General features: G+C 44.3%; 2 protein-coding genes across 3 annotated transcripts; one reads left to right on the top strand and one right to left on the bottom strand.

Moving 5' to 3' along the window:
- Positions 1-29,959: 29,959 nt before the first annotated feature.
- Positions 29,960-30,354, bottom strand: LOC311598415 (small nuclear ribonucleoprotein F-like; the record flags this gene model as incomplete). Its single annotated transcript, XM_084783466.1, has 1 exon — positions 29,960-30,354. The coding sequence occupies exon 1, from the start codon at positions 30,263-30,265 to the stop codon at positions 29,960-29,962; it is 306 nt and encodes a 101-aa protein (XP_084639592.1). The 5' UTR covers positions 30,266-30,354.
- Positions 30,355-73,207: 42,853 nt separating this feature from the next.
- Positions 73,208-141,195, top strand: BARX2 (BARX homeobox 2). 2 transcript variants are annotated; one of them, XM_084783255.1, is made up of 4 exons: positions 73,208-73,843; positions 125,882-126,206; positions 130,806-130,890; positions 140,145-141,195. In XM_084783255.1, the coding sequence occupies exons 1-4, from the start codon at positions 73,657-73,659 to the stop codon at positions 140,409-140,411; spliced, it is 864 nt and encodes a 287-aa protein (XP_084639381.1). In that variant the 5' UTR covers positions 73,208-73,656; the 3' UTR covers positions 140,412-141,195. The 2 variants fall into 2 exon arrangements, with proteins under 2 accessions (XP_084639381.1, XP_084639382.1); XM_084783256.1 differs by lacking the exon at positions 73,208-73,843 and adding an exon at positions 102,608-102,656.
- The last annotated feature ends 2,984 nt before the right edge of the window (positions 141,196-144,179 follow it).

Raw genomic sequence — 144,179 nt, 5'->3', positions numbered from 1 at the left:
CGACAAAACAAAGAAATGTTCCTCACTAATACTTTTTACTGAGCACACAAACTATTTTACTTTAAACATGGCAGTATACCACACTTGGATATTGTATTGACATTTGCAACACCAAAGGAGATTGGCCTGGGGCGTGCAGGGCAAGAGTCTCAGTACAAAGTCTGAACTCTCCTGCTCACAGCTTCAGGCCCGTCTGGGCATGCTGGAATGACTGACTGGCCAAGCAGGCTGCCCAGAGTTCTCCTTGGGGAAGGAACTAAGGAGAGAGAGAGAGAGAGAGAGAGAGAGAGAGAGAGAGAGAGAGAGACTTAGACTTAGGAATGCAGCCTTCTTCTGGCACCCTCGTGCCAGCAACAGAATTTCACCCCTAGTGGTATAAACAAGCTAGACGAAAGGATTTTAAGAAGTATCTTCATGTTTTAAAAAATGTAAATATTTAGGAAATAATTAACTTTAAAAGGAGTATAATAAACAATACTGCATGTTCAAAGGCTGTTAGCATCCACGCTGGTGATGTGATGCGGAAGTATGCCAAGGCTAACAACTGCCCATCTCAGCTCTGATGCTTTTCTCCACATCAGGGACCGATGATGACTACTCGCTTGTTTCCATGGGTCCCTCTTTCCTTGTTTTTCTGTTTGTTGCCCTTCAGGTTCCATATTTAGTCTCTTGTGGCACAGGAGATGAGGAAAGTAAGTGTGTGGCAATTTTCTGGCTTTATCAGGAGAGAAACATCTAAACAGGCAAGGAGATGTCTCTTTGCTACAAATCTCCGAACCATAAATTCACTAGGTGGAAGCGGGCAGGCGGCCCAGACTCCGCCAGGGACCAGAGTTCTGACCCTGTGAACTGTTTGGCTCTCACCAAGTGTAACATTGCTGTTAGGGCTTCCTAGGGAGGCGCAGTGAAACAATCAAGTAAACATTAAGTTTGCATATGCGCAATAGACAACGTGCAAAAAGAGCTCTGGAATTGATTGGGAGCATTCCCCCCCCCCCCCCCCCCCCCCCGTTTGTCACAAAGCATCTAGAAGAAGGTAGTCTAGGTTGGCAAAGCTCGTCAGACTCTCTTTTATGTTCCTCCTCAGCCATCCTTCAAGCGTGCTGCCCCTGCATGTTTCTGATAACCAAATAGGATCTGCTCCATCCCCACTCTTGGGTATAATGCTTGCATCCCAGGGAGGGAGCAGTAGAAAGGACAAAGGCATTATTCATCTGTCCTTAAAGAGCATTCCTGAAAGACTTACGCAGAAACCACGTCTTTCACTTTAATGGCAGTACCTGTCATATCAATCACCAAGAACCAAACACATTAAGAAATGCAGTTTTATAGCTAGACTCTGCCATCCTAAAGTATGCCAATGCTCTGATTATAACAACAATGAGGCCAGGTGTGGTGCTACATAGACGTTGCTTTAAAAAAATTCAAGTGGTGGTAGCGCTCACCTTTAATCTCAGAACTGAGGAGGCAGAGGCAGGCAGATCTCTGAGTTCGAGGCCACCTACAAAGCGAGTTCCAGGACAGCCAAGGGCTAAAACGGAGACACTCTTGTCTCAAAAAACATTTTAAAAATAATCTTGGCAGTGGTTCAGCAGTTAAGAGGACTGGTTGTTTTTCTAGAGGACCTGGGCTCAATTTCCAGCACCCACATGAAGGCTCACAATCATCTATAACTGCAGGTCCAGGGAACTCAGTGCTTTTTTCTGGTCTCCAAATGCATCATGAGGTGCACAGGGGAAACACCCAGATAGATAAAAGAAGTCATTTAAAAAAATGTTGATAACCAACTAATTCTGATTTCTGATACAACTAGGGCTTTGTGTAATGGGGTGGGATGGGATATTTTTCTGAATTAATTTAATTTTCCTGGGTGGAAAAGAGATAGAGGGAGGCACACTGAAGGATCAGTAATGACAACCTCTACAGGGAACAGGCCAGGCTCCGCAAAGAGTTCCAAAGAAGCTCATGGGATTCAGCTCATAATGGTTTCCTCCTCAAACTCAGAGTCAACAAAAGTGCACGAACTACTGAGAGAGGGAGTCTGCATCACCGAGAGATCCATACTTGGCAATTGCATTTCTTCAAGCCACATCTTCCTATAATTCTATGGAGACTGGCTTGAAGTAGTAAGTGAGCCTGCCTACTCCGTGGATTTATTCGCCCACTGTAGTGAGAACTTTGGAATTTTGGTTTCTTTTTTAAAAAGAGAGAGAGAGAAGTATTATAAAAATATGTTTTCATTTTTAATCCCAAGTGTGAGGATATGGGGCTGCTTCGAAGCAGCTGACTATGATTTGCCTTGTGCTCTCACAGGGACATGATTTTGCCAGCTGCAGATAATTTCTGCGATTGTGTGAAATTTGGAATTCTGGGAACTTTTCAGAGGATATATAAATGCTAGGGCCTCTGAGAGGCAAGGTTGGTGGATTGTTGTTTGCTGTTGGTTGTGGTTGGTTAAGGTTGGTTGCTGTCTATTATGTAGTTGTACACATAGAGGAAAGAAGAAGAAGAAGAAGAAGAAGAAGAAGAAGAAGAAGAAGAAGAAGAAGAAGAAGGAGAAAAGGGTAGAGACTTCTGGCTCAACAACAAAGTGCTTTATTTGTCTTGCATGCATAAGGCCTTAGATCAAGTGCAGACAGATAGACAAAGGCAGACAGAGACAAACAAAACAAAACAAAACAAAACAAAACCAATTTATATGAATTAAGAATACATAGAACCTTTAATCCCAGCACTCAGGAGGCAGAGACAGGCAGATCCCTGTGAGTTTCGGGCCAGCCTGGTCTATATAGTGAGTTTCAGGACAGCCAGAGCTACATTTTAAGACCCTGTATCAAAAAAAAAGAAAAAAAGAAAAGAAAAAAAAAAAGAAAAAAGAAAAAAAAGTAGAAAGAAAAAACACACAGACACAAAATAAATCTTTAAAAACTCAGTGACGAGGCCTAAGACTGGCTCCATTGGGAGAGCCTACCATGAATGAAGTTCTAGATTCTGTCCTCAGCACAGCATAAGGCAGGCATGGTTGTACACACCTATGACAGAAACAAAAGGATCAGAAATCGAAGGTCGTGGCTGGAAAGATGGTTCAGAGGTTAAGAGCACTGGCTGCTCTTCCAGAGGTCCTGAGTTCAATTCCCAGCAACCACACGGTGGCTCACAATCATCTATAATGTGATCTAATGCCCTCTTCTGGCCTGTAGGTGTACACCCAGATAGAGTGTATACATAATAACAAATAAATAAATCTTAAAAAAAAAAAAAGAAGAAGAAACTGAAGGTCAACCTCAGATACATTTTAGTATGAGCCACCTGGAATACATAAAGCCATACTTCATAAATAAAATAAAAATAATTCTGTGAAGAAATGGGATTTGGATAAATGAAGAAATTGACCCACCAGACCAAAGAGGAGCTTTTCTTTCTTTCTTTCTTTCTTTCTTTCTTTCTTTCTTTCTTTCTTTTTTTTTGCTTTCAAAGCCAGGTTTGGGGGCACACATCCTTAACCTCAGCACTCGGGAGGTAGGGTCACTGTGACTTGGAGGTCATCCCGGTCTATAAAGAGTCCAGGCCAAGCAATGATACACATAGAAACCCTGTTTCTAAAAACAAGTTTGGGGGCTGGAGAGATGGCTCAGAGATTAAGAGCACTGTCTGCTCTCCCAAAGGTACTGAGTTTAATTCCCAGCAACCCAGCGGTGCAAAGTGGTCCTCCTGATAATACACCAAGGATGGGAAAATGACAACAATTTTGGGCACCTGAAGAGGAGCTTTTCTATTCTAATGATTATAACACTGTGTGAATTCCATCTCTGTCCCCACTGACATACTTCCTCCAGCAAGGCTAAAAAACCTAAGCCTCCCCATAGAGCAGCACCAAGTGGAGACAGAGGGTTCAAATGCCTACATCTCTGGGGGGCATTTCTCATTCAAATCATAGTAGATCTTATACTAATTGGCATACATGGTGGGTGTGGTGGCGCACGCCTTTAATCCCAGCACTCCGGAGGTAGAGGCAGGGAGATCATTGTGAGTTTGAGGCCAGCCTGGTCTATGAAGCAAGTCCAGGACAGCCAAGGCTACACAGAGGAACCCTGTCTCGAAAAACCAAAACCAAAACCAACCAACCAAACAAAAACCAACCGACCGGCATACACTCATGTTAAATGGTTAACAAAGCTTGGTAGCCAATATGGTGACCACCCACAACCCACCCCCACCCCCGACAAAATTCATTCTCTCACAGTCTTGGTGTTCAGTTGCTGCCTTGGCAAAAAGAAAGAAAACATCAAAATCATTCCATCGTGGCCTTTCAGAGTTAAAAAGAAAAAAAAACATTAAAATTTCCATAGGACATCTAATCCTCAAATGCAGGAGTACACTCCTGTATTTGGCCTTCTCCCTCCTGACTTCAGCTCTCACAGAAAATAATCCATCTGCTGATTACAGTTTAGGAAGCTGTGGTCAGTGCTAGCCAAACTCAGTGCACGCCCTTCTCTGACCCCCCCCCCCCCCACTTGCCAGAGAAACCAGTCCTGCCAATTCACAGATTACCAGGCAGCATGTGCTGGGGAAAGAACTGCCGTGGAGCCAACTGACACGGTAGGGAAGAGAAGAGCAGCCAAAGTATAATGACCTGAGCTGGCATTCAGTCAGATCATGGGGACTTTGCTGGCCTTTGATCAAAGGTCTGGTGCTTTGTACTGTCAGGTCTTGGGAAACAGTGTCATGTCATAGTATAATCCAAAAGAGTAATTTAGGGCAAGCTATCAGGAGTAATGTATGGTTTGCAGCCAGATCTACGAAGAATGGAGGTCTGGAAGATATTATACCATCTTTGTGTTGTAATGTGATCTGAGGCCTCTTGAAACGAAAGGAAGAGTGACGCGAACATTCTTTGCTACAACACCATTTCCATCCGAGAGGGAAGCCCTGTCCCTTCTCACCCTCCCGATAGCCGATCATCCCTGCTACGGCCGATGATGGTTCTTAGTCTCCGAGCCAGCTACTCCCAGGGGTCGCAAAGGTGAGATGGCACTAAGGATTTCATGCAATTCTCATTCATCTGCTGCAGAAAGGAGTCCACATGAAGTCTAGGGTTCTGCCAGATGACTCCTCAAGACCTTCTCCAGACCCCAGCTAGAAGGTTACTGTTGAACAAAGGGATAGTTTGGAATCCGTGGTACAGAGTTTTAAAGGCTTTTAGAAATCTGTCAGGCCAACCTCTTTTTTGTCTTTGTAGAGTGTGACCCTGTATAGGAGCTAGCTCAATTGACCCTGCCTAGTAGCTAGCTCACTGCCTCTACACATACATCTGTAGAATACCAACTACATTCCAGGAATCCTATTAAATACTGGGAGCACAGAGTGGCGAAGATAGTTCTACAATGTGCATACTAGTTAGAGTCAGTCTTCCTGGATTCCTCTTTGTTGTCAGTACTTTACCAGCTGTGCGACTTTGGTCAAGTGACTCCTTACTTTTCCAGTTTCATCCTCTATAACATAGGGTGATGGTATATATGCATTTAGAGGGTTGTAATAAAACTTAGAAGAGTCAACAGACTCAATGTATACAGAACAAAACAGTTCCTGGTACACAGCAGGAACTCTATACACATTCGTTAATTGTAACATCAGCCATGTGCCCTCTGGATGATCTCTGTCCTTTGTTTAGTCAGACAGCCCATCACACTGGAAGAATGTTCCACCAGCCAATCTAACCAGTTCTGTGTGAGTGCAAAGTCAGGTCTAGTTTACCCACATCTACCCCATTTCTTTCTCTTCAGTGCCCACTATGGTGTCTGGTACATGATAGACTCTACCAATATTTGATGAGTGAACAAATGGATCACGGAACAGCTAAAGGAACAGAAACAGCTATCCTGAGAAGCAAAGATGTAACCAGCACATAAAGGGATAAGAGAGAAGCAGTATTTGCTCACAAAAGAGTAGGGACCATGGATTCTAGGCAGGTGAAGCAACCGGAGCAAAGTCGTAGGCACTGGAAGGAGACGGGCTTCTCCTATACATTCATCCACTCTCCTCACTTAGGGACTGTACCTAGATACACTGGGACTCTGCCAAGCTCAGCTTCCCACAGATCGGGTACCAGCCTTCTGATGAAGCCAGGTGCTCAGTAAGATACTTCGGGAGTTACTAGTTCCTCTTTCTTTTAGCACATGTCCGTTCCATAGGAGTTGGCTGGTTTCAGAAACCCAACAGGGATTAAGACACTGAATGTGTTTTTACTTAGCTTGTCTACTCATTGCCAGAGTTTAATTAGGCTTCACTGCTGGTATGTCTTCTGCTTAATCTCTTCCACCAGGAGCAGGATTGCTGTATTCACTTCTGAAAACGGTAGAACAATTTTTAAAAATTGAAAATCCCTGGTGGTTCTTCGGGCAGGTACCTAGTTGCCCATCAATATCCATTCTCGCTTTCTTCCATGGCAGTTGCATCCCAGGCTTTTTTCTGGGTGCAGGGACACTTGGAAGATGCTTTCTCCCTTACATCAATACAAGGCCAGGTGACAAGTAGATACGGGACGTTCAACTCATCCCAAAACTGAGTTGAAAAGGGGCGAGTTTTTAAAGAAATTCACAGCCTCACCTCTTGGTAGGATATGGTTATAGTGACCAAAATTGAGGTAACATTTTAAATCTTGTAGGTTAAGCCCGAAATGGAAAATTTCTCAGGGAGCGACAGAGAACAAGAGTGGGTCTTAGTTACTCACGTGTTTCTGCTGCCATGAGAACCAGCTGAAAGACCCAGAGGGCCAGATGATTCAGACCATTACTGTAGGGAAGGGTTGGTGGGGCTCAGGCCTTACACCATGGCAGGCCAAGAGGAAGAGACAAGGCTAGACCAGGGGTCAGGTTCTATCTTTCAGAGGCCCACCCCTAGATACCTACTTCCACCAGCTAGGTCCTAGGTAGACAGCAAGCATTCAAAATCCAGGACAGCAGGGGACATTTCAGATTCAAACTATAATGCCATGGGTACCAGAGGCGCCTACGTCAGACTTTTATGTGAAAGTACAATACATTTCTATCTTACTTAAAAAACATTGTTTGCCAGGTGGTGTGTGGTTGGCGCACGCCTTCAATCCAAGAACTCTGGGAGGCACAGGCAGGTGGATCACTGTGAGTTTGAGGCCAGACTGGTCTACAAAGCGAGTTCAAGACAGTCAAGGCTGCACACAGAGAAACCCCGTCTCAAAAACGAAGCAAAAAAATATTGTTCATTTGTGCTTGTTGTTGCTTTGTTTCTTGGCAGCACACCTGTCCTCACCAGAATAGCTTCTTTCTTCTCTCCATTCTGCCATCTCATCTTATTCCTACCACTGGGTCCACAACCCTGAGAATAAAAACTAAATTGTAGCACCAAGTAAGGGTAACAAGGACAATAATAATTATAACAGTGACTACGTTGCATAAACTTCCCCCTTCCTTTCTCACCCCAAAATATCACACATTGTTAATTTCATGGCTGCTTCTATTATTTTTGGATTGTCTCATTTGCATGCTGAGAAATGTACACTGCTAAAGAGTCATTCTGTGAGTGGGAGAGGAAGTAAGCGATAAAATATGTAGAAAAGGAGCCGGAATTTTACGGAAGGAGTTTAGGTGGGAAGGAGATAGGAGATTGTCCAGCAGCAGATAAATTATGGGACAATTACAATGTGATGTTATGCAACCATGGTGAACTGTGTTCAAGAACAATTTCTACTGCTTTTGGGAAAATAAACACTATATCTTATCAAGTAGCTTCCGTGTGTGTGTGTGTGTGTGTGTGTGTGTGTGTGTGTGTGTGTGTGTGTGTATTTGGTGTTTAAAATTACTTCCAGGGGAGAAGTAAGCAGCATCTACCCCTTCTGCTAAGGTCCCAAGGACAAACCAAGTCACAATATTGCCGAAGTGTACTCTGGGAAACCAAAGAGTTTATTGAGCTTCCCTACAGAACACAGATGAAGGGTTCCTCGCACGGGTGTGGGTACTCTTACCCACCCCACCCCCAACAGGCCACACCCAGAAAGTATGAGGAATTTCCTTCAGCCTCATAAATGGAGGTCCTCTCCCCTAATCTTGCTATTCCACTATGTTGTCTAGCACCTCCCTGAGTTCACATGCAAAATAACGCAGAGTTGCATGCAACAGGTATTGAGACAAAGACGCTAAGTGGCCTGGAGTTCACGGGCCAGGCTAAGTGACCAGTAAATCCAGGAATCCATCTGTCTCTACCTATCCAGCCTTGGCAATTCAAATCCACAACATCATGTCCCACTTTTTCATGTGGACTCTGTGGTGTTGAACTCAGGTCTTTGTGCTTGCACAGCAAGTACTTTGCTGACTGGGCTATTGCCCTAGCCCACATTTGTGTTTTCAGAAAGTGTCTTTTGGGCAGTAGTCGAAGTAGGAATAAGCCAGGTGTGGTGGTGCACACCTTTAATCCCAGCACTCGTGAGGCAGAGGCAGGTGGATTGATGTGAGTTCGAGGCCAGCCTGGTCTAGGTCAGCCAAGGCTACACAGAGAAACCCTGTCTTGAAACCCCCTCCAACAAAGTGGAAATAAACGCCATATTCGATTGATGTTTCTATGTGGTATTGCCTAGAAGTAATGTCAAATTATGCAGTTATAACAAGTCATAACACCCCAGAGAAAAATAGTGTGCTGGCTACAGTTATAACAACATGACACAAGCTATAGTCATTTTGGAAGAAGAGCAAGCTTGGCTGCAGGCAGAGTCGATGGCCATATTCTGTCAAGACAGGGTAAGCAAGTCCTCAATAGTTCCTGCCTCACAAATATGTCTGTCAGATATATTGGGCCAAGAGGCTGAAGATGCTCCAATGTTTAGGGAGTTTTGGGTGACTATTCAGGTAGAAAACTGTCTCTGTCATTTTTTCATTTGGAAAGCTACTAACCTGCTCTCCCGGCATACTCAGGTAATCAAGTTTATTCCTTCTCAAGTCTCTGATGGAGTTGAAGACCAGGTAGCTTAGTTGTACAATGAAGCTTAGTTGTTTAGGGGGTTAAGATGTTTTTAGGTCTAGATAGGTGTTTTAAGTTGATAATGACAAAATGTGATGGAGATTGATTTACATTCAGAAAATTAGAGACACCAAGATTGGAAAGATGTCTTCTTCAAGGCTGTCAAATACAAATAGCTAAAACACTAAGAATGTAACATTTATCTAATTCTCAATCGTGCCATGGTTCTTCTTTCTATAGGCAATCTATTGTGTATATGTGTAATAATATAAGTGTGTATGTAAAAAATAAAATAATAAAAATAAATAAAAAATGAGGAACGTTGGATTGTTTTTAATATAAGGGAAGTTAAAGTATGTATATGTGGGTAAGGGAGAAAAGAGAGAGAAAAAAGCAATAGCAACAAAATGTCCAAGTTATATACTGAAGGGGAAGGAAAAGTTCTGCTCTGAAAGTTTAGGGTAGGGGGCAGGCTATGTCAGCCATGTGCTGCAGGAGACAGGGACTGAGGAGTGCTGGGAGAACCTGGAGCTGTTTGTCCCCAGTCCGGAGCACACCATTTCAGCCTTTTGCAAATGGCTAAGGGGCGAAGTAGCTGTCTAAACTACTTCCTGCTGACAGTAGGGTGTTGACAGGGGGCTAAAAGGCTGAAATGTTGGCCAGGGGTGTGACGGTTTACACAGTACAGAAGTACAGTGTGTATATAACCAAGGCTTCAGTGAGGTTGCTCTATGCCACATGGACAAACACTGCCAGAAACAACTCAGATTCGTCACATGCTCGATTTTAAATAAATCTTTATTATTGAATGCTCAGCAACCCTTTTCTATTAGCAGTGATTTCACAACCCCCATATTTGGTTGCATGGTTTTCTGTGGGGATACAACACATACTTTAAAAAGCTGAGCCCTTCAGTGTCTAATCCAGGCAGTGGGTCAAGAGAGGCTGTTGCAGGGCTAGAGAGATGGCTCAGAGGTTAAGAACACTAGTTGTTCTTCCAAAGATCTTGTGTTAGAATTCTGCTTCAGTCTGCCTACCTGTGATGCCATTGCCTACCTGCCATGGGGGCGTGGCCCTGCCCAGTATATAAAAGGACAAACCTACCTCACCCCTCCCTCTCTACTCTCTACTCCCTTCCTGTCTGTCTCTCCCCCTCCTCTCTCTTACCCTCTTAGCCCCCTGTCTCTTCCTCTGTCTCTGTCTCTGTCTCTGTCTCTGTCCCTCTCTCTCTGTGGGGCACCCCTCCACCCTTTCCTTCTCCCACACGCTCATTTAATAAACTTCATATTCTTAGATCTGCTGCCTGGAATCTTCTTACCTCTTATTCTCATATTTCTTATTATTAAACATAAAATCTTGAATTCAATTCCCAGCACCCTCATGGTGGTTCACAACCATCTATAATGAGATCTGGTGTCCTCTGGTGTACAGCCATACATGGAAGCAGAACACTCTATACATAATAAATTAAAAAAATTTTTTTTTCCAAGAAAAGAGCCTTTAATCCCAGCACTAGGGAGGCAAAAGCAGTTGGATATCTGTGAGTTCGAGGCCAGCCTGGTTTACGAAGTGAGTCCAGGACAGCCAAGACTACACAGAGAAACCCTGTCTCAAGACAAAAACAAAAAACAAACAAAACAAAACAAAGAAAAATAAAAGAGATGCTGCCACTAGCAAAAACCCAAAGGGGCAGGGCTATGAGGCAGGTCTTGCCTACCACTTCTGCTGAAGAAATTTTACTGTGTATGAGCCCTAAGGCAAACAGTTTGATCCCTCTCTCTCTCTTTCTCTCTCTCTCTCTCTCTCTCTCTCTCTCTCTCTCTCTCTCCCTGTCTCTCTCTCTCTCTCTCTCTCTCTCTCTCTGTCTCTCTCTCTCTCTCCCTCTCTCCCTGTCTCTCTCCCCTCTCTTTGCCTTTTTTTTTCTTTCACTAATTTTTAGTGTTGTGTGTTATGCAGGCAAAGCACATGCTTTACCAGTGAATTTACACCATAGCTCTCCCACTCCTTTCTATTCTTCTAAAAGCGTCTCGGGGCCTGCTGAGACTTTTCCACTTTTGGGAGGCTGTTCTGCAGTAAAACAAGTCAGGCCAAGCCTTGTGTTATCATCAGTTCATGCCTTATGACGTTCCTTAATTGTTAGCAGTTCTGTAAGAAGTAAGTGGTGGAATTTCACCTGAAACTAGGAACATGCCCTGAAGTAAGTGAAGGAAGGTCCTTTGTTATGCAAGCGAGAGAATCTCAACGTGTCCCTTGAAAGCTTTCGCGGCTTAAACCTGAATGTGCCACAGTTTACACTCCAGCTTTCAACTCCTTTCCTACTCCGAGGCCCTCAGAAAGGCAGCGCTGGATTGTTAGATGGTTTTATTGCACGACGTCTTGGCTAGTTTTATGTCAACTTAACACAAGCTTGAGTCATGCGAAAGGAGGGAATTGAGAAATGCCTCCATAAGATCCCACTGTAGACAAGCCTGGAGGGCCCTTTCTTAATTAGTGACTGATGGAGGAGGGCCCAAGCCCATTGGAGGTTGGGCTATCCCTTGGCTGGTGATCCTGGGTGCTATAAGAAAGCAAGGGAAGCCATACCTGTAATCCCAGCATTCAGAGAGGCAGAGGCAGGTGGGTATCTGTGAATTCAAGGCCAGCCTGGGCTACAAAATCGAGTTCAGGACAGCCAAGGCTACACAGAGAAACCCTGTCTTGAAAAACCAAAAAAAGAAATGAAAAGAAAAGAAAGAAAGAAAGAAAGAAAGAAAGAAAGAGAGCAGGCTGAGCAAGCCATGGGGAGCAAGGCAGTAAGCAGCACTCCAAGGCCTCTGCTTCCATCCCTGCCTCCAGGATCTTGTCCTCTTGAGCTCCGATGATGAAGAGTGGAATGGAAGTATAAGCCAAATAAACCCTTTCCTTCTCCAAGTTGCTTTGGTCACAGTATTTCATCACAACAGGAACCCTAACTAGGACACGCTGTATTTTATGCCCCAGTTGCCTATTTGGAGCCAGGTATGACAGTGAGTGACTGTAGTCTCAGTTACTCTGGAGACTAAACAAGAATATCACTTGATGCCGGGCGTGGTGGCGCACGCCTTTAATCCCAGCACTCGGGAGGCAGAGGCGGGCGGATCGCTGTGAGTTCGAGGCCAGCCTGGTCTACAAAGTGAGTCCAGGACAGCCAAGGCTAACACAGAGAGACCCTGTCTCGAAAAACCAAAAAAAAAAAAAAAGAATATCACTTGAGCCTGGGATTTAGGGCCAGCCTGGGCAATGCTGTGAGAGCTTATCTGAATGAATCAAACACACAGACCTCACCTATTCACTAAGACTTTCTGATCATGAAAAGGTGTATGTTCCCATCTTCCTAGGAACTTGGTGTGAGAAAATTGGGGAGAGAGGCTTATACACACACACACACACACACACACACACACACATAATTTTAAATATTTACAGTCTAGAATTTAGGTTTAATCAATCTTTACCAAACTCTTCTGTGTCATTAACCCTACGAGATCGCTACACCATAAATATATTAAGCAACATTGACTCCCAGGGTGGTTGACTTCAGGCTTTGTGATGTTTCTAGTGTGACCCATGAGGGTGAGGGGACCGCATACACCTGGTCCCTAAAAACTCAAAAATGCACAAAGCTATCCACACACAGCTTGAGAATCCATAGTTGGGGAGACAGTGGCAAAGACAGCCGCTGAGAGAAAGGAATGGGCTTCAGGGAGGAAGAGTTTTGAAGCTGAGGTTTCCTGGATGCACAGGAGGGTGGGGCGGATTACCGAGAAGGGAAGGCTGCAGCGCAGAGAGGTGGTGGGGGCAGGAACAGCCTGCTGTCTGAAATAACACAGGGAGAGTGAGTCAGCCCGTGACACCCTTTGCATCAGTGGTTAATGACGGGTGTGGCTGACCTCCTGGACACAGGTAACCAAAGGACACAGGAGTGGAGACAGCCAATTGGCAGAGGCCACAGCCTCTAGCATCAGGGATGCTGCGCAGTGCTGACACCGTGTGCTAATTCCAGCGTAGACTGGCAGCCGGCAGGGCCTCCCTCTGTCTGGGGGACTACAGGCTGGAAAGGAGGGAAGTAAGCTTGGGGCTATTTTTAGTGCAGCATCGCAGTGCATAGCGGACTTAGAATTTGCCTGCAAACTGTACTCATTGGATGGAAACGCAGGAGTGCAGCCTGATTCACTCAACTACCCCCACCCCACCCCTAAGATCCCTTTCTACAGCTTGACCAGAAGAAGTTGCCTGGCTTCCTATCTCTGTTGGGGAACTGATTCAAGTGACATCCTAAGGCTTCTGTGAGAGAAATGCTCAGACAATAAAACTGTAGACTTGGAATCAGCCTCCTCAGAACCAAAGAAAAGAAAGTTTCCTAATTCTTCACTGTTTAACCGATGCCCCAAACAGGTCCAGCTTGGTTGGAAACACTGGCACAGTGGAATTCAGTAGACCTTTAAAGGAAGCCACAGACAATTTTCCTCGTGCTACAGTGGAAACTCCACACTCTCACAGCACCTAAGGGCTTTCCTGCCAATAAAACTAGTTTGTGGAGTATGATGTCATCAGAAAGACTCTGGTTGTCTGAGTGTTTTGCTGGCAGTCCAAATTTTTCCAAGAACATTTTTGGGTATCAGACATTGTATTGAGGTTTGGCTTTTCTTCCAATACTTTCACCATAATAATAATAATAATGAGTACGGACCTTCTCCCAGAGACTGTTTCTTTCAGGAAAGCTCAGAGTCCTGGAGCAACTCTGTGGATACCCTCTTGGTCCGGCAGACCCTGACTTGGTAAGTGAGGGAACAAGAAAATGAAGCCACATTCTCCTTCTGCCACTGGCTTTCAGGTTACACAGAGACATGGTGATTTTGAAGCACAGCCAAGAAATGTCATAACAGAGGATGCTAAATTCAAATTAAAGGAGCCCAGGGAACCATGGGAAGTCTTCAAGTTTTGAGATGTTTATTAATTTCTTGTGTGCAATGTGTTATGCTGGGCAGGTGGGACCCTGCGCACAAGGAAATCACAAACACATCAGGCTGTCCTGACTGGGTGCCGTGGATACTGTGTACAGAGAACATAGCCGGTTCTACACACATCTTAGTACGCACACAAGCACAAAGAAGTCTGTTTTCACTGGGAAGTCAGGACAAGGCCACAGAATCCAATGAGGCAGCAGGCAGGATTCTGCCTCTCTTTCTTTGGCTTACTTAATTCCAGTGTCTGACTAATATGCAACTAGACTTAGATGAGAGCTGCAGCAAGAAGAGGCAGGGATGTGGCACTTACCTGCCATCCCCACGGCCTAGGTTAATTCTCAGTTTAAAAAAGAAAAATTGAGCCGGGCGTGGTGGTGCACACCTTTAATCCCAGCACTTGGGAGGCAGAGGCAGGTGGATTGTTACAAGTTCAAAGACAGCCTGGTCTACAAAGCGAGTCCAGGACAGCCAAGGCTACACAGAGAAACCCTGTCTCGAAAAACTTAAAAAAAAAAATTGGGGCCAGGGGGAGATGGTTCTGCAGCTAAGAGGGTTTGCTGCTCTTTCATGGTTTCAGTTCCTGAAGCCATGCTGGGGAGCTCACAACAGCCAGGAACTCCAGCTCCAGGGCATCTGATGGCCTCCTCTTCTGACCTCCATGGGCACTACATGCACAGACATGTTTTTTTAAGAAAGAAAAATCAAAATTGGAAAGAAAAAAAAAATCAGTCCTATTTGTGAGGCAAGGTGCTGTTTCCCTGTAGTGTCAGCAGGTGGAGGCAGGAAGAGCAGGGGAGGTAACATAGTGAGTTCAAGGTCAGCCTGGGATAGGTGACACACCATTTCAAAAAAACAAAACAAAACAAAACAAAACAAAAAAACCAAGGGCAAAAAAGCTAAAGTAAGCAGGGTAGTGAGGAGGCACTATCAGTGACTTGTTAGTCCTCTTTATTTCCATTTCTTCTTCCTTCTTCCATTTCCACTTCCTTTTCTGCCCTTCCTCCCCTTTTGGTAATGACCCAAAAGCCCCAGGTAGACAGAGACGCTCCAGATGGGGAAGTTGCCTTGACTGATGACACCTGTGGGGGGTTCAGGTCAGCAGATCCACACACCGAATCCGCCGGCATCCACCACTTGGAGGCTGCAGACGGAATCTTCTACGGACAGAGTGTCCCCCTTTCCCTCCTACAAGACCCCAAGATCTGCATACCACATGCACACAGCCTCAGTTCCTCAGAGATAATACAGCCTTCCTGCTTCTGGAGATGCTGTCTGCTTTCGCCTATTTCCAAGTCACCTCTATCCCTTCTGACCTAACACCTTCCTCCTTTTTGGTAAGAAATAAAAATAAATCCTTACACTGGGGCATAGGGCACTTGGTAGAACTCTTGCCTACCATGTTTCCTGGGTTTGATCCCCAGCTCCGAGGTACGGGGGAGGTATGACCTTGATTGGCCCTGAGGAATTGTTAGAGTGGAGCTTTGGTAGCACCATTGGTAGAGCATTTACTGACTATGCAGGGACCATGGGTCCAGCCCCCATCACAGCTATAATTATGCACATACTTTTGCAATAACTGCACTGTGGAGTAGAGGCTGGGGCCATCTGAGGTTTGAAGTCACCCTTGGCTACATAGAGAGTTCGAGGCTGCCTGCTGTTTCTAAGATGTCTCAGACAAACAAACGAACGTCTCACAGAAGTCCAGAGGCAGGAGTCAGGTAGGGGCGGTTTCCAGGAGACTGATGTGTTTGCCCTGTTCGGCTCTCGGTGGGATCTCTCTAAGGCATCATACTAGTCCTTCATCCTGTGTCTAAGGGGACAGGAGAGAAAGAGATTCTAAATCTTCCCCCAGGGAGCAGGAGGTAGATGACGTCACTGGATGAAATGAGGGCATCATGGCAGCTAATACAGTCACACCTGTCTTCACGGCTTGGACTTCAGAGCGGTGGAGATAATAGCAGCTGGATCTGCGTTTCCTATGATACAGAAGGCCAGCATTTGAGAGATGATAAACATTGGTGGGATCAGAGGGACAAGCTAGGCAGCATTGTCTGCTCCCTCCGGGTCACACGTGTGAGTGGAGAAGGCAACAGGTACATGTCACGGTTGGCCTCAGATATCTGCAAGGATGGCCTAATGTCTCTGGTCAGGTCAGCTTCTTTTTTTTTTTTTTTAGAACCCCTGGAGATGATGCTGGTAGCTAGGCTGTTAGCCAATGGTAGTAACAAACTGTCACCTAGTGTTGGCCCTGTGTTTAGCCTGGGTCTTTCTTGTCCCACCTGCCTCTGCTTTCTGTCTTTATATCTCATAATAAACCTCAGGTTCCTTGCTGTGATCAGCTACTGATACCAGCTTGCCTCTAAGTCCACAATTGGCCCTTTAAACACGCTTGGCTCGGCAGGCTCGGCAGGCTCGGACTGGCACAAAAAAGCCTGTGATAGACAATTGTATTTATTCCAGGCAATTGTCCCAGACTTGTTACTCCCTGCTTCCTCTGCACCTGCCTCTCCATACTGTCTGTTCTCCCAGAATCCCAGTTCATCCTTACCAAACATGGCAGAGAGGCTGGAGCTTCCAGGCTGATGCTCTCTGTGTCCAGAACAACCCAAGGGTGTGAGTTAACCCTGCCCCTGGGGTGGGGAAAACAAACAGGGGGTCTCACATGATCTATAGGCATTCTCCCATTGGTCCTGGCTTTTCCAACTTACTAAGACACTGGTAAGGCTAGCTGGGTTCCTCCCCAGCACCAACCGGCTAGACCAGGTTTCCCAGGTCCCTTTTGAAAGGGTGGTGTGTGGAATGCAGGTCCTGCCCTAGGAAGGCTGATCCATTAAAAAAGTAGAGGACAAAGAGCAGGATGACTTCAAAGACCCAGGAGGCCCAAGCCTAGCACTGCATGGAGGTGATGCAATCCCCACTGATTTTTATTTACCCTTTTGTACCCTGCACCCTGGCCTTTCTCTGACTTGGCCAGCCTTCCGAGGGAATGACTTTTAGCTTTTTCCTTGGCGTCCTCTGGCTCTCCATTCTGCAGGCTTCCTTCTTCTTGGTCTTTCTTGGTCCACTGAGATCCCTTCACTCTCTCTGAAAGACTGGGAGGTAGAGAGTAAAGCAGACCAGATATGGTGGGGAGGGTGGAGGGAGCAGAGACTAAAACAGTAGAATGAAATGTCTATCCTTAAGCCAGGCGTGGTGGCGCACGCCTTTAATCCCAGCACTCGGGAGGCAGAGGCAGGCGGATCACTGTGAGTTCGAGGCCAGTCTAGGACAGCCAAGGCTACACAGAGGAACCTTGTCTCAAAAAACCAAAAAAAAAAAAAAAAAAAAATGTCTATCCTTAAACCTGTAGGACCCAGAGCATGGCTGAGGCAAGAAGCAGAGATGACTGCAGTTCCCTGTAAATCCGATTCTTTCTGTTTTACCCTGACCTGATACATGGCAGAGTGAGGTTCCTATTGGGATTCTCAGCCTCTTTGATAAAATAACAAGAGTAGACTCAAACAGACGTTCAAGGACAGTTTTTTGAGAGTGTAAAAGAAGGGGCTGGAAAGATGACTCAGTGGTTAAGAACATATGTTGTTCTCTTGACCAGGATGTTTTTTCCTCTACTCCAGCCCTGCCAAGATGGGCACTCAATCCTGTAAGGTGGCAGAGCAGGGAAAGGGCAGGAACAGGGCCAAGAAAATTCCTGCGCTTCTGGGTGACAACCTGTACTCTCAACAAGCCAGGTCCCACCCCTCCTCAGTGAACCAATCAAAGCAGTCAAACTGATAGTGAAAGGCAGGAAAAACAGATTTATTCAATATGGCCATAGCTGGAAGAGGGACAAAGAGACCCAACAACTCCTCCCCGTCTGCCTTCAAGGGTAGTGTTTAACTAGAAAGCAAAAGACGGGCATAAGGGAACAGTGGGACAAGGTGCGGTCCTTGCCCACCACTGTCTCTGGTACAGGTCTGTCTTGCATGATTGTCTAGCAAACTGTAAATCTTTTTCCCTGAGATAAGTTCCGAGTCTGCATGCCCGCAGGGCAGATTTCTGAGGAAATTATAATTCAACAGTCTGATGGCTAAAGAGGGGTACACTGAGTGTCTTTTTAGAATGTATCCATTCTTGATGGACCATTTACACTATCATGTGTGTCATCAAAACTCCCCTAGGGCAGAGAACCTGGGAAACCCTGGAGATGGCTTGGTATAGCGGAATTCAACCACACAGTGTACCTGTAACTGTAAGCAGGCCAGTCAAGTTCTCTGAACTCAGCTTCTTCCTCTATAAAGTACAAATAATACGCACAAGAATCCCATTTAACAAGGTCCTAAGGATTCCATTTGAAGGGGCAGAGTGAGCCTGATTGGAGCTCTACTGTTCAACTCATGGTGTTTAAATCCCAATATTAACCCTTAAACCCTACTCAAGGATTTGAGGTGGAACCATACTGAAGAGGGGAATATGAGGACCAGACACTGCTAAAAGGACATGGCTAGAGTCATATAGCCTTCATGAGCACCAGCGAAATCTGGTTAAAGTCACATAGCCACAGATAGACCCTGTGAGCTTCCCCTCAGGGTCACCGCCATTTTGTATGGATGGTTGACCCCTGCACGCAGGCTGTTTCTGCAGAATAAACACTCTTTGTTTTCACATGCTATTTGAGTCTGGGTTCTTCCTTCAGGGATTTTTGGACACTTACACATTTAAGACCTATCAAAACCCTGCCCACAGATGCCCCACAAAGTATAGTTCTTGCCATCATGCCTCAGTTTCCTCATGGTTAAAAAAAAATATGGGGATAATAAACTATCCATGTCCTTGAGTTGTTTTGAAGTCTAACCAAGTTAATCTTTATAAGGGCCTTGGGAAGGTGCCTAGGCCGCAGTAAGCTCTGCATGAATATCATTAAATGAAATGATTCATCCCACTAATTTCCAGTGCTTTGCGCTGGTAGATTCCTCAGAAATATTGTTGAAATTAGTTGCATGCATTCACCAGAACTATGAAAGACTCAAGAGTGGCTTCTCCCGGGATGACAATTGTTTCTATTGTTTTCCTCTCCTGTTAATTTCTCAGGTTGTACGCTGCTATAGCTTCAAAGCCTCCAGCACCCTCCCAAACGTCATGTTGACACCCCATCCCCAGTTCTACAGTATTAAGAGGTTAGACGCTAAGTGCCATGACCTTCTAGACCGGACTCAAACTTAATGAAAAGGCTGGGGGGGGGGGACTAGCTTAAGCTCCTGCATCCTTCCCTCCCTCTCGTCATATGGAGATGGTTTGTGTCCCCTCTTGAGGGTGGAGCAACAAGGCTCCATCTTTAAAGCAGACATCTGGTACTGCTTGCTCTTTGGCCTTAAACGTTCCCAGCCCCCACATGTGAGAATGTATTTCTACTGTTTATAAACTTAGCCAGATGTTAATATTTTGTTAGCTTCATAACAGACCAAGGCAAGTCCAGCTCCATCAACCCTTTCTGTTTTCTTTTTGCACTCCGATCAGTGTTTTCTCTTCCAGGAAAGGAGCTGATGGTTAAACCCCACATTTACCAGGTAAACTCGTGAGCAGACACCACTGTGCAGCCTGCATCTTCATGTCCCCCACCTACTGCCCTGTTTCCAGGGTTTCCTTTTGTGACTTTCCATTGAGGTGCCCAGAATCTCCCTGAACATTGTGTCTAATCCTAATTAAGTACATGGTCATTAAATTTGTATGAGGGATTCAAGTGCATATCCTGGCTATAAAGCTTTAAAAAGATAGAAATCTACCAGAAACAGCGTGAGAACAGTTCAAGTGCTCTGGTAGTCACTCTGTTGGCTTCATTTCTTCTATTAATTAAGTGTCCTGCTCATCTGTAAGACTATGTGTGTGTGTGTGTGTGTGTGTGTGTGTGTGTGTGTGTGTGTGTGTGCGTTTTTACCACGTATTAGGTCCTTGGTAAGCTCTTTCAGCTATATCCCCCCATTTCGTCTTCATATCACCTCTACCAGCTAGTTGACAGTACATTTTGTAGTTGAGGATGAAGTTCAGGACTTGTCCTAGGTCACACAACTAGTGACAGTCCCTGGACCTGACTCCAACTCTCACGCTTACTCTGTGTTCACAGGCTCCACACAGGTTGCCTGAGATCACGGGAAAGCACGGATAATGCAGATGCCTACATCAGGATTCTTAACAGTAGCAAAAGTACAAAGTAGCAACGGAAGCAATGTGATAGCTGGGAGTCACCATGCCCTGAAGAACTGTAGGAAAAGGTCGAAGCATCAGCAAGGTCCCGTAGCACCTTTCCTGTCGCAGCCTCTACACAGTACTACACAGTACCAACCCCTTGCTACTCCCTGCTCTACGACTTGTCACCGACTCTGAGTTTCAGCCCTAGAACTAGAACAGGAAGTGTTTTTAAACAGCCTGTCCCTTCCTCTAAATAATTAAAGAAGATGCTATCAGGCAGATCAGGTTTTTATTAGCTCATCTCAAGTTCCGCTGCCGCTCACTCCTCTCATTCAGGGATGGATTGACGGTTGAGGCAGACAGTGAACAGAGGAAAGCGCTCCCATGTGGGAGCACATTGCAGGCCGGCCCATTCACCTCCTCGCCAGACTCTTTGCCAGCGGGATAGAGAATGCGCTCAACTGGCGGGTTACACTGCTTTGGAAACAAACTTAAAGGCAATGAATGAACGAAGTAATCAATGAAATCATTGTTGAGTCCTGCTAATAGTGGGTGTAGCGTGGGCAGCACAAGGCTTTGGGAACACTAGCTCCAGGCCCTTGCAGGCTGCAAAGCTGCTCCACAAACGGAAAATAAGCAGCAGGGGGAAAGAAATGTCTAAACCGGGAAAGTGGAACGCAACTCCCATTAACACATATCTTCCAAACCTCAGGCTCAGCAACACTGGGTCCCTTAATGGAGTACACAGGCCGGGAGCCCACCCCACACAGGCAGGGTGTCTCCTAGCAGCCCATAGGACAATAGGGAGGAAACTGGTTTCCTAGGAAGCAACTTCTCTATCAGCAAGGGAGATTGTGCATTTGCACAGAGGAGAGGTTGGGCTGCCCATGGGAGGGTTTCCATCTGCTGCCCCAGCTCCCAATTTAGAGAGCAGCCCTGTTCAAGGGATGCCGTGAGGTGCACGTTTTAATACGGATGAGTGTTGATTTAGAGATTTATAGTCTCCCGGCCAAGGCAGCGAGCTGAAATTGAACCCACCAGGAGCCCTTGAGCTGACTCTTCCTAGTGTCCTCTCTTACTAAAAATAAACTGAGGTCAACCGCTCCGTGCAGTCGGGGTTAAGGGCAGATTGAGGAGCCACTGATAAATATTTATGCTCCCTAGCTCATTGCAGGGCTTATGTAGATTTTGTTAAATTCCTGTCAGTTTGACTTCTTGACTTGACTTACACTGGAATTTAGTGTGCCAGGGAGGTTATTAGCCTTGTGTCTTGTCACTTTAATATCCTGTTTCTGGAGGAAAAGAGAAAACCTTAGGAAATATCAGGTACTTTGCATGGGATGATGCCCTCTGAGGAAAAATTCTGTGTAGTTATCCAAAGGCATTTTTGTCTAACTGCCTGGGTCTGCAAGACCGTAAGACCTTCACTTTCATCTGGCTTCCGATGTGGTCTCTCGTACACAGGGGATAGCCACACCCTTTCTGGATTACAGCAGGCACTGTGGGTCAGTCCAGTCCATCTGAGGGAGTGCGCCTGGAACAATGGCCCCTTTTTGTCCTCTGCCCACCTACGCCTGTTGACTCAACCTTGAGACTTGAGAAAACAGAAAACATTTCTGCCCACCTCCTCCTCCTCCTCTGCTAAGTCACTGAGCCTCTCCCAGCGTCAGGGGCTTCAACTCTGAATGAGTAGATCAGACCGGGGAATTTCTTACAGTCAGGACCACATATCCTTTTTTTCTGGGGCAGTGCCAATTCACATCACCATTTCCCTGTCTCTGGGAATGCGCTAGGGGTTGTCAGGCTAAATGTCCTAGTTTTGGATTCTGAAAATGTCACTGTATTTAGGATTCTTTTTTCCACACTGTCACTCTAAGCCACCAGGAGTCTAGTAAGCAATAACCTTGAGTGACTGTTCTAATTATTCCCTGGGTGTCTTTGGCCAGGATGGTCATTCAGTCAGAGGTTTAAGGCCCTTATCTGTGAAGTTATGGGTAATATACATTGGACTGGATAGACAGCCCTTTGGCTAAAGATGTTTGATTCAGTGACTTGGAAACCATCTGTTCTGGCAAAGGCAGTGCAGACCCCTGAGTGTGTAGATGAAACCCATCTTTTTTTCCCTTTGGTTTTTCGAGACAGGGTTTCTCTGTAGCCTTGGCTGTCCAGGCTGGGCTCGAACTCACATCTATCTGCCTGCCTCTGTCTCCCTGAGTTCTGGGATTAAAGGCCTGTGCCACCATGCCTGGCTCCTATTGTTAGGGCTCTGCTTCAGTCTGCCTACCTGTGATGTCATTGCTTACCGGCCATGGGGGCGTGGCCCTGCCCAGGGCCATATAAAAGAACAGACCCTCCATGTGGTCTCTCTCTCTCTCTCTCTCTCTCTCTCTCTTTCTTCTTCTTCTTCTTCTTCTTCTTCTTCTTCTTCTTCTTCTTCTTCTTCCTCTTCCTGTCTCTATCTCTCTGTCTCTGTCTCTCTAGAGTACCCCTCTCCCTTTCCTTCTCTCCCCATGCTCACTTAATAAATTCCTCTACAACATAATATCTGGCATCTATTATCTTATTATTTTATTACCTTATCTTTCTGCCTTAATTATTAAACATAAAATCTATCTTCTTTTTTTTTTTTTAAACAGTGCTGGGGATAGTGTTCATTGTAGAGAGCTTGCCTCCATTTATGTGTCCACTGCTTAGCTGTGTGCCTGGCATATAACAGATATCTGTTGGTAATTTAAGGTTTCTGTTTCTATTTCCAGTTGAGTTCTTGAGTTTTTGATTATTTTATGCCAGTCATTTCTCCTTAACTTGTTTCCTTTCCAGTTTTTGGTTCATTGGAAAGACAAAGCAAAAAACAACGAAAGAATAGAAATTAAGCTGAAGAACTGGGCGCCATGCAGCCCAGGGGAGATGTCAGAGAAGGCAACAGAAGCTGCGGGGAGAGACCCAAGTCTCCAGCCTGAACGCCAGGATTGACTTTGGCTCCTCTGTCACCTTTGCCTCTCACGTCTCACTCCACACCAGCCTCTGGAATCCCCTTGCTGGGCTGTTCTCAAGCTGTCTTACTGCCAGCATCTCTTTGCTTCTGAATTTTTAAGTCCTGGTGACACATTCCTGTTGTCCCAAACTTGGGAAGTAGAAGCTGAAGGATCAGGATTCCAAGACTATCCAGGGTATATTACAAATCTGAGATCCTCCTGGCTATATGTGAAGAATCCTTGAATAATGGGGGGGGGGCTCCCTCCTGGACCCTGGATTAGGCACAAACCACATTCAAACACAGGCTTTCACCTGAGAGATCCTCTTATTAAGTTAAAAGTAGCTGCTTTCTGACTCAGGCAGAAAATAGCAGCAAATGGCTTTGCAGTTGTGATTTTTAAGGAGAGGAAAAAGGGGAGGTTTGTGTTAGAATGGGTTAGGATGTGATGGTGTATTCTGATTGGGCACGTCAGTTAGGTGAACCAGAAGGGGCTTTTGATTGCTGGACTTTGGTAGTCACTCTCAGGCAGGAATGAGCCTGGCATAAGAAAGTGTCCAAATAAGAGAATAGTGTAGGCCGGGCGTGGTGGTGCACGCCTTCAATCCCAGCTCTCAGGAGGTGGAGGCAGGAGGATCACTGTGAGTTCGAGGCCAGCCTGGTCTACAAAGTAAGTCCAGGACAACCAAGGCTACACCAAAACCCAAAACAACAACAACAACAACAGAATAGTGTAACTAGTGTTAGCTACTTTGTGGGTTCCTTTTTTCTCTCTTCCATCCTTTCCACCTTTATTAACCCTCTAACACTAGATAGGAGAAAGAAAAGGATAGAGAGGAAAGGGGGTGTTGTTATCATTAGACTACTTTCTGCTGGTTAGGAGCATTGAGTTTCTTGGGGAAAGCTTGATCTTAGCCGACAGGATACCTAATTTCTTCTTGTTTTTTGCACATGACTACTTGACAAACCATAACCAATCAACAGAATCTAACCACCAGTCAACCAACAACAGCAACCCTGCCTCTCAGGGCCCTAGCATTTATACATCCTCTGAAAAGTTCCAGGAATTCCACACACTTGCAGAAACTATTTGCCGATGGCAAAACCACACCCCTGCTAGAGCACAAGGCAAACCATAGTCACGTGCTGTGAAGCAACCTTCTACCTCCCCACCTGGGATTAAAAGGAAAACGTATTCCCATAATATTTCTGTGTGTTTTTTTTTTTAAGAAACCAAAATTCCAAAATTCTCACTACAGAATGACCTTGATGGTTACTTTAGAGATGTAATCTATGGCTTACAAGGGAACGGGAAGAGAGACGAGCAGGGCCTGCCTGCGCCATGTTTGCCAGGCATGCTAGGGCCCTTCAGTGTGTAGCTGAGGTGGTAGAATGCCTGCCTAACACGCATGAGGTCCTTCACATCAGGCAGTTGTGGTAAAACATGACTATAATCTTAACACTCGGCAGATGGAGGCAGGGGGATCTGAAGTGCAGTACCATCCTTGGCTACATAGAGAGTTCGAGGTTCTCCTGGCCGATCAATTTTGTCTTAAATAAATAAATGAATAAATAAATAATTAAGTAAAATACTGCATTTGTATGGAGTATGTTTTTCCTTGTTGTTATTCCCTAAATAATACCACAGAACAACTCTTTTTATGGCACCCACACTGTACGTAATCTAGAGAGAATCTAAACTATACGGGAGGCTATGCGTGGGTTATGTGTCAATCCTAAGGCATCTTAAGTGCAGAATACAAACATCTGGGCATGTCAGTATCCCAGGGCTCTGGAACCAATTCTCCATGGATGCTGAGGACACCTGAATAAGTGCTCAGGACGGTTCCTGCCTTTGGCTGGCACTCAAGCACTGCTTGCCTTTATTCCAAGGAAGAGCAAAGGTATGTAGGACTAGCTATTGTGGCATCTCAGAGGCAGCAGAAGAGATAAACTTGGTAAAGATAACAGAGTAGTATAAGGAACGTGGTTGAGGTGTCTGGCCCTTGGACTAGTGTAGGATGTTTCACCTAAGAGGAAACATCAACTCAAGTGAGATTGCCAGAAGATAATACATTAGACACAGGGCTGAAAGAGAGTGCCCAGACAGCGTTGCTAGAATGCTGTTCAGGGCACAGTCTCAAAAAAATGTCTTTTCATCTAAATTCGGGAGCTACCACATACTGCTCCCTTTTTGGAATGTTGCCTAGGTACCCTGTCCTATAGCAGCATTGAAATTTCTGATACACCAGGTATCTCTGTAATAGTTTGATCAAATAACATCTGTGCCCCGCATCTGTAAGACAGATGACTCCTTGGAGAATCAGTAGACTCCCTTTGGAATCTCCTGCCCTCAGGTAAACACATGGGAATTGTCTGCATGACTGCAGAGAGAATTCTCTCTCACTGGCACATATTATTTTTAAAGAATATTGTTATTTTCCTTTCCTCTGTAGTCTGGTGGCTCGAGCAATAGGGAGCCCAAGAGCACTGTTTAAAATTAACTGCACATTTCCCTTCGCTTGTCTGGTGTGAAAGCTGCCTCCTACCCACTTCCTTCCGTAGTAGGTTAGCCCATGCTAGAAAGAGTCATCTGGATACAATGTTGCAACATGCACTCTTTCAAGGCATCTCCTTTTGGGTTGTGTCTGTTTCACAGCCCTTTACTTTCAGGGCTTCTTAAAAAAAAAAAAAAAAAGTAAAAACAACTGAGTCCTCTAAGTAGTTACTTTAGGGTAAGATCATTATTACAGTTTTTCCTTTTCTCTGGAATCAAGGCTGTTTCAGCTCCTCAAGGACTTCTTGGCATTTCCGGGAGGTTCATTATTCTGTTGTGCTTGAAGGATATGGCATCCTGTTTGCGCTGCAAACAGCAAAATGAAATTTCCCCCTTAGGACGCTGACAGAGCCTGGGGGTCACTTCCGCCAAAGGAATCCCATCTGTACTGGATCAGCATCCTGGCCCCAAGAGACAGGGTTGGGATGAGAAGGGAAGCAGAAGCGATGTTGACCTTCTAGGCTCGTGTTTGAGTTGTCACTGAAAGCAAATGCCAACGAGAGCAGCCACAGAGAGCCCAGAGCAATGAGCCGGCATTAACCATTGAGTGACATGAACACAGTGTACACGTCACAAGCTGTCCCAGTTCTTTGAGTATTGTCAGGGCTTTCCTGTGTAAGCAAAACAACTAAAGACCCTTCTGAAACTCTAGGTCTCTTACCTCACGCCACTGAGGAGCCCTGAGTGACTGAGCACACAGCAACAACCTGCCAGGGCTTGGCTTCGGTCCTGCTCCAACCAGAGCTCTGTCCTCCTCGGTCTTGGGCCTTCAAGCATGGCCCGTACACCTCATGTCCTTCGACAATCTGCCTTAGCAGAATGAGGTCATTAGTACCTGTCTGCTCAGCTAGGGATTCCGGAAGGAGAGGAGCTGGGGCGTCACACAGAGAGAAAAGGGACCCCACTTGTTTTGGATGTGGTGTAATGCTAGCTTAGTACACTTAGGTCCCTTTCTCTACCCAGGTGGCTCCCACAGCAGCACCAAGGGTTTTTAGTATAGTCTCTCAGGCCATACAAATCTGACTCTACTAAGGGGCGGCCATAATTTTCTTTCCTTAAGGCTCTCATTTCAAGACAGGTGTGATGGTGCATGCCTCTGATGCCAACACTGAGGCCAGGGTATCATGAGTTTGAGGTCAGCTAGTTGGACTACATTGCAAAACAATGCCTCAAAACAAACAAAACCAACCTCCAGCTCTGGGCGAGATAAGAAGGCAGACAGGGACCTAAACACTGGGATTTAGACAGATGAGATTGCTACTGACATTTTTTCATACATAGAAAAGCAAACTTAGGGCCAGTGAAGTGGCTCAGCTGGTAAAAAGCACTTGTTGCGTAAGTCTGATCCCTGGATCCCCACACTGGAAAGGGAAAACTCACTCTTGAAAGTCCTCTGACACATGTGGCACACACATGCCCACAACTCATGCTCCTCCAAGACATACAGATACCATTCTCATACACACATACACCACACATGTACACACACCACACACATACACACACCACACATATACACAGACACACACACACATACCACAGTACACATACACATACACCACACATATACACACACATATAACACTATACACACACATACACTACACACACCACATACACCACAATGTACACATTATACAAACCACAAACATACACCCTCCACACCACACACACACACACATACACTAAATACATACACATATACATACCACACACACACACACATACACCACATACCACATACACACAGCACACACATTACACAAATCACAACCACACACCCCATAACACACATACAAGCACACCCACACCCCCACCACACACACATGGGGCTGGGAACATGGCTTAGTGATTAGGAGCATTTGCTGCATAAGTGTGAAGACCTGAGTGCAAATCCTCAAAACTCTGGTTGTGCTTGTGCCTGTAACCTTAGTGCTGTCGTGGGCAGAGACAGGAGGATCACTGGGACTTGCTGGTCACTATCCTAGCTCCAGGTTCAGGAGAGGCCCTACCTGGCGGGAATACAGTGGAAAGTAATAAAGCCCGCCACATCCTCTTATGGCCTCCGTGCATTCACACACTCACAAGTGCAATCACCACACACACACACATACACACAAGCAAACACACTTCTTTTTAAAGGAAAATATTCCATTCACATGTTGGCAAAACACTCATATACGTGAAATAGAAATAAATATATCGTTTTTCAAAAGGAAAGAATGAGGAAAAAGAATGTTCAATGAATGATAGCTGTACAAATCTCCCTCTTGAAAAATGCCAGGCGGTGGTGGCGCACACCTTTAATTCCAGCACTTGGGAGGCAGAGGCAGGTGGGTCGCTGTGAGTTCGAAGCCATCCTGGTCTACAAAGTGAGTCCAGGACAGCCAAGATAACACAGAGAAACCCTGTTCTGAAAAATCATACACACACACACACACACACACACACACACACACACACACACACGAAAAAAGAAAAGAAGAAAAAAAGAAAAATGGTTTCTCCAGATGACCAGTGGGTGCCTATTTGGTCATTGTTAGTCACGAGCAAGTTCTTTACTCAGGGGCTAGCCCATCCCATGAGCAGGCACATCTTATATGCTCTGCTAGGTAGTTTTTATTGTCAGGACAAATAGCAGACACAAATAATTTTTAAAGGAGAAAATATTGTTTGGCTCATGACTCTAAAGACTTCGTTCGGTTGACTCACTCTGTTGTTTCAGAGCTGAGGTGCAGACAATGGTGAGGCAGAGAGCTACTTCACTTCAGCGCAGCAGCCAGGAAGCAGGAAGAGCTGGGGACACACTTTGGATGAGGCCTCCTCCAGGTAGGCTCCGCCTCCTTAAGTTTCTATGCCTCCAATAACACCATCAAGCTAGGAACTGTCAGGAGACTGATCCATGGGTTAGGCAAGAGTCTCATGACTTAATCACTTCTCAATAGCAGCAGGAGCCAAAGATCAAACCTTCAACATGTAAAGCTTTTTCAGGGGACATGTCATCCAACCGCAACACGTAGAGTTGAAATCTGCTTCTCTGTAACTTGTAGTGATGTTTTTCCTCCTTTACCTCCTGAGGTAAAACAATAAGGCAGCCATGTATTCCCATGTGATACTTAGATTGCTCTCTCTTCTGTGTTGAACATCTCCAATGGCTTAAACTTTTTCTGAGATAGTAAATTTTCCTTTTTTTAAAAAAAAAAATAAAAAATTAAAACTAACAGTATATGTTTATGAGGTACAAATGAGATGGTTTGATAATACGTATATAGTGTGGAATGCTTATATTTTTAAAAACTGGGATTTCTGTACCTTATTTTTTAAAAATTTTTTAAAGACTAAAATAGTCAACTTTTTTTATTAATTAATTTATTCAGATTACAACTCAATTGTTCTCCTATCACTTGTATCCTTCCATTCCTCCTTCCCTCCCACCCCTACCCGACTCCCCTCCCCTAGGTCCATGATTGAGGGGGTTCTCCTTCCCCACTTTATGGTCACAGCCTATCAAGTCTCATCTTCGTAGCCTGCTTATTCTTTGAGTGCCACCAGGGCTCCCCACCAAGGGGAGGTGGTCAAATATGGGGCACCCGAGTTCATGTCAGAGGTAGTCCCCGCTCTCCACATAACTGTGGAGAATGTCCTGTCCGTTGGCTAGATCAGAGTAGGGGTTCGATATTTGCTACTTGTATTGTCCTTGGTTAGTGCAATAGTTTGAGCAGACACCCCTGGGCCCTGATCCACCCGTTATGTAGTTCTTCTTGTAGGTTTCTAAGATCCTCTGGGTCCTTCTATTTCTGTACTTTATATACCTTTGAAATCTACTCCTGGAGTGAGGTTTGAGACACAGATGTATCTGGATGGACTGTGGCCTCCTTGCTGCACAACAGAGTCCCCATCTCTCAGAACTTGGTTTACTTATTAACCTTCTATGACTTGAACCGAGGGCCTCACACTTGCCAGGCAAGTGCTCTATTGCTGAACCTATTGCTGAACTAAACCCCATAATGTCTGCCCAAATCTTCACAGTGCTGACTACCCAACTGACCTCTCTTTAGTCATCTCCTCCTCCTTCTCTTCTTCTTCCTCAGTACTATTATTGTCACTAATCTTGAAATTGGATATCACCATATTGCCCAGACCTGGGCTTGAGTGTTGTGGGCTATAGACATACCTCACTTCATTCAGCAACAAATTTCGTAATACTTATTAATAATTATGAGGGTATTCTTCCTGGAAGCCACTCCTATTTATGAGCCATCTTTTATTTTATTTTCAAGTTGAAAAAAATCTTTATTGTATAGAAATATATATATATATAATCCCCCCCCAAAGATGCTGTTCTCTCATTTCCCCATCTTCCTCCTCCTCTTCAATGCTTCTGATATAAAGGACATTATTACACCTTATCAGAACTTCACCCAGATGTCCAGATAATGCCCCATCTACGTATTCTTCTGTATCCCCAAGCTGCATGTTCGTGTAGCCGTCCACAGAGACCGGGTAGCCCTTGTATTCCATTCCCCACTTAAGTTTTACCATCACTGGCTTTCCTGTCAACCCATTGAGAAAAGGCTTGGGACTGAGGGGTAAACTCATCGCGAACACCCGCGAGCACTGCACCCCGCTAGCTGCCGACCCCGCCGCTGCCAGCCCCTCGTGACTGGAGCAGCTGCCGCTAACCCGAAAGGACCCAACACTAGGAGAAATGCATGAGCCATTTTTTAAAGGCCTGGAGACTACCCTGCAAGCTTCAGTGCAGTCATCCCAGGACTGACAGCCCCTTTCTGCAAGCAAAGTTCTGTTCCAACGAATGGACTGAAACCGCACTTGGAGGACTGAGGAAGACACCGTCATAGAAGGCTGCTTTTTCAGGACTGGACGCCACAACAGCCTAGCTTTCATGGAAGCAGCGTGGAGAAATGTTAGGTAGGAAATTAGATGTTTTGGGGAAAGTGAAGCTAATTTGGGAACTATGACAGGTGGAGGAATGGGGAAAGCAAATGGGAACTTGGGAAGTCAAGGGATAAAATCAGGGAGATGTCACTAAAGAAAGGTTATGAAGAAGAAAGGCTCGGGTGAAGTTTAGAAGCAGAAAACACCGAAGACCTTCCCAGCGCACAGCCTTCCCTCAGTTAACCAAAGCCCAATGGTTAAATGCTCTTTGAAATCTGACAGCGTCTAAACCAGTCTAAGACTAATGTTATTTGGCATATGTGACTGTCCCAGACGTAAGACTCGGGTTGCTAAGTTTAGCTAGCAAAGAAAAATTATTTCATTTAAATTTCATGTCAATGTGCTTCCATTCTATGAGTTTTGCATTAAAATGCTCTACACGTGTTCTTCTACAAAAAGTATGATTAAAGTGGAACAAAAATGATAGTTACCAGTTATATAATTTATCCTGGCAGCCTATGAAGCTCTTTTTAATTGAAGTAGATGATAAAAATCTCTCCAGAAAAAAAAAGGGGGGGGGCATAGAAATAACTACATGTTTTCACATCTGCATTTTCCCAGTCAGGTGGTAGGATGATGAGACGAGAATTTGCTTTCTTTCAGGCAATTGGGGGGAAAAATGTAATTGTTTTGTTTTGTTTTGAGATAGGGTTTCTTTGTGTAGCTCTGGTTGTCCTGGACTTGCTTTGTAGACCAAGCTGGCTCACAGAGATCACCTGCCTCTGGGATTAAAGGCCTGTGACACACACACGGGCTGGAGAGATGGCTCAGAGGTTAAGGACACTGACTGCTCCTCCAGAGGTCCTGAGTTCAATTCCCAGCATCCACATGGTGGCTCACAACCATCTATAATGTGATTTGATGCTTTCTTCTGGCCTGCAGGTGTACATGCAGCCAGAGCACTGTATACATAATAAATAAATCTTCTAAAAAAAAAAAAAGGTCTGTGCCACTATGACCGGTGTTCTTTGAATATTCTAAAATAACAGCAGGCTAGCACTCTCTCCAACAGAAAGGAAGCATTCAGTCCTGCAGGAAAATAGATAGCTTATCCTTATCAAAGCCAGGTCTGGATTGGGTACATTGAGTTGGCTTCAACTTTGAGATAGTGGCTATCAGAGTCCTGCTAAGGAATAAACACAGGACATTTCAGAGGAACAACTGCATAGGCCAAGGCAGTTAAAGTCACTGACTGGGACTAAAGGTTGAACACTTTAGTCTGAAATCTCAATAAATAAAAAAAAATAAAAGAAATAAAAATGGTCCAAATCTGAATGTTTTGGACTATTACACTGATACCACAAGTGGAAAAACTCCATTCAACCTCATTTGACAGGTTATAGTAAAAATAGAGGTGAACTAAATATATTGCACAAAATTACTTTCAAATTGTGTGGATAAAGCATGTAAGAGTGTTAGCCAGCTTTCTAGGACTGTGACAAAAACATAAAACAAAACAAAACAAAACAAAAAGCCTCAAGAGAAACAACCTTAAGTAGGAAAGGTCTGTTTTGGCTCATAGTTTTAGGAGTTTCAGTATGCTTTGTTTTCAAGCTCGCGGTGAGGCTGAACACCATGGCGGACGGAGGTCCCAAGTGGTAGAGCCAAGCAGCTTATCCCACAGACAGAGAGAGAGGAGGAAGCCAGGACATCTGATCCCCAAACTCTCACTTTATATGCTAGGTTCTATAAGAAAGCAGGTCGAGCAAACTATGATGAACAAGCTAGTAAGCAGCGCCCGTCCATGGTCTTTGCATTAACTTCAGCCTCCAGGTTCCTGCCTTGTTTGAGTTCCTGTCCTGGCTTCTTTCAATGGTGGACTACAACATAGAAATGTAAGGCAAATAAACTCTTTCCTCCTCAACTCGCTTTCTGCAAGTTGGTGGTGTTTCATTCCAGCAATAGAAACTCCAACTAAGACATAGGGCATTTCTATTACTCCTTTCGAGGCTCAGGAAATGAGGAAATGGGGAGGCGGGGATGGAAGGAATATAAGAGCTGGAGGTTGGGAAGAGTCACTGTGAAATGTCTTCTTGACATGACATAGTTATTGCACCTGTGAACCCAGAGCCGTACTGGCTACCTATACAGGACTGGCCTCATTGACACTCTATCATGAATGGGAAAGGAAGTCATAGGTCCCATCCTGTGCTGAGAAGCTATAGGCACACAAAGGTTGCTATGGTGGTTTGAATGAGCATGGTCCACATAGGCTCATATGTTTGGATGCTTGGTCCCCAGTTGGTGGAACTGTGTGGCAGAGGTTAGAAGGCGTGGCCTTGTTGGTGGAGGTGCCTTACTGGGAGTGGACTTTGAAGTTTCGAAAGCCCATGCCCTTTATAGTTAGCCCCATGCTATCTTTCTCTGCCTGTCTGTCTGTCTGTCTGTCTCTGTCTCTCTCGCCCTCTCTCCCTCCTTCCTTCTCTTCTTCCCTTCACCCTCCCTTCATCCCTCACAACCTCCTTCCCTTGCTTGTGAATCAGACATAAGCTCTTAGTTACTGCTCCAGTGCCACGCCTGCTGCCAGTTTCCTGCCATGCGGGTCATGGGCTAACCCTCTGGAACTGTGAGCTACAAATTAAATGCTCTTTTTTTTTTATAAGTTGCCTTGATGATGGTATCTCTTCACAGAATTAGAAAAGTAACTAAGACAGTTGCTAAAAGAGAGAAGGTCACAGTCCTCAGTGGTGTAGACACTGGTAAGTTGTCCTTGCTCAAGTAAGCAACCCCTGACTCATGTTGACGCAGGAAATCTTAAGTAAATGTAGTGGGCTACATACATATGCAAAAAGACATGAAAGCAGAAAGGGGGTTATTAGGAGGAGGAAGGGGAAATTGATGAGAGAATAATTGGAGATTTATGATAAAATACATATATATGAAATTATGAAGAAATAAGTACAATTTTAAAAACCATCAGAACCCTCAGGACCCATCACTTCTCCAAAGCCCCACCTCTGCACATGGATGCATTGGAGAGCAAACATTCAGTGTATATGACTCTTTCAAACACTCCTTCAAACACACCCATAACCGTGTGAAGGAGGCAGAGATGGGCTTGGGGTTTAGACGTGTGTCTCGTGCCTGAGCTATCTCATTATATCTATGTCCCTCTTCGAAAAGGTACATAAAAACTCTGAAACAGTTCTAGTCACAAGCATTTCAGACAAGGGGCACACTCAGTGTTTGTTAGCTCGGTGTACATCAGGTTTAGGGACAGAATGGAAGGCAGACAGATTTCTCCGGGGAAGGGAAGATGGTTTTACGGAGGAGGTAACCTTTGAGTCGATCACTGATGACGCCGACTGCCCTGAAGAACTACAGCAAGGGTGGACATGGGGAGCGGTTCATCCATGAACACAGAATGCCACGCTGACAGGCAGGGACGAGTGGAAGAAGATGGGATGGGGACTGGAGAGAATGCGCAGTGGTTAAGGGCACTACTTGCTCTTGCACAGGATCCCGGTTTAATCTCCAGCACCGACGTGGTGGCTAACAACCATCTGTAACATCAGTTCTAGGTGGTAAAATGCTCTCTTCTCACCCAGTCAGGCACCAGGCACACATGTAGTATACATACATATATGAAGGCAAAACACACATAAAGTAAATAAATCTAAGAAAATGAAGAGGATGAGGCAACTGGGAAGCTTCCAGAAGATGGACTACTTGTGGGGTCCTTCAGTGTATTTTTCTTCAAGTGCTGAAAAATTACGAAACGTACATTCTTACCGTGTTTTATTCTGAGCGTGGCCTTCCTGAATTAATAAAGGCATTTTTACAGATGTGACTCCCTGAAGACATGGGTGAGCAGACACGTACTGATTTCCATGCAAGTAGACAATTGTCCTTTGAGGCTGGTTGGGAAATCACCCTGCTCTTTGTTTTGCAAAAGTCAGACTGGAGCGATCCACAGAGTGAAACCATAGAGATTATGTAAGCAGCCACTTTAGTTTTATAGCCAGGCATCCTGAGGTCTAGAAAGTGGTTTGTTTAGTTAGCAGCAGCACACGGCCCACTCAGTCAGTGGGAGCATCTTTATAAGAGTCTGAGTGTTACTGTCACAGGCTTAGCTGAGACCCTCCAGGGTTTATGTGCTGGACCCTAAGCCCTGGCAGCATGGGATCTGACCAGATTTGGAGGCATGAGGTCATTAGCGTAGGTTCTAACCCAGCCTGATGGGTTTCCAAGAAGAGGAAATCACCACTGATAAGCACAGAGGGAGTTCTGTGGGAAAAGCAAGGGAAACGCGGTGGCCTCCATATGCCGAAGAGAGATCTCAGAAGCCAATCCCACCAGCCTAGACTTGCAGCCTTCTCGCTGTGAGGAATCAGTCTGTGCTGTGTAAGCCACTCAGTGTGCAGCAGGTTGCTATGGCAGCCTTAGCAGAGTGAGACCAGGGCCCTAACAGCCAGGCTCCCGCTCCTGTGGCTGTTTGGCAGCCTGCACAGGCAAGTACGATGGGCTGTGCAGCAGTTCTCTGCAAGTCCTTGGCTGCTGGGGGAAGGATGGAAACTGCTTGGCTGGTGAGTATTGACCTTTGACATAGCAAGGCTCTTATCCTCACAGAGAATATTCTTGGAATGGTTACTAGCCTGGGCTGTCTGTACAATTTACAGCATCACTTAGAACATTTGGAAGGTCCATTCAGTGCTGTTTGTCATCGACAATAACAATGCTGATGATTGAATTGGAACACGACACCTATTGCAGGTTTGTTTATGTCATAACTCCTCACCCCAGTCATAGCTTTTACTGTGGACAAAGAATATAGTAATGGGTTCACTATTTTATTCTTTGTGGTTAAGGAAAAAGCAAGCCTCTTTAGATAATGAGGAGAGACGTTGTCACCAGCAATCTGAACAGTTTCTCTGCTCCTGCCCCTGCACAGGAGCTCGCAGAGTCTCTCAGTCAGGCTCACGTTGACACACCGCCATCTGGTGGTGCTGGCCTGCGGATCAGCTTTTGTCTGAGTCTTGACATATGTTTATTCCTTCTTTCCTGCTGACTCTCTGACAGCTGTCCAGATCCAAGGGGCGAGCACTGCACAGGCTTGAGTTTTGTAAAATCCTGAGGAAGACACCGTTTTTCTCTGCTTCCCAAATCAATGCTGTCCTCAGCTGTGGTGCCCGTTCTCTGCAAGAAATGCTAGGTGAAGGTCCCCAGTGGACAGACATCTCCTTCCTCGCCCCAGTTTCTTTTATTTGTCTAGACTCTCAGGTATTTTTGTTTTGTTTTTGTTTGTTTGAGAAAAGGCCTCTCTGCCACACTGGCTCTTCTAGAACTCCCTGTGGACTTGGCTGGCCTTGAACTCACAAAGATCCCCTGTATTAGTCCCTACAGTAAGTTAGAACTCACAGTTTATAAATTCCTTCTGAATCTCCTCTTTCATTTGATTCTTAACTAGTTTTTTTTTCCTTTTGAGTAGTGGGGTCTGGAGTTTTAATTTCCTTAAGAATAAGTATCTTGAGTATAGGTTGTGAACAGATTTGGGACTAAGGAAACAAAGACACCAAGACCAGGGCCAGTTTTAGTAAGTTGGACTCCAAAGGCCTGGTCCAGCACCTGGATCCCACGATATTCTCAGGGGCTCTCAGAATGCTTTCACTTATATTAAAGTAATGCCCCCTGCCTCCCCCCCCCCCACCCTTCGTCCCCGCATTTCAAGTGAAAGAAAATAAGCAAATATTTAACTCTGTTTTAATATTTTAAAAAAACTTAGTGTCTGTGAGTTCAAGGCCAGCCTGATCTACAAAGTGAGTCCAGCACAACCAGGGCTACACACAGAAACCCTGTCTCGAAAAACCTAAACAAACACCTTTTAGCTGAGCATAATGGCACATGCCTACAGTCCCAGCACCCCAGAGACTGAGGCAGAAGCAGCGTGAGTTTGAGGCCAAGATGTGCTATAAAGAAACTTGCAGGCAAGCCTAATGAGATTCTATCTCAAGAACCCAGAAATAGAGCAGGGCGTGGTGGCACAGGCCTTTACTCCCAGTACTTGGGAGGCGAAGGCAGGTGGATCGCTGTGAGTCGAGGACAGCCTGGTGTACAAAACAAGTCCAGGACAGCCAAGGCTACACAGAGAAACCCTGTCTTGAAAAACAAAACAAAGAAACAAAAAGAAGAAACCAGAAATAAATAAGTTGAAGGATATGAGGATATTACAATTCTTCTTCTCTCTCTTTCTTTCTTTCTTTCTTTCTTTCTTTCTTTCTTTCTTTCTTTCTTGTTTTTTAAGATAGAGTTTCTCTGTGTAGCCTTGGCTGTCCTGGACTCACTTTGTAGACCGGGCTGGCTTCAAACTCACAAAGAGAATTTTAGAAGAAGCTTGTAAATTTGTACAGAGTGGGCAGTGGGTACTCAAATGGGAATTACAGTGAACTTTAGGTCAATTTGAATAGTATTAGAAGTTCAATATTAGAATCTCTGTCTCCTCATTGGATTGTGTAATTTATTCATTTTTAAGGTTATGATTGACATGAATTTACACTTGTCATTTTAAGATTCTCTGTTTCTGTCACAGGACATTCTCGAGTTTTTGTTAATCTTGTCTTTAATAAAGCTGATCTCAGCCAGGCGTGGTAGTGCAGACCTGTAATCCCAGCACCCAGGGAGGAAGAGGCAGGCAGATCTCTGTGAATTCAAAGCCAGCCTGGTCTATAGAGCAAGTCTAGGACAGCCATTGAGAAATTCTGTTTCAAGAAAACCAAAAAATTAAAAGGCAAAGCTGCTCTCTTAATGACCACCATGACTTCCTTCTTGATCTGCAAGATCAGAGCTGTGGTGAAAGGGGGAACGCCTGACTGCCGAGCAACAACCATCACTGACCGACATTCTGCTTTCAGAGTCCTTACCATTTATTTATTTATTGGTTGTTTTGAGACAGGGTTTCTTTGTGTAGCCTTGACTGTCCTGGACTAGCTTTGTAGACCAGGCTGGCCTTGAACTCACAGCGATCTGCCTACCTCTGCCTCCCAAGTGCTGGGATTAAAAGTGTGGGCCCACTGTGCCCAACTTCAATGTGACTAAGTGGATTTTGAACACTTAAGGAACAAGACAATTAAACATAAGAGAAAATGATACACTTAGCTGTTGCCTTAGGGTCTTAATGTTGTGAAGAGACACCGTGACCATAGCAACTCTTACAAAGGAAAACATTTAATTGGGGGCTGGCTTACGGTTTCAGAGGGTTAGACCATTGTCAATCATCATGGCAAGAAGTACGACAGCATGCAGGCAGAGCTGGAGCTGGGAAAGGAGCTGAGAGGGCTACATCTTGATCTGCAGGCAGCAGAAGGAGAGTGTGTGCCACACTGGATGTAGCTGAGCATATATGAGACCTCAAAGCCTGCCTATACAGTAACACACTTCCTCCAACAAGGCCTCACGTCCTCCAACAAGGCCACACGTCCTCCAAAAAGGGCCACAGTTTTTAATAATGCCACTCCTTATGGGCCAAACAGTCAAGCACAGGAGTGTATGGGGGGCATTCAGAATCAAACCACTACAGCTATTTTTTCCCTGTCGTCATCGTTGTCGCCGTCATCATCATCATCATCATCATCATCATCATCATCATCATCATCATCATGAGACAAGGTCTCACCATGTAGCTCATTGTGCAGAATTACTTTGGCTTTCTTCCTGTGCTTCTTTTTTGCATCACTGCTCTTGCTGAGGACCCAAGTTCAATACTAAGCATCCACATCAGGTGGTTTGTCACCACCTGCAACTCCAGCTCCAAGGGGGTACCTGCACTTATGAGCATGCACCACTTCAATCTACATACTTAAATAAATAAGAATAAATATTAAAAACCGTAATGTCTCAAAGCTTCCGCCTTCTCTTCTTCATCTCCTCCTCCTCCCACTCCCCTGCCTCAGTGGCTCCTAGCAGTAGGAGGCATCTGGTGCTTCTCCTCAGGGAGCCACAGCTAGTTGCCCAGCAGTCATTCTGGGAAGTCAGTTGTTCGGCAGGGCTTTCTGCCTTTCTTCTGGCCACGAATACCAGGTAATTACTTATCTGTTTTCAAGAATTTCCTGGTACATAAATAGCTCTACCAACAAGTATTAGTAAAATCATGGCTCCTTTATAGAAATGGTTTCTGAGGTCAGCACTTGGTATTTCTCAAGAGGGCTCCTCATTGCCGAGGTCCCCTGAGCTCCTCCTGTCTTACACAGTGGCCAGTTTGTAAGTTAGCTTGGATCTTGATCTTTTCCACCAACTGTCACCCACAGCTTCTTCTTATTTTTTTTTCCAAAGATTTTTTTTTTCCTGAGACGGGGTTTCTCTGTGTAGCCCTGACTGTCTTGGACTAGCTTTGTAGACCAGGCTGGCCTCGAACTCATAGAGATCTACTTGCCTCTGTCTCTGTAGTGCTGGGATTAAAGGCATGCGCTACCACTGCCCGGCTCTTCTTTTTAGGACCTATTTCCCCAAGTTCTGTTGCAAATGGGTGACTTCTTTTAGGGAGGAAGTTAAGAATTGCCTTTTTGTAGTCCAGTTTTTTTTTTTTCTCTAGGCCAGTCCTCTGAGCCTGCAGTCTGGTGCTTCTGGGTGAGAATGGACTACAAGAGCTTTGCTGGAAGGACACCACTGCCCTCTAGTGCTCCGTGGAGGGAGGGGTAAGGGCGGCTCCCAGGGCGCCTTCCATTTTGTCTCTTTTGGCACAGATCCACCAATGACTGGCCATTGACAGGGCTCCAGTCTTTTCCACATGCCAGGCCCAAGGTTGGACTGAAACACGGAAGGGAGCCGCCATTTCTTTAGTGCGTTCCCACCTAACAGGAAGTCATGGAGATAGGATGGGAAACATTCGATGTCCAGATTCTGCAGAGAAGAAAACCTTCCTCCTGCTGATGGGGTGGGGGTGGGGTGAGGGTGTCTTGTGCTCTCAGCTGTGTCGGCTGGAGCGGAGTTGGTATGGGGTGACGAGAGAGGGCATGTTGCCAAGGCTGTTAGGGTCAGAGCATGGGTCCTGGCAGCTAACAAGCTAGGCTTGTCCTCCTATTCTCAATAAGCCAATTAAAGAAATAAATAATGGTGAGGAGCAGAGAAAGGCGATTTACTCACTGTAGCTACATTGAGGAGAGGAGGAGAGGAAGAGATAAAGGGGCCCAGTGTGCCCCCCCCCCCAATCTTTGGATTCCTAACATGAGTCTTAGGTTTAAGTAGAGGACAGTAGACATGCTATGCACAAGTGAACAGACCTGGTCAAGGTTCAGCCCTGACCATCGCTGACTCATCGTTGTCTTGGGTCCAGTCTCTCCTGCAGGCAGTCTGACATGTTGACAGAACTGTCAAGCCTGGCTTCCTCCACCTTTTTTTCTCTTGGGAAGGGCTTTAGAATAAGCCCCACTCCTGTTGGGATGATTACAATGAGCTGGGTGTGTTTAAATCGCAGACTCTTCCTTTGGCAGGAGATTTTCCTTGATTTGTCATTTCTTCATTTGCCATCTGCCCTTAGGACTTTTTCTAAGAAACTTAAAAGGCTCTTTCTCTAATAATAGTTTGTGTGAGATCACAGGAGAGCTGAGCAGGGCTGGTCATCATCATCTGTAATGGCAATGCAACCTGGGACCCAAAACTCAGAGCTAATACTCTCTTTGCTTTGCATTTTCTCCTCCTGCTCTTCCTCCTCCTGCTCCTCCTCCTCCTCCTCCTTCTTTTGGTTTTTTGAGACAAGATTTCTCTGTGTAACTGCTCTGGCTGTCCTGGAACTCTCTCTGTAGTCCAGGCTGGCCTTGAACTCATGGAGATCCGCTTGCCTCTGCCTCTCAAGTGCTGGCGTTAAAGGCCTCTCATGTGCTACCACCGCCTGGCTGCACTTTCTTCTAAGTGATGTTCACTTGCGGCCTCCTTTGAGTACTGCTGCCTGCCCAATAATCTTTACTGAGAGTCATTTTTTTTCATACAATACAGTCTAATCACAACCCCCCAACCCCACCACCTTCCTCCCTTCCTATCTGGATTCACATCTTTCCTAGAAACAACAGGAATCTAAGGGATAATAATAAAACAAAATAAGATAAATCAATAGCAAAAAAACAAAAATCAGACTATGACAAAACAACCAAATAAGAGAAAGAGCCGAAGGAAAAGAAAAAGCACCCCCACCCCCACACCATATAAATGCAGAGAGAACATGTACACACACTCAGGAATCCCATAAAAACCCCCAATCAGAAACTTTAATATATACACCTGTAAGGTGGAAAAAAACCACAAACAAACGCCCTGACTCAGCACTATGAGAGGAAGAATCTCTAAGGACGTCAACAACACAAATGAGTTCATTTTGTGTTGGCCACTACTGCTGGGCATGGGGCCTATCCTTAAGAGTGGTGTGTGCCCCACCTCCTACCCCCATGAAATTCCCTTGGCAAAAACTAAATTTTCATTTGCAATTGGCTCTCAATTGGAGATAGCTTCTGGGGTAGGGATGGGTGTGTATGTGTCCAACTTCTCTTTTCAGCTCTAGCACTCCATCTGGTGCAGACCCACGCAGGCCCTGTGCACGTTGCCTCAGTCTCTGTGAGTTCATATGTGTGCCAGACCTGTTGAATCTAGAAGGCTTCGATTCCTTTATGTCCTCCATCCCTTCTGACTTGTACATCCTTTTTTTTTAAATTTATTTAATTTATTCATTCACTTTACATCCTAATCGTAGCGCCCTCCCTCCTCTCTTCCCGGTCCTGCCCTGTGGCTCTTACATTTTTCTGCATCCTCTCCCACAGAGTCCCCTGAGTTCTGAAGGGAGAGATTTGATGGAGACGTCCCTTGTAGAGCTGAGTTTTCCAAGGTCTCTCACTCTCTGCGTATTGTCTGGCTGTGGGTCTCTGTTTTCGTTCTCATTGGCTGCAGTAGAAAGTGTCTCTGATAATGGTCGAGGGAGGCACTGATCTATGAGTATTAGAGCAGGATGTCATTTGGAGTCATTTTATTGCTACATTCCTTTAGCAGAGCAGTAGAGTTTGGTTTCCCCCTACATCCTCGGGCTGTCTAGTCTCAAGTCCTTGGCCACCCAAGCAGCATTTGGTGTGGGTTCCGCCTCATGGAGTGGGCCTTAAATCAAATCGGATATGAGTTGGTTACTCCCACAAGCTTTATGCCACTGTTGTACTAACTGGTCTTGCTGGCAGGTCACTCCTGTAGATCTAAGGGTTTCTTATTGAGTTGATGCTTACCTCTCTCTTTGGTCATATGCAGAGTACCTCCCAGTACCATAAATACTAGTCTGTAGGGCTGAAGGCATCAGCTCAACTTTTCTGTGTTCAGTGAGTTGTGTGGGTGTTGTCTTCAGCAATAGCACCTAACCATCAATTAGTGGAGAGTTATCAATAGCCTGGCAAAAGCCTGGGTTGTTTGGGGGATTCCCAAGGGACCCCTTTGGCAATTTCATTTAGATTGCCTTAATATATGTAAATAATATAGGGCGCTTCTGCTATATTAGGTTTTCTTTCTTTCTTTTGCATTAGGTTTCCATGTGCCCTTCCGAATGGTCCTCAGTTTTTGCTCTGTCTTCCCGCATTACTTCCTTCACCTCCCTCTTCCCTCCCTGTTTGATCACCCCAGTCCAGCCCAGACCTCAGTCCATTCCTAACTATACCATTTCCCCTTCTGAGGAAGATCCCTTCCTCTACCCCAACTCCTTACTTTCTACTTAACTTCTGTGGCTGTATAGAATGTAGCTTGCCTGTCAATGACGTAACAGCTAACATCCACATCTAAGTGAATATATGCCATTCTTGTCTTTCTGATTCGGAGTTACCTTATCTAGGATTTTTTGCCCCTAGTTCTGTCCATTTATCTGAAATGTTAATGATTTCATTTATTCCAGTGGCTGAGAAATATTCCATTGTATAAATGTACTATGTTTTTGTTGTCCATTCATCTGTTGATGGACATCTAAGTTGTTTCCAGTTTCTGGATATTATGAGCAGAGCAGCAGTGAACTTGGTTGAACAAGTGTCTCTGTAGTAGGATGAAGCATCCTTTGGGTACATGCCCAAGAAGAGTGGAGCTGCGTCTTGAGGTAGATCAAGTCCCATCTGTCTGATGAACTGTCGCACTTATTTTCTTGGTGGCAGTTGCAGTTTGCCCTCCCACCTGCCATGGATGAGTGTTCCCCCTTACCCTCATCCTCACTAGCAGGAGCTGTCTTTTGTTTTATTCCTCTTGGCCATTCTGATTGATTTAAAATTTGATTTTTAAATTTCAGAAGAGTTTTTCTTTGCATTTCCCTGAGGACTAAAGATATTATTGATCATTTCTTTAAATGCTTCTTGGCCATTTGAGTTTCCTCTTTTGAGATTTTTTTTTCTGTTTACATCTGTACCCTAGTTTTAAATTTCCTTTTCTGAATCCTGCTGCTTTGTTCTAATGATTGTGTCCTGTGTCCTGCTGTGTTTTTGGATTTTATTTTCAAGTATTTTATTGAAAAAAAAATCCATGTTTATAGGAATAGCTCTATAATTTTCTTTTTTCGGCGGAGGTTTTTATATGATTTTGTTGTCAGGGTAGTAGTGGCCTCATAAAAAGAATTAATAAATGAGCCAGGCACAGAGGCATATGCCTGTAGTTCCCAGCACACTGTGAGGCAGAGGCAAGTGAATCTCTCTGAGTTCAAGGCCAGCCTGGTCTACAAAGTGAGTCCAGGAAAGAAAAAAAAAAAAAAAAAAAAAAGAAAAGAAAAAAAGAAAAAAGAATTAAGGAATGTTCTTTCAGTTTTTATTTTGTGGAATAACTTGAAGAATATTGATATTAGTTCTTTGAAGGTCTGGTAGAATTCTACATTGAATCCATCTGGCCCTGGGCTTTTCTTTGTGGGGTCGGGTGGGGTGGGAGATTTTTAATTACTGCTTCTATTTCACTAGTGGCTATGGGTTTGTTTAAATTGCTTATTTCATCTTAATTTAACTTGAGTAGATTTTATACATCAAGGAATTCATCCATTTCTTTTAAGTTTTTCAATGTGGCAAAATACAGATTTTTAAAGCACGTCTTCATGATTCTCTGCGTTTCTCAGTATTGGTTGTTATGCCCCCCTCCACATTCCTAATTTATTAATTTGGATCAGCTCTCTTTGTCTTCTGGTTTGCTGCTTACAGAAAGTGGGACTTAATTTTCAGTTCGCTTATGTAGAATCATCCAGGGCATTGGAGCTACCTCCATCAATCACCTTTCCATAACTCAAAGAACTGTAGTCAAAGCTGGGTACCAAGGCGCACGCCTGTAATCCCAGCACTCGGGAGGCAGAGGCAGGCGGATCTCTGTGGGTTCGAGGCCAGCCTGGTCTACAAAGCAAGTTTAGGACAGCCAGGGCTACACAGAAAAACCCTGTCTTGAAAAACCAAAACCAACCAAACAAAAGAATGATAGCTATGGTGGTTTCAATAGGAAATGCCCCTCCCTCCCTCCCTCCCTCCCTCCCATCACAACCTCAAATGCTTGATACCTTGCTTAGAGCCCTGTGTGGGGAGATTATGGAAACTTTAGGAGGTACAACCAGCCTGGTGTGAGTTTTAAGACCCCATCTTCGGTTCATTCTCCCTGCTTCCTTTGTGTGGGTGGAATGTGACTTCTCAGCTCCTGCTCTCGGAGTCATACCCGATGCCTGCTGTTTGCTTCTATGCCTGCCTTCATAAGGGGCTCCTACTTCTCTCGACGACAAGCGAAACTATACCCTTTCTTTCATAACTTGCTTTTGATTGTGGTATTTTATCACAGTAACAAAAGTAACTAATACCATAGCCGAGCTAAAGTGATTCATGAAACTAACCATCACAGGTTGCCTAAAGTCTCCTTGGTATCCTTGTACATCTATTTAAAATATAACAAACATTTAAAAAAAGACATATTTCCACTTAATATGATACTTTTCTCCTTCACACAACCAAAAATGCACTAAATTTGCTTCTTTTTTTTTTTTTTTTTTTTTCGAGACAGGGTTTCTCTGTGTTGCCTTGGCTATCCTGGACTCACTTTAGAAGATCAAAATGCTCACAAAAATATGTTTACTCTTGTTAACATCCTATAACACAAATACTGTTATTTCAAATTATCTGTTATTTCTACATCTTACATTATATTGTTGGAGAAGATACATGGGAACAAAGTGAAAGTGACCAGGCAAGGGAGTTTTTGTGTTGCAGCAGGGGGCAGAGCAACCCAAATTGGACAAGTGAGGACCCTGGGTGGGACAGGACAGTCACTTAGTTTTCAGTCCTAATGCAGGAATGGTTACTTGCAGAATGGCTATTATGTCTTAAGGGGTGTGGTGGGGTGGGGATGGAAGCTCCCCTCGACTTAAAGCTTTTTGGGTAGTTGATTTTTTTTAAAAGGGTGTTATGAACTGAGGTTCCCTGAAAAAAAAAAAAGTCCCACCTACATTGGAGAGTGAGAGAACTGAATGACCGTGTAGAGTTAGTTGTGTAGAGAAAGTGCTGGAACCCAGAAGCCAAATTGCCTTGGACATCTGAAATTTCCTGAACAACCATCTGCCGCCCACTGCTGTGTCTGCTCTTATCTTGGCCTTCCTGACTACTCTCCCAGAGTGTTGTACAAAAGCATTGATTTGTGACTGATCTTTTGTTCTGTGACTATAAAACATCACGAAACTGTTTCCAGGGGCAGCATGTCATTTGGAGTATTGGGAATCAGTGTTCCCAGGCCCTGTGCACTCTGATTTGGCTCAGAACAAGCTGTCTCTCATTTTCTTTGGAATGAAGTCTTATTTATTTATATTTTAAAAATCTTAATATAGTGACAAGACAGTGTGGTTGAGAAAATAAACTTTTTATCACATAAAGTGCTTCTAGGATAACAGGTATCCATAGGAAAGAAGATAAATGGACTATTTCCTCATGCCACATGGAAAAAAAATTTTTTAAAATCTCACTCTCCTTCTTGAACTTGCAAAACTCTTTTTTCCCCGTTTATTTTATTTATTGCGTATGAGTGCTTTATCTGCAGAAGGGGGCATCAGATCTCATTATAGATGATTGTGAGCCACCATGTGGTTGCTCGGAATTGAACTAAGGACCTCTGGAAGAGCAGGCGGTGCTCTTTTTTTTTTTTTTTTTTAAATTTTCATCAATTTTTATTATTTATTTTTATACCATAAATTATTTTAGACACAGTAATAAATTTGAATATAGAAATATTTTAGCATATTGGCAAGGGACTGCCCAGAAGCTGAAATTCTAAAAACAATAGGTTCTTAATTAATTTAGAATTAGTATTATATAAATGAAAAAATGTATATGTTACAGTATTTTGGTGAACATCAAGTACTCGCTATGTTGGGAAAGCATATATATATATATATATATATATATATATATATATAAGACTTGCAAGATAATATGAAACTAACATTACCACTGTACTTTTCATTAACACTATCACTATCTCACATATTTAAAATTAACAACGGAATCTTTTTTTTTTTGGTTTGGCTGTTTATTTTATTTTATTTTTAATAATAACACATTTTTATTGAAAATTAAAAATAATTCCTATTACATCTCATTTTCTATCCCATCCCATGCATCCTCCCATTCCTCCCTCCCTCCCACTTTCACCCCAATCCCCCTTCCCTATGACTGTGGCTGTGGGGGACCTCCTCCCCCTGAATATGGTGCTAGGGTATCAAGTCTTTTCTTGGTAGTCCGCTATCCTTCCTCCGAGTGCCATTGGGCCTCCCCAACAAAGGGACATGGCCAAATATGAGGCAGCAGGCGGTGCTCTTAATCACTGAGCCATCTCTCCAGTCCCCACATGGAAAAATTTAAGAGCTAAAAAGATAAGACTCTTGTTAGTACACTTTAGGAGTTAGTCCTTTTGAATTGGGGTTTGGCAAAGCCTTGTTGAATTCCACACTAAAGGTGTAATTCACAAAAGAGAACTAAAATAAATAAATACATACATACATACATACATAAATAAAAAGACCCCAACAAAATGTAAATATTTGTGCTTCAAAGAACTTCAAAAAGTGAAAAAAAAATCAACCCATAGAATGGGAGAAAAATGTTTGTAAAAAGGTGTCTGTTAAGAAACTGTGGTTAGGTCTGGAACAATGGGTTAAGAGCAGTGGCTGCTGTTCCAGAGAACTTGGTTCCGTTTCTAGCACCGATATGGCAGTTCACAACCATCTGTAACTCCAGTCCCAGTGGATACAACACCCTCTTCTGATCTCTGAGGGCACTGCCTGTGGTGCACAGACATACTTGCACCCATATGCACCAAATAATCAAAAGTAATTTTTAAAAAGGGGAGAAAGAGAACCTGTAGTTGGATACCACCAGTAAAGTGACATGGGGTGGCAGGTGAACTGACCTTCACGGTCCACTGCCTGGGCAAGGCCAGGATAGGCGGAACAGGAAGTGTGCTGAGGAACTCAGCACTGTGCTGACGGAGCCGGGAACTCATCACACGTGAAATGGCTTGAGCTGAAATTTGGGAGAACTCCAGAAGTGCACGCCAAGAAATGCAGCGGAGGCCTGGTAAAGTGAACATTTCCATCTCGAAATGTGACCAACAGAAGGCTGTGGTCACATCAGAACCTGATTTGGAAACACAATAACTGTGCAGCAGTGACTGACAGAGAAACAACAGGTCACATAACGAGGGCTCAGAACAAAACAAAGGGCAGGCTGACACCTACTGGTCACCTAGTAAAAGCTCAACTCAAAAGATACTTGAATTCCATTGGGACTCAGCAGTACTGTACAGAAGCAAATGTATTTCACAGGTTTGAACTGGAGCTATAAACTACATCTCTTGCTTGTGCATAATTTGGGACCTGAGACATCACAGGGAAGAAAAGAGTTCAAAATCCATTGCACAGAAGAAGTAATGCTATAGGCCAGGCATGGCATGCCTTTAATCCCAGTACTTGGGGGACAGAGGCAGATGGATCGCAGTGTTCGAGGCCAGCCTGGTCTACAAAGTGAGTCCAGGACAGCCAGGGTGACACAGAGAAACCCTGTCTTGAAAAAACCAAAAAAAAAAAAAAAAAAAAAAAAACCAAAAAAAAAAAAAAAAAAAAAAAAAGAAAGAAAAAAAGAAAAAAGAAAACAAAACAAAAAGCAAAAAGCAAAAAACAAAAAACAAAAAAATGGAATCTTTCTGGGAGGTGGTGGTGCATGCCTTTAATCCCAGCACTCCGATCTCTGAGTTCGAGGCCAGCCTGCTCTACAAATTGAGTCCAGGACAGCCAAGGCTACACAGAGAAACCCTGTCTCAAAATGAGGAGACTCTCCCTTAGGGATCTAGGCCTCCCAAAGACCCAAATTTGCTTGACTAGACCAACTCCATGACAGGCTTCAGGTTGTCACTCTGCCTAACTAGGCCAAGTTTCTAACAACTCCTGGAAAAGCCACAAGTTACAGAAAGCTCATGGGCAGCTCATGGGCAGCTCATGGGCAGCTCATGGGCAGCTTGTGGCTAGCTCATGGCCAGCTCGTGGCCAGCTTGTGGCCAGCTCATGGGCACCTCATGGGCAGCTCGTGGCCAGCTCATGGGCAGCTCGTGGCCAGCTTGTGGCCAGCTCATGGGCACCTCATGGGCAGCTCGTGGCCAGCTCATGGGCAGCTCGTGGCTAGCTCATGGCCAGCTTGTGGCCAGCTCATGGCCAGCTCATGGGCAGCTCGTGGCCAGCTCATGGGCAGCTCATGGGCAGCTCATGGCTAGCTCATGGGCAGCTCATGGGCAGCTCATGGGCAGCTCATGGGCAGCTCGTGGGCAGCTCATGGCCAGCTTGTGGCCAGCTTGTGGCCAGCTCACCAACTCCTGAGGAAGAACTAGAACCTCAATGACTCAAAAAGTCCCCAGTAATCAAACTAGCAGGCAACCCTAAATCCCCTCATATCCTCTGACTCTCTTCTGACCAATCAATTAAATCTTGTCACAAATCCCTCTAATGGTTTATAAATTGAGACTGTGTGCCTATTTTAGGGTCACCCTCTAGAGGAGAGAGATGATCCCAGTATGCTGGAATTAAAAAAAAATGCTCTTTGCTTTTGCATACTGCCTTGGGAGTCTTTCTTCAGCAGATCACCTGGACTCTAAAACGAAACAAAACAAAACAAAAAACAACAACAGCAACACCCAAAAAGATCAAAACAAAAACAAAAACAGAATCTTAAAAATGTATTTATTTATTATTACTGGTGTGTGTGTGTGTGTGTGTGTGTGTGTGTGTGTGTGTGTGTGTGTACAGTTTTGTTGAATCTGTTTTCTCTTCCCACCTTTACTTGGGTTCCAGGCTTGCTCAGCAAGCTCTTTTACCTACTTAGCCATCTTACTTTTCAAAATCTATTTTATTTTTATTTACACATGCCTGTAACTCCTAGTATTTAAGAGGCAGGAAGATGCTGTCTTAATCACTTTTACATTGCTGTGATAAAAACACCATGACCAAGGCACCTTATAAAGGGTAGTGTTTGACTAGGCTTATAGTTTCAGAGGGTTAGAGTCCATGAGCACTGTGGCAGGAACAGCTGAAAGCTCACATCTTGATCCATAAGCAAGAAGCAGAGAGCACACTGGGGATGGCAGGGGTTTTTTGAAACCTGGAAGTCCCTCAAGCACGTCTCCTCCAGCAAGTCCACTTCTCCTAATCCATCCCAAACAGCTCTACCAACTGGGCTCCAACCACTCACAGAAATGAGCACATGGGGTCATTCTCAGGGAAACCATCCCAGAAGCCTGGGTTTCAGACCAGCCTATGTTACACAGTGAAACTGTATCTCAAAATGAAACAAAGTAAAACCGAAACAACAACAACAACATGACTTATTTGTTGTCTACAAGAAACATACCTCATTGTTAAAGACAAACAAGCTTGGAGTGGGAAGATGGGGGGGAAAAGGCATTCCAAACAAGTAGAACTAAAAGGCAATTAGGTGCCATTGTTATAATATCTGACAAAACATGACAAAATGACTTCAAATCAAAAGTAGTCAGAAGAGATAAAAAGATCACTTCCTACTGATTAAAGAAAAAATGCATCAAGATGATGTAACATCAAGTTGGTGTAACAATTCAAAGCATACACACTGAATATAGGCACACTTAATTTCATAAAACAAACACTACTGAATGTAAAGACACAAGTTAACCCCAACACAATAATAGTGGGTAACCTCAGTAACCCACTCTCATTAAGAGACAGATCATCACAACAAATAATGAAATAGAGAAACACAGAAAACAACAAGATAGAAAAAAAACAAAACAGAAAAAAAAGACATTATAGGTTAAATGGGCCTAACATACATTTATAAAAAATTCCATTCAAATACTACAGAATATACATAATTCTAAGCAGACATGTAGAATATTGAAAAATAGACCATATAATAGGACATAAAGAAAACCTTAGCAAATACAGAAAAATGGAAATAATTTCTTGTATTCTTTTATCACAACGGACTAAAACTAGAAGAGAAATGACAGAAAATACATAAATGTGAAGACTGAGAAAACTGCATAAATGTCAACACTATTGAGTGATAAACGAGTCATCAAAGAAGTAAAGAAGAAAACTGAAAAAGTTCATAGAATTGAATGAAAATGAAACATAATATACTCAAGACACAACGATAGCAGCTCTAAGAAGGGCATTCATAACTACAACTGCCTACACTAAAAAGTAGAAGAGAGCTACACTGGTGATGCATACCTTAATCCCAGAACTCTGGGAAGCAGAGGCAGACTGAATGCTGTGAGTTCGAGGCCTACAGAGTGAGTTCTAGGACAGCCAGGGCTACACAAAGAAAATCTGTCTTAAAAAGAGAGAGAGAGAGAGAGAGAGAGAGAGAGAGAGAGAGAGAGAGAGAGAGAGAGAGAGAGAGAGAGAGAGAGAGAAGAAAGGAAAGGAAGAAAGAAGGAAGGAAAAAAAGTGTGCTAATAGGATGGCTCAGAGGATAAGTGGGCTGCTTTTCCAGGGGTCCTGAGTTCAATTCCTAGCAACTACTTGGTGGCTCATGGCTATCTCTAAAGGGATCTGGTGCCCTCTTCTGGCAAGCAGGTGTACATGTAGAAGGAATACTAACACATTAAAAACAAAAAACAAAAAAATTAAAGATTTAATTATTTATTATATGTACAATGTTGTATTTGCATGTACACCTGCAGGCCAGAAGAGGGCACCAAATCTCTTATAGATGGTTGTGAGCCATCAAGTGGTTGTTGGGAATTAACTCAGATAGTGCTCTTAACCTCTGAACCATCTCTCCAGCCCAGACCCCGCCCACCTCAAAAAATTAAAAATAGAAGAAGTCTCAAATAAATCACACTTTTTATGGCCTTGGAAAGCCATAAACAAGCCACTCCCCAAATCAGAACATTGAAAGAAATAAAAAGACCAGGAAGAAGTTAGTACAATGAAAACAAACTAAAATTACAAAGAACCAGCGAAACAAAGAGTTGATTCTCTGGAAATATGAACAAGATTGACAAACCTTTAGCTAAACCAAACAAAGTAAGAGAGCAGACTTAAGGTAATAAAAACAGAAATGAAAAAAGGAGGAATTGAAAATACCAGTCACCGTCTCAGAAAAAAATAAGTAAATAAACCAAAAACCAAAACAAAACAAAAAACCCAAAACAAAAACAAACCCAGATACCAGTGAAGTTCAGAAAATCATTATGGCATACTTAAAAACTTACATTCTAATTAATCAGAAAATCTAAAACAAGTAGTCAAATTTCTAGACAATACAAGCCACTGAAATTAAACAAAAATAAGATAAGTAACTTAAATAAATAAATAGAAAGCACCGAGTCTGAAGCAGCCTAACATTTTTTTTCCAGCCAACAGTGTCCAGGCCCAGATCTACTCACTGTTGAATTCTATCTGATTTTTAAAGAATTAACAGCAAGAACCTTCAAAGTACATCAAAGAAGAGAAAGGAAAGGAACATTATCTACCAAGCACTGCCACAAAGCCAGCATTACTTTGATTCTAAAGCCAGATAGAGACACACGAGTGAAGCAAGACAGACCAATATCCCTGATGAGCACGGATGTAATAATTCTCAGCAAAGTGCTTGCAAGCGGAATTGAAGAATATATCAGATAGATCATTCACCATGATCAAGTTGACATCATTCCAGGAAGTCAAAGATGGTTTGACATACTTAAATCATTAAATATAAACATCACACAAATGGACCAAAGGCCAAGAATGATTTTCTGGATAGATTTAGAGAATTCTTTTGACTAAAATTCAAAACTGCTCCTGATAAGAGTGATAATGAAACTAAGAAAAAAAAAAGAGAACATATTACAACATAAGAAAGGCTATACATTACAAATATACAACGTTATACTCAATGGGGAAAAAACATAAAATATTTCAACCAAAACAAAACAAAACAAACAAGATAAGGGTGTCCACTTTCTCCACTACAGTACTTAGCTACTTAGCTTAGCTACTGCTTAGCAGTAAGACAGGAGAAATAAATAATGGGATATAAATAGGAAAGAAAGAAGTCCAAATATTCTTACTAACACATGGTACAATTTATATGTAAGGGGAGTCCTCAGAAGAAAACCTAGGGTGTTGGGACAAGCATGCTTAGAATTTTGGGCAGTAGCCAAAGAACAGATAGATAGAAAGAAGAGAAAAGGTCATATTCTTGGGTAGGAGCTCAGGAAATTGGCAAGTGCTTGGGGTGAAGATCTGTAAGCATTGCCATGGAAATGACTCCTTGGATACATAAGTAAGTACACTATCTCATTAAGGGGATAATTATTCCTCCCATTTCCTAACCGTGTGTGTGTGTGTGTGTGTGTGTGTGTGTGTGTGTGTGTGTGTATGTGTACGTGTGTATATGTGTGTGTGTGTGTGTGTGTAGTCTTCTAGTCTGTTGATTGATTGGCCCAGTTGGTTTAACTCTTAAAAGAGGGGACAATAGTTATTCCCTATGGATCAGATCAAAATGTTGTGTCACTCAGGGCCATAGACAGAAACCAGATTTTGGCCAGAAAGAAATAGCTCTCCATCGTCTCCTAACACATCCCTGACACTTCCATATTTCACTTAGTAAATGGAATGTGGTGTCCAAAGCTGATTATGAAAAGTAAGTCTGTCCTCTATGAACTCCAAGCTCCCTAACACCTGTCCACCTTCCTAATAGCAGTTTTGGTTTTCATTTCTCTGGTGACTAGTAACAAAGTTCATTATTTTCTTACGAAAATACATCTTTGGGGATGTAACTTCTACAGCTCAGCTGTTCTAGGGAAGTGGAGTAGATTGCTGAGAGATGGAGGAAAACATTGATGGTAACATGTAAGCTGTAAGGATGGTTGAAATTCATTAACCAGGGGCCTAAGGGGAGATAAACTCACTAAGAGGATCAACTGTCCAGTTGTGGCTGGGACAAGAAGATAGGTGAGATTGTTACCAAGGTTACCCGGTATCGCCAAGGATGTATCAGACACCCTTGAGCATCTGAATGGACAAGAAGAATCACCCAGAGTTTGAGTAGTGCCTATGTGTGCCTACATCTCTGCTAAGGTCCAGCAGGGACCAGCAGGACCACAGTGCTTGTCCTCAGCACGGTGGTCCTTTAGCTCAGTTGACAAGGGCTTAAAGGGTTATACTGTACAGACAGCGATTTTTGCTTAGCTTGCTTTGTTCTGGCCTTCCAGGAGAGACTGCCTCAGTGGGTAGGGAAGCAGATTTTCTTCTGGATAACATTGGTTTGCCCCAGGATTCAGCACACTGGGGGTGGGGGGAGGGGAGGAGTGATGTGAATTTTCATGACGCGAGTCGTTTAGTTTTTCTAGGCTGCTTTGGATTTCTCTACAGGGAACCTGATACTGACACAGGAAAGGAATGGGGTTGTCACTGAGTTCAATAGAAGCTTTTCCAATTCTTGGTGAGTTTATTTGAGGGTGGGGATGACTAGGGCCCTAGAAAACTTGATGACCCCGAAGCTGCCCCAAGACACAAAGATTCTTGTCTTGTGAATCTGAAGAGTGAAAAATCGTGGGCCACAGAAGGTGAGTTTTAGAGAGAAATATATTATAGATTTACAATAGAGAAATATATTATAGATGTACTAAAGATTTTCAAGAGAGAGAGACAAAGAGAGAGAGAGAGACAGAGACAGAGACAGAGAGAGAGAGAGAGAGACAGAGAGAGAGAGAGAGAGAGAGAGAGAATATGGGGTACCATCGAAGTACTAGTCTAGGAGGCTTTTAGAGTAACCACAGCTCATCCAGGGCAAGGTCTCAGGTACAGATTCTAGTCAAGGGTGAGAGGTCACAAAGAACAGAGGCCAGAACTCCCCTGTCATCCCTGGTCTCCAGCAGAGACAGCCTCACACCCGCTATCTGCAGTGGTCCCTGTCTTGCCTGACCAGTTTCGTCTCTTGTTCTCAGCAATAAGGTTTCTAACTGCAGGGGAAAGAGAAGCACATTCTTTTTTCTAGAGCTTCGCTCACTCTCTAGTTAAACAAGCTTGCATTTGTCGTTGTTTTCTTTGTGGTTAATATAATCTAGGACCTCACGATGAAGTTCTAAGGGCAAGGTATTTAGAAAGAAACTTGAAACATCCCAAAGTATAAATATCTACACTTCAGGAAACCCTAGCTCAGTTCCTCAGCCCCTTTCTCTTTTTGTGGTATTGGGCCCTGAGCATGCTTGGTCAATGATCGAGCCCAAAGTCAGTACCATGGGCTCTTTATTTAAAAAAAAAAAAAAAGAAATTGATTATTAATCTCTTCAGTTCAGCTCCAATATTCAAAATTTTTGTCTTGTTGTTGCTAATTATTTGTTTAAAAAAGATGTATTTATTTGTTTTTGGTGTGTGTGTGCATGCGTGTATGTGTGTGTGTGTGTGTGTGTGTGTGTGTGTGTGTGTGTGTGTGTGTACAGGTGCCCCAGGAGGCCAGAAGACTGTGTCATCCCTTGGAGCTGGAGTTATAGGCAGTTGTGAGCTACCTGATGTGGGTGTTGGGAATTGAACTTAGGTCCTCTGAAAGAACAGTATATATTCTTTTTTTCCCCCAGTATATACTCTTAACCACTAATGCATTTCTCTAGCCCTTGCAATTATTTCTAACTGCTGTATAGTATTCCATTTTATGTATGTAGCACAATTTATACACTTTCTTGTTGGAAAACTGTTGTTTATATCTTGGCCATCAGGATAATAGTCCCACGGAAATTCTTACAAATTGAAAGGATTTTAAGGAAAATATTTGTTTGACACAACAGAGCTGTTATACACACACGAACTCAAAGAGGTTGTGAATAGATGCACACAACAGCACAAGATCAAGCCAGCCAAATTCCCAGCACAGATGAGGGAGGGCCCACAAAGTCTCTTGCTTAGCTGAGAAGCTATTAGCACCTGATGGCTTCTGGGGAAGACAGAGTAAGCTTTCTTTAGGAATGGGGCCTCTGAAAAGCGACTCGTGTTTTAGTAGATATTCCTCTATCTATGTACATATAGGCAGCACTGAGTGAAATCAGTGAGTTTAAAAGAAGAAAAAAATAAGAGCTGGAGAATATGGCTCAGCTGTTAAGAGCACTGATTGCTCTTCCAGAGGATCTGGGTTCAATTCCCAGCACCCACATGTCAGCTCACAACTGTCTGTAACTCCAAGATCTGACTCCCACAGACATACATGCAGGCAATGCACATAAAATTAAAATAAATAGACAGTGCATAAAACTGGAAGAGGGACAATGGTGGTGGGGAAACAGTGGATGAATTAGGGGGGAGGGAACAGGGTGTGGATTTGATCAAAGCATTATGTGAAATGATGTTCTCAATTTAAGAAGGCTAAGGAACAGGATGACACCCCCACAGACAATAAAGCACAAAAATCCTCATCCACAGGACAGATTAAAGTATAGCTTCTATTTCAGAGTAACTTAAAACACATTTTAAAAATAGTATAACATTCCCTTCTTCTTGAGTCTAAGAACCATTGACTAAACCAGTGCTGGTCAGTTTTTGTCAAGTTGACACAAACTACAGTTATCGGGAAGAGGGAATTTCAGCTGAAGAGTTACCTCCCCAAAGCAGCCTGTGAGACTGTCTGTGAGGCATTTTCTTGATTAATGATTGACGTGAGAGGGCCCATCCCACCGTGGGTGGAGCCATCTCTTGGCAGAGGAAGCAAGCCAGTAAGAGGCATTTCTTCTAGGGATGGAGATTCCTCTGGAACTTCTCTTATTGTACAGCGAATTCTCTATTGCCTTAGCTAATCTGGGGTTTTATTTTTCCATATGAAGTTGAGAAGTATTCTTTCTTTTGATGGGGATTGCATTGAATCTGTAGATTGCTTTCGATAAGATGGCCATTTTTACTATGTTAATCCTACTGATCCATGAACATGGAGGATCTTTCCGTCTTCTGATAGCTTCTTCAGATATCTGATATCTTCTTGAATATGCAGGTCTTTCACTTGCTTGGTTAGAGCTACACCAAGATACTTCATATTATTTGTGGCTATTGTGAAGGGTGTAGTTTCCCCAATTTTTTTCTCAGACTGTTTGTTGTTTGTATACAGGAGGGATACTGATTTTTTTTTTTAATTAACCTTGTCCAGACACTTTGCTGAAGGTGTTTATTAGCTGTAGGAGTTCTCTGGTAGAATTTTTGGGGTCACTTATATATACTATCATATCATCTGCAAATAGGGATGCTTTGACTTCTTCATTTCCAATACCCTTGACACCATTAATGATACTCTGCCATGTTTATAGACTGGAGCCTAACTTAACCATCCTCTGAGAGGCCTCACCCAGTACCTGATCGAAGAAGATGCTGAGTCTCACAGCTAAGCATTAGGTGGAGTGGAGCTTGAGGAGTCCTTGGGAAGAGTCCGGAGGGAACAAGAACGCTGAAGTAAACTAACAGACCCATGGGGGCTTACAGAGACATAAGTACCAACCAAAGAGCATTCATGGTCTGGGCCTAGGCCCCCTACACATATGTGATGGATGGGCAGTTTGATCTTCTTGTAGGTCCCCTAGTAAGTTGAACCAGTGCTGTCTATGACATGGACTCTGTTGCCTGTGGATGAGGATGAGCTCAGTCCTGATGTGACTTGATATATTTGGGTGGGTCTGTGGAGGGGGCTCCCCTTTTCTGAGGACAAACAGAGGGAGGATAGGGGGAAGAGTAGGAAGGAGGGACTTGGAGGAGAGGAAGGAAGGCGCTATGATCAGGATGTAAAGTGATTATATAAATTTTAAAAAAGAGGCATCCTTCATGGTTTTTCCCTGGATGAGGAAATAAACTCTTTCCCCAAGTTGCTTTTGATCATGGCATTTATCACAGCTACAGAAAACAAACTAGAACCGACCCAAGTAAAGAGCTTGAGTCGAGAGTTGGTTGTGGTGGTAAAATACCCAACAAAAGCAACTAAGGGAGAGAGAATTATTCTGGACCATGGTTCAAAGGCACAATCTATTATAGTGGGCAAAGTCCTGGCAGCAGGAGCACGGGATCGTTGGTCACACTGCATCTGCAGGTACGATACAGACAATAAGGAATCCTATGTTCAGCTAGATTTCTCCTTTTTATACAGTCCAAATCATGGAATGGGGCTCCCACTTTTTCAGGGGAGGGGCTTCTTCCCACCAGAATTAACCTAATCAAGACAATCCCTCACAGGCATGCACAGAGGCTAATGCAGTCTAATCCCTCACAGGCTTGCTTGGAAACATGTCTCCTAGGTGATTCCAGATCTTGTCAAGTTGACAATATTATCATCAGATGCACACACATGAACGTGTTATCCATGCCCCCCTAAAACACACACACACACACACACACACACACACACACACACACACACACACACAATATCTGGGAGCTCATAAAACTTTCAAGACTCAGAGGAGACTCTTGTACTGAGACGCTGCCTGTAAGTTTGTCAGGGAGCTTCAGCTATGAGCTTTCCTGAGTCTTCACTCAGGCTGAGAGGACGTTTTAGTTACTTGGAATCCTTTGAATTGCCCATGTTCCTTGTGTCCCTGTAAGTAATTCCAGTAAACTCACTGGCTCACCGAGATGCACTTGCATAGAATCATTCCCTTCATCTGTTGTTGGCACCTTACTTGGAGTTAATAGATGCTTGTTCACATATCCTAGGAAAGTCTTTTTAACTGGGATTCTACTTTTTGTTTCTGTGAATTTATCTATTCTGGTATTTTGTACAAAATTCTTTCTTTCTTTCCTTCTCTTTCTCTCTTCTTCTCCTTCTCCTCTTCCTCCTCTGCCTCCTCCTCCTTCTTCCTTTTCTTTCTTTGAAACTAGGTCAGGCTGGCCTAAAATTCACATCCTTTTAGTCTCCAAAATACTAGGATTATAGGCATGTACCTCTATGACCAACTGGGCTATACATTTGGTTAAACAATATTTATATACTTGTGTCTGGCTTATTTCAGTTAGTGTAATACTTAAAAGACTCATCTGAAGGAGAGATAAATCTGTTTTTGTTATGATGCCAAGTGTAGGATCGGAATGGTCTCGTGAGAGAACAGGTGATGTTAATCCCCTAGAAGACAAACCACCTCGTGAGGGAGCTTGATTGTTGCCAGCTGAAAAGATCCCGCGAACAGGCTCTGAGAGGAGATATATAAATGAGCCCAAAACTGGAGGCGGGACCTTTAGAGACTTGGGATAGTTTTGGCTGTTCATCACTCCACTTTGAGAGGCTCCCAGAGAGAACTGCTCAAGGGAAGGCTTTGGGGCTCCGGGCTCCTGCTGAGGTTCTGGGTTCTGGTTACTCCAGGTTCAGCAGAAGAAATCCTGCTGATTACGTCGGGAGAATCGTTCCTCGGAACTGATATCCTTACGGTTTTGTTATTCTTTAATCATGTTTTCCTATCGTTTAGGTTAGTTGGGTTATAAGGGATGTACGCTAGGTTAATAAGTTCATAATAAAATATATTGGTTAAGAAAATTGAGCCTACACTCATCTATGTTGTAGACTGTATCAGAAGTTTATGCCTTTGTGTAGCCAAATAACATTTCATTGTATGTATATAACATTTAGTGCTTATATAACTTTCTGTTGATAGACTCATATTGTTTCAATTTATTAGCCATAAAAGATAATACTGTAGTGAACATCTGATTGATTACACTTTTGTAATTCCTTTTTAGGAATATTCTGAATATGTTTCTAGAGCTGTGTAGCTGGATAGTATATGTGAATAAGAAATCATCCCCCCACGCCTTATAGGTCTGTATGTTTGAATTTTTGTCCCTATGTGTGAAACTGTTTGGGAAGGATTGGGAAGTGAGGCCTTCTTGGGGGAGGTGTGTTACTAGGGTTGGGATGGGAGGTTTCAAAAGCTCACAGCTCTTTCTGCCTTATGCTTGTGGATCAGGAGGTAAGACCTTAGCTGTTTTTCTGGCACCATGTCAGCCTGCCTGTGCCATGTTCCCTGCCATGATGGTCATAGACTTGCTGCCTGAAACTGCCAATAAGCTTTCCATTCTATATGATGCCTTGGTCATGGTGTCTTAACACAGTAAAAGAAAAGTAACTAAGAGAGTTTGGTGGCTTTATGTCTACATTTCCTAGGAACTACTAAGCTACTTTCTACAGCTAACTTACAATCTTCCTTCAGACCTTAGCTTAGAGACAAATGTGTGGGTTTTTTTTTTCATCCCTGTTTTTGAAAGTTTTCCATGATCTTTTCTAAGACTGGGCTAGTTTCAAACACACCATCTTGAGCACAGGTAGCTGCTTGTTGATTCATTTGTCTGCTTTTCTGAAGAAGGAGTGAAGACAGAATGGGCAGTGGTCGCACACTCTGTAATCCAGCACTTCGGAGGCAGAGGCAGGTAGATCTCTTTGAGGTTGAGGCCAGCCTGGTCAATAGTCAGGACAGCTAACAGCCAAGACTACACAGAGAAACCCTGTCTTGGGGAGAGAGAGAAGGAGAGGGATGGAGGGAGAGAGAGAGAGAGAGAGAGAGAGAGAGAGAGAGAGAGAGAGAGAGAGAGAGAGAATCTTCCAAATGAAAGTCACATTTTAAGGAAGCCATGTAGAAAGACAGCAACGCAGATGATGCAGAAAGCAGGTCCCCTTCATGGAGACAGCTTAACAAACTGAGTTTGTTGAAGAGGGACAGACAGTTCACTAGACTGGCAGACTGAAAACCTTAGTACTGAAATGTACCGTTGCTGAAGGACAGATGATCAGGACTGCAGTTATGGAGGCTCATCGCATCAGTGGCTGAAGGACATTTGGACAGCTAAGATTGTGGGATTGATAATTGTTTCGATTGTAAAATTTAAACTGTGTACAAGTTTTTAGCTTGAACAGAAAGGGGGAAGTTGTAGAGGAGTGTTAATTCAGAACATGGCTACTCTGCCAAGAGATCACATTCAAAGACCTTCTAGGTCTGTGTGATCCAGCTGGAATACAAACACACCTTTAATCTAAAAGACAGAGGCAAACAGATCTGAGTTCAAGGCCAGCCTGGTATAAAGCCAGTATCAGGTAAAGAAAAGCTTAGATCCAGACATGGTGGTACATGCCTTTAATCCCAAAGAAAAGTAAAGTTAGTTTGTAGAAGGAAGTACCCATGTTTGCAAATTATGCCTAATTGAGTGGCAGAAAAGGTGGCGAATCATAGGTTTGACAAAATAGGATACACCTAACTCTTGTGAGAAGAGAGAGGAAAGGGAAGCAACTTAAAAGGCAGTTTTTCAGAGAGAGGAGGTTTTTGTTTGTTTGTTTGTTTGTTTGTTTTTAACCAAGGCAGTAATAGAGAGATGGATTGCAGAAAGAGAACTCAGATGAAGACGGAATGAGCCAGAAAGTGAGAAGAAGCCAGAAGATTAGAGCAGATTGTCAAGTTGGTTTGAGGCCAGGCAGAGCAATTCCAGGCTGAGAGGGAATCCAGATTGAATAAGTCAGCTGGGAGAAGAGTTTGAGCCAGAACAGCTGAGTTGAACCAGCCAGCCCAGAGCTCAGAAAGAACAAGAAAGGGCGAGCTGATTACACTGTAAGTGTCAGGGGCTAAAAACATTCTAGGCCTGGGTTAGGTTTTACGGAGGCTAGAAGCTTGCAGGACCAGGCCTAGGTTAGCAGAAGGGGGCAGTAAGACAACAATTGAGCCTGGAGAATAAAAGTTACTTTTACAAAGGAGTGTTCACTTTTTACTCATGTTTCCCAGAACCTCCACCCCCAGGGCTTCTGGGACAGTACTGATACTCAACAAATAATTAGGGAATTTATTTGTGCATTTTCTGTACCACACAGCAGTGATTGTGAGAAGGCAGTGCAGTGCAAAAGAAAAAAACCCCGCTGCTGTTGAAACAACAATGTCCTCCTGTTCCCAAACTCAGTTATCTGATTGGCTAAATGGCCACCAGGAATGCGGTACCCTCGCCAGCTTCTTAATGGTTATCCACAGTGCTTTGTAGTTTGCCCTGGTTTCAGCCAGCCGCAAGAAATGGAGCTCCGCTCTGAAATGTTCGGCAGGGCCGGGTGGTTGTAGTGACATACAAACTTGCTTTTCATGCCTGGCCAGACTGGTTAGCTCGGTATGTCCTACTGCAGAGCAGGGGAGAATAAGGAAACAGGCATTTCCTGTGAAAATGCCATTGTCACTGCTGGCAAGTCAACGGCGACTTAGTTATTTGGAAGGCCAGGGATTTTTCTCTATGGTAGAAAAGATGAGATATTTTCAGTTTGCCTTCTTTTATGTGTATCCTGCTGTTCACACTTTGCACCTTTCATTTTCCCAATATTAGCCACATTCTCTACTTTTCCCAGAAGGTTTACAGCCTTAATTAACGGAGACTAAATGGTAAGCTCAGGGTAACATTAAAGGTATCCAATCCCCAGAGGTTAGATGTGTGAAAATAAGGCCTGGAGTAGGGACATGCACACGACAGTACACTGTACGTACACAGTGTATTAGAGATCTGCTGAGTTCACAAATGAGGTCTCTGAGGCTAACTACCCAGGGCCAGCGCACTTTTAGTATTGGTTAAGGTCCACAAATGAAGCCTGGACTTGAGCCTCACACCGTAGCATTAGGGCACAGCCAGGGTCGGGGAGTGGGCTATTGCAGATAAATCTTTTTGTATCGTGACCTGCCCCCATATCTTTTGTTCAATACCCTTGCTACAAAGTAGAGTTAAGTCACTTAAGTTATTTTAGATGCATATTTAAGTCCTTGATGAATGTAAGTAAGCTTAGCAAACAGCCTTCCCTGTCACACCCAAAGCTGCTCCAGATCTGGGAAATATAGTGATTAACGATGCTTCCAACATAGTCCCGTGGTCCGGTTCCCCCTCTCTCTTCCTTGTCCCCGGTCTCCCGTCTTCCGCCCACCCCGCCCCACCCGAGGGCCCTCTGAAACAGAAGTTAACGCTGACTTAGTGTCTTCAGGGACATTCCCGTGTCCTGACAATAGAGGGAGCCGTGATCCCACCGCACAGACATGACCGTCCTTGTCCTCTGACAGAGGGCAGTAACCACCAAACTCCAGCTCCGAGGTGTTGCCCGCCGCTTCAGGCTCCTGTTGGTTCCAGGAAGAGTCAACAGCTAAATTTGCTCGCTGATAAATCACCGCCAGGCTTCGCAGGGGGAGTGGGGTGGGGTGGGGCTGCTGGCCTGAGAGCGCTTTAGAGTAGGAGCTCACAGCTCTCCAGTTGGCAGCTCTTACTCCACATACTTAGTCAACTAATTTTCCTTGCTCATGAAATTTCTGTTAATTTTAAAAGGCAATCGGGAGTATTTATATTTAGATTACTTCATAACTGAAGCTTTGCGGCCCGTGAGATTATTAACGTTTCTATAAATATATTTTCCTGCCAGTCTTCTTAATATTCAAATAATTGTAATGTTATCAATGGCTTAACATATAAAAAGCAAGGAAACAATGGGGCAGACAAGTGCAGTAGAAATTATATTAAAAACACATACCTGGGTTCAATCAGAAAACATTGTCCAATAGAAGGTATTCTGAAGTTGGACAGACAAACAAAACAAAACAAATACAACTGGATTTGGGACTCAGCTCTAACAATTGAGCTGACTGTGGCCAGCCTAAAGGAAATAGCAGACGATTTCATTTTCCTCAATGTAAACAGGATTAGTATACATATTGGTTTTTCATACATAGGATTGCTTGAGGCTCCCAGGAATCAATGTATCCAAAATACTTCTGTAAATGTGCTATGCAAGTGTATAATTAAAGTATACTTTACATTCTTAGGCTTAAATGTACAACTTTTGCTCCTTCCTTCCTTCTTTCCTTCCTTTCTTTCTTAGACAAAATCTTACTGTGTAATTCTGACTAGTCTAGAGCTCACTACGTGGACCAGGCTGGCCTCAAATTCACATTGATCTGCCCACCTCTGTCTCCAAAGTGCTGGGATTAAAGGTGTGTGCCATTATGCCCAGCTGTTAATTATACAATTTTAAAACTTAAATATTATAGTTTTTTTGGGAAATTATACATTTAATATATTTGATAAAGTTTACCACCAAGAAATTATCAATTAATATTTGAATATGTTTTGGAGCCTGTCTGGGTATATACATGTCAATGAACAATATTTCAACAATTAAATCATGTTTTATATGATATTATTTAAATGAACTTTTTCATTCAGTATTAATAATTAACAGTTGTTTATCTTTATGTCAGGCACTGTTTAAATGTGTATCTTTTAAATCCCACAAGAACTTTAAGAGATCTGTGTATATGAATCTATATCTATATCTAGTACAAGAAAACTGAGGCTCAGAAATGCGAATTGTCAGTCTCAAATTTATATATCTTTCAGCTCATGACTTTTCCATTTCTATTGTAAAACCAAGAAGCAGACTGCTTGTTGAAAAAATGTCAATTCTTACCTGGTATGGTAGCACATGCCTTGAATCCTAGCACTCTGGAGGCAGAAGCAGGCAGATCTTTGTGAGTTCAAGACCAGTCTGATCTACAAAGTGAGTTCTAGGACATCCAAGGCTACACAGAGTGACCCTGCCTCAAGAAACAACCCAAACCCAAACCCAAACAACAACCAAAAAGACCCCTCAAAAAACAAAGAAAGGTCAATTCTCACACCCCAGGTGTTGGCAGTTTTTTTTTTGGCAAGTTCTCTAGGGCAGTGGTTTTCAACTTCCTAATGCTGTGACCCTTTAATACAGTTCCTCATGTTGTGGTGAGCCCCCCCCAACCATAAAAATTATTTTTATGTTACTTTATAACTGTAATTAAAAATATTTTAAATATGATACACCTAACATCGCATGTGACCCCCAGAGGGGTCTCGACCCACAGGTTGAGAACTACTGTCCTACAGTGTCATGTCCGTGTGTCCAGATAAGGACAGCTTTGGTTCCAGTTGCTAGACTGGGATTGCTGTACTGCCTCTGAGTTTGGCATGATGCCAAGCTGCCCTCCAGAAGTGTCATACCAGGCTACATGCCCACAAACAGGGTGTGATTCACTTAGGCTCTTTTATGTGTGTCTCACTGTGCACCGGAATATGACCTTGTAAATGACGTCTCCGTTTGTCATTAGGACAGTAGCTCACTTGTAGGCTGCGAGCCTCCGTGCCTCTGCCAGGCAGGGATGCTGCTCTAAAGTTTGCACTGGAGGCCTGGCGTCTTCAGTGCTGTTTGTCAGTGGTTTTGAGGATTTTTAGGGGTTGGTTGTTACAGCCTATTCAAGAATATACTCTCTCACCTCTTCAGTATTCTCTCATGCACTGCTGCCTTTCTGTTCTCCAAGCCACTCTCCTCAGGGCTGGTTGTATAACTCAGTGGTAGAGCACACACTTGGGCCCTGGGCTCAATCCTAGCATTCACTCTGTTCAATTTCCAGTTTCACTCCAGTTTCACTATTAGTCTGATTGAGTGCTTAGTAAATGTCCCGTTTTGATCTTTTTATTTAAATTTATCTCATGCATACGAGTGCTGTGCTTGCATGTATGCACACCACGTGCTTGCCTAGTGCCCTTGGAGGCAGGGAGAGTGGTGGAGCTTCTTGAATGGGAGTTAGAGATGGTTGTGAACCACGCTGTGGTTGCTGGGAATTGAACACAGATTCTCTGGAAGAGCAGCCAACCAGGGCTATTAAACACAGAACCCTCTCTCCAGCCCTTATTTATTTATTTTTAAAGAAAGCAAGATTCTCATTCTGAGAATCCCCCAACACACACACACACACACACACACACACACACACACACACAAATAAACAAACCTTCCTGCTACTGAGGAAATTAGTTTCTTTAAATTTAATTGTCCTTGAAGCAAAGAACTTCCTTCTTCCCTTTAAGAGACTGGAAATACTTTAAGCAAAACAAAACGCCTAGCTCAGCAATTACCTCTGAACAATTAGCTGTAGACATCCAGCAAGGTCTACACAATCATCAGCATAAAGTGACTGCAGGCTCTGGGATGCTCAGGAGGAGAGGGCGTCTCCTTTGACCTTCACACAAAGTTTATATTGTATGGTATAACAATCATTGTTTATACTCATCTCTGGCTTTCCATTTTAGTTGAAAACTATACGCAGATAAGAAAGCTATAAAAGATAGGCATAGCTTGGCAATCTGTCCTTACTGTTACAGAGCAACATGAAAATGTTTTTCTTCACTATGAAAACGTGTTTCTTCAAGGGAGAGTCTGTATTCTGGTGCAAATTTCTGAACCGAACCATTCAGTAGAATGTTACAAACCACAGGATATTTCTTCCTCAAGTAACATACGGGGGCAATGCTTTCAAATGCCAGGCTCTCAGGGGTCTCCCCTTCCCTCTCATTCTCTTGGAACTACGGCCATATGATTCATAAAGACAATGATTTCAAATTCCAGCTATCAGTTGAGGATGTCGTATGAGAGGGCTGAGGAAATCAGAGTTCTCCACTGATCCCAGAGTATATTAGATCTCACAGAGAAGTACTCTACGCACGGAGGTTCCAGTGAAAAGCCACGGACAGATCTGCTTCAGGCAATGAAAATCACGTGTGGGGTTTTGGTACAGCGAGGACACCATTCTGTGATTGCTAGCTCGGCTACGTTTATTTTTTCACGATTCAGGGACTCCCAAGCAGCCCTTGGGCTTGCTTCCAACTTCCAGAACACAGAATTCAAATGAGCACAGAATTGTCTCATAGACATGAATAAGTCAGCTTCACACCCATTACATTTTGGACTGAAGATCTGTCAGAATACTTTGCAAGCATTAACTGATAAAAATCACAACCTCTTTCAGGAATTACGGACTGTACTCTGGCTTCCGAAGAGAAAACTAAAACCTATGGAACAATATCCACTTACTGTCTACTTGAAGAAAACAACCCCTTGTTCTCCTATACAAATGAATAATCAGACTAATTTTTTCCCCTTGACTTGGCACAACCTCCTATTGACCTGATTGAAACCACCAGATGTTTTGGCAACTCCTGGAGACATAATCTGAGTAACTTAATAATTGATTTAAGTAAACGTAGCAGAATGTGGACTGGCAATGGAATCAGGGGGTCTCTGTTCCGTGATGATTTTGAATTCCATAAAAAAAAAAAAAGGCCGTCTGCTTGCATAATTGAAATGAGTAGAGATCGACACCATCTTGTTTATTTACCCCGGTCTTTACATTCCTCTAACTGTTGAAAGAAATGATGTAAAATCCATAACATCAGAGAAATGGAACAGTTGCCCTTATGCTGTCTGTTGGAAGGGAAATAAAATGTTTCTCTGCAGAAACACCCCCTGATTAGAAAAAGAAAGAAAGAAAGAAAGAAAGAAAGAAAGAAAGAAGAAAAAAAGAAAGGAAAAAGACAACGACAACAGCAGGGATCCCTTTGACTGATTTTTCTAGGAAAGGATGTTTTAGCATTTTTAATTTTGGATTATTTCACACAATGTTGTTTTATGCCAGAACTTTTCATACTTTTTGTTTCTCTGTTTTCCCCTGAGCAATTTACTATGTCCTCATATCCACAGGTGATGAAAATATTACCTATGAATAGATTTAGAAATGGAAACAGTTTACTTTTCTTTGTGTGCAGCAAAGACTGGCTGAAATAGAAGAAGAACTGTGCTTTGAGTGTTGACACTGTGGGCTGTTGAACATGCTAGTAATTTTTGGTGCCTTTTGTAGTATGGGCTAGTTCTCTTGAATTTTCTTGAAAATCTTGAATTTGCCTTTCCTCCTTCCCCTGCCACAATAATCAGAAAGAGAGAACAGACAGACAAGAGTTTATGGAACAAGACCATATGTGGGCAGAGAGAAACAGAGAAAAACACACACAGCCTCATACATTTACACACACACACACACACACACACACACACACACACACACACACACACACACACCCTTTGCACTTAGACCTAAGTAGGTGATTAGCACCTGTGTCCAGGACTCTGTCCAAACTTGCTCTTTCTTAAGGGCCTGGAGTGCAGAGACCATTATACCCTTTGATTGGCGGATTGCACCCATTGATCTGGGTAAACATTGTTTCGTATTAGCACAGCAACAATCCTGCCAGCAGATTGCCTTAATCACCCAGCGCTCTCCTCTGTGAGCGTGGTTATTCTTTGTGTGCTCAGAAGGCAGACTGGCTCCACAAGTCTTCCCCGGTGCTGGCTGACACAGGAGCCTTCTGTATTTGATAACAACCAATGCTGATGGCCCATGGACTACTAGCTTTCTTTGAAACCCATCTCTCATGGTTGGCTACTTGCCCTGAATTGGGGAAGCCCACAGAGATCTGATTCAAAACTACTTGTGAGCAAGGAGAGAAAAACATATTTTATAAAGCGATTTGGATGAGACGTCTCCTAGTAGGCGATTGATCATAATCCTGCTGTGTTTCCAGGACACAGCCTCCTGCAAACTGCTGGGTGAACTGGTTAATACCTATGGATGTGCTGAGTCTGCTGCTGTGGGGCCAGATGATTTTAGGGGCCCTGGGTGGCAAAGGCTACATCTTTATTTTAGCCCTGCCCTCTAGTCCTGCCATCACATTCATTAAAAAAATAAATTAAAAAAAAAATAGAGCTAGGGTTTCATGTATTCCAGGCTGACCTTGAACTTGCTTTGTAACTGAGGATGAGCTTGAACCCCTGGTCCTCCTGCCTCTGTCGCCTCAGTGCTGGCTTTGCGGGCACATGCCCTATCACACCTGGTTTAATCAGCACTGAGAACTGACCCCAGGCAGTGTTCCACAAGCTGAACCACATTCCCTCCTGTTCCTTCACTCCTAATGTCTTGGTTGATGCTGGCATTATAACACCTAGAAAAACCTGATGCTAGGCATATGAAATGGAACAGGTCAGCCCTCGTGCCTTTTAAGGAACTGTTTTGGTTTGTGAAAATTATTTATTTTTATTGAAATAACAAAGATGGGAGGGACACTAGCAGTTAAAAAAAAACCTTCTTAATGTGCATTGGTGTTTTGCCTGCATGTATTTCTGTGTGAGGATGTCTGATCCTGGAAATGGAGTTACAGACAGTTGTGAGCTGCCATGTGGGTGCTGGGAATTGAACTTGGGTCCTTTGGAAGAGCAGCCAGGGCTCCTAACAGCTGAGCCATCTCTCAAGCCCCAACACTAGCACTTCTTTAATTAGTGATGGGTACATGGAGTTCCAGGTTGTCAAAGACAGACAGGTCAGAGAATTACTCAGTGTCTGAGCTAGGAATGGATCTCAGCTTGACCTGATTTAAAAGCTAATTTCCTTACTCCAGAAGCAGTTCCACTGTGTGTCTCAGACTGCTGCTGCTCTCTTGCTGCAGTTTTCTGCTTAGCTGAAGGGATAACAGGGGTGTGTGTATGTGTGTATGTGTGTGGTGTGATGTGTGTGTGTGTGTGTGTGTGTGTGTGTGTGTGTGTGTGTTGGTGGAGGCATGGTTAGTGATGCTCCAGGTTTCTCATGTGTTTCGCACAATATTATGATAAACTTCATAATGCCAAATTTTAGTTTCCTGGTACACCAGTTGGAATACAAAAGTACATAAGCCATTTGCAGAAACGTGTCTAAGTGATCAGCATAGTCCCATTAAAAGGAGAAACACAGCCAAGTATTTTCTATAATCTTAGCACTTGGGAGACGGATGTGAGAGGATCGGGAGTTCAAGACCAGTCTTGGCAACATAGCAAATGCATAGGAAGCCTGGCTATGTGAAACATTATCTCAAAAACCAAACAGAACATACATGCGCGCGCGCGCACACACACACACACACACACACACACACAGAGGAAAATCTTTGAATCTTAATCTGTACACTTAGCTCCTCAAATTTAGAACTATCTGGATGATTTACTGAACTTTCTTTCTCTCTCTCTATTTCAACATTATTATTATTATTATTACTACTACTACTACTACTACTACTACTACTACTACTACTACTACTACTATTAATTTTTACACTCCACCAGTTTCCCCTCCTTTGTCTCCTCAGTGTCCCTCTCCCCATCTCTACTTTGCCTCCCACATCCTATCTAACTGAAAACTTTCATCTTTGTGTTACTGCTAAGTCTTTATAGAGCTATTGCCTTTTTTTTTTTCCAGTTTGAAGCTGCCTTTTGGGAAAGGCTCAGAGGCTCTAGTCTGTCCTTTCTAAGCTCATTGGTCAAGTGGATTGCATTTGTGGCTTGTCTTAAAAACATGCCTTGTAGTGTACGAGAGCAGTTTTGTAAATTAATATCATCATTAAAAATGATCTGGCCTCCTTGTACACCTCCTTTAACTTGTTATTCGAGGCTGCTGAGTTGGGCTGCACAGACAGCAAGCAGTTTTGGCATGGACCTGGGGCCCAGGGGAATATTAACTTACAAGGCTTTCCCTATTTTGCTTTTACATGTCTGAAAGCATTTCCAAACCTAGTGGCAGAAGTACAAGCTACTAAAGACATGTGACCAGACCATAAGAAATACTGTCTAGCCCCCACAGTCCCCTTTAAAGAGAAGACAGCTGGGAAATGAACTGGTGTATTTGTCATAATTATACCCCATTGCATTATAATCAGGATTATAAAAGGGTGGTTAACTAAGAGTCAAGATGGTAACACCTAAGGTAGGTCCTACATGTAATTTAAGCATCGGATTTGGGATTAGAGGAATTCTTCCATTAAACATCAAGAGTTCTCGAGCAGTGGAGATGATGATGTGTGTAGGATAAAAAGGGGAAGGGAATCTTTGCTTTTTGGATCATCCAGCATAGCTTTCATCCTGGTACCCTGTCTCCTGCTGGGCTGTCTCAGGCATCAGAGGCCAAACTGGGGAGTGTGTGTGTGTGTGTGTGTGTGTGTGTGTGTGTGTGTGTGTGTGTGTGATCCTCTATAACCTGTTCTTCAGGGTGTGAACTTTTCTCATCTTGTCTACTCACTGTTCTGTGTAAACTGTCTCTCTCTGTGTGTCTTCCTCTGCGGCTGCAAGGGCAGACGCACGATGCCTGGTATGGTGAGGGGACACTGAAGAGTGTCTGCCAGTCTCCAGCAGCTGGAACAGGTTTGAGCCCCTCTGCCAGATGTTTGTTGTTCCAGCCACTTCATTAACTTTGGAAACAAAACCCCTGACTATTCTGACCAAAGTTCCACTTTGTGATTGACAGCTGGGGTGTGTTTCCTCCCATGGAAATGCTTTACAGTCTAAGAGTGGCAGAGAGGGAATGAAAAAAAAAAAAAGGAGTTTGAAGGGGGGAGGGGGAGAAATTGGGCTACATGCCATTGCTCAAAGCTCAAAACTAACAAGGAAAGGGGAGAGACTCATTTAAAGAGAGAGACAAATTTAGTTACAACTAATTAAGACTTGCTGTCCCATCAACACATTATATAATTCTGTTTCCAGAACTTTTATACAATCATTTGTTCATGACACATTTACCAAGAAGGGACCATGTGCAGGGTGTTATGCGGTATTGGTAGCAGAGGATGAAGAATGTGAAATAAAGCATTGGTCACCAGGAGTTCACTGTCCAGTGGGCGAAATAAACATGCGAAGGACAACAGTTGAGGAAATGCCGGGGCAGGGAAAGCAAGGGGCAAGCTTGGGGTTGAGAAAAGGCTGCTTGGGAGGAGGTTGTATTTGAGACTAGCTTTCCTGGGCAGAGAAGAAGGGAAGGGAAGAAGTGGCAGGGCGGTCCAGTGAAAGGCAAGGCTTGGAAAAAGGCATGGGACCCGGTGAAGTAGAAATTAGGAATGGCCTTCGGAAATAAAAAGCCAAGGTCAGTTAAAGAAACCGAATACCTGGACTCCAAGATCCAGAGGCGCCCACTTTCCCCGCCTCCCCCCGGGGTGGGGGAGAGAGGGATTTTTCTCCTACAGATCTCTTCCTAGTAAAAAGTAAGAAACAAGAAAAAGCTCTACTTCGTTAGCTGTCAAAATTCACTAGATTTCAAACTAAATCTGCAGGAGGGTCTAAGTGACTTTTGTGCCTGCGGCTCTGTAGAAGGGAGAAGTAAGAGGAGAGACAGATGCCCGCCTTGGGGAGACTTAGCAAGGAAGAGGGGCCAGTCCAAGGGATGAATCTGCCGGCTGAGTTTTGGGGTTCAAGCACTATATCTGCCGATGAATTCCACGGGTTCGGGGTATACAAATGACACTCCTGACCCGAGTTCAGAGAAAGAAAAGATGGAGAGGAAGAAGAGAAAGGAAGAAAGAAAGAAAAAGAAACAGGCGCGCTATGGGGGGGAGAACAGAGCGAAGGACAGAGCAGGGATAAAAAAAAAAAAATAAGGAGAATGAACAGAGAGGCCCCAAAGGCGAGGACCAGTGAGGGAAAGGGAGAAATGAAAGGGGGAAAGAAGAGTTAGTGGGAGAAGAAGAGGGAAGAGCCAAGAGGAAGAAAAAAAGGGGGGAAAAAGGATCAAAGAAAAGCAGCGCAGTAGAGGTAGGGTTCAGGGGCGGAGAGACCCAGAACGCACGGCTGAGCCACCTAGCCTGAGCGTGTCAGCACGCTCACTCACGCTCCTGCCCTGCGGCCACTTTGGTGCGGTTCTCCAAGCGCAGCAAGCTCGCCTCGGTCAGACGCCACTCCCGCCAAGCACTTGGTTTCTTTGTAGCTGCCTACAGCATAGCACTGTCCTGGAGACTCACGGAGCCCCCCAGGATTGCCCTGTGGGCGAGTGTTGCACCCCAATCCCAGACCCCAGTTCCTCGCGCAGCGGGTCGGGGAGACGGGTGGTAGCCAGGGACAGGTCCTAGGCCCTCGATCCCCAACAGCAGATAGGCGACAGGATCCAGAGATGAAAGCAAGGAACGCGCCGCCGCTGGGATACATAGCTGCAGTGCTGGAGGGCCGCCTCGGTCTGGAAGAGAAGAAATAAAAGCAATCCTAAGAGGCCAGGAGGGAAGCGGAATCAGGCAGACGCAGACACGTGGGAAATAAAGATAGTCAATACGGCTGCTATCCATAGCAAACACTCGGCTATGATTTGGTCTATTAATGCTTATTTTAAGTGTTTAATCATTGGTTCAGCAAGTTTGTCCCTTCGCGAGTTTAGCCACCGGCCCAGGTGCTAACTTGCTCCAACTTGCTTCCGCGGCTAGCCACGCTGAGAGCGCGAAGCCAAACAGAACACTCCGAGACTCCGGGTCAGCCCTAGGGTGTGAGCATCCAGCATCGAGCATCGAGGAAACATCATCGGCTGTTTATGTACCCACCATCCGTTTCTTTTCCAGCTCGTACACACTGCTTCAGGGGCACAGGTCTTGCCCGCCCCCCCCCACGCTCCCCCCGGGAGTGCACCAGGAGGTCGCTTCCCAAGGCGGTGCGCCGAGCTGTCCCAGGCGGGTGTAGGCGCGGACCCGGTCTCTCTCAAGAGTAGTGGTTGAAAACAAAAAGTTCGTATAGACATTGATTGGGACAGATTCTGAGATTAGAACACTAAGAAGAAAGAAGCAAATTATCTTCAAATACCTGAACGTCTGTTATACTCCATAATGAAAACCGGGCTTGGGCTCTAGGAAAAGCCAGGATTTTGGCTGACTGGAAGGGCCACGGATTTGTCACTATCCCGCTGTTTTGGCCCTTCTCAGCAAAGAAAACCGTTTTATGAACATATTTTAAACACACACACACACACACACACACACACACACACACACACACACACACACACACACTATTCCCTCAGTTTATTATTGGGATAACAGACTGTATTAAGGTCACTTGTATTTTGGGGTCGTGGTGAGGCAGTTAAGTTTACGACCTCGAAGAAAACTCCCCATGCCAGGAATGCACGGGTGCAGCGCGGGCTTGGGAGCGGCAGGTTGCGAAAGGGACGCTCTGGTCCTGGGAAATGGCCCGCGCGGGAGCAAGTGAGGCACAGTGGTCACCTGGAAGCGCGTGCTCTGGGGCCAGGAGCCTCAGAAGTCTAGCGGTGGACTCCGCTGCTTTGCCGCAAGAGATGTAGACATAGCTGCCCATAGAGTTGCAAGGTTAAGAGCGAAGTCCCCCTTTAGCAGGGCTGGCTCTAAGGGAGGATAAGGGGGTGCGGCTCAGAAAAGCAGCGGCTGGACGCCTGGGCTCGCTGGAAGAGGCGACGCGCGCCGGCCGCACTGCGCGTGCACACACACGGGCGCGCACACTCCTGTACACACACCTGGAGCTGGGGGAGGGGGAAAAGGAGAACCGACGCGAGTGTCTTAAAATAGAGAGCCAAACTGGGGAGCGCTCGACTCAGACCGGCGGGAGGTTGTGAGAAAGAGCGGTCCGACCCTGAGTGCGCAGATCAGCGCCCCAGCCGCACGGGCGCGCAGGGGTGGGGTAGCGGCCAACGCCCCTCGGCTCGCGCTCAGCACCTGGCCCTGCAGGAAGTGCGCGCTGATTGACAGCTGCGGTGTTCCAAAAAGGCTGTAGTCGAAGATGCTGCTTGGCGGGTGGGTGTAGACGCAGCAGGCGCGCCCGTGCCCGCTCTGGTTCGCGCGCCTCCCCGCCGCCCCTCTGGCTGCCGAGGAGCGGGGCTCAGGCCCCAGCCTGCGCGCCAGCTCCCACGGTTCCGGACCGCCCGGCGCTCGCAGCGGTCAGGTCGCCAGGCTCTGGTACGAGCTCACCATGCACTGCCACGCGGAACTGAGGCTCAGCTCACCCGGCCAGCTCAAAGCAGCCAGGCGGCGCTACAAGACTTTCATGATCGATGAGATCCTCTCTAAGGAGACCTGCGACTACTTTGAGAAACTTTCCCTGTACTCTGTGTGTCCATCGCTGGTGGTGCGACCTAAGCCCCTGCACTCTTGTACCGGTAAGACAATCGCTGGGAGGTAGTGGGGCTGTGGTACTTTTCTTCCGTGTGCGGTTGCCTCTGCTTTCCAACCGGAGAGCCAGAGGGACCAAGGGATTCTTTTCCTGCGTCCTGGCAAGGGGAACGGACTCGCCAGAAGTGCACTTTCAAAAGCGTTTGCAACCCTGCTGGGAAGGTAATGCTTTCTGAACGGGAGATAAATAAAGACCAAGTGGTTCTCAGGAGTGTCCAGCTGCCCTGCTTCTTGGAGAAAATTCCCTCCTTCCCGGCACTAATGGGTTTTAGTGAGAAACTTAAACACTTGACCGGACTCAGTGCTTATAGGTGGTTTCACGCGGTTGAGCTTGTTGGTTTCAACTTGAGCTTGGTGGTCTCAACTTTCACCTAGAGTTAGATTGCTCAACCTCTTACGTCTCCTTTGTAATTTTACAAGTAAACCGATTTCCTGGGCTTCAAAACAAACTGCTGAACTCATCGAACTTTACTTAAAAAGATCTCTCTTTGGGGAAGTAGTTTTGGACTATGTTGCATTTTGACACAAGCAGAGAGACCCCAACCCCTTGTTTGTCTTAAGTGACGAAAACCAACACTAGTAACAGTAAAAACACCCCTCAAACCTGGTGTCCTCTCTCCACAAAAGCTACACCGATAGGAAAGAGACAGAATTTAGTAATTATATTGAAAAAGTAGGTGTGTAGGGAACTAATCCAAAGACGGTCAAAACACTGAGCGCAGTGAGAGAAGCTGCGGGTTTCAAAGTTTCTTGGCATGGTGGGGGTTAAGGCTGAAAAAAAAAATGGAGGTAGCTAGAAACAGTTCAAGAAAAAGAATATTTTCAAAGACGTTCTTGACCATACTTTCCACTAAGAGCTCTTACTGCTTTTTAGTTTTAAAAAAAATTTAGTGCTTCCAAAAAACGAGAGAGGCCGTTGCTTGTTGTATGGCTGCCATGAAGTAAGTTCATGAAATTATTATTTGGAAAACCAAAGTGTGTGCTAGTAGTGGTTCTCAATGATTTCTTTTGGGATTAAAAAGCTGCTAAACATAACGTGGTGCTTGGACTTCCCCTATGTCCCTTGGTTCTATTGACAGTCCTGCTAAGTCTAGTCACTAAATCTATAATAAGAAATACAGCTAGGTCTTTCCATAATCAAGTTATTCCTACATTTGTTTGGCTATAAGATGAACATTACCTATTTTGTAAGCAAGGTAGAATTAGATCTGCTATCCTATAACAAGCCTTGTAATACTAAATTTTTACAAACAAGGAACTAGACAAGATAGCATAAAGGAGATTTTAGAAATAAGATAGATGCCCCATAAATGTTGGCAGTTTTGTTTTTGTGCGTCTGCTGTGTTTGATGCCTCGGACATGCGGTCTGTGAATGTGTTGGGCTAAATCTTCGTGAGAACATCTATTTGCCACAATAAAGCAAACCCCATTGAGGATCCCACATACACACACACCCCAGGGCAAATCTCAAGGCACCCTGTTCAGTTGCTGCTCAGGAGAGAGGCTCCTGGTTTCATACCTGCTGAATTTCAGGGGCTTTGCCGTAATTCTAAGGCAGCTTTTCATGGCTTGTAGGAGCCATAGAATTGGGTCATGCAAGAAAACATGCTGGAAAAAGAGAGGAGAGGGGGAAAGGCCCAGACAATTGTCGCGCAGTCAGTCTAGGCTGAGTAAGTCCTGTGATTTATGGAACCTCCTGTGGGAAATAAAACAGAGAAAATGCAATGATTCAAAGGCAGTTTTGTGAGCATTAAAAGCAAGTGGACACTCATCGCAGGCTAGGCCTATGTTCCTAGAAGTTCCTTGATGGTTTTGCAGCAGAATTGGCTATTGGATGTGGTTTCCTTCCGTTCTTTTTCCATTCTCCCTCTGGAATGTTTCTTTCAAAATGTGCTTGTTTTTTTCTCTAGTTGAGACTTAAAATATAGAAAGTAGGATTTGCTAGTGGAATTAAGCTCATAAAAACTGGCTACAATAGTTCATACTTCCAGATCGTAAGCCTTTAGTGGGTTTACGATTACAGAGAAAGCCTTACATATATGAGATCATGGGAAGCCCATTAGTGACTTCTCTGGGTTTCATGCTTTCAAAGCCTTCTTGTATTTTTTAACTGTCAAATGCAGGATAAAAAAAAATCTTAGCTAGGATAAGTGCAATCTTTTAAAAATTAATTAAAAAATAAAAATTGTAAGTTACTGGTATCTATAATGAAACAGCAATGTATTTGTAATGTATTTTTTTTTTCTGGATAGAGACAGATGTTCACCATGTTCGGCAACAGCAATGTATGCAAAATTCAAAGCAAGTGAGAACTTATACTGGAATTAAAACATTTCATCTTTTAGATTGCGCACCTCCACCAGCTTAATAACCGCAGCGGAACTGAACTTTGTCAGGCAACGTACTGAAAACTAGGACTGAAATTTTCTTCACAATTGACTTCACCATTGACCAAGCATGTACAATCAACACACAGGATAAGGGTGGAACAAAAGCCACATTTAGAAGACTTCTACCTAATTAGGCAGTCCGTGTTGCTAGATTTAGTAATCCAAGTGGCAATGCATGATATAAAAACTCCTCAGGCAGAAGAGTAGGTATTTAAGTCAACAGAGGAGTGGAAATCTTTTTCATTAGGCAGATAATCACCTGGCAGTGATTTATTACTAAATACTTCCCCCTTGATGGAATACTCATTATCAAAGAAGTATTATTTATTTCAACAGGGACTTTATTGAAAATATAATAATTTTGCTCTTCAAGAGTGGTCTCTAAATATTTTCTTTCCCATTAGTTTCTCCTAAATCACCTAAATAGATACTGAGAAGGAGGATCCTTCTTTTTAAGCCAAACTAAAGGAAAGCTTATCATTAAATTAAAAAACAAACAAACAAACAAAAAACCTGACAAGCTAAAGAAAGCCTCCATGTAAACAGTTTGTCCTTCACACCGTCAGTGAAGTATTGGATAATTTTTTACTTAATTGAATATGTGACCTGTGGGTCTTATCTTTAAATCTGATAACAGTAATCCTCCTACAAAATCAAAATATATTGCCAGTTGGAAGTCAGTAATCATTTCTCAAATATTAAAATGGTGGCAGTGATTGAACGTTTACACTGCATGATTTCAGAAATACAGCATAGTTTTTGGGGGTGTGTTGATGGTGTCTATTTTGCGTCATCATTAACTCTTTCTGATGGAAAGTCCTTTGAGCAAAACTGGCTCCTCACAGTGGACTAGATTGCAAAGGGGTTGGCAGGGTAATTTTTGGAGGCTTCGCCTCTGTGTTTAAATCTTTAAGAAATCGTTAGAGTTTCTAAATCCGAGGAGTGCTCAGGGGAAACCTGTTCCACAAACACAGGCATGCAACAGTTTACCCTGAGGCTTTTTTTTTCTGTGAGGTTATTGATAAACAAACCTATGAGTATGAATTACTTACAGCTTAGTGTTGCTGTTAGGGTGATCTTCTGTTTTCACATGCTTATCTTGGAGAGAAGAATACAGAACTTGTCACTAGTTTAGCTTAGTTCCTTTTTTTTTTTTTTTTTTTTTTTTTTTTTTTTTTTTTTTTTGGTTTTTCGAGACAGGGTTTTTCCTGTGTAGCCTTGGCTGTCCTGAACTCACTTTGGAGACCAGGCTGGCCTCAAAGTCACAGCAATCCGCCTGCCTCTGCCTCCCGAGTGCTGGGATTAAACGCATGTGCCACATGCTTTTCCTCCCCCACCCCCTTCTTTCCCCTTCTTTGGCAGGATGGTTCCGCTGAACTTATCAATGACCTTCAGGTCAAACCTTTAAGTCTGGCCGTGGCTTTGGAACTGGCAGGGGTTGAGAGGTCAGTCGTCCCAAGTGGAAGATGGGAGATGGATCTATCTATCTGTCTGTCTATCTATCAATCATCTATCTATCTATCTATCTATCTATCTATCTATCTACCTATCTATATTTATTGCAAAGTTACTGCACCACACTGGTTTTTGACATGGTTCAACGCATCTTTTACACCGCTGTCCTTGTCAGAATTCTCAGAAATCAGGAAGCCTCTTGTATCATGGTTACACACCCTGGATAAACTTGTGCAGTCACACCCAAGGGACAGTCAACCAATTAAAAGGGAACATTTGGGACGGGTGATTATCTTAGGAGGTGGCATTGAGAACATTTTATCCTCTGGTGGGTCCATGAGAAACGAGTTCTTTGGGGGTGGTGTCCCTTGGGCACATTTATCAAAAAGACTGGTGTCACACCAGCCGAAAGTTAAATGAGGCCCGACGTGCATGACTCTGCTGTTGTAGGGGGTGAGCAAGTGCTTCATGAAGTTGGTTCTACTGATTCCCCAAATCTCGGCTCTTTTAGTTGGAGACCAAATCCTGTAGCATTTTGGGAACTCGGGAATAGGGCCCTGGAATGTTAATGGAGAAACGTAAACCAGGGTCTGGGAAAATGATCATTATCAGTGCTGCCAGAGGCAAGCAGGCTTTTATTAGCAGTTACTCACACTGGTCTCTCCCATTCCCATTTGAAGGGTGAACACATTGAGGGACACACATCTTCACGAGGAACTTGCTCAGGGTCAGGATATATTGGGAGAGGAGCTGGTGACTTACCGCCTCTTAAGTCTTACAATTCCTTCTTAAAACTGAGATGCCAGGGGTTCCTTAGGAATCAGCTTTAAGAGCTTATGAATCATTTACAAACAGTCTCTATTGGTGCTGATTTTTCTAACTGCAGATAGAAAAAATTTAGAAGTTTTGTCCAGAGTTCTAAAATGCCTCTTCCAATGCTTACAATTCTTGACATTATATATATAAACACACACACATACATACATACATACACACACATAATATATGTCCATATATGTGCAGGCTATTTACTATTTGAGATGAAAGACTGAATTTGTAATACAAGTATAAACAGCATAAAGTTAAATTTAGCACACTTTATCAGGTTTTCTAGCTGTCTATACGAGAAGCAGTAAGAACTGAAAATGGTTGTTTAAATTGTAAAGAGAGATGAGAAAGAAACAAGAGGAGAGGACAGAGAAAAAGAGAAAGAGTGGATTTCTGTGAACTCTTGAGGGCACGGAAGCTCAGCCTTGTGCCACAGGAGAGCTTGGAGTGTTTTGTTATACAGAAAACACATAACTAACCTCGATTCTACTTAGATTCATGTGAGGCACCTTACGTGGAGTCCCCCGAAGCTGTCCTTTAACACCCATGCCAGGGAGTAAGCGGCTGATGAAATGTCACATCCAGAGCATGTTGAGGGCCTGTTTCTCCTTCAATACTTGGGAGGATGCAGGAGCAGGAACAGATTAGAAATGAGGCAGCTCAGATGGCCCAAGCGGCACCTCATCTATACTTGGCTTGTGTCCTTCTGTGCGCGTGGTGGGAGTCAGCCCTCCCATTTTTGTCATTTGCCCAGCCATGGAGTAAATTTTGTAGTTTCGTGGCTGAGCCAGTTTACCAACTCTTACTGGAATATGGTTGAAAGGCTGCGAGGACTTGGGTGATGTGAGGTGTGCACATCTTCTTTTAGGAAATACTTGTTTACCACTTCATTTGGGTGGAACAGCTATTTCTAGTGTGTCTCTTGAGACCCCTCACAGATGAATTAGCCAGCGTCCTCCTTCCTACTCACGAACTCCCTAAAACCGCAGGTGCTTGTGGAATGGTCACAAAGCATTCTGCTACAAGGACACATGTATGCTTCAAGCAACAGGACAGGAGAGAAAGAAAAAGGACTAAGGACTGAGGGAATTGCCAGGTACTGACATATCAGTGTCTGTTGCTTTATTTGCTGGAGGGCAGCAAATGGCGTCCCCCACCCCCACTGGAGGTGTAGCAGAGATATAGACTTGGCATTAGGTCTCATTAATATTGAGGTTCTGATCAGGACCTTGCACAAACATTATGGCATTAACAAAATAAATACTCTCCAGGGGAGTGTTCATTTACTGTTATTTTTTTTTTCAAAACAGAATGTCTTTGTAAACTCTCAGGATTTAATTTATTTTTATTGCTATTTAATAATAGTTAGAAAAAAAAGTCTTGTTAAAATAAGTGTTCTAAATAAAAACACAGTTAATTTTCCATTACAGTGTCTAATTACTCATCCTTGCGAGAGCATTTTATACGGCAGTTTAAGTTCTTGAAAGTGGAAACTTGGCACTCGTGTGAGGAAGAAAGCCTTGCACCTAGATGATTTCAGAAGGCAGCCTAATTATATTTGGGCTGTTGTTGCGTCTCGAGTCAACTCGAGAGGAGAGAAGACCTGAGTACAGTTACTGAGGGGGTCCTGGTGTCCCAGTGCCAGTTGACATTGATTACAGGGGGGTGGTAACCGCAAACTTTAGCTGACATGAAAGCACATATGAGAAGCCCGTGCCAGCCACCGAAGGGTGCTGATGTCAGGACCACTCGATAGGTCTGGCATGCAGCTGTGTATGTTTCCGACTCCGCCGGCTAAGGTCGCAAAGGCAAGCACAGACATCCACAAAGGAAAGGTCAGATGCAAGTGAAGAGAGGCTAGAGGCAATGGATCATCGGACATTAAATATGTCACGAGCCTAGGCAGAGCACACACCTTTTATTGATCTATTTTTTTTTTAAAAGACTAGATCTCACTATGTTCTCTGTATTAGATTGGAATTCACGGTGTAGTCCAAGCCCCCATCAAATTAGAAATGCTACTAACTCAATCTTCTGTGTAAGGGAAGGTAGGCGCATGTCGTTATGTCTGCTCGATGTACTTTGTTTGAGGCAGGCTCTCACTGGTCAACCCTGGCTAGACTGGAACTCCATTTGTAGACCAGGCTGACCTTAAACTCACAGAGCTCTGCATGCCTCTGCCTCCAGAGTGCTGGGATTAAAGGTGTGTGCCACCACATCCAGGTTTAAAATGCTTTTGATTACCACTTCTATAACACACTACTTAGTTCTTTGATAAATGCTATTATTGCCCGTTCCCTTTGCATGTTCGAGATCACTGTGGCCCTGGTGGGGGCCAGGCAATGGTTTTGGGACTAGTGAAATTGATGAAGACTGGGCTGTATTTCCACGCCAGGAAATACTTGGGCATGGCGAGTCCCCGTCAGCCTCCACCACCCTGTTCTTGAGAGCTCACTTCACTCTGTGACATAACAATTGCTGAGATTCAAGATAATGTTTCTGTCACAAACAAGGTGGCAGTCACACGTATATCGAGGTGTAGTTTACATAATACCTTGGTTGCTGACTGCCCTTTTCCTGAATGGACACTATGGCTTCTTATCGTGGGGAACTACCTGGATAAGCAAGACGGATTGCAAAGAATCCTCTCTCTGAGACCTGCAGTAATCATGCAGAGGCGGCTACAGGCTTGGGACAAATGGCAGCAACACTACGCTTCACCTCAGTTAACTTAGTTAACCTTCACTGTGCTACTCACATGCATAACCAGAATAATTCTAGGCGGTGTCAGTTTTCCCCTTCCACCACATGGGGCCAAGTGATCATACTCAACGTTGTCAGCTCTGGTGGCAAGCGCTAAGCCATCTAGCTGGCCCACTGTTTTTTTTTTTTTCCGTTTCTCTGACTGACATGGTATAAATGATTGTAAAGTTGGATTTAAAACATCCCTGAGAGGGGGTGCTATAGTATTATCTCTGTTTGCTAGTTAAGTCACATTACTAGCGGTGCAGCCACATCATTCATGGAAGTGGAGAACTAGGTGGTCGATTAAATGCAGGGATGAGGGAAATGCAATGAGACGGCAAAGGCAAAGCAGAGGAGCTGGCAGCCATGGCTGAGGACCACGCTGTAGAGAGACTGACCGTCTCAAACCCCAGGTGCCAATTCTAGAGTGCTGCCGAGTCTGATTAGTTTGAGAGGATTTATAGATTTCATGTTTTGTTGGCGGGATCAAACCTGGGGCTTTGTGCAGGCTGAGTTGGGGCTCCAGTTTGGGTTCGATCACTGAGCAGAAGAGCTGGCAACCCCTGGCGATGCTGCAGGTGTGTGTGTGTGTGTGTGTGTTTGTGTGTGTGTGTGTGTGTGTGTGTGTGTGTGTGTGTGTGTGCCCCGCAGTGCAATGCCTTGGGAAGCTGTGCCTTGCAGAGTCATGGGAGATGTGTAGCGGGACACAGATAAGAGTGGTCATTTCTGTGTTTTTTAGATTAGGGGAAATTAAAAACAAACCACCAACCCAACTAGCCTTTCAGGGAATAAAATAACATGTGCTGTAACTATGCAATAAACTTTATGTAGTAATTAAAAATAAATGAAGTAAATGTGCTTATGTCAACATGGACCATTTTTAGAAATAAAGATGCTGGGGATGAACAAACTGTAGATTGATGTGTGTAGTCCGATACTATTTATAGAGTGACAACATTCATGGTGGTACAGGATATTAGCAGGCAGTGGGATGGAAGTGGGGAGCGTTGTCTATACATTTTTATTTTCCTATGTAATTATTTACCATTAAAAAGAGCCTAGTGGGACTTAGTCTAAGCAGTACAAATCTGTCACTTGGGGGTGGGCACACAGATGTTTCTAGTATGATTCTTTGCACTTCTCTGTATAGTTGAAACTTTTCATAACATAAACATTGAAAAGTGATAGGGTAAGGGACCACACATATCCGTGAAACTCTTAATCTCGGGGAACTTTTGATGGCTTTCTCAATAGCTTCTTCATCCCGAGACAAAAGCTTTTAAACACAGAGCTTGTCGACACTTTCGCAGCGGGGACACAAGGTTACTTTATAATTAGGTACAGGAACAGCCACTGTGGCTTCTGAACCTGAGTTTGGGGTCTGGCCCACCTTCCCTGCCTGGGTGACAGCATTACATCTCTCCAGGGTAACTTCTGTGCCCCCTATCAATGCTTTGGCATGCAGCCAAAGAAACCCTGAGCGCCTGGAGGAATTATTATGACTCCTAGCTCTTAATTGTTCCTCCCTGCTAAAGTGTATCTGTAATTATGTAAACCTGAGTTATTGGGGGGTTCTTCCTCCTTACAGTGCTTACAGTCCTAACAAACTGCCTTTGCTTTGCATCCTACTTTTATAAATACTTGCCGACAGGGCGAGATGCTGCCGCCCTTGGCTTTTGGCCAATGTCATTGGTACTGGTATTTCAACTTTCAAAAATTGGTTAGGATGATTGAGAGTAAATGTCAAAGAATGTGATGTTAAATTGAAGTTTCTTCAGTAAGGGAGGATAAGACTCTTAGTATACCATGTAAGGGTTTTCTTTATATTTTGTAAGCATGATTTCATTTAAAAACTGTTCAGTGTGTGGTGTCAGGGATTGTTGGAAGGGATGAATGTTACCATGGTGATCTCCAGAGAGATGTCTGCTACCAGTAATAAGTGGTCATCTTGTTGTTTGGAGGTGCTAATCTCAACGACATTATTCAGTAATGACAAGTATAGTGGCAGATGCTTTATTTAGCTATCTTAGCAGCCCAGACATTTTAATTATCATTGCGTGGTAGGTCTAACTTAGAAATACTGCTTTTAGACATTTTGGCGAAAATATAGCCCTTTGTGAGCTCTGCCCTCCTTCACATGGAGTAGTTGGTACTACTGAGTTTGCCAAAGCATCCCCTGTTCCCCAGATACTCCTTTATGTCCAAATAAATATATGAGTAAAGATACATCTAACATCACACAACATTGCAAGATGGGTGAGAGCAGTTCAATAAGATTCTGGCAGGGGCAGGGCACCACTCTTACACTATTACAGTACATCGTTACAATTGTTGTATTTTATTATTGTTAGTCACCTGTTGTGGTTAATAAATCAAGCTTTGTGTTAGATATACATGTATGGAAAGATGCCAGAAGAACACCAGAGAGATTGGTACAGGACACTTTCATCTATCCGTGGAGGGTACAGACACACGTCACTGGATAAGGATAAGGAGGATGACTGAATTCCAAAAACCTTCCATGCAGCCATGCGTATGTCTGTGAGAAAAATGCAGGGGCATCCTTCTGCAAGCTCTAAAGGTCTGTACATTGGTGTCACATCTGGTAGATTTGCTTTTGAGCCTTTGTGCTGAAATGACGTAGGACGGGGCTGGAGAGGCGGCTCAGTGGTTAAGAGTACCCATCGGCCTTTCCTAGTGCCTAGAGCCAGTTCAGTGCTCATGTCCAGCAGCTGACTCACCGTAGCCTGTAACCCCAGCTCTGGGGATCCAAAGCCCCTCCCCCACCCCCCCAGCCTCCTTAGCTAAGCACCCTCGACCCCAAATATATACACGTAAATGAAAAATAAAAATAAATCTTTTAAAAAAGTACTACTTGAGCTAGGCGTGGTGGTGCATTCCCTTACTCCCTGCACTCAGGAGATCTTTGTGGGGTTCAGGCCAGCCTGGTCTACACGAGAAGATCCAGCCCAGTCAAGGCCACCTTGTCTCAAAAAACAAATCATCAAACAAGAAAGGTTAAGATGTAGGATATTTCCTGAGGCTTTCCCTGAGGGGAAGAAAGGGGAGATAAATCTAAGTTACTTCTTTTTCATGATTAAATTTGTTTTATTGAAAAAATTGGTATGTCACACCTGAGAAAATTTTATTTGGAAAGTGTTGTTACTTTTGTATTTTCCTGGATATCACGCTAACTCATGAATGCTTTTAGCACATTAGACAGCTGGGTCTACTGGAAACTTATTTTTCGAGTTGTCTGTTCAGATCATGGCATAACAGATTGCCCTGTCAGAGGGCTAGTTATGTTTTTTATTTATTTGCTTGTTTGTACTGGAGTATTCTGCCTTTGATGCTTGGAACAGTTAGCCTAAACAGAATGTGTTCTGCTGTTTAGGATGTTGGGGGCAAAAACACAGCTGTGTTCCAGACTCTGTATTAAGAACTTGTAGACATGCAGGCAGTTAAACTAAACGGAGACCCTATATAAAGTAGTTCCCATTACCACTGTTTATGGAAAATGATAGGTAAGTGGCAGACTTGAGATTGGACCATGTGTCTCTTTCAACGTAAAGTTACATGCTTCATGTGATTATTAGGCATGTAAATTAGAATTCAACTCTGCTTCCCTTCATGCTGGCTTCATAATATATATTTGTGTGTGTGCTTACAACGTATATAGTAAAGTCCAGTTTTTCTTGTGACTGAGATGTTCCATGATTCTAGAGAAATTCTGCGAGGCAATGGGATTTTGGGTGGGAAATGAAAGAACTGGTCATCAGGAAGTTTCAGACCTGCTGTCATCTGCTTCCGTGACTCACTTGTTCCTGGGTGACGTTTGCTGAGTCTTTCTTGGGCATCTTTGATCTTTGACTCACTGAGTAAAGCTGTTCACAGAAGAATCAAGGGTGGACACTGCATTCCTTCATTGTTATGAACTGGCCAGAAAATGCTTAACAACTCTGGTCCAGTCTCCACCTATTTCCATTTTAATTGGCACGTGCATTGGGGTATAATGTGATAATTCAAAACACCAGGCAGTATCGAATGGTCAAAACCTGTAACTATCATTTCTGTGTCCTTGAACAGGCCTCACGTCTCTGTGTTTTGAGCTCCGTCTAGTTGCCCACAGCATATATCATAGACTGTTGTAAACTGCAGATCCACACTGTGCTATAGAATAAAAATGCTTAAGCTTCTATCTAACCTCTTTTTTGACACCCATGGTCCACTTCCCCCATCCTTGCCTGGCTTGTTTCACTTGATATACTGTTCTTTGGTTCCACTCATTTTGCTATAAATGACAAGTTTTGATTTAAAAAAAATGGTCACAATCTTTGTTTTAGAAAGATTTCTTGGACACTCAAGCTTAGGAATGACTGGATTGTGGATAACTGCTTGAGGTGTAATTTGTGTCCCATGGATGGCAGCAACACAAGGCTATTTGGTGGAGGCATATTGTATACAGGTGTGGGTTAGTTAGACAGTCCTGCGTTTGTCTGTATTTTATTGTCTGTGTGACCTTAGGCAAGCCACTTTAACCTCTCTGACACTCGATTTCCTCATCTATAAAATGGGAGATAATAATGACTACACAGTAAGGTTAGTTGTTTAGGTTAAATAAGATGGTGTTTATAAAGCTATTAAGCCTTGTTCCTGGAAACAAAGCACTCAGTAATTGAAAGCTCCTATTAAAAATAATTATCTTATAAGAAGAATGTCTTTTCAGTTGATTGAGGCACAGCTCTTTAGGGAAAGATTACTATTATTTGTGACTTAAACTCAAGTAAAATTAACTCTCTCTCTCAAAAAAAAAAACCCCACTTTCCTCTAGGCATCCGTCTGGATTATGTGATTGTGCCTGATGCCTTTTGAGGCAGCGTGGGGGGTCTGTGAGTGACTTGAGCCCAGGTCTTCCTGGATAGGTTCGCTTCATTCCTCCCACTATTCTGTTTTACAATGGGAACTCAAGTTTTATAAATTTAACTGAGTGACACAAACAGGTCAACACTACAGCCGCACAAAATGAGCTTTGTTGCTGTCTTTTCCATAGGACTTTCTTAGGATTAATTACCCACAGGAAATGTTTCCTCATGTGGGTGGTAGGAACTCCAGAACTGTATTAGAAAAGCAGAAAAAAACATCTCAAGGAGTTTGATTTCATAAGAGTAGAGTTCAGTCTTTTAGAGGAGTATAGAGCTCATGTTCTTTTATTTCAGAGTACAAAGGAGGAAATAACTTGACTGAAACATATTTTTAGTAATTAGATAGGATGGAAGAAAGTGGCAGTTTGAGGGTGAATTGCTTTCCTAGTTTATTTCTGAGTCTGTGATTTGGGGTACATTCTACACGAAGCCCCATTTTATACTTTTGAATCGTTGTGGGATGGTTTGGTCATCTTCTAAGTGGTAATGATAGATGATCACTGTGTGGAAGGACTGGGTAAATAGGAGTTCTGCATGGACCTTTCTGGAATTGTATCTCAAAAGGTCAAGCGGTCCTAACTCCCCTGGCACAGAGGAAACCCTATGTACAGGGCAGTGCATCTGGCCAGCTGCTCAGATGTTGCGTCCTATAAACAAGATCTAGTGTCCTCTTCCACATTCAAGATGGGGGTGCTGTGAGAGAGGAAACTAGAGGATAGGATAACATGGTGTGCTATGAAGGCAAGGTAGAGTGGTCAAGTCCCTGAAGGTCCTTAAGCCATAGTCTGAGTCTTGACTAGCTGGGACAGGATTCAGTTGAACTTGGGGATCTTTAGTAGCTTGTTGAAAATATCCTATGAGACTTGTGAATCCAGATAAGCAAGATTGTGTGTGTGTGTGTGTGTGTGTGTGTGTGTGTGTGTGTGTGTGTGTGTGTTGTGGGCAGTAGGCAGAAATGGGGTGACAGGTGGAAGAGGAATGCTGGGCAAATGAAGAATGAGAAGTCAGGCGTGAGGAAGCAAGCCCCTGGACTACAGCAGGGTCCTGAGATGCTTGCTTGGCATCTGCTGTCCTCAGGAGAAAAACAAATGTTAAACAGAAGAGTGGGATACTTATTTGGAGGTGGCCCTGTGGATACGTGCTCCTTGCAGAGGCGTTCCTGCTCACCCACGGCAGCCACCGATTTGTGATGGGGCAATAACCCGCTCCGCCACACATGTAGCCTAATTATCACACACATTGATGATGCGTTAAAAAGTGTCATCATGCCGGATCACAAAAGATCCTCATGCCTGTATATTAACACAGCCAATGGTATCATGCAGTGCCACACAGGAAACTGTGTACCCGATGAACAGAGACAGTGTGTGAGCAAAGATCAAGTGAAAAAACTGCCAAAACCACTTTTCTTCCTGGGCTGGGGTTATAGCTCAGTGGCAGAGCTTAGTATTTGGAAAATCCTGGGCCCATCTGTACCACTGCACATAAAACCAAATCAAATGAAACCAATACCCCTAGGCCTGGTTTCTGTGGACCTTCCCTGACTCTAATTTTTGAATGCTTTATATTCTACTATTTATGAGACAAGCCCCATCTCCTTGTTGCATTAGGAAGGATGACTGATGAAGGAATATTAATTTAGCTCTGAAAGGATAAAAAACAAATAAGCATATGGAAAGCTAAATAGCCTTTGGAATTATATACATTGTTGTGTTCTGTAGGCAAGTGGGTGTAGGGGCTGGCAAAATCTGGACCATCTTTTTTTTTTTTTGATACTGTGAGCTATTGATAGTTTTTACATTTATAAATAGTCACAGAGACATTGATAGAATATTTTATCATCTGTGAAAATTATATGAAATTCAACTAGTGTTTATATACAAAAATATCCTTGGAACTTAACCGTGCACTCTGGTTTACTTATTATGTATGGCATCTTTTGTGGCGATCAGCAGAGGTAGGTAGATTTGATAGAGACAGTCTGGCTCACAAAAGCTGTAAGTATTTATTTTCCAGAACGTTTTGCCAACCCTTGACAGAGGCTATTAGAAGAGGAGTTCCTAGTTATGAAATAAGGTGGTTACGGATCCAAACATCTGATGTCATCCCGAGCCACACAAATACCTCTTTTGATCCATCACTGGCCCTGGTGATGCTGACATATTTTGACATGTGAAGGGCTGAAGGTGAGAGTTTAGAGGGATCTTCCCAAGGAATCTTAAAATTGAGGTCAGACTAGGGATCCTAGGATGACTTCCCAAATTTTTCTAGAAATAATTCCTTACCAAGAGAGCAGTCAAAAATACTTACAAGCCTGGCAGTGGTGGCATACATCTTAAATCCTGGCACTCAAGGCAGAGGCGGGGCGATCTGTGTAAGTTCAAGGCCTGCCTGGTCTATAGAGCTAATTCCAGGACAGCCAGGTGCACACAGAGAAACCCTGTCTTGAATCTACCCCTCCAAATACTTACAATAAAGGGGTTGAGTTTCAGCCACAATAAAGTGGTTTGGAATTCAATAAAAATACTTGTATTCATCTCCCTTTGCTGTTTCAACCCACACTGTTTTTCCTGGAGGGAATCTGAGGGTGACAAGTGCAGACAGACTGGAGTTTCAACATGACTGATGCTTTCAGCTTGAGATTTGGTGACGGTTCATATGCTTCTTAATTGGCTTTAGCTTGTCACCCATCCCTAGAAATAATACTAAATACAAATAAAAGTTATGTAGCCGTTCACCACATCCCTGGCTGGAAAGAGAGCACAGAACAGACTGAGGCAGTTGACTGTGGCCGGCCAGCCCTCAGAATAGAGAGATGTCTCTGTCTCTCTGTGTCTATGGGTTTCCCAGTGCCCAGGACAGGAGCTCCTAAAGCCTTTGAGGAAGGACAGAGTGTGGCCCTCCAGCTCTTCTGTGCTTCCATTTAGAAAATTTACTCGTGGTGAGGCAGCCTTTGAGCAAAGCCCTTGAGGGGAACAGGGCGTGTGAAAGTAAGCTGGTTTTCTATAGCTGCCTCTGCCTTATAGGGTTAACCCAGACTCTAGGCTGAGAAGCTTCTAGATTTAGTCCTTACCAGAAACAGAGCTGGGGAGTCACAAGGCCAGTTAATTTCAGAGGAATAAATTATAGATTTTGGTTGATAAAATTCTACTAAGTACAAATTTCCGTACTCAGTTTAAGGTGAAGTTCATAAAGAGTACCAGCAAGCATACGTCACAGCAGACATTTGCATGTGCTTATCTCATGGCACCCTGAGTGTTTCACATGAGCTCACTTATGGTGGACACAGGGCAATTTACATGAGAAGGGATCGCATGAGACCTCCCTCCCCTGGAAGGAATAGGATGGAAGAGAAATGGAGTGACTCTCCTGGCTGGACGGGGTTACCTGCAGGGGAAGCAGTCTCAGGGCTTGGTTTTTTGTTTTGTTTTGTTTTGTTTGTTTGCTTTTTGTTTTTTGTTTGCCAAGCAAACCCCACAAACAATGTGGGAAAAGGCACAGAAGAAAAATCCAAACCTTAACACACAGAGTGGTCACTGCTGCCCAATTTAGATCTTAGTCATCTGAAAATTTTGTTTTTAAAAGCATAAGGTTGCATAGAGAATAGTGAGTTGTCAGCAATACATGTATTTTTGAATGGAACATTTTATTTATTTGTGTGTGTGTGTGTGTGTGTGTGTGTGTGTGTGTGTGTGTGTGTATGTGTGTGTGTGTTGGAGGGCCTCCTGCTCTTAGTTTAATTATTATTGGTTTGATTTGTATTAGCTGATTTTAAAACTCTTAAGATGTACACCCACAAAAGATTAGGTAATCTTTCTTCTTCAATTTCTTCTTTTAGAGTCTCCCAAATCTCATATAGCTGAAGTCCTAGAAATGTATTTTATGCCAAGTTTGCAAAGTGAGTTAGTGGCGGGTGGTGTGCCGCTCTTATCCACTCTGTTTCCCTAGCCCAGGTCTGTTCTACAATGCACATCATTAAATACACTTCAAATCATTGTTACTTTGCTTTAAGATTGAGTTGGGGTGTGGTTCAGTGATGGAGTGTACTTAGCACTCACAGGCCTTAGGTTCAATCCCAGTGTAAGCACGCGCGCACACACATACACACACACACACCCCTCAAGCAGGTGAAACTATCAATAAAATACAGCTAGGACATCAAGAATAACAATAAAACGAGCAACAATGCACCTGTCAACCTCTTTGGAAAGGAGCATTTCTGCTTGATGCCTGTCCTCACTAGAGGTTACCGTGTCTCAGTGCTCCGCTATGGTTGCTTTTCTCTGTAGTTTTGTGTCCCTGTCATGTGTAGTTTTTGCCTTGCTCACTTTGGGTGCCACCTCAGTGTAATTGAGCATATTTTATGTGACTCACCTTTTCACACGGTATTGTAATTCTAAGCTTCCTCCTTGCTCTTGTGTGTGACGGTAGTTCACACATTTTTCATTACAGTGCACAGAGCATAAAAATACCACACTTTCTTTCCTCATCTTACTGATAGACTTCTGGAATGTTTCCTGTTCTTATTATTGTAGATATTGTTGCTTGAAACTTTTTGTTAAATTTCCCTCCAGCTTATGAGCTAATTCTACTAACTACAAATTTTGTTACTCAATTTAAGGTGAAATTCATAAAATAATAGTATCAACAAGCATAGGTCACAGCAGACACTTGTGTAGGCTTGTCTCATTGTACCCTGAATGAAGAGTCACTTAAATAAAATATTTTTCCTAGAGTTCATAATTGCCAATGGTATTTCTATTTGTTCTTTAGACATAAGGATTTGGTTTTGATTTGGGTTACAGATTATCTGTTAAACAAGTTTATTTTTAGTTGGCTTATGGGTTAATTTTCATCCAGAATTGAACAATGATTTGTTGCGTTTTAAAAAGTAAATCAAAACATTTATGATAAAAAAAACCACCAGTAGCTATGTATTTAATAGTTAGGATGTTTGTATTTCATAAAATGAACACACTAAAAATATTAAATCCTGGTGGAATTTGAAGCACCTTTTCTCTGAAGAGTGAACATTAATTAAGCATTTCTGGGGCTAGGCAGTGGTGGCACACTACTTTAATCCCAGCACTCAGGAGGCAGAGGCAGGAGGATCGGTGTGGTCTACAAAAGTGAGTCCAGGACAGCTAAGGCTACACAGAGAAACCCTGTCTCGAAAAAAACAAAAAACAAAAAACAAAAAACAACAGCAAGAAAGTAAGCATTTCTGTGGAGGTGATGGACAACAATACTGCTATATATTGGGAAGGTGTTCTCTGCACCATTTGTGTATTAATAGCCTGGAAAAGAAATTGTCATTTTTTTACATTTTGTTTCAGTTTTAAAAAGCAGTCTCTAAAATCGTTCTGGAACAATCTACAGAGTTATGCAGAAGCGCTGAGTTTGGGCAGACCACCTTACCCACTGTCTGCTTTGACTGGGGAAGAAAAGCAGTGCCCAGAGTGGTGACGTCATTTAATCAAGATCCCCGGGAGTCCTGCTGTGTATGTCCTTTAAGTGTGGCACCTCTAAAAGAGTTCTGTGAATCTGTCATTTCTTAATTTTCAAAGCCACCAGCTTCTTCATATATATGCATCTGCCTCTATGCAACTTCATTTGAATATTCAACATTATTTTAAACCACCAAGAGTCTAGTGCAGTCTCTGACAGTTGGAGGTGTGAGTCCACACTGCACGGCTGTCTGTGCTGAGCCTGCAGGGGTCTCGCCTCGGCTCTGCTTCCTGGGGATGACAATATTCCCATTGTCTTCCGACTTGCCTGCCGCCAATGGTATTCCAGGCGAGAGCACCAAGCATGAAGGAGCCTGTTGTGTCAACACAGGCACGGGCCTCCCTAGGCAGTTTGTCCACCCGCTGTGCAGGTGCTTTCCCACTGAAGGAAGCGGCAGCTTTGCGAGGGAGATCTTCAGGAGGCCACTTGGATTAGCCTGGGTTAGTGGGAAGTGAGGGCCTCCATTTAGGGCCGGGTGTGAAGCTTTTCATGTTCTTGACATCCCCTAGCCTTCCCTGTCACACCCCAACGGGGAGGGGGCACCTCCCACCCTCTGCCTGTGCCCCCATCCTGAAATAGCCATGGTTCAGCGTGGAAGAAATGTGCTCCCTTAATCCCTCACGAGCTGGTGCACTCTACATTTGCCAGGGGTGGGCTTTGCCTTTCTTCTCCTTGAGGAGAGAAATCTCCACTTGCTTAAAATCTATTGAATGAGAACACCAGAGGAATGCAAGAGCCCCCCTACTCCCCCCACTTCCAGTCCTCCCCAAGCCCCCCCCCCCCACTTGGAACTGGCTACTGGGACTCAGCTTCTAGCCCTGCCTCTCGCTGACCACACTTGCCAAGCGGCAGCACTTTCTTCAAGGTTTCTCCTGGACTCCACAGGCACCAAGCATGCACAGACACCAATGTAGATGAAACGCCCTCACACACACACACACACACACACACACACACACACACACAGCACTACCTTTGTTCTGGGCTCACCGCAGGCGTTGAGTGAGCTAAACATCTCAAATCTGCCGTGAACAAGGTATTTCACCTCTGAAATAACTTTTTAAAACCAACATGTACTCGTTTGGATTTTCACACGAGAGAGAACAGAGAACAGAGAGGGCAAGAGGCTAGGGTCTGCTGACTGCAGCTTGCGCTCAGGGGCACCAGCTTCTGCAGTCTACTATGTTGATGGCTTTCATTGTCTCTTCTCTGCTAGAAAAGCAATACTTTGTTTGGGCAAAGGCCTATTTTCTTCACCTTTTGTCTCTAGCATAGTGGTTTTTCTATCTTCCTAATGCTGCCACCCTTTAATCCAGTTCCTCATGTTGTAGTGACCACCCCCTCCACCATCAAATTATTTCCTTCCTACTGCATAACTATAGTTTAGTCACTTGTATGAATGGTAAAGTAAATACCAGAGATACAAACTTTCTGATCAGTGACTCCCACAGGGGTCGCGACCCACAGGTTGAGAACCAGTGCTGTAGCACCTAGGCTGTATTTTGGCACCTAGACATGGAAAATTATCTGTTTTTCTTGCTGCTGTTTGTTTAGTAGTACTGGAGCCCTTAGTAGTACTGGAGCCCAAGGGAGGGGCTGGCCTTGGCTAGACAAGCACTCTCTCTCAGGGCTCTGTCCCCAGACCTAACAGTGTGTGGATCTGAGCCTTGGTAAACTGCTGGGTCTTGGCTTTCCCTTTCTTACTATGAACAATCTATAACTTTTCTCTCATGCCTTCCCTGCTTCTTTTGTCTAAGCGAAGCTTTCCCGGGCTCGGGGTCCTCTGACCCTACATGTGCAGTTTTTCCTAAGTTGCTGCTCCCAACTTTTTTTCTTTTTTCCCTTTTGGACTAAGTGCTTGTAATATGCAGCTGGAGTTGTTGTCTGGAATATTCTGTTTCAACTTTAGAATCCTTAATATTTAAGGCCTTATTTATAGACATTAAAGTGTCTGCTGGCTGCATGTGTGTATTTAAATTCTCTAAGTTCATTTTGATTGTATTTCATCCTGGGGGATAAAAGTTCATTTCAAGTTAATCTACAAGACTAACGTGTAACTACTTGGTGGTGTGTGGAGTGGGGATAGAAGCGAAATGGCAGCTGTTAAGTAGCGCCCAGCAGCTCTTCACAGCAGCTTAAACATGAAAAAGACATTGGAGTAATAGAATATGCAGGAATTTGATGAGGACACTGAGAGCTGTGGGGTGTGGGATTTGAACTTACAGTCACAGACATTTAGCAGACCGGAACTCTTGAGCCTTTACCCCAGGATGCCCTAGAAGAAAGGCGGGTAGAGTTGTCATCAGGGGCAATTACTAATGGAATATTATATGTTGTCTCTGCAGCTGATATACACTTTTCTTCTGAAGTTAAACTTCCATGCAAAGGCCAGCATAGTCCGTATCACCTTAATGTCCTATAAAGAGTGACAGAACCCTTTAAACCCTTTGGAGATAAGATATACCGAGAAACAGAAAAATAAGCTCTTGTCACGTAATGTGCATAACCGCAATTAAACAGATTTTTATGAAAGGGTCAGGCCTTCACTGGCAGATAGTGGAAAACTCCCGGGGAAAGTTATAGCATTATTTAAGAGTGCTAACCTACTTGGAAATAAAACGACTAGTGAGCTCATTTGCCTCCACTTGGAAATAAAATGACTAGTGAGCTCATTTGCCTCTTTTAACTCACAGGAACTTGTCTGAGCGCTGCAGGCTTTTAAAAAACATTTATTCACAATCAAATTTCAAACAAGTAAATAAAGAGCTGACAGTACAGCCTGGACATCTCTTTTCAGAAGCCTTCAAAGTTTTAAGAAGCGACATGGCACCCAGGAGCTTGACAGTTGTAGAGTAGTTTATGGGGCTGGAGGAATAGCTGAGGTGAAGAACTCTTGTTCCTTGGGAGACCTGAGTTTAGTTCCCAGCACCTACATCAGGTGGCTTCAGCTCAAGGCCATGCCAGCTGCACCAGCTGCACCAGCTGCACCACCTGCACCAGCTGCACCACCTGTATGCCCTCTTCTGGCCTCCAAGCCATCCACATTCTTAAAACATGCTGGCAGATAGACCACAGATATACACATAAGTAATAAATAAAAATGGACGTTAGGGTAATTTAGATTTTGGATTTTTGGGTTATGTATGCTCACCCGGTAAGGTCTATGAAAACATTAAATCTGACGTACTTCTGGTCCCAAGCATTCTGGATATAAGGGACACTAATCCCCTAGCTACATGAAAAAAAAACTTTAGTGAATTGAATCTAACTCCAAAATGATACAGCAATTGTACTCCTTGATTAAAACAGTAAAAAGCTAATGACCTTTACTATTTCAACTAAAACTTAAAAAAAAAGTGCTTTCCCCCAGCCTGCACAACATCAGCATCCAATGCTATCTGACAGATCCTGGCTGGGAGGTGGGTGTGCTGAGGGGCATCAGAATCCCACTGAGACTTGGAGCAGTTAGGGAAAGCAACCTTGAAGCTAAGTCTTGAAGCAGGAGGAATAGGATGGTTAAAAGGAGTGCTCCAGGAGAGGCAGACGATTTCTAAATGCAGGTGCTTTTTTTTTTTCTTTTCTGAGTGGGATAACTAATATAAATGAATACTTGTGGTGGTTGAAGATCTCAGGGCAGTAACTTTTTATTTTTTATCTATAGTCTTTACATAGTGTCATAAATGTCCCATATTAAAAAAATATAAGTGGACTCTTAGTGATAACACAGTTGCAATGTGCATTTCCAAGGTATGTTTGTGAACTTGTACTAATACTTGTGGGCACAACGCGACACGGTGAGTCATGTGTGTGTTTGAATCCTTACTTACTGTTTCTTCATGAATTTCAAACATTTTTTTCTTTTTGAGATAGATGCCTTAGAGGGCCAGGATATTATCTGTATCTTTTGATGAAGCTATAGCTTTGCTTTCCTGGGAACAGAGAGGCTCACTCATTATGCACATTTAGCTATAATGAGTCCCAAGAGCAGAGGTTCTCAGCCTATGGCTCACGGCCCCCAACAGAGGTCCCATATCAAATATCCACATTATGATTCATATCAGTAGCAAAATGGCAGTTATGGAGTAGCAATGAAAGTAATTCTATGGATGGGGACCACTACAACACGAGGAACTGCATTAAAGGGTTGCAGCATCCGGAATGTTGAGAACCACTGCCCTAGAGTGTCACGGACAGATTAGTTTTCTTTTGAACTTTTTTCCTGTCTTGTACAGCGGTATCAGCCCCATTTCCAAAGTCCTTGAGATTCTTGCATATCAACCAAGAAACAGAAAAATCCAAAATCTGAGTCTACGGAACCATTGGTAAAAGCTGAGTTCCCTTGCATACAATCATGGGCTGCTTAGCGAGATTAAAATTCTGCTAACGACTGACTCGATATACAATTGTGATACCATGAGACTGTATCTCCTAGTGGCATTGTAGCTGTCTTTGTTTGTGTAAGTACACTATACTGTTTGTACAGGAAACTAGACAGGGGTCTGTTTAACCATGAGCTTGTTCTTTTATATAACACAGTGGCTCCGAGAAAACCTTGTGTGCTATGTCATCTCCATATGCTATCATGTGGGATTGTAATTCACCTCCATAGATATTGTCAGAGAGAAATGCATGACGTTAGTTTTACTTCTAAGTTTTGAAGAGCATCATGATAGGAGGCTAGCTGATGCCCCTGTTCATCAGCCCGTGCCTGTCCACGTTAGCTCACTGGAGCTGCATCTGTGTCTTCCCCCAGTTCTGTAGACTCTCCAGAGGTGTATTCAGGATTTGCTATTTGGAGACCATTCCTCATAGGAAGACATCCAGCTTGATCAGAGGTCAATGGGATGGCACACAGCTGGTAGAGCCAACAAAGCAACTTTGACTCAGCCAGCTAGCTATGTTTCTTTTGAACCTCAAAAGTTCTTTGCTTAGATCTGCAGGCCTTACAGCAGAAAGATACATAGGATTACTCTCATACACATTTTGATTTGGTAGAGGGGAAACAGGAGTGTAGGTTGGTTCCAAAAACATTCATCAAGAGCCTACGCTTCGCAGGGCTGGAGAAGCAGCAGCTATAATGACGGATTGCTGCACCCCGCCCCCTTCACAGCGTTTCCTGATAGCAAAGGCATACAAACAAGCAAGGAAGAAGTCAGTTGAAATGACTGGGAAGGCTCTGTCTGAGAGGCCGTAAGCATGGAGGCTCCCTGGACGTACAGAAGAAGGGCATTGGCCACGCTACGCAGAAGGGAGCAGGAGAAGGCTTTAGAATGTTTTCTGGATGAGAAAACCAGAGCGTAATAACAAAGGATGAGTAAGAATTAGCCAAGGGAATGAGATTATGACGCGCAGCAGGAAACACTCCAGGAAAAGAAAATGCCACTGAAGGCTTGAAGCTGCGTTGGCATCTGGGATGCTGGGCAAGTGCATGGAAGTCAAAGCACAGAGAGAACACGCTGAGGGGTGTTGACTGGAGAGGAGGGGGCCAGGCCACGGAGGCCTTCCTTCAATGGAGAATCATGAAGTGGGCTTAAGAAAGGGAAAAACATGACTGGAGCTGGATTTGAGGAAAATGTTTTTGGAAGATGACCTTACCAAGGACAAGTGTGATGATGGAAGAACCCATTTCGGAGGCATCGAGAGGCTCTTACCGGCAAGAGATGAGGGGGAACCAGGGTGGTGGTGGTAGAACTCTAGCTTTGAACAGGAAGGGAGAGATCAGGTGCGTGAACAAAGCTGGTTAGAGAGATAAGAAGAAAATCAGTGTCGGGGCTTGGCTGGCAAGAGACTCATGGTGCTGCTCCGCCTGTGACACAAGCAGCTTCTAAAGATTACAGACTCATGCTCCATACTTGGAGGTGTCACTTGACTCTAGAAATGGCTGTTGATGACCTTGGCATGCTGCTTCATTGGAATGGATGGGGACAAAGGCAGCATTACTGTAAATTTAGGACTTACTGGGAATGAGAAAGTAGAGATAATATGGTCTTCAGAAACCCAGTTACCATAGAAAAAAGAGATGTTGTTTAGAGATGGATATACTGAGCGTGGTGTCGCACGCCTGCATTTAGGGAGGCAGAGGCAGGCAGGTCTCTGTGAGTTCGAGGCCAGCCTGGTCTATAAAGTGAGTCCAGGACAGCCAAGGCTACACAGAGGAACCCTATCTTGAAAAACCAACCAACCAAACAACCAACCAAACAAAAAACCCCAAAGACATAAACAAAACCGAAGCCTCATACTCTTTTTAGTATGAGGCTAATAAAGAATTTGGATGATGGATGTCCAAGGGGTCAAGATCAAGATGATAATAAAAGTGACTCCACTTATAGTAAAGCTTTTCAGACTTCAATCCCGGCCTTTCTGTAGTTTAGAAGTGGTTGCGCTGATTATAGATTGTCATACAGCAGGTAGAGACAAGACACAGCAACTAACTCTAGCCAGAAGTTTATAAATAGTAGTTCACGTAAGCTTGATGTATTTGACCCAAATGACCCAGGACACCCTGTAGGTAAAGGTTTGTGAGGAATATAATCAGAATCTGAGGAAATGGTGACCAATCTCTAGCACACAGGGTTGACAGAGTTTTAGTGATGATTAAAGCATACCAACCGTGCAGATGCCCTGTGTCTTCACATAGAAGTGTGTGAACAAGTCTGAGTCATTGCAGTGTGGGATGACATGAAGCAACTGCTGCTGTGCAGTGCTGAGCCTTGGCTTTGAGGCCTGGCTCTGTCTTGTGTTGCATTGAGAGACATCAGCGTACATTAATAACAGCTTGTAGTTCTAGAGGGACAGACCTCTGTCTGGCCCTCAATGTGATAAAGTGGGCACATGACTTAGACACTCGGAGCATTTGTTCCTTCATTTCTAAAACAGGCGTACTAATACCCACTACACGGGATTGCCATGGTGATTAGATGAGCAAATGTGTACGCAGACTGTCAGGTGTGCCACATTAGTGCCCACAAACACACACGATGCCCGACAGCTGTTTGAACGATGTGTGAGTGAATGCAAAAAAATCACTGGATGACCGAGCGGCCACTTATATTGGAATGTCACAACTCCCCCCCACCCCAGCTTCAAAAAGGGGTTCACAATAGCATCCTTTTATTTATAGGATTTTATAACGGAAAAAAAAACCCAAGCTATTTATGAAAAGCACTTCATGGCATGGGATGTTTTGGAAGCTGAAGGAATAACTTCACTAAGTCTGTAGGCCCTGAGGTGTAGGTGGTGGGAGGATCAAGTGGACGCTTGACTCCTTTTTCTGTAGGGTCCTAGCAGGTTCTCTACAGGAGAAACAGGCCTGTCAGTCAAGGGCTTGCTAACTTGATGCCTATGCTATATTGTCACCACAGTTCATCAGGAAGAACCAAAATAAACAGGAAGCGCAAGGACCGCCTGCTTCCGCGTCCTTGTCTTTAGAGGGCAGAAGGTCTCCCAAGAGATCCTGGGAAGGAGGCTTAGGCTAAGTGACAGCCAAGCAGTAACTGCGAGGGAGCTGCTCAGGGTGCAGGGCACAGCTGCCAAGCAGTTCTCCCAGGGAACGCACCCCTTTGGAGAAACTGGTCTGCAGAAGCAGGAGGTTCAGCAGGTAGCTCTGGGGCTGAGTGAACCTTCCCTGTGCTCTGCTGCCATATCAAGCACATGGCGCAACGGTTTGCTCGGCGGCCCCCGGGGTTTCCTAGTTGTGGTTGCCATCAGCCATTTACTACGAAGTGTCTTCTACTTCTCTATATAACCAGCGGTGGGGGGGATACCAGTGGGTGCAGAGGGCCATGCGGTGAGCTTGTTTTTTGTTGTGGACCCTGGGGGTTCCTGTGGTGGGTTTGTGTGACACGTAGGTCTGCGCTGGATGTCCCTGCAGATGTGCTCACAAGGAAGCTCTGGTTTCTCAGCCTCTGTTCTTGCACCGTCTCAGTAGGTGCCTCAGTAGGTCCCACCACCTTTGGCCACAGTCCCCCACGGAGCACTCTGAAAGCTCTTCCCTGCTAGACGGGGTTGTGCCACCCTTCACGGCATTTTATGGCTACCATGTTGCCAACTGGCACTTCCTGCTGTGTATTGCAAGTGGAATTACCAGAACCTGGTTGAGAAAGCACTAACCTCGTGGTCACCCTGCTTCTTGCTGAGGTAGTCCTTGGTCACTTCTATGGAGTTTGTGTCGGGTGGCAACTTGCCCTTCAGGAAAAGGTCAGCGAGTATAAGGACAAAATTGAAACAAGTGTCAGGTCCTGGCCCAGAAAGCCTGTTCTACTCAGTGATTGGGTCGATGATTCTGTGGCACAGTTCTCACCCATCTCACCCTGAAACTCCACAAAGGAGAAGAACTTTTGAGGTCAAAGTCACACCTGCTGCCACGGAGGGCTTGTGTGTGTGTGTGTGTGTGTGTGTGTGTGTGTGTGTGTGTGTGTGTGTGTGTGTGATGGTGTTGACTGCTTTGGCTATTACCACAACTCCAAGTGAACCCTAGGCTGCTTGGAGAAGGCTGTAAGGGTGCCGCAGGCTGCTGAGGTGAACAATGCACCATTCATAGCTCACAAGGGCATGCCTGTCTCTGAAGCCAACCAAAATGGGTGATGCGTATAAATGTCACCCTACAGTCTTGCTTTAGGTGCTTAGAGCCAATTAAGAGGGTGACATAGTAGGAAGGGGAGGGGGCAATGAAAAGACACAGAAGGTGCCAGTTTTTTTCTTTCTTTGGCCCAAGAGAGAAAGCAAGTGTTTGCCCCTTCACAAGTCTATCTACAAATGGCTGAAGGACCTTTAGTTTGCCAGGTGACCTTTGCAGGCTTTTTTTTTTTTAAACTCTTCTCATTTGTTCTATAAAGCTGTGTGACGCTATGTGCTAGGAGATAGTAACATGGCCTCAATAAACTTGGTGTGAAAAGCTTTTTCTTTTGAGAGTTTCCGTGTTCTTCCATGGCTCAGGCCCAGGAAAGCAGAAGCCTGTCCATCTGGTGTGAGCAGTGAAAGGAAGATCCCAACAGGTGCCGCCATAAGCCTTCTGCTGGGGAGCCAGGCCAGGGCCGCAGCCTTGTTTTGATCTTTGCTTAGATGGAAGGCTGTAGAAGCGCACTCTCCCAGGCTGGTTGAGGACTCTTTGATCTGCCTGTGCCTAATAGGCTGAGCTCTCTTCTCTGTTTCCTCTAAGGACGAAAATAAACAGACAAGCTGAGTTTGTGGACAGCTGCATAAACAGGGCAGTTGGGAAGTATGCGAAGAATATGTGGGTTGTATATACATTTGTGCATGGGTGCCCTCGATCCGTCTTCTGCGTCCTTGGGATCATCGCTTGATCTGAGGGAGATTTCCATCTAATGCAGGGAAATCCGGGCTGTTTTATGATCTGAGGGGTTTAAGGTCTCAGAACTTTGGGGCAGCAGCATTTCACATGGGCATGGATCATTTTGAGATGTGACAGCGACCGAAGGCCCATGATTGTCAGTGGCTCTACTTAGGATTTCTTCAGTTGACCTTTTCTTACACACAGGGTTTAGGTGGTTCTGCATGACTGTAAGCTAATGTGTGCACTCTGAGCCCAGTAGAGGCAGGTTATGTACATCAAATGCACTTTGGGCCTGCATGATGACAACCCACGATGGTTTCCTTGGGACAGAACACCATCATAAGTTGAGAAGGCTCTCAGTGAGACCCTCTTTAATGTGCCAAAAGGCTCCCCACAGTCAGGGCAGAAGCTTGAAGTGCTTTTCTGGTTTGGTAAGTCTATATGTGGATATTGGCCTTTGCAAGGCTGAACCCAAACTTGCCTTTTCAGTCTCCCTCTTCCTCCTTCAAGCGGTCCTTTCTTTCAACTTAATGGGATTTCCATTTGCTTCCTTATGCAGACACGGAGCCCTGGAGAAGGTGCTCTCTTCTCTCTTACTCCTTTTCTCTCACCGGTTTCTATAGGCTGTGCAGACTGTCTTTCTTTTTAAAGATCTGCTTATTCGCTAATGCACCTAGCCCAGGCCACCATTACCAGCTCTGACCCTCATGGAGGGTGATCTGTCTTCACACTGAATGACATGTATGATACAATGAAAAGCTTAGGCATGCCCCTTAGGACCCCAGGAGATCATGGAAGCTGTGACTTTCAAAAGGTCACATAATTTGAAAACTTAGAAATTAGATTTGTATCATGACACAAGTCTCTACTTTTGTAACCTTTCCTCTCTAACCTATTATGGATATTATTATTATTATTATTATTATTATTATTATTATTATTATTATTATTATTATTATATTTTAGTCTTCTGCCAAAATCTTTTCAGAATCCAACTCAGTTGCCATCTTCTACCAGAGCACTCATGCACAGGGTTTCACTCTTTTTATTGAGCATCTAGAACATGTAACATCCTTGATTCTGCTTGCTTGACTGTCACATAGTCCCAGAATGCAGGAGCCTGGAGCAGGAGAGTTTTCATGAGTTCAAGGTTAGCCTTGAAGGCTAACCAAGGTTAGTGCTATATAGTTAGTTCCCATCCGTCCTGTACTACAGAGTGACTCACTGTCACAGACAACCAAAGAAAAATGTAAATGGATCATATTAAATTATGATAACCGCATATTCATCTAATATTATTTGTGGCCATAATCTTAAGCACAAATGTAAAGAGAGGCTTTATTAATAAGAATCATATAAGTATCATTTAATCCTCATGATGATCCCATTGCATAGGTTGTTGTTGTTTTTTTCCTTCTCATTTCATTTCAGAAGAACAGGTCTCAAAGACATTAATTCCTTCAGAGCTATCCAACTTGTTGGTGCCCGACTCTGAACCCAAATTCAGGTCTGTCTGACTCCAAAACCACATTTGGATTGGTGAACTGTCCTTTCCTCAGGTGAGCCGTCTGGAGACACAGGAGTTAAAGCCTGGCTGGCGATTCCAAGAAGCCTTCATTCAGAGAGATGACCTACAAGTTCTACTGGGACAATAGCCTCTGTAAGAGATGTGCCTGCTGTGACAAGGACACTTTAACACATTTCACCAGAGAGCTGAGAAGGGACTGTGTAGGATGGACACATGGTTCTTCTCTATGCTGTCTGTCCTCAACACTGATTGATCCGTAACCATCCTTTTTCATGGTCTTGGCTGAGGGAAACCTGTTCTCACAGTCGACGGTGATGCTGACTTTCACTTTTGGCGTTCATATAAAATACAGGGTGTGGTGGTGATGATGGGCTGAGAGACCATACGAAAGGCTAAAAAATATGTCGATAGATTTGGGGCTGGAGAGATGGCTCAGTGGTTAAGAGCATTTGCTGCTCTTGCACAGGACCTGAGTTTGGTTCTCATCTCCCTCGTGGGAGCTCAGAAACTTCAGTTTCGGGGAGTCTGGCACCCGTTCCTGGGCCCTGTGGGCAGTAGGCATAAATGTGGTGTACATATGTACATGCAGGCAAAACACCCATGGATATTAAAAAAAATAGGTTAAGTATGAAATTGCCAAAGAACAAATAGAATATTTTCTATTGAAAAGAGGGTTGAAAATGCAGCCACGAGTTTTCCCCACTGTTAATGAAGCCTCCGCTTGTTTTGGCTCTCTGGAGCTATAGTCAAGGCCCATCACCCACTCATCCTCAGTCCACAGGCAGCTGTGAAGGCAGTTTCCATGTTCCGTTTATTATAAAAAGCTGTGGGAAGAAACCAAGGAAGCACTGACAGGGCATCTAATGACAAATATGACAGTGTCTCCAGGAAGCATGTTCCTGGATTTGCTCTGCACACATGTGTTCACATGTCCTCAATTGTAGACTCTCTGGGTCCCAAGAAGTCACTTGGTTTAATATTCTTTACCCTGTAGGGTCACGTTGGGTGCCCGTCTCTGTTTGTGTGTGGCTGATGTGGAGAAAGACTCAGCTTATCTCTACATGGAGCCCCCAGGCATCTTCACAGAACACATTTGATAAAGCTATCATCTGTTTTATGGCTTCTTGAAGTGTAATCATCCTTCATCTTACTGTTCACCCATCCCTACTTCATGGGCAGCTGCTCAGGCGTTTTCCAACTTACATTTACTTATTAGATACACTTATCAAGTAAGCCCCTGGGTATCTATGAACTATTAAGCTTTCTGCTGTGTATTGTTATTCTAAGTTATAGCCCTGGACTAAGGTGTGTTTTTAGATTCAAGTTGAGGCCAATAGGAAAGACAAACAAACTCCCATGTCGAGTGCTATGATAAAAATGCATGCATGATGTTCCCTGATGACAAAGGAAAACCCTCTCTTCTCACTTGCAATGGAAGAGGGCCAGAAAGGCATCCTGGGTCTCGCACCTTGATTAGAACTTGAAACACAAAAGCTTCCAGTTGGTCCCCATTTCCTCAAGATTCCTTCACGTCTCTCTAGTGCCACAAGTTGGTTACCAAGCCTCCAACGCATAGACCTGCAGCATCTGTGCAAATGACTGTAAAATGTTAGAAGGTGCCCAACAGGCTGTTGAGATTTTTCCAGTATTTACTTAGTGTATTTGATATCTATATTCTTTTAATCTACTCCCTATTTACTTGTTCATTAATTCATTATTAAGATGAAGTCTTGCTATTTAGTCTAGGCTGGTTCTGAACTTGTGATCCTCTTGTCTCGTCTTCCTGAGTGCTTGGATTACAGGCATGCCTCAGCATGTCCAGTTTACTGCTTACATTATTTTCTCAAAGCCATCTTCAAACTCATTGTTTTTAGTTGGAAAGCATATTAAAACATTATCTATCTATCTATCTATCTATCTATCTATCTATCTATCTATCCATCTATCATCTCTCTATCTAGCTATCATCTATCATCTATCTATCTGTCTTTCTATCTACTGACTATCATCACATCTATCTATATATCATCATCATGTATGTGGAGACATGTGTATGGCATGGCATATGTGAAGAAGTCAGAGGATAATTTGTGGGAATTGGTTCTCTCTTTCTCCTGTATAGGTTTGGAGACTGAACTCAGGGTGTTAGGCTTGGCAGCAAGTGCTTTTTCCCTGCTGAGCCATCCCGCTGCCCCCCAGTGTGTTCTAAAAGTTTGTTCTTGTCCTCTAATAGTTACTTCTATAAATAAAATAGCATCTTATTTCATGAATATGAAAATTTTCTCATTTCTCTGAGGATGTTAATGAGTTTTCTTTTACTTCTCTGAATTGTCTTTAATTGAACCAATTTCCCGGTTTTTTTTTCTTCCTATTTTATTTTTGGCCTTCATGTCCAAGGCTTTCTTCAAGCATTTAATGAGTTGGGCTGTGTCTTTATATACCAGAGTGGAACTCTACGCCACTGAGTGGGAAGGGTGTGTGCACAAGAATGGCTGTGTGCACACCCCCTCAACAGGCGTGCTTCCTTTTGGGGTGTCCAGGTAGGGGGAAGGCAGTCCAATTGGGGGACACACAGAATTATCAGTAGATCTTTGGACAAGGCTATTTTTTACCTCTTGAGAAGGGTCCCTTCAATTTTTTTTAGAAAGTGGCCTGACACCAGCCAAGGATAATACATATAGTAAACTTTGAACCCCTACCCAGATCTAGCCAATGGGCAGGACATTCTCCACAGTTGAGTGTGGACTGACTTTAACACGAACTCTAGTGCCCCATATTTGACCATGTCCCCTGGATGGGGAGGCCTGGTGGCACTCAGAGGAAGGATAGCAGGCTACCAAGAAAAGGCTTGATACCCTATGATCATATACAGGGGGAGGAGGTCACCCTCAGTCACAGTCATAGGGGAGGGGAATAGAGGGGAAAGCGGGAGGGAGGGAAAAATGGGAGGATACAAGGGAGGGGATAACAATTTAGATATAATATGAATAAATTAATAAAATATTAAAAAAAGAAAGTGGCCTGACATGGATATAACTTTTAGGGTCAGGAGAGCTGAACCCAAGCACGGTTCATATTAAGACTCTGCACATACACACCCAACACACACCATCTTGCTCTGTGGAGTCAAGTTCTTATGGATCCTGGAATGTGGAAACCACATTCTCTTTACAGTCTAAGCTGTGGGGCTGCATAAGAGACGTGTCTGAATCATATCCAAGTACATTCTTGGACGGGTTCAAAGTCGATCTGTGCTACCCAGATCCTGTGGTCTCTCAATGCTGCAGTGGCCTGTTATATAAAGAAGAGTAGCAGAGACAGGGGATGTAACTGAGGATGTGAGCAAGGCGCGACAGCCAGCAGACAGCACTGGAGTCTTTGGGGGAGTGTGCTTAGATAGCAAGTCTGTAACTGAGTTGTGGGCTCATGTGTTTGATGGAGTCTGGAAGAGAACAGGAAGAAAGCGCTGAGATGAAGTCCACTCAAGGGCATGTGTAGGGGGAGAAAGCTCACCAACACAGAGACAGGAACCGAGATGTTTCACTGCTCATCACAGGCTCCCATCAGTCTCTCAACAAGGACTATAGGATGTGTGCGTGATGGCACATTACTTCTCAGCTCTGGCTGCAGAATTAAAATCAGCCGGACCCATCGCAGGCCAGTTCCTCAGCATTCTTTGGTGTGAGGCCCGAGGGTTACTATTTGTTAAAAGTTCTTGAAGTCTGTAAAAGGAACAAATAAAAAGAAAAAAATTTTAATGTTCTTAAGGTCATTTTGACTTGGAACTAGAATGACAAGTCTGTGGCAAAGCATGAAATATGAGATGGACTACTTTTAAGGTGATCTATTGGAGCTCATACCTTAAATCAGAGTTTAAGTTGTAGTATGAGGTGTCTATAAATCAACATAAGTAGCTCATGAAATGTAAGTTAGGAGTTGACAAGATGGCTCGGCCGGTAAAGCCTTGTTCTCCTCCAGCCTAATGGCTCGAGCTCAGTCCCTGGAACCTATGTGATGGAAGGGAAGAACCCGTTCCAGCAAGTTCTCCTCTGACCTCCATGCATACACTGTGGCCCACACTCCTTCATACATAAAAATAAATAGATGTAATGAAAAAAGACTCATGTGATGAGCATAGCAGAGGGAGTTATTTTTTTGTAGTGGAGATTGTTGAATAGTGCCTCTTAGCTGAGGGCTTGTTTTGTGTCTGGTCTGAAATGTGCTCTGAAGTAGAGACAACAGCCCAGATTCTGAAGAGATTTCTATTTTAGATTGAGGACAATGAAAATAACAAGCTTGAAGAAATGAAGATATTTGATGCTAAATTATGTTTGAAAATTTAAGTGCAATAAGAATGTGAAGATAGTTTGGGCGTGTTTTGAAAAAGTTTCTAGTTCCATATCTAATTTGGATTTTGTCATAAAGAACCCCAGAGAATAGCTTAATAACTTAAGCAAGGGCCAGAGAGCATTGCTCTTTCCCAGGGAGCATTGCTTTTTCCCAGGGAGCATTGCTCTTTCCCAGGGAGCATTGCTTTTTCCCAGGGAGCAGTATTCTTTCCCAGGAAGCATGCTAAGCATTTATAAAGGATACCTCTTACTTCCATGCTGTCCTTAGGAGGCATGCATTGTTATCATCTCTGCTTTGCAGGTGGAAAAGCCAAGGCATATCAGTTGTCACATGAGATGTTGAGTGGTAGAGTTATACTTTTAAGCGAGGCTGTGTGGTTGTTATGCTGGGCTGGCCAGCACTGGCTGTAGGACCAGAGGAAGCAGAGGAGAGGCCAGTGGGGACTGTGACTTGGTGACCGCTTAGAATCAGTAGATGCCTCCACCTAAGTTTTTGAGACAGGTCTCTCACTGAATCTGGATATGTCTATAAGCTGGCTGTCCGCCTGCCCCAAGGCTGGAGTTACAGGTCTGCACCATACCTGGATTTTTACATGGAGGGGGGTGGGCATGGGGGTGGGGGTCGGGGTTGGAGTTGGCGGGGGCTGGGGATCTGAATGCAGATTCTCATGCTTTTGTACGGCACATACTTTACCCCTGAGCCATTTCCCAAGCTGACAGTGTGTCAGGGCTTCTTATGCCATTTTCTGGAATGCAATTTTATGTTTTGGATAATGTGGAGTACTTGTAGGTTTCTGAGAGAGAGCACAGAGATAGAAAGTATTGTCTTGAAAGGTAAAAAAAAAAAAAAAAAAAAAGTAAATCCTGGAGACATGGAAGGCCAGATAAAAAGATATCTCAGTAGTCAGAGCAGGAAGGTGGAGAGACCTGGGCATGTGGGGAGTGGAAGGGCGGACGAGAAAGAACAGGCCAGGTTCACAGACCGCAGGCATGAAGCTGACATGAGTGTGAGCTTCTCTGTGCTGTAGTAAGAAGGGAGGGTTTAGGGTTGAGAATATATATTCTTCATAGAGTTTTAAGAAAAGGACAAATGGCTTTTCTTAACTAGGGTAAGTTCTGTCTTAGCTCTAGGCTTATCAGGACTATACGACCTTTGGTTCAGCTCAGTGTTGTATATAATTGAATTTTGGCCTCTCTGACTAAGGTGTTTTATACGCCTTATCTAGGAAGTTCTAAGATAAAGGGATTACATTAATTAAATACAATCAGATTCTGATGCCGGACTCTGACAATATTTCTCAACAGGCCAGTAAATTGTTTTCTTATTTCCTTGTTTTCTTTTTGGGTTAAATAAAGCTACCAAGTTTTTTTTTTTTAAAGAAGTCCAGACTGCTTTCTACCAGACTCCTTCTTCTCTGAGTCTGAATGCTCCCTGGGAAAGAGCAATGTTCCTAGTCCTTGTTTACGTGATTAAGCTATTCTCTGGAGTTCTTTATGACAAAACTCAAATTACATGTGCAACTAGAAACTTTCCCCAAACATGCCCAAACTACCCTCACATTCTTATTGCGCTTGCCAGAAACATCTATACACCCTTCCCTGGGCTTCCATGAGGTTGGAGTTCTGTATCTCACCCATGCCTTTACGTCATGTTAGCATGGCATGCAGATGACCTCAGTGGGGAGAAGCAGGCAGCAAATCAGAGTGTGTTTATACCTCTGCTGTGACTGTAGTCATGTATTAGCTTGAGAAAGACCTTGAGTCTTGATTACTCCTATCAAAGCTATGTGGAGGCTAACTGGGCTAGGTGCGAGAAATTCAAATGCATTCTTACTAATGATTTTCATAAGGGCTAGAGAGTTTAGGCCAAAAATAATTAAAGTGAACAATAGCACTGTCAACAACACTCCCAAATAATGAGACGGCAATTATTGAATGAGTGAGCTCATTGTCCTTCTTGGCTCCAGGCGCTAAGCGCCTCGTGATAACTGCTGCTCACTTATACCTCCACTTAGTGCTGCTGTTGTAATTTTGACCTAACTTTCATTTGTTTTCATATAGTTGGTCCGCCATTTGCACAGAAGATGACCACTTGAGTCCCCCTCCTCATTATGAGCTTTGTAACTGTGGCTTCCATATTGTGGCACTTCCTCAGTTCACTCCCTGTGATAGGCCCCATAATTAGGTTCTTAATAGACGGCTTGGTGGTGCTATTGATGATAATGATGAGTTTTAAGTGTGTGCCTATTGCCTAATAGGACAGCCTCTTTGATGTGTTCACTGTGTTGTGTGGTCTCTGCGGGGCCAGCTGTTCTCTTCTTGGCTATCCCTGCTGCACTCCTTGCCCCCCCAATCTGCCGCCATCCCCACCCCAACCCCCCTTCTGAGCTATCCAAGGCAACAAGCTTGCTTTCCTGTAGCTGGCCTGAGACTTAAGACAAGCAAGACTATCTGTTCTAGTAGCCCATTTTCAACCTCTCTTTTTTTTTTTTTTAATTCCCAAGAAAGGCTACATTACCTGTTCACTGTAACCAAATACAAGCTGAGGACCAAACACACCCTTGTGTATATGATACATTTAGTCAAGGCACCAAATTGTTTTGTATCTGTGTTGTTGCGGTGGTTTATTCACTGCTTTTTTTGTGTGGTTCTGGGAATCAAACCTAGAACCTTACGCATGTTAGGCAAATATTTTACTAAGTGAGCGGTAACCCTAGTTCCTCCCTCTCTTTATGGCTGGATGATTTTCTATTATATACACATTCCACATTGCCTTTATTCATTTATCAGTTAGTTGATGGATATTTTCCATGTCCTGGCTATCATGAAAAAAAAAAGTTACAGTGCATACAAAGTACAAGTGTTCCCTCCCTTTATTTTTGGTGTTCTGAGACACCAAAAATATGTAGGTGTCTCTTTGTAGCTCTAGATGTCTCAGAAGTCTCTGTGTAGGTCAGGCTGACTTTGAACTCACAGATTTCTGACTGCTTTTTTGCCAGAAAGGCCTCTCTGACAAAAGGACTTCAGTTCTTTTGTTTATTTTATATGGATTATAAAATGTTAGGAATAGAATGGTATTTAGCAGAGTCTGGGAGGGTAGTGGGAGGTCAGGGGAAGTTGATTAGTGGTACCATTGAGATAGGATTAAAAACTGCTGTGCCCTTACACAAAAAAGTGACAGACAACGATATATATATATATATATATATATATATATATACCATTGAGGCTCATCATTACATCTTCAGGGTTTTGGTATTTCTGGGGGCCTGGGGCTTTTATTAGCAACAGGTGACATGGGGGGTTATCAAGAGAGTAGGGTGTGGTTAGGCATGGAAGCGGGAGGGTTAAGAAAGGCTAGCTGATGCTCCTGTGGTGAGAAGGAGGAAAGCCAGGGCCTGGGGATGAAGACGTTAACAAGGCAGCTGCTGCTTCCTACAGAACTGCTTCTCAGCAGTTCTCAGAAGTGACTTAGCTTTGCATCTCTGGCCACTTCCCTATGTCTGTGGCGCCCCGAGGATATTCAAAGCAAAGGATTGCATAGTGCCTCATAGGTTCAGACTATTCAGAAATTGTGTGGTTTGTCTCTTCAAACACTGATACGTGGGAGCTGCTTGTCTCCCTTTTGAACTCTGACCAGATAGACGTCCTAACCAGTGAGTGAGTGGGCTGACAAGGTGACAGTTTCTGTTTAATTACCAGGTTGGCAGCTCGAACCTTTACTAACTTCATTATAGGCATAAAAATGTAAGAGGCCAACTGGTTCTTCCTCTCTCTCAGGGGATAGGCAGTATCTACCTGGGTCAGGTACTGTGTGTGATAGAATTCCGCTGCTAGTTGAGGTTATTTGTGGAGACTTTGGGATGTCCTGGGAATGCATCTCTCCAGTACCTTTTTTTTTTTTTTTTCCATCTTAAGGGATGCTACAGCACTCCTGCCTCTGCCAGTCTGTCTATGAGTCATGGGATATAAAACAGGGGCAAAGTTCAAGGAAAGGGAAACCCCTACTCTGCCCCAACTCCCTATCAGCTCTGCTCCCCAGGACAGAGAGGGACACCCCTTTGAGCAACTCTCCATTTCTGCTCTCAGATATGCAGTGAGAGAGGGGGTGGGGGCAGGCTCTGTCTTCCAAGGCCCAGTGAGCACTGGATGGAAAAATCTGTGCACATAGTTCCTAAATGAAAGTGGAGGCTCAGCGCAGGGGATACATCCTGCAGTGCCAGCTGCATACGTAAACTCTCTCCATTGGGCCTCAGTGAAGAGTTTTTTTCCCTTCAAAAACCCTCTTTTCTATGCTGGATAAAATTTCAGGAGTGGATAGAATAGTTTTTGGGGGCCTGTGGGTATATTTCAGTGCCGGGAGCAGTCGACACACTCTTCATTTTTGGTGGGAATTGGGTTCTCTGATGCCAACAGCAGGAAGGACAGTATTCTGGGGAGGACTGTGCTCACGCACAAGTCCCTGGTGGGTGCTAGCGATGATTTACGTTTGTGCTGCTCTTTCCTTTTTGTGTTTTCTTTTCCTTAATCAAATTTACCCCCTTAACAGTAACACAGGTAAAATAGTGCTTCTGAAGTAAATTTACCAAATTATTATTTTAATAATGTTCCCTTTTATTTATTTTTTTAATACATTTTTATTAATTTATACATATTACATCTCAGTTGTTAGCCCATCCCATGTATCCTCCCATTCCTCCCTTCCTCCCACTTCCCCCCTACTCCCCTCCCCTCCCCTATGTCTGTGTCTGAGGGGGACCTCCTCCCCCTGAATATGCTCATACGGTATCAAGTCTCTCCTTGGTGACCTATTATCTTTCCTCTGAGTGCCACCAGGCATCTCCGTCCAAGAATGTTCCCTTTTATAACAGAATCTCAGAACCTTATTCTAACATCCATCTTACTAAGAGGATAGAAGAAATCTAATATATACATACATACATACATGCATGCATATTTAAATCAAGATAAGCTCTTGTGTAGACAGCCTGGGCTTAACATTTGTCATATTTCTGCCTCCGATTCCTGAGTGCTATACAGGTGCATATCCTGTGTCTGCCTAGCTAAAACACATGCTTTGACACTGTCATGGCCACATTTTTCCACTGTGGTTTATTTATTTATTTCCTTTTAAAGATTTATTTATTTTTCTTGTTTGTGTATGGGTGTTTTGCCTGTCTGTCTGTCTGTCTGTGCACCACATGTCTGCCTGGTGCCCACAGAACCTGACGGGGGCATCAGATCCCCTGGAACTGGAGCCACAGATGGTTGTAACCAACAGATGGGTGCTTGGAATCCAACCCAGGTCCCTTGGGAGAGCAGCCGGTGTCTTTATCTGCTGAGTCATCTCTCTGGCCACTGTTGTTTATCTGTCCCTTTCCTGTTGGGAGAACCCCATTTTTGAGCCTACAATCCAAAGTCAGTTTTTGGAGAGTACAGTCCTTTTAACTTTAGTCTGTACTGGCCATTCTGAGGCACTTAGTAGGTGCTTGCCAGCTTAAGAAGTGAATTTGACTTATTAAAGGACACCTCAAGCACTATAGATTCTCACGTGGTCAGTAGGCAAACAGCTCATGGAAAATGAGAAAATACCTGAGCCTTTGGCTGCAAATCTGCATTCATCGCCCAGGTGTGTGTGTTGGCTCAGCTCTCTGGCTTTCGTAATGGTAATTTAGGTGTTAGATGGATTTTAGAGTGCCATATTGTTTCAACCCAAGCTGTTACCTGGGAAATGCAACCATGTGTCCTTTTCTTACCGGGACTGGAACCTGAGTGCCATAGTTCTCCTGAACAGGGAAGAACCTCTTCATTTTGGACCCCTTTATCTTTTAAAAGCCCATGAGCTTTGGTAGCTTTTCAGTATGTGGGAATACACACATATTTTGGGGGATACATATTTTCTGTGTTTTTCTACACTGAAATATATTATTGCCTATTGTGGAACAATTGTCATCTAGGAGAAATGAAATGTATCTTTTGACTGTTTTTTGGGGGCGAGGGGGGCGGAATTGAGTACCCTGTCAGGAAAACCATGAAGGCCTTGAGGCAAATACTGACCATTCTTGAGTGGTAGTTAAGCTAGCACCTGGCATAGCTCCTGAGCACATGTCAGAAGAAGCGGGAGGTGTTAGCAGTGTCTGAAGGCGCAGTGAGTGTCAGGAAGGCCCATCCATTCATCAGAAAGGCTGAGTTCAAATCCCAAACGCATGCTCTAGTCATTGGGTGGTGCTTGTGAGAAGGGTGAAATGAGTATGGGGGAACTCAGTGAGCTCTCCTCCCCCCTTCGCTCTGTGCCCATTGTTTTTAGATTAGGGATGCCATTTAAGAATTGTGAAGTTGGTTTCATGGCTTGTTAAGTTTCTTTTCTTTTGGAGAGACTGACCCTTCAAGAGACTGAAATTATCACCATTATTATTATTATTATTTTAATTTTTAATTTTTAATTTTTTTTTTAGCAAGCAAAACAATGCCAGCGTGGGTATGGCTGTGTTACCCCTTCTTCCTACTCTCTTCCTACATGACTATATGAAGCCAAATTAGGGGCTGTAGCACCCAGCATTTGGAAGCCCTTGTCTACAAAGGCAGTCCAGTGAGATGTGCAGACCTCTGTTCTCCCCTCCAGAGGACGGAGCTCTGGTCTCTTGAGTTCAGTACTTGCTGCCTTACCCATCAAAGGCCGGCTTAGGAAACAATAACCCCATGTTTGGTTTTCAGTGTGTCATTAGGTATAAATCACAGAGTCTCAAAGTCTTAATTGTGCAAGTCGAGAATTATGCAGATAGAGTCATTTGCCTCCAGTAGTTGATCAGGATCACCTATGGGGATATCAGATAAGCAAATAGCTTATCACCCCACTTCCTGTGAACCAAGTAGAGCTGGAGAAGCTTATCTGCATGTATTACTATTCATTCTCTCTGAATGGCTGTCTAACTCAGCTAGTGTTTGTTTAGTGGATATTTTATGAGAAGTATAATATCAAAGCAGATAGAAATACAAAGCAAAGACTTCAAATCATATTGAGAAATATAGAAGGACTATTGTTTCTCAGCATGACATATGAATAAGCCCATCACATTTTGGTGCCAAAAAAGGCCATAAAGTTATCCAACTCCTTATTTAGAGATGAGGAAGACTCAAGAGAAGGAGAAACCTTCCTGTGGTTGGAAGGCTGAGCAAACTGAATGGAGTTGCTGCAGGCAGGATGGGATACTGCAGGTGGGGTGAGGTAAGCCCAAAGCCATTTTGTGGAAGGGAGCAACTGTCTCTGGCCTTGTTTGGGTACCACAGTCCACACAATTATTGTTCATGTTGCTGTGGCAACTTCCTGCTGTTATCTCGCCATGATGTGCACCTTAAAGAGTAAGCCCCAAACAGGATAAGTATTGCTTTGTGACACATGGTTTTCATAGTTGGGGCACCCGTGCTTGAGTAAGAGAGAAAGGGAGGGCAGCAATTTCATTCTCTTCACTCAGATCCTACCACTGGGATCTGGAGAGATGGCTCCATGGTTGAGAGTGCTGTGGTTCTCCTAGAGGACCCATGTTCAGTTTCTAGTACACACAATGGACATTTTACAACTTCCTGTAACTCTAGCTGGAGGGGACCCAATACCCTCTTCTGGTTGCTGTGCTCACCCCCATATTGTATATACATATACATAAAAGTAAACTAAACATTTAAAAAAGATCCTACTGTTAAAGTATTTCCCTTTATTCCTCACCTCACATTTGAGATGTTTCTGCAACTTTTAAAAAAAAAATCTCATGACTAACTTTTAATAAGACTTGTGAGAGGAAACCCATCCACAGAAATCATAGGGCATTAAAATATGCCGATGGAAATGTTACAGTGCCAATCATCACAACTATGGGTACTGTTCTGATCCCTAACTGTCTTTTGGAACCCTTGTCAATCAAGGGGCTGAGAGCCTCCTGGCTTAGTGACTTGCCTTTATGTTCCAAAGAACTTCCCACTCACCTTTGCTCTGTGGAACCAATATCAACATGACGCTCTTTGGAATGTGCCCAAGCTCCTTTTTGTGTGTTTTTTTTTCCTCTCTATTGCTGTGCATGTGTGTTTTTTAAAGGTATTGGGCAAATTTTTATGCTTTTGTGTGAACATATCTTAAATTTCTGCTTGTTCCTTCATAGCTGTTTGCTGTTTATGATGACATCTCACCCAGCTGCACTTTCACACCTCAATTAGACCTGTTCTTGCAGGAGACTCTGCCTCCCCTCCCCCACCCCCAACTCCTCCCGCCATGTTTGTTAGGGTCTTTCTGCTGCGTACTCCAATGCTGACAGAACTCAGACTTCCTTCTAGTAATTGTACAGGTGCTGCCCCCATGAGCCCCGGACCCTAACTAGAAACCACTGAATAGGAAGGAGGCATGGTAGTGGCGGGGCTAGAGCACCAGAAAGCAGAGTGGTTATTTCCTAGTGAATATAGGCGTGTGTGAAATAGGAAACCACTTGGGCCTGCTAAATGAGTGTATGAGAAAAAAAAAGAGAGAGAGAGAGAATTTTTCCGGGAATAATTCTTCATTGATTTTTATACTTATTTTCCAGTGTTGTCCTATGACATAGTTGCAGAAAAGTGTTAGTGCCATTTCAATAAGAAAAATAGAAGCTGTGAAGTGGGATTTGATCAAAGCTGCAGAGCTCAGTGGGATCAGAATGACGTCCCCTGGCCTTTAGCTCCGGGTTCTGGGAAAACCAGTTCAGCGGAGGTCCAAGTTCTATGAAGATAGGATTTCTGATCTTGTCTTCTGATAAAGGAATTTTCAAGTTGATGAGAAGCAGATGGGTAAGTAAATTAGCTTGTAACTTAAGGCTTGAATTAAGTAAGGGTGAATAAGGGCGCAAACAAAAGGTGTGGGTACATAGAGGTAGGAGTGATTAATTCTGTCTTTGTAATAAACAACAGCTGCTCTGGGCAGCATTCTGACAATGCCGGCTTGTGAGGGGCGGTTGAGAGCAGGTGTGGCTGTACAGAGACTATGGGATGGCTGGGAGGGAGAAGAAAGCTCAGGCCATCTCCAGTGTGTTCTTGGTGGACGGAGCTGAGGACTGTTGAACACTCACAGTGGATGGTGGGGTGGGGCGATCTGCATTTTAATAGCATAGAAAGGCCCAGGAATCCATCTTCTTGGCTACCTTGATTGATTGCAACCTTCAGCATAGCCTGATACTTTGTGGGTATCTACAGATCTGGTAACACTGCAGGTCGAATGTGACAAGACTGAGCTTGTGTGCATAACGAGTCTGAAGGGTGATGCAAGCAGCCTCCCCGGGTTCCTCTGGGTCTGTGCTCACCTCCCGTCCTTCTTCATTTTCTCACATCCCCTTGACTTCTCCTCTCTACTCCACCTCTGGCCTTTCGTTTTGAACCTTTATGAATCTTCCTCGGTTAAAAAAAAAATTCGCTTGCTTGCTTTATGCCCACAACGATGATTATTTTAGAGTTTATGTCATGGCCATTTCATGTGGATTTTTAAATAAATTTCTTCCGTGTTTCAGATTCATCTATACTTACCTCATTAAATGCCAACACCTCCTTTTAATGAGGGAGTTAACAGCTAAGATGTTTCATTGGCTTCTCAAAAAAAAATGCTTCTCTTTTCTTTAGCCACACAAAGCTATGGCCCGAGACACAGCCTTCTCCATTTGCTGTGCTGGAAACCTAGGGTGTTGTAGTGTTAAAGGGCCCCCCAGAGCCTCTTTGTATTTTCTTTCATCCTTATATCCCTTCATTCAATGCTTACAGCCACTGAGCTTTACATTCAGTCCTTGTGAAGTTCAGTTCAGCTCACTCCTTGCAAAATAATTTGAACTACCCTATAACTGTTTTCCTACACTTCATAAAAACTGACGTTGGTTTTGTCTACTGTGCTCTGAGATCTATCTTTCCATTACCTTGACAAGGGCTATGTCTTGGGATCTTCAGGCTGTTCAATGAATTGTGTGTGTGTGTGTGTGTGTGTGTGTGTGTGTGTGTGTGTGTGTGCGCGCACACGGGCGTGCACATGTGTACTGTGGGGTATGTGTGCTGTGTGTATGTGAGAGAGTGTGTGTGTATGCTGTGTGTGTATGTGTGTGATGTGTGTGTATGCATGTGAGGGTGTGTGCATGTGTGTGTCTGAATGTGTGTGTGAGTGTGAGAGTGTATGTGATATGCTGGGGATGAAATCTGGGGCTTCCAGCATGCTAAGCAGGTATTTTGCCATTGAGCTGCATATGTCTCTACCTGTTATTCGTTTCCTTTACAGATTTGTAAAGTCAAGTGGTTCTGGACTCCTGGTGGTGTTGGGAGAATTTCTGGCCAGCTTACACTGGTTCCTTTGCTCTCTGAATTCTAAGTAGGTTTCCTTTTCTTATTTTTGATACTGACGTTTGAACCTAGGGCCTCTTGTGTACCACCACTCATGTGTAGCAAGTGCTCTACCACTGAGCTATCTCCCAGCCTCTCTGAGACAGTCAGCAGCTTTGTGGCTATGCTTCCCAGACTAGTCATGGCTTGAAACCAGCAATCCTCCTGCCTCAGTCTCCTGGCTAGGTGAGATTTCAGGCCTGTAACACCAAGCCAAATGTAAGTCTGTTCTCTCAATAAGGAAACCAACCCTACTTCCCTGTAATGTGGCCCAATCACAAGTAACTAAGTTAAGGCATGATACAAAGGGGACTAAGAGCAACTTAGTACCTACTGGGTGCTTCCCATTTTTTAATTAATTTGATTCCCACAGTCACACAAAGGAGAGACTATTGTTTGTTTGACTCTATAAATGATGACATTACAACAAAAGAGTCTTTGACATCTATCTGTTCCAGGTTACTCTGAGAGTCAGAGGTAGGAGCCTTCCCCTCCGCACTCCCCACGTCCAAATTTATCAGATAGTTGAGAGAAATGAAAGCCTATTGGTGCTATCTTTTGTGAGTGATTATATGACCCCCGCCCCTCGGGGAACCCCTCTTGCTGCGGGGTTGTTCCACCAAGTCACTTCCAGGCTGACCGAATACATCTACCTCCTTGTCTCTGTGTGTGCTGCTTGGGTTGCTCGGAAGCATTCTACACATATATAGGTCACACATTCCTGCAACATAAATGAGTCCATCAGCAGCTTAGAGTTTCTTATTCATTCTGACCTTTGGCCCTTGCTTGTGTCAGCCAGAAATGTGGGTGTGGAGAGGCAGTTCGGGAACTGGTATGTTGAAGAAATGGAAGAGAAGCCCACAGGAGGTTTGCAGAAGCAGGCACTGTTGCCCAGGGTTTCTGCCCTGTAGCTCAATACGGCCATGGCTGAAGGTGAGATGTGGTAGGAATTGGCAACACTGGGTGGTGTCCGTGCCTGGCCCTGGCATGCTCATGAATGTGAGCTCGTGTACAGTGTGGGATCTTAGGAGCACTGTCATCTTTCAGTAATCAAGGCCACTGGTTCTAGGGCACCCTGCCCCTGTAGATATGCAAACACATAGGTGGGCAGATTCCTTGTATAAAATGTCACACTTTCTCCTAGATAATGTAAGCCTTATCTAGATGATTTTAATACCCTAGACAATGAAAACACTATGGAAATGGTGGTTACACTTAGCTCTTTATAGAATAATGAAAGAAAAAAAAGTGTACATGTTCAGTACAGACCCAGTTGTTTTAAGCTATATTTTCCAGGAGAGCTGGTCTTGAGGTCAGGCGATCAGGAAAGCAGGAGAGCTGGCCCCATCTTTTGCTGGCTGTGGCCTTGAGCTAGCTGGGGCAGTGCTGGAGAGCTCCTCCTGATGCTCTGGGTGTGGGAGAGCTGGTGGGCTGACCAACTCAGGTACCACCCAGGCTCCAATCCAGGGCTTTGAGTTAGCCCACCCCAATGTCTACCCCATCTATGGGCTGCTGGAGATCACGAAGGAGCTGGTTCTGCAGAACCAAAGCTGGAGCATCTCTATGGCACAGGGCAACAACAGGATATCTGAGAAGAGTCTTGGTGAGGACCTAGTATTGATAGTGTAGCAGAATCCACAGGGCTCAAATCCACGGGACCAATGGCTCATTGCAATGAACATTTGCAAGTAAAGCTTTTCGGGCAAAAGGCTATACAGTGTGACACACTGCAGCTTCCACCATGAGATTTTTGTTTGTTTCTCTTTTTTAAAAATTATTATTATTTTTCTTTTTTTGGGAGAGGAGGTTACAAGGGCAGAGGGAAGATATGAAGGGATAAGAAGATGAGTGGGATTGGGGTGAATTCACAAAGAATAAAAAATAAAGTTAAAAGAAATATTTTCAACCCAATATTGGGTTGGGTAAATTCATGGATGCAGAATCCATGAATCTAGAGCAATGACTACCCTACTAAGTCCATCCCCTCAGACTCTTGGAATGTTTGTAGGCATCAGTCAAACTACTCAGATTTAAAACCCCAAGGCAGATTCTCAGAAAGGCCAAACATTCAACAAGGGAAGTATTTCTAGAGACAGAATACACACAGTTACGTGCAATTGATCCTATGGGAAGACACTGTTTAAGTTGAAGAAAATAACTATTAGAAAATGCATCCAGTGTGGTGGCATTTACACTCCTTTTGTCAACTAAAAATGTGTTTGTTTAAATAGCGTGTCTGGTTTTTTTTTTTTTTACAGGCATCACTCGCTCTCAGTCATCATAACTGCCTGAGTTTCACAAGTGCATATGAATGATTCAGACTAGTCTAGCAGTTGTCTTCAGCAAACGTTCTTAGAATTATGCATTAATTTGTAAATTCTCCCCCCCCCCACTACTTTTCAGTAAAATGTAGGCACAATGACTAAACCATTTCAGCACTTTGATGGGAATATGAAATGTTGACACAACTGGTTTGTGAAACTAAAGCTCTGAGCAGAGAGATTTTGATGAAAATCAGGGCGTACAAGAAAAGGCAGAAGCAGCTGACTTGAGCATATTTTGTCTCACTTGTCTGTGCATATGGATTTACCCTTTGGGAGACTCAGGACTTTGTTGCCATGCCAATTCCTTCTAAACCTTAAAGATATACGTCTAATGCCCAGGACCCCGAGTCTCACTGCAACTGTATTTACCTTGGAGGTCTTCCATGTGTGTGTGTCCTCACTTACAGGTGATCTCTGGTGGCAGCTCCATGGAATTGTTGCCACTGAATTTGCATTAGAATATTCAGTTAAGATTCCTGGTACTATAGAAGGTGGTTCTGTGAGCCTTAAAAATACTATGCCCCACCAGAAGGTTAGAGAGAGGGAGGGATGAAGGGGGGAGGGGACGAAGGATGGGGGAGACAGAGGGAGGGGGAGGGGAGAGCTTTTGAAAGGTTTTCATTGGCTGTAGTCTTTATTGAGCAAATTGCACAGATCCCTGGAAACCATCTTCATTAAGGGGTAAGTTCATCAAAAGAGCTCTCTTTTTCTAGGTTAATCTATGAGGTTAGCACAGATTTACCAAGGTATTTGCTTCTTCGTGTGTGTGTGTGTGTGTGTGTGTGTGTGTGTGTGTGTGTGTGTGTGTGTGTATGTGTGTAGGGGGTGTTGTTTCTTAAAAGAGACCAACAAATTGATTGTAAGCTGCATAACTACTGTTGGATTCAGGGTACAAAACAATCCCAGTACCCCTCAGTTCTCTTGTGCTCTGCTCCCTCTGTAGTCACTTTATCCTGTCCCCACTTTTGGCAGTGTCTTCTCCACCCATGGTTGTGCCACATCTACATCAGGGACGTGGAATCACGCAACATTTAGTGCTGTACTTACAACAATGCATTTGAGATTTCCCCACGCCATGTGCATCAGAAGTTTTCTCTTTTTATTTCTGAATAGTATAGAGTGTTCATTATGGATACTAGTTTATTTATCCTTCTCTAGCTAAGGGGCACTTGGATTGTTTCCAGTGTTTGGCAATTACTAAGAAGTTGTTATAAGCATTGGCTTGTAGGTTTTGTGTGCTCTTCTCACTTGAATCAACACCTAGGAACTTGCTTGGGTCATATGGTTTCTGAATGTTTAAATTTGGAAGAAACTTCCAGCCTTATTTCCAAAGAAGATAGGCCATGCAACAGTTTATAAGAATTCCGGTTGCTCCTCTTCCTTGTCAGCACTTGACACTATAAGCTTACAAAACATCGTGGACCTTTCTAGCCCTGTATGGTAGAATCTCAGGTTTTATTTTGCATTTTCACAGTGACTAATTGATTATCCTAATCACCTTTGATGATGTGTCTTTATATAAAATTTCAGATATTTGTCTTTAAAAAAATATATTTAAAATATGTATGACAAGTTGTCACTATCTAGCTCAGACTGGCCTCCGATTTGCCATCCTTTTGCCCCAGCCTCCCCAGTGTGTTGGAATTACAGGTACATACCACCACACCCTGCCTGCTTTTGTTTGTTTTTGTAATTTTTAAATTGAAATCTTTAATATACTCTATGCACAAATTATTTATTAAATTTTATACATGACATCCTCCCCCCCCAATCTATAGTATGCCTTCTCCTTCCCTTACTATTATCTTTCGCAGGTCAAAGGTTAGCACAAAAGTAACATGTGTCATTATGGGATGTTCCTACATGTATGTCACTGTACTTCCTAATTATCTCACTTCTCCACTGCCCTCTCCCATCGCCCTTGCCTCCTTTTCCTCATTCCCCTTGTCTCCCCTCTTCCTGCTTTCTCCCCTCCACCATAATTTCCACTTCTGTGTCAACGTATTCCATTACCCATCTCTCAACTCCTTAAGATATCTTCTGCCACTTTCTATTTTTCCTCTCTCTCTCTCTCTCCTTCCTTCTTCTACTTTTTTCCCTTCCAGAACACACACACACACACACACACACACACACACACACACATATATATAAATATAAATTTAAAATTTAAATCTAGTGCCACATATGTGAAGACATGCTGTTTATGAAAGATTTAATTTTGATGAAAATCTTCTTTTCTTTTTCTTTTCTTCTATTTTAAAAATCCATTGTATTTTTGGCACCACTCTAAGAATTCTCAGCCTAAACAAAGCCATGAGATTTTTCCCTATGCATTTATATTGTGATCCATGATCTATTTCAAGTAAACTTCTAAGTAATTCAGGAAGCATAGTTTTGTTTTTTGTTTTTTTATTTTTAGTTAACCTAAGAGTCTTCAGTTTTCTCTCTCACTTGTAGAAAAATCTCTTATTTTTCCACATTTAATCTAAAGGAAGGAGCATGTTTTAACCTAGAATATGAGCTCAAACATCTTTCAGAATAAATACCCTTAATGTGGCGAAGAGAGCCCCTTGCCTAAGAGAACACCCACAGCTTGCGTTCAGTGTCACAAAACTAAACATAGTTAAACATCAGTTTCCTCTGCCCAGCTTGTTAGAAGCTCAAGAAAGACTGAAAACAAACAAACAAACAAACAAACAATCTTAAAAATCTAGAACGAGAATGGAACTTGAGGCTCATTCAAGCGAATTCTTCCTTTTTTAATTTACAAAAAGGACGCAAACACGTGACAGAGCGTATGTGCCACGGAAGTATTATCTTGGGCATTGGAGCACCGGAGGACACTGGCTTCTGCTTCTTTCTCCTGTCCTTGCTGTCTGCGGCTGGCACCCCTCCCTCCTTATGACGTCACGTGTTGTTGTGTCCCAGGCTCAGCCCTCTTACTCCTTCCACCCCCTGGGTGATCTCATGCAGCTCAGGGGTCAAAATGCCACATATGCTTGATGAGTCAGTCAGCGCTGCTCCGGCCTCCTGCTTCCCTCAACTCCAGACCGATTTACCCAGCTGCCTCCTCAACACATCAGAGACGTCTAACTTGTCGATCACAGCAGTCTTGGTTTTTCCCGCCCACCCTTGCTCTGGGACTGTCTATCAGACCCTCTTACCCTGTCAAGGAAATAGGCCCAGAGTCTGACAGCATCATGGCCACAAATGGTGCCTGTAAGGCCTGGGGTTTGGCCTGTACTGGGTTTGCAGCTTCTCTACCTGCTCCTGAGGCCAGGCCAGCTCTCCACAGTAGCCGTAAAAGATTTTTAAGGACTAGGCCAGATCTTGCCCCTGCCCAGCCTAAATCTCAAGGATGGCTTTTCACCATTCTGAGTCACATCTCTGTGTGACCTGCCTGCCTACTGGTCTCTGAGTCAACATTTGTTGCCCTGAATGGGTTTGCATATGCTGGTTCTGTGCCTCGGTGCGCTCAACCCTGTGTCTTCTCAACACTCTAGCACACTCAGATGTCTTCGCAGAGGTGGTCCTCTGAAAGGCCTTCCCTGACTCCTCCCACGTACCCGCCCTCCCCCACCTGCTCTGTCTTCTCACTCAGCTGGCTAATAGCTTTCTTCTGTAGAGCTCTTCTATATAGCCTTTTTCTATAGAGCTCCCCACTACCTGTCATCACATGGCTCGCCTTCTGCTTGCCTCCTCTTCTGAAATGTAAACGCCATGAGGGTGGAGCGTTGCTTGACTCCCAGCTGTGGTCCCAGATTCCAGAGCAGGTGGCCCATAGTCCGTGCTCAGAGATCAATACCAATAGATTCCTTTCGATTCTGTTTTACTTCTACCTTTTCCCCTAGAGGCTGTTACTGTTATTCGTGAGGTAAATAGCTTTTTGGATTTCTGATGACACAAGCTTTACACTGTATTTCTCTCACTTAATAATATATTTGCACAATTAGTTGATCCATTCATCTATGTATTAGATTATACAGCTAGGCCACACTACAGATCTAACCCAGTTCGTTGCCATGTTAACAGGTATGTGAGCTGTGTCCCCTATCCACTGCTGTAAATAAGACTGCAGTGCATTTGGTGGCATACACATCTCTGTGCACATGGATTTTCTGTCAGTGACTCAGTAGATGTTGATTATGGACATGTAAAATGCTTTTTCTTCTATTATATTGCCAGCAACAGTATACGAGTGCCTATTATTCCACGTCTTCGCCAACACAACATTGTTATAAAGACTTTTAGCAAAAAAAAAAAAAAAAAAAAGTTCAATTCCTTTACAAATGAGGCCAGTACTAAAGATTTAGACTTAAACAAGTAAATGTTTTTCATTTCTTAGCTGGTAAGTTCCTAGATCAGAAACTAGTTTCATAAAGGAAGAAATAAAGTGTGAGAGAAAGTATAGAAAGTGATTGAGATGAGAAGCATTGGCCTTTGTAGAAGCTTCCAGAGATGGTTTTGTGCAGAGTCATCTTGATATGCTCTGAGAGATAAAAAGTCCACACACAGTGTCTTGGTTTCCTTGTTATAAAATACTATTTGTAGATGATTTTTTCTTAAATTTACTTTTATTACTTTTATGTGTCTGTGTGTGGGTATGTGCCAGTGAGCGCAGCAGGCGTGGAGACCAGAGGCCTAGGGTCTCCTAGAACTGGAATTACAAGCAGATGCATTCTGCCTAACACTGGTGCTGGGAACCAAACTCAGGGCCCCTAGGAAGAGCAGACATGCTCTTAACCACCAGGCCATTGCTCCAGCCCTGATTTTTGTTTTTTCCTAAAATGAATCCACAACACAAAACCTCAAGTGTTTAAGAGTTGGCTTTAGGGTTCTTGGAAGTTGTTGCACTGGGTGATTTATCGTTACTTAACAACTTTGTGGTTTCTGCTGGGCCTCACCAGAGCACACTCAGAGAACACCAGCAGTTATCTGTTTTTAATGACTAGGCCTGGCGTCCAGAACACCAGAGCAGGAATGAATACCATGAACAATGCCAAGCCAGGGGAGAGACAGTTCACAAGCAGCACCCGGGGGCTTCTAGGATGTAGTTGGTTTCAGCCCAGGACTAGGTGTGAATGTTGGTTGGCTCTTGCTTGTTGTGCCTTTGTGCCCACTGGCAGCACTACGTAGAGGTCCAAAGGGCGGGGGGGGGGGGGGCATCTTCTCTGTTTTCATCAGCTGTCCAATGTGGGACGAGAGACACTTTGTTGTAGCATTAGTGTGTCAGAATCTCAAGAGTTCTGGGAAGCTAGCTCCTCTTATTACCTAGGCGATAAACCTGAGTCCAGAGAGAGACAAGGGAGGTTCATAGGCGATAAGTCCAGACACTTGAAACCTCTCTATGAAACAGGGAACGTGGACTCTTTTATGTACACTTATAGACGTCGGTTGTTAGCTGCAAAAGCACGTTGACTTTGAAATCCCTAAGAAGCAGTGTTTAAAAAAAAAAAAAGGTATATATGTCCTTGAACCCATGTACCCACCGCCTGCCCATGGCAGACATTGTTAATCAACCTCAGAAAGCTCCAACCCAGCCTAAGAACTCTCCTTATACAGTGCTGCTGCTAGGTAACTAGTCATAATTGAGCCAAGTTTGTATGTGAATTGAACATCTGTTTGTTCTCCGCCTTGTAAATGTGTGGTTCATGACTCAGTGCTAAGAGCTCGGGACTTTAAGCCAGAAGAGTGTGGTTTGACCCCTCGGTTTGCTCTTCTGGGTTATGTTGTCTTAGGCAAGTCACTTAACTTTTCTAGAACCAGTTTGCCCCTGAAATGAGGGATGGTCATTAAGGGTCCTCCTGCTTTGAACATCTATATGAGTCAAAGCACAGGGATTTTTTTGAGTCTATGATTTTAGAGTTACAAGCAGGCCTTTAATGAAGACCATAGGAGGGTTGTTTTTTGTTTCTTTTTAGGGAATGTATGTATTACAGATCTGTTATTAGAATTCAGATGTACATATTTCTAGCTTTTTCTTGGCTGCTGCTTTTTGTTTGCATGGTTGCATGAGTCTATATCACTGAAACCAGAATTTAGGCAGTGACTTGAGTAGAGGACTTACACAAATGGGGGACACAAATGACCTCACACACCAAGCTGGAGCAAGGCTCCTTGCAGTTGGCCCGCCTTGCAGTTCAGGGTCTTGAGTTGCTTTTCTCTTTTGTTTTGCTCGCGCTCCCCGTTTGACCTTTCTGATGAGCAAGAGGCCCTGCATTCACGCAGTTCTTAGCAAGGGGTTCTCTTTGCACTCCTCCTTCCTTGGTCTCTCCTGGGTCTTGTGGTGACTTGACTCTTGTTTGCTTTCCAGGCTCTCCTTCCCTACGGGCATATCCTCTCCTGTCCGTGATCACCCGACAGCCCACAGTCATCTCCCACCTGGTTCCCACTGGCCCAGGAATCACCCCAGTGTTACCTCGCCATCCCGTCACCGAGGCTGCCGCTGCGGCGGCCGCCGCCGCCGCCGCTGCTGAGACCCCTGGTGGTGAGGCCTTAGTCAGCAGCGAATCTGAAACAGACCAACCAACACCCCGGCAGAAGAAACCACGCAGGAGCCGCACCATCTTCACGGAGCTGCAGCTCATGGGCCTGGAGAAGAAATTCCAGAAGCAGAAGTATTTGTCTACCCCAGACAGGTGAGGGCATGAGGAAGGCACTCACTGTAGGTACGGCCTGGAAAGGAGTTTTGTTCTCTGTGCGTTGTGGCACAGAGGGCACTTTCAGGGCCCGGTTACACTTGGGCCTGGACTCTATTCCTTTGCGCTAGTCCTGCCAACTTTGCCTTAGAAGAGGCAGCCCACCTGAGTCTAGCTTATCGGCTCACAGTGCCCGGATGAATGCACTCTCCTCTGTCTCTTCTATGATTCTGATACACCTCTTCAGAAGAACAAGTCAGGAAAAGTCGGGCAAATACTTGCCCAGGCTCTCTGTCAGGAAGCTGGCTTGGTTTTTAAATGCCCCCCCCCACCCCAATATTTAGCAACATATACAGCGGGTGTAGACCTGGACATCCAGCTGTAATTTCAGCCCTCCCTGGCTCTCTTGAATACCTAGCTGACTCAATTTGCTGGCCTGGCTTTGGCTGGAAAGGGATTGATGCAGGGGAGGAGGTTTCTGGGACCTTGGCGTGTTTGTTCAGGATTGAAGGAGAGCCACAGGCAGCCTGCTGGGACGGCAGGGATGTCTCTCCTCTTTAAACCCTTTGCAGTTACTGTCGGGGATGATTGTAATCCTTGCTCTCTGTAGAGGCCTAACACCTCACCCTCTGCCTTTAATTTACTATTTTAATTATAAAACATGCTTATGTGTGTCTTCCCTTGTTCCCTTATCTCACCCTGAGCTCACTGAGCTCAGACATGAACCTATTTTATTGGGGGACTTTTTAAAAAATCTCACCTCCCAACTGCTTTATCCATATTAGGTTGACCCCAGTCCTATGAAAAAGCATGGGAACTAAATGCCAGTGAATGCCTGAAGCTATTTAGTAGTTGTTTAGAAAACAAAGTGGAAGTGAGCCAGCTATCTTCAGATCACCCTTTCACGGAGATCTGTCTAGCGTTCCACAAGCCAGCTGCTTGCTGAGGCTGTCTTGAGTCATGGCAAATTGGGGTGGCAGGGGCCCAGAGATCAGTAAACAGAGTCCTGCTTTGAAGGACATCATGGGGGCCGTGGTGGCGGTGATGACAATTGCCATGGCATGGTGAGCCAGTACTGGTGCCATTAGTTACCATAGAAACCCAGATATTGCTGGGTGTGCCAAGGAAGCCTTTAAGAAGACCTTTGGTTCCAGAAGAAGCAGAGCATCCTACACAGAGGGGATATTGCCAAAAGGCATAGACTCTTGTCTCTCTGGTCAGGGCATGTTGAAGAAATTACAAGTATGGGTGTGGATGGGGGGTAGGAAGAACCTCATATGCATGGCTGAGGAACAGAGTCTGGCTGTTGGGGTACTCACTGGTCCATAAGGGCCAGATTTATGTTTTATAATCATAGCTTGGGTAGCACCATAACTGATGGCTTACAGGCAAGTGATGGGGCAGAGAAGCCAGTTATGAAAGAATCTAGGGATGGCTGCAGGGAATAGAGAGGAGCGAGGAGAAGCGAGGGGTGGTGAGGTGGTGGGGATGTTTGAAATTAAAACGGGAAGAACTGACCCTGGATGAGGAAGAAATGTGAGAGTTGAGTGTCCTGTAGTTCCCGAATGAGGCAGGTTACTAGGAAGCAAGGATGCTATTAATGGAAGCCAAAAGGCTGGGTCAGGCTGGGGCTAATGGGGAAAGGTGAGCTTTGCTTTGAACATTCACGTTGTGGGTCACATTTGGGCAGGCAGGTCTGTGAGTTGGGAATTAAAACATGAGGTTTCCCAGGTAGCAGGAAACTAAGCTTCGTGGACTTGTGTAACCAGGTGGAGCAGCCATCAATGTTGGTTGTATGGTTGTGTATCTAATGGGCTTCAGAAAGTATGAGTAAAAGTTAGGCTTATTTCTCAGAAAGCTAGAAAACAGAGAGGGGGTGGTAGTGGTTAGATCTTAATAAATCTGTTGGGGCTCCCTGCTACTTGCCCAGGCATCTCAGTGACCCACGCAGACCTGATTCCCTTGCCTAGGGAGGACTCCATCTGGCTGGTATTGAAGCTGACGCCTCAACCCGCCCTCTCTGGTGTTCCCCACCTCCCTACGTGACCATGGGCACTCCTTCCTCCCACAGCTCCTGCTCTTCCCCTCTGCGTTTGTTTCTCCAGTTTCCTAGGTGACTCCAGTTGAGTGAATATGCAGGGAAGTGAGAATTTGTAACGGTGGCAGGTAATGAGAGAAAGCTGATGACAGTGAGACGTTTCTGCAGCCAGTGTGAGTCAAGGATGCATTTTTCCCAAGTGAGCTAACAGCGTTTGCTAACGCCATGGCAGAACTGTGAACCTTCCACTGACTAATGCACCTGATGGCCTCAGGTGAACCAGGCTCAGGAAAACCCTGTAGGAGCCGGAAAGGACCCTTAGGACCACCAGAGCCTAGAGTGACCCTGGGACCAGAACTGTGGGGTCGCCCTGGATTGCTGGTTCATAATGAATGACTGCGTAGGGCCTCGTGATTCATTAAAGGGCAGAGCTAAGTGCTGTTGGCGTTGGGAGTTAGTGCTTTGGCCAGCAAATCATTTTCAATGAAATGCTCAGCTGCCATGAGCTCCTCTACAGGGACCACCAGGTATATGGGAACGCAGCTGTAAGACAGGCTCAAACAGTCTTTTGAAGGCACGTTCTATTTTTAAAATTACTATTAAAGGTGTAGCTATTGTACCATGATCCGAGCAGGAGTCTTGGGCCTCTGTACCTTTGAGCACCGGGAGTTGGCTGATGCCAGGGGTCAGAGGACAGGGTCAGTGCCAATACTGGGTCTCCTCATATAGAGAAAGCTGCGGCTAAGGTATTGCACCTAGACTGCCCATGGCTGATGTTTGAGCCTGTGCAGACTTGCAAGTGGCAATTCTCAGAAATGTGGTGGCCTCCAAGCAGTGGTGGTCGCTGCTCAAACTGTTGTACAAGTCTGATGTACAAGTCTGAAGTGCTTCACTGAGCAGGGTTGGAGCTCGGGGGAGGCTTCAGGCAGGCAGCTCATGTTTCCTCAGATTTCCTGTCCCTCCAGATGGTACCCAGATAACCACATAGGCCCCTGGATGCAGCCTTGAAAACTAAGGATAGAAACGACTAATTGTCCCCTTGTATTCCATGCACTATTTGGAGTGTTGGCTGCTCCCTCAGGCTGTGGCACCTCTGTTTCCCTTCGGTTGTTCTGCTTTGTGAAGTGTTGCGAGGTGGGGCCTCACACAGAAGGTGATGGACAAGTCAGACCTGGGTGGATTTTACTCTTGCTCCATGATCCAGGAGTCAGCAAAAATAGAGCCAGAAGGGTGTTTATTTCAGGCTTTTTGGGCCACATGGCTTGCCCCAGCTACTCAAGTCTGCTGATGTAGCACAGAGGTCTCCATGAGCAAGATGAAAACAAACAAACGTGTCTGCGTTCCAATAAACTTTATTTAAAAGAAAATCAAGTGTCAGGAAGAGATTGGCCACATTAGTGAGAAATTCTAAAATCTCTTTAGAGCTTTAAATCATTTATCGGCGAAATGGGAATAATTACACCAACTTCAGCGTGATGAAAAAACGGCACTGGGCAGGGCCTTGGTGTGGGTCTAGGATGCTGTCACGCTCTAGAAATGGTCACCATGTGTTGGAATTGCCACCCACTGCTGGCTTTGACTTTAGGGCTTTTCAGAAGGCCATAGAGAAAAGTGGAGACACGGTGAGCCTGGAAAGCAGGAGAGACCATGGATTTAACGCTCCCTTGCACTCTTTAAGGTTCTACATTCTGATCACTGTAGTAACTTAGGGCAGCTACAGTAAGTTCCTGGGGCTGAAGAGAAGGCTCAGTGGCTGAGTCCCTAGCTTCCCGAGTACAAGGGCGGAAGTCCAGACCCCCAGAACCTGCATGAAAATTGGGCAGGTGTGGCTGCTGCCTGCAAGCCCAGCACTTAGTAGTCAGAGACAGGGGATGCCTGTGGCTTCAACAAGATACCCCGTCTCAATAAATAAAATGGAATGTAATAAAGAGGACGCCTGACATCAACTTTGGGTTTCCACGCACATCACACACAAAAATACACACACCTAACTATATACGTACGTATATGCAAAGATATTTCCAAGCCCTGCTTTGAGATTTAGTAATGCAGTAGGTAACTTTGTGAGCATAAATTAAGTGGAGGACTTTGTCTTGAGCTGGGGGCGCTGAAGTAACAAACACTCTGAAGATAGCTAAACAGACAGCATTGTCCGTTGGGGGCATCCTGGGAGCTGGGAGGCTCGGCTGCTGGAGGTGGCTCTGCAGTCATGAGTGGGGTTCCCATAGAAGTATAGCTTCACCTTATAGTTCCAGTTTTTTGGGGGTGGGGTGGGGTGGAGATCAGAACATACATTTTATAGAGGATCAGGATGGAGACCAAAGGCTCAGCTATCCAGGTTCATTTCCCAGAGAGAATGAATCTAAGATAAGGGTTCTCGGATGTGGCCCCTGTGCAGTGTTCTCAGAAGGGTGACGTTCTTCCTCTTGGGGACCGACTGGCTTAGTGGTGGCAGTCTGAGATTTAGCGGCAAGTGCCTGGTGCTAGCTAGCATCTATCTATCTACCTCTCTCGTTCTCTCCTTCCTTCCTCACCCTCCCTTTGTGTCTCATGCCTTCTAGGTTGGACTTGGCCCAGTCTCTGGGACTCACTCAGCTGCAAGTGAAGACTTGGTATCAGAACCGCAGGATGAAATGGAAGAAGATGGTAAGCAGGCCAAGGACAGGGAGTGTAACCCCGAATGGGAAGATGGTCCACCTCGGGGCTGCTGGGAAGACTTCCCACCTCGGAGCTGCTAGGATGCAGGGCGGCTTCAAGAAAGGAAGGTCTTCTGGGCTGCTGGCTGTGGAGGGAGGCTGTTTAAACTTGATCTCATTTTTAAAAAATATTTTAATGTTTTTTTTTATTCTTCTCTCATATATTACATCCTGACTGAAGTTTCCCCTCCTTCCCCTGAGCCTCTCCCCACCCCCACCCCCTCCCCAAACCTCCCCTCTCCCCCAAGACCTACTCCCTCCTCCCCTCAGAGAAGAGCAGGACTCCCAGAGACATCAACCAAACAGGGCATCTTGAGCTACAAGAAGACCAGTCATACACTATCATGTCAAGGCTGGACGAAGGCAACCCAGTAGGAGGGAAAGGGTCCCACAAGTAGGCTAAAGGGTCAGGGACAGGCTCCACTCCCACTGTTGGGATTTCCACAAGAACACCAGCCATAACATACATGAGGCCCTGGGTCAGGCCCCTACAGGCTCCCTGATCTCTGCAGGTTCGCATCAGTCCTGGTAGGTTGAGTCTGCGCGCCCTGTTCTTGTGGTGTGTCCCTGACCCCTCCAGTTCCTCCAGTCCTTCCTCCCCATCCTCCATTGGACTCCCCGAGCTCCGTCTAATGTTTGGCTGTGGTACTCTGCATCTGCTCCCATCAGTTGCTGGATGAAGTCTCTCTGGCTCTTTGATGACGATTCTGCTAGGCTCTGGTCCCAGCACACTCTGGGACCAACTGTAGGTCGAAGGTTTTGTGGCTGATTCGGTGTCCCCATCCTTCCACTTGAGCCCTTGCCCGGTTACAGAAGATGGCCGGTTCAGGCTCTGTGCCCCTCATTGCTAGGAGTCTTTCCTAGGGTCACTATCGTAGATTCTGTGGAGTTTCCATTGCGCTAGGTTTCCACCTGCCCCCCACCCCCACGGAATGCCCCCAACTCCAGTCATTTCTCTCAGCATTTTATCCCACTCTCCACCCCATCCAAGGCGTCCTGTTCCCAACCCCACCTATTCCCAGTCAGCCTGTGAAATCTCTTCTGTTTCCCCTATCCCGAATCCCCCATCCCCCGGGAGATCCTTTCATCCCCGCTAAGTCCTCCTTGTTGCTTAGTCTCTCTGGTTGACCTCATTTCTTAACCAGAGAGATACTAATGTTTTCAGTTTCCTTAGAAATCAAAGAAGAAAGCCTGCAAGCCCCTCAGCTGCTATTCTGAACCGCGCCGTCTAGTACCTCATCTCCCAGCAACAGCTAAGCACTCTCTGGCAATAGTCATTAAAAAAAAACGCGTGCTTCTGTGCCTATATCCTTGAGTGCAGGAATCTTGAAACCTGGTGCCCGTCATAGCCCCCCGCCCCCAGGGATTCTGATTTCAGAGACCCATGGCAGGGCTGGGGACAAGCCAGGTTATTTTTAAAAAAATGCTCTCTTCAACTTTCTCACCTCACAGTGGCCTATTAGACTGTGAACCTGGGGTGCAGCCAGAACCCTCATAATGCAGTCACTTTCTTGAAGCCCCACTTTTGAACATTTTACATTAGGGACAATGCTGTGAACACACTTCACACCCAAACTGCACCATTGCTGTCCAACCCCCTACCCCCCTACCCCCTTACCCCACCCCCCACCCCCCCTCCTTCTGCTAGCCATCCCTGTCCTAGGCACCATAGGAAAGAAAAGGAAATGTAACTTCTGCTTCCAGGGGTGTTTGTTATGTAGCTAGAGAAGGAAAGGCCAGGAAGCAGCAAGGGGGTGCAGGACGATTCAGTGCCAGTTGTTTAGTTTGAGTTGGTGAACCCCACAAGAGCTCAGCGATGTTATAGCAAAGACAGCTGCAGACAGACGTTGAAACCAAAGGACTGTGAAATTCAGGCAAATAGAGTCATTCTAAAAGTTCCAGAAGGCTCTGCACATATGAAGCTTTGGGTGGAAACTGGGGGTGCGTAGGTGTTGTTCTGTTAAGGAAGCAAGTTTGGGAGTGAGAGGTGCTGGCCTGCATTCCCTTGCGTGCCCCTCCCTGCCCATTTTGGGCACGTCCCTATTGGTTCTTTTTCTTTTAAGTTCCACCACCTACCTCTTTCTTCATTAATCATCATCGTGGAAATCAATGTCTCCCGTGTAGCAGAGCATTGTTTGAATTGGTTATCAGCGATCTGCTCATGAGTCATATGAGCCAAGAACTGACAGCCAGTCCTCTCGGCCAGCACCGCCCAGTCCCCTGTGGGACTGCGCATGTGCCTCGGGCTCTGACATCACTTGTTTTTCATCAGCCACTACAGCGCTGGCACAGTTGTGGCGTAGTTGACGATAAGTATCAACCATACACTTCAAAATGGACGTAACTCAGCAGATTTACTCAGAGAGCATTCTAGGCAAAGCAAGTTCAGGTCCCTTCAGAGCTTTTAGTTTATGTCAGCAATGACGACATACGGACCGCCTAATTCACATGGGGTAATAGGGGACGAAGTGACAAGCTGAAGCTGTCCCTGGAAACCTTAAAAATGTTCTGTGGTCCTTTTGTGTTTCCACATGGTGGCTGTGAGTGTGGGTGCAAGTCATGAAACTGAAAAGGACTGTGGGAGGAAAAAGAAGGGTTGAAGGGACAGGGCAGATGAGGTGAGGGGTACAAGGGGAGCAGAGGATGAGGAGAGAGGGAGGAAGGTCATCACAAATAAATGATGTTTGAAAGCATTTAATGAAGTTAATGCTTTGTGTGCTAATTAAAACACACAGAATATAAAGATATTTTCAGTTGTCATTGAGACAGACCTGAAAACTAAGTTACACAGAGTAATCGGGGTGACAGGGGAAGGGTGACAGGCTTCAGGAGCAGGGAGGAGGACGGAGGCCTGTGTGGGAGAGGCACCATTACCCTGGTTTCAGTGCATGAATGGGGAGGTGTCCAGTGATGGTGGGGAACGGACTGCGGGAAGAAGGGAGGGGCCGGAGGCCTGGGGGCGCTCAGGAACTTCAAAATGGCCAGAGCCACACACAAGGCAAGGCGTTCAGTAGTGAGTGTTGAGTTCTGGCTCCTTCTGAACAGCAGGGCATTGTTGAGCTCTAGATTGCTTCACATATTTTCCTGCTAAAAACTCTTTCAAGGCTATCTCTTCAGGTACTGAGAAGGAAAGAAAAAGATAATTGGGTAATAAAGATGTCTCAAGGCTAGTAACCTAATTGGAACTGGAAAAAGATTAGCATTTGATTCTCAGACTCACTCTTGAGGCTGCCAAGGACAAAGCTGCCAAGAGCAAGATAGGATCTCTGACGAGTTTTGACTGGTCAGCATCTGTAACCTATAGCGGGTTGAGTCCATTGAGTTTTGCACTTTAGCTGGGAGTCTTGTCCTGTACTCTATGTCTCTGGATCCACAGCATTCCTAGCGGGATGGAAATGTCTCATTATTCAGTGGTCTGCAGTATTAAAATCCAGTTGTCTTCTGAAAGACGATCCAACCCCACTCCAGGATGTGGGTGGATTATACCGTCACACACACACACACACACACACACACACACACACACACACACACACACACACACGGGTGCAGCCAGCTTTTACACTGTCTCCAGAGAGTCAACAGTTCAGTGAACACTGTTACCAGTTGTGACTCTGGAGAGGTTACTGTGTATCTCCTTGCTAAAGCCTCACATCTACTTCACAGGGTTGTGCTGTCTGAGGTAACATCTATAAAATGCCTAGGACAGTGCTTGCCACACGGGATTCGGACAAGCGATATTAGCCACCATTGTTATAAGTGTTTATTATTGATAAAATCCATGTTTTGTCATCTGAACTTTTAGAGGCCACGAGGGGTAAAGTGAAAGTGAATTGTACAGACTTCTATGGCCCCTCAAGCTTCTCTTTTGGTTGAGAGGAGTCGTGTGTTCTTGGTCCCTGGTTTGGCACAGAGTCACAGTTCAAGACCTAATGTGACATCGGGTCTCCTGGTTGGGACAAAGAGCTAATGTGAGCAGTGATGCTGTGGGAGAGGTCCATGCAGGATAACCCAGTCTTCTCTCTGGGCATCACTGAAAACGTCATCAATTTCATGGTCCCAACTTGGGGGAGGAGGGAACAAGAAGCAAACATTCACTAAGTCCATAAGCCTGCATCCGTTGGGAGAGTGCAAACGAATAGGAAACAATAAAAACAGCGGCATGCCTTACGTGCACAGTAAGCAGAGTGAAATGTTGCTGAGAACGGTAGAGTTGAGTAGTTTGGGGTCTCATTTTTAAGTCCAGCTCTGCCCTTGGCTCGGTTTGATCCCTACAAGCTCTTTCTGTCAACTGCTTTCTGTTTTGAAGGGAAAGGAATAAAGACGTACCCTTCTACACCGTCATCCCATTCTCTCTGAGGTGACTGTCTGAACCTCATCTAAGTACCTCAGGAAGCGCCATCTTGACATCCTCAGTCACAGGACATTTCAGTGCATAGACTTTAGAGTCCAGAGGAGGACCGCCAACAGACACAGCCACTAAAGTCTTCCAGATGTTTTTGTGACTGACAGAGAGAAGCACAATTTCATGCCTAGTGGGCTGCCTGGCCTCTCTGGGCTAAGGAACAAATGGTCTCTAGGAATTGTTGGGGAAGCAAGCCCCTAGAGAGGTGCAGGGTGCTTGTGAGTGTGCAGTCCTGGTGCAGGGCGGGTGCGGGGATAATTGCATGTCTCAGGTGCGCTGGGAGGCTGGGGGCCAGAGGTCGATGCAGAAAGCAGCCAGGGGGGTAGTTATCTCCCAGTTATTGCTTGCACTGGAATGTTTATTCCATTTAGAAAATGGTCTGATTGTTTTGACTTTTTTTTTTTTTTCATGCTGTAGGAAAACAGCCAGGTGGGGCAGATCCAAGCTGTGTGGGTGGTGTTCTCTAATTGCTGGGCTGGACTTTCTTTTGCCAATTAGATGGCTTCCTTAGACCTGCCCGTTTCTAACTTGATTACTGCATGGGGCAACTGCTTTTTGTATAACCTCTTTCATACCCAGTGGAGCGGCTTTCAACATGTAGATTCCGTCTTGGCACAGTCAGGCACTTTCAAAAGCACTGACATCAAAATCAGATATTGACTTACACAAAAAGGAATACAGGGGTGTTGTCTCCCCAGAGGTGATTTCTGTTAGTGTCTATCTATACCTTGCTAAAGGTCACTTCATACCTCCGTGTGAGCTGTCTGGACAGGCTCTTCAAATAAGTCAAGAGGAATTGCAGCTGGAAAGAGGTGTTTATTGAGAATATATAGTTTTCCTGGCCCTCATACTCAAAAATTAACTCAAAACAGATCTACATAAGAACTAAAACCATAAAAACCTTAGAAGAGAACATAAGTATTTTTGACTTGGGATTAAACAAGGCCTTCCTATATATGACACAGAAATCACTAGCAACAACAGAAAAATTAAGTTGTATTTTATGAAAGTTAAAACTTTTGAACTGTGAAAGACACCATCACAAAGTGAAAAGAATAAAGAGAAAGAAAAAAGGGAAAAAGAGAGCCCTCAGAACAGGAGCAAATATTTTCAAATGCCTTTCTGATAAGGAACATGTATCTAGATTATTTTTAAAAAGCCAAAAACCTCTCACAATGTATTCTAAAGAGACAATTTGAACAAATTGACATACAAATCGTCGTCCAGTGAGCTCATATACACCAAAGCAACAGTATACAGACTGCACAGGCTGCACTACATACTCAGGTAAATTTTAGATCAACAATTAAAACAAAGAAGGCCTTGAATTTGAGAGAGGCCAATATGGGCAAGGGTGGTAGCGGTGCATGAGAAGGGTCGAAGGAAGGGAATGATGATTATATTTTAATTAAATTTATTTTAAAAAGATGTACAAGTAGCCAATAAGCACACGAAAAGCTGCTAAGCATTGTTAGCCAGCAAGGAAATGAAACCGAAACCAAGGTGAGATCCTACTTTGCACTAGCTAGGACGGCTATAGTCAGGAAGGCATAATGGCAAGTGTTGGTGAGGAAGTGGAAAATTGAAATCCACACACGTTGTTGGCTGCGATGTCCAGTGGCATGGCTACTTTAGAAAAAGCCCTCAGAGTGTTAATCATAGAGTTGCCATAGGATGCAGCAACTCCACTTTTGGGTACAGAGCTGAAAGAGGGGTCCAAGCAGAGACTTGAAGAAGTGCTTGTTCGCATCACAGCAGCATCATTCACAGAGCCCAAAGGTGGGGCTAACCTGTGCGTCCATCAGCACATTTTGATAAAGACATAAAGTAAGTATTATTTTCTGCTGTGTGCTACAACACAGATGGATCTTCAGAACACTGTGTCAAGTGAAGTAAGCAAAGCCCACACATGATGATTGTGCTTATATGAACTGTCCAGGATGGATCCATCTCTGAGGAGAAAGGGAAGATTGTTAATTGCTGACGTGCAGGACAAAGAGGTTGTGGGGATTTGATGCTGATGGGTGTAAGGTTTCTATTGGGGAATGAGGAAAAATGCTCTAAAACCTCATCGCAGTGATAGTTGCCCAAGTTGGCAATGATACTAAACATAGTTGAATTGGGCAGTTTAAACACATGAAGCATGAATGCAAATTATATATCAAAGCTGTTTTAGTAAGACCTCAAGGTTTGTTGAGTTATTTCACTCCTTAAAGTTCAGCTCAGGAAGGTCCTTGAAGAAAGAGACAGGGCCGATAAATACCCAGTGTCTACATAGGAAGGTCTTGGCAGCTGAAGTGTCAGGAGAGATCTGTCCCTAAGGAGCTTCTGTGCCGATGGAGAAGATAGCAGTAAGTCAGAGATGTTCTGTAGCTTGGATCTAGACGGGCTCCAAAGGCCCATGTGTAGGATGGAGGCTCCGTCTCTAGTCTGTAGTGTTGTTGGGGGTGGAGGAATGATGGAGCCTCGTGGAAGGCAGTTGGGCCACTGGGAATTGTCCTTGAGTGGATCCTGGGACCCCAGCTCCTCCAGTTTCTCTTTCCTTCCTGAACACACAAAGTCAGCAGCGTGTTCGATTCTCCCACACGATATGCTGCCTTCACCGTCTGTCCAAAAGCAGTGGGCCAGCCACAAAGTAAAACCACTGAAGCTGTGAGCGAAACTAAACCTTTCCTTCAGGTAGGCTTGTTCATCTCAGGTATTATTCCCCAGAAATATGAGTCTAGTTAATATAGAAAGTAGCAAAAATATCTCCTACCCCTTCTCTTATTTAATTTAAGCACTCCCAAAGCTTTTCACACTACCTGCCTGGAATATTAGCTACACAGAACCAGGGATTAGAGGTGGTGGAAGAAGTAAAACTGTGAATACGGGAAAAAAAATGATTTCTACCGGTCTCATGGGGGTTCTTGTATAGATCACCAGATGGGATAAGTCTATAAATCTTTTAATAGCAACAAAGGCCACTTGGAGTGTGGTTTTATATATGTGCGTGTATATATGTATGTGTGTGTGTGTGTGTGTGTGTGTGTGTGTGTGTGTGTGGTGTGTGTGTGTGTGGTGTGTGTGTGTGTGTGTGTGTGTGTGTGTGTGTGTGTGTGTATATATATATATATATATATATATAATTTATTTGAGAATTTCGTACATGTACACAATATATATTGGTCATATCCACCTCCTCATTCTCCTGAAGACTATTTTGTTTGAACTAGAGTCTTAGGTAGCTCAGCTTGCCTTGAACTTGTTATATAAGCAAAAATGACTCTGACCTCCTGATCCACTTGCCCCCACCTCGCAACTTCTGGGATTACAGACATGTCACCATGCTGTACTTTTGATCTTTTCTCAAGTTTCTGAAGTGTTTATTGAGAAAGGTTCCATCCATGGTGGCTTTCAAATGCCTTCTCTGCGTATGCAGTGGGAGGGACCAGGAAGTATGCATGTGCAGAGAATATTTTCATAAAAGTTCTCATAGGGCACATAGGGAGAGAATTTGATTGCCTTGAGGGAGCAGTGCAGATAGGCTTTCAAAAGATGTCAGCCAGAGAGAGGCTGTTCCCAGCAGAAAAAAAGCTGCCTTTCAGCAAACACTCTGGTTTCTCACGCATGCGAAGGGCTGTTCCCAGTCATCCTGTGGCAGAAGGTACTCTGAGACCCATTTTACAGATTAGGAAACTGAGGCTTGGATTTCCTTAGAGAGCTCCCCAAAGACAAAGCCGGGAAGTGATGGGGTTGGGATTTAGCCTTTGTGGGTATAACTCTTTCTATGGTGGCCTCTTTCAGCAGGACAGGAGAATATATTTTATAACATCTTTCTCTCTGGCAACAGACACTCTTGTAAATAATCCTTGGTAGAAATTTAGAAAATAACTTAATATAAAAGATTATCCATTATCCTTTTTTTCCCCCTGAGATAGGGTTTCTCTGTGTATCCCTAGATGTCCTGGAACTCTTTCTGTAGACCAGGCTGTCCTTGAACTCACAGAGATGTGCCCACCTCTGCCTCCGAGTGGTGCGACTAAAGGCGTACGCCACCACACCAGCTTTACCCATTACCTTGATAATGCAAATGAGGCAGCATACAGTTGTCTAGTATCAAAGTTGGACTACACTGTATCATATGTATTTTTTATAAAAATATATTGTTGATATTTCCCAAGCAAACACTCTGATATATAATAATTGTTTCAGTTGTCAAGAATGTCCCTTTGAAATTTGTTGTAACCATCTTACTTTTAGGGTACCCTCCTAACTTTCCTGTTATAACCACTGTTGGGTTGAATATGTTTTGCAGATCAACCTATTTTTTTTTTAGACATAAGTAAGAGCTGAGAATTTGTCCTGTGGAATTTCTTTTTAAAGGGGGGTTTATATTTTAAAGCTTTTTAAAGTGAATTGTCAGACTGTCTTGAAAAGACAGTCCACGTTCCATTTTCACACGAGTGTGTTTATTTTCCTGCTTGCTTCAGATCCTGTTCTCTCAATCTGTCAGTTCCATAGTTATCTCCTTAGCGTTTGAACTCTTAATTTTCTTTCGCTACTAAAGGAGGTGACTTTTTTTCTGTGTTTATGATCAGGGTATTACATGTCAAAGTATGCAATGCTGACTACAAGTCCACTGAACAGGGAAGAAGCTGGCTACTGAGGGGAGGGGTGGCCTTAAAATACGTGTTGCCAAACCCTGTGTCTTTGCTATTGGGGAGGGAAACTACACTATACCGTTTGACGGTGGCCCAGGAGCAAGAGGGAGAGATTGCTCGGATTCAATAACTTCTCTCTTTTTTTTCCCCACATAGGTCCTTAAAGGTGGACAGGAAGCACCCACAAAGCCTAAGGGGCGTCCCAAGAAGAACTCCATTCCCACATCAGAGGAGATTGAAGCTGAAGAGAAGATGAACAGCCAGGCCCAGAGCCAGGAGCAACTGGAGTCCTTGCAGGGACATGAGGCGTCCTCTGATACCCAAGAGCCCAAAGCATGCCATGTCCCCTCAGAGGTGGCGGAACCACCTCACCAGCCCCAGGAGTTGCCAGAAGCTTCCTCTGAACCCCCACCATTAAGCTAAAATAAAGTTCTTTGGGGGAAGGGGGAGACTGGGAAGAAGGGAAGAGAGACAGCAAGGAGACTCTGGAAGGACGGAAGGCCTCTAAAGACTAGTGATGCGTGGGCAGAGGAGCACGGCCTGTGTCCCTCCTCCCGGCGGCATTCTCATCTTGAGCATGTGTTGAAGACTTGCTCCTGTGGGACTTGCCCTTCTTGCAAGGCTGTGTTAGCCACATATGCCCTTGAGGAAGGGAGCTAGAACCTTGGGGCTGACTCCCGGGCTTGGGTGATGGCTGTGGGGTTGGGTACAGCAGCCTGTCAGTGTGGCAGGCTGGCTTGGCCCTCGGTGAGGGCTACTCTTCTCCCTCCCTGCTCCCCTCTGGGCAGCCATCAGCAAAGCAGAGAGAGGTAGGTGGGAGTGCTTGGGAGGCTTACTCAGGCTCCTTGCTGACTCAGTGCTTATTTCTGTAGTTTTAAGAGAATTGAATGTTTTGGATTTTTTTTTATTATTATTTTTGGAGGTTTGGGTGGGGAAAACTGTTGAAGGCAGACAAAAATAAAATAAAATAATAATGATAAAAAGGAGTTGGAGGGAGTTGTGAGTTACTAGGGACATCTCGAGTCCTGCTTGTCTGTCAGGAAACACGTGTGCCTTTGTACCTTTATAAGATGGTCAGGTGACAAAAAGAACTGATGACCCTTGCCTTTCCTGCTTCATTAAGTTGCCATCCCTGAAGCTGCAAAAGCAGATATGTTAAGATAACTTTTATTTTTTAATTAAAAATAAATCTTTCAAGAAGACTGTCTTCATTGTTTGTTTGTTTTTGTTTGTTTAGAGAAGTGTCCTATGGGAGAGAGGTAGCCAGTTTCTCTGGACTTTTTTTTTCCTTGTCTACAAAGCAAAATTTGGGCCAGACCATTAGTGCCTGAGTACAGGAGCCACAGAAGTGCTGCTGTGGTCATGGGGTGAGGGAGCTGAGCAGGGCTGCCTTCAGCGAGCAGAGTCCATAGCCAGTAACTGTATGCCTGGGGCTTAGACTTTAAAAGGTGTGTGTGTGCGCGTGCGTGTGTGCGTGCGTGTGTGCATGCGTGCGTGCGTGTTTGCATTCTGGAGCCACAGCATGTGTGTGGAGGCCAGAGGACCAACTGTGAGAGTCTGTTCTGTCCTTCTACCGTGTAGAACCTGGTGATTCAACACAGGTCATTGGGCTTGGAGTCAAGTGCCTTCACCTGCTCAGGTATCTTGCAGTCTGGTCCTTTTGAATAGCCAATTAAAAGACCAAAAACTCTATGAAAATGATCCTTGCTTTTAACCAACCCCTTAAACACAATCCTTTGTATTAGTTTTTCATTTGTCCTCTCAGCTTTTCCTTATAAAGTATCGAACTTTAAAAAAAAAAAGTCTTAAGGACAGATTGCCTAGCTGTGCTAAGTGACTTCAGATTTAAAAGTGATGGCCCAGACTGGTGGTGGTGTCCAGGGGAAGTGCTTCCTTACATGCACAGGGGCCTGGGCTCCGCCCTGAGCATCAGAGGAAGACAAATGAAAGGTAGTAACAATGCCACCAGTTTAAATAAGGCCAGGGAGGCACTGGGCAGCAAACGTCACGTGCGAAGGTTTGTCCACCTGTCATGCACTCTGGCCATGAGGCTCGATTTTTTTCCTTTGATGGTGTTTTCCTGTGATGCCCTTCAGGACACAACACCTAATTAGCGGCTGGCCAGTCATCGATTACCGTCTCCTCTGTCAAGTTATAGAACTGGAGGATAGCAGGGCCTCAGCTGGGAGGCAGAACTGAGTGCTAACTCTGTGAACCAGTCATATAACCGCCCTCAGAGCCAAGCAGGAAAAACACAATCTGCCCCTGCATGGCCCTCTGACTGCTTGCTTCTCTCCACTGACAAGCAGACAGAGGGCAAGCACAGCCTTGACGTCACCAGGGCCCACTGACATCTTGGCCCCTGAGCAGAGCACAGAAAGCTGTCCTTCTTTTCACTCCTGTGAATAGACAAAGGGGTTAAGGACTTGGCCTCTGAGAACCAGTCTGTGCAGACCACACCCAGCTGCCTGTGCGAGGTGGCTTGTAGCAAGTGAGCAGAAAGCTGTCTCCCTCGCCTGTGCCCACCCCGCCAGTACAATTTTACAATCTGCAGGCCAGGTGGTGTCACAACAAGCCAAAGAAAGTGCACAGTGGTCAGAGTAAGCACGTGGACGGGTCCAGTTAGACTCCGAGAGCCACTGTGTTCTCCTCACTCCAGGAGGACAGCCGTTCTCCTCCTGACGGCATGTGGTCTCTGGCCCCGGATGCTGGTGATGTCCTTTACTGAGCCGTCTGACAGCTCCTGTAACCTTGTGGACCTGTCTGTACATACACATGCTGGTGCTCCCACGTGCTGGGTTCCAGGTGCTTATGACTCCATCTTACTCCTTGGCTCATCCTCTTTGGTTTGTTTCTTGCCTGGAGGGGTTGAAGACATTTTACGGGAGGATTTAAGACCCGGGATTATCCTTCCTTGTGTTTGGTAAGGCCCAGCCCAAGGGTACCTCCACTGACAAGCTCTTGGCTTATCTGCCAGACTATGAAGTGTATGTTTCTTTTTTTCTTCACTTTCTGAGGAATCAAAGACAGGTCAGGCTGGGCCTTTATTATTACTTTCAGTTGGCAAATAGAGATTATACTATACTTAAGGCCTATCTGATATTCTGAAATCTGCATACAATGTAGGATGGCTACGTTAGGCAAATTGGTATTTGCTTTATCTCGTATACCATTATTTTGTGGTGAGAATATGAAAACCTATTCTCAGCAATCCTTAATTACATAATGCTTTGAAACCTGTAATCACCATGTTGTACAATAGATCTCCTGGATCTGTTCATCCTAACATATATTTTATTTTTTACAAAATGGTTTATTTGTTTGTATTTTATATGTGGTGGTGTTTGGTCTGCATGTCTGTCTGTCTGAGGGTGTTGGATCCCCTGGAACTGGAGTTACAAGCAGGTGTGAGCTACCATGTGGGTGTTGGGAATTGAACCTGGGGTCTAGAAGAGCAGCCAGTGCTCTTATCTACTAGGCTGTCTCTCCAACCCCATGAAATCTTGTATCCTTTGCCCAGCATCTCTCCAAATGTAAACTCCCATCTCTAACATCTGGTAATTACCATGGCTACACTGTACTTTCATTATGCCCTCAACTTCCTTAGCATCTATACACTAAGTAAAAACATGCCGTGGTTGTCTTCTGTACATGTCCCCCTTTTCCATGGAAGGTGATGACCTTCAGGTTCATTTATGATAAGATTTCCTTCACTTTTGTGCCAAATAGTATCCCACTGTGGCCAGGTACCAGTTTCTTTATCCACCTGCCAGTTGGATCCTGTGGTTGACATCTGTCTTCTGAGAGTAGGGCTAACATGGGCATGTGGGCAAGCAGAGGTCTTTCTCCAGCGGTAGAGAGGAAAGGGCTGGGCGTTTTGCTTACGCTTTGTTTGGAAGCCAAGCCCTAGTCTTCCTCCAACTTTGTCTTTCCCTTTTCACATAGTCACAGGACCTGTGGTTGGCATCTAGGTACCAGCAGCACAAGCTTCCTCTGGAATGTCACAGCAAGTGGGTTGTTCCAAGCAACTCTGGAACAAATGACTGAGCAAGTGCTCCAGCATTACCTCACCCCACTGCGTTTCTCAGTGCCACCTTCCTTTCTTCATTCGCAGGCCTTGTTAGGAGAGTACAACCTCCCTCTCCCCTGGAATACAGGATGCTGGCCAGCAGGGGTACAGGTTTAATGTGA

This window comes from Acomys minous (assembly GCF_964271855.1).
Source record: "Acomys minous genome assembly, chromosome: 5".
NCBI classification, from domain to species: Eukaryota; Metazoa; Chordata; class Mammalia; order Rodentia; family Muridae; genus Acomys; species Acomys minous.
This window is presented reverse-complemented; position numbering and strand designations above follow the sequence as displayed.

Excerpts from the sequence above, each read along its gene's own strand:
- BARX2 (XM_084783255.1), top strand. The coding sequence starts at position 73,657 with ATGCACTGCCACGCGGAACTGAGGCTCAGCTCACCCGGCCAGCTCAAA. Across the intron at positions 73,844-125,881 it reads GCCCCTGCACTCTTGTACCG|GCTCTCCTTCCCTACGGGCA; the intron begins GTAAGACAATCG and ends TTTGCTTTCCAG. Across the intron at positions 130,891-140,144 it reads GGATGAAATGGAAGAAGATG|GTCCTTAAAGGTGGACAGGA; the intron begins GTAAGCAGGCCA and ends TTCCCCACATAG.